Below are 143,315 nucleotides of genomic sequence, written 5' to 3' on the forward strand. Positions count from 1 at the left end.
CTTTGTTTGGTGATCCCTGGCAATCCTCCCGCAACGCCCCGGCCCCTCCCCAAGATGGGGGAGGTGAGGACACCCATTTGCAGCCCCTGTGGGGGCCACACCTTGCACCCCGGTCACCCGCGCCTCCTCTCGTCCTAGATATTCACTCTCACCTCCCTGCACCTCGCTGGGCATCGCGCCCCCCACCTCCGCCCTCGGACGAGGGTCCAAGGCCCCAGAGCCGCTGGCTGGGGAAGCTGGGGTTAGGTGCTGGGGTCCTCGTCACCCCCTTCACCCAGCAGCACATCGCCAGGGGCTCCTCCCTGACCGTGCGCACCGGCTGCCCGAGGCTGAGGCCGGCTCTTCTCTCTTCTTAGCCAGGGATGCCCACCACGGGCGGGGGCCGTCGCCGCTGAGTCTAGAGCCGGGCACACCCACGGGTCCGAGAGCGCCGCGCCCCGCCAGCGCAAACCTCTCCAAGGCCAGCGTCTCCGGTCGCGGCAGCTCTACCACTGCCAGCAAAACCCGCACGGGCCGGGAGCAGCGCGCAGATTGCGAGCGGCACGTTCGGGTCCTCGGCGCCTCGCCGCAGGGTGCGGGTGCCCGCAGAGCCCGCCTGCGGGAGAGAGCGCGGGAGGAGGGAGAGCGGGCGCGCGGGTGGCTGGCAGGCGGCCACTCGGGGCGGGGGGAGGGGGGGGCGGAGAGAGCGGGGGACACGCGGCGGTGCGGGCGGCCGGACTGCAGTGCCACCTCCCGATAAAGCCCGCACACGCTCACGCGCCCGCGCGCGCACGCACGTGCACACCGTGGGCCGCGAGCACACGAGCGGGGGCCGGGAGCGCTGGACGCGTTTCAGCGATGGCTTCTGCGGTCAACAGCAAAATTCATGCACCCGGGACTGGCCCGGGCTCCAAAGCTGATGCCCACGGGGGCGCCTGCTGGAGAATGGACTGCGACCCCGAGATGCACGTGAAAATGTGCAAGAAGATAGCGCAGCTCACCAAGGTAAGGTGAAGCGCTGCCGGCAGTCTGGCTGCTGCGCTCTAGGGGTTCCCCTGGTCCGGCGGGAGTGCGGACGCGCCCAGGGGAGGACCAGGCCTAAGCCAGGTGGAAACTTTGTCTCGGAGGCCACCCTGGAAGAGAAGCGGTCCTAAATCTTGGTGACTTGACCTTCTGGAGGCACCAACCTAAAGCAGCTGCCAGAGAGGTTCCTTGGCAAGGAAACTCCCACAGCCTGCGCGCTGAGCAGGTGGTCTGCTCCCAAGGTGGGGATGCGAATCCAGTTGAATCAGTGCTGGTGTGTGTGTGTGTGTGTGTGTGTGTGTGTGTGTGTGTGTTCCCTTTGCCCGCTCTGCTCAAGTGATCGTGCCTGGAATGTTGTGATTTTATTCATCGCTATACTTTACAGTCGGGGAGGTCATGTGCGCTCTATTTAAACACTTGATTCATTTTTTTTTTCTTACAACAAATATTTGAGTCGTTTGTTGAGTGCCAGTAGCTTGCGTGGCGCCGTAACTAAACCTGGAAGGCAGCCCAGGGGACTTACTATCAAACTGGGTGCGGACGTGTGTGGAGCATAAATAAGCAAGTGCAGGATTCACCATTTAATTGTGGGATTACAAAGGACCTTGGGAGGTCAGCCAACCCATCTCCTCTCCTCATCCCAGGGCCCTGATTCACCTCCACGGACTGTGGTGCCTTGAAGACCAGCAAGGAGATACCACTCTGCCCTTTAGTAGCCCCTGGGGCTTCCCGATTAGGAGCTCCTTGTGGTGGGTCCCCCTGCTCTGCCTTGTGGGTAGATGAGCAACATCCCTCTCTGCCTTCTACCCAAGGCCCCCAGAGCCTGGATTGAGTTGTTTCCCCTGAGGTTTCCTTTTGATCTCATAACAAACTCCAGGTCCAGGGTCTGCCCTCTTCCCTGTTTCCCTCCCACTTCCCACACCCACTTTTTTGTAGGATTGCAGGCATTTTCCTTCCCGTATTGCCAGGAGGGGGAGAGACCAGGAATTGGACAGGAGCTGCCTTCTCTCCCCACCCCGCCGGCTCCTATGTTAACTTCTCCGCACTCTTACACATGTGCCTGTCTCTAAATAGTGATCTCTTTAGTCAAGGATGGAAAAGGGGGGTGGAGATCGTCCTTGGAGGCCATGGCAGGTGCTGCTGGCACCACTCACCTAATCTACATTCATCAAGAAGTGATATCAACCCCCAAAGTATTGATATTTTTTAAAAATATATTCTTATTGATTTCAGAGAGGAAGGGAGAGGGAGAGAGATAGAAACAATGATAGAGAATCATTGATCAGCTGCCTCCTGCATGCCCCACACTGGGGACCGAGCCTGCAACCCGGGCATGTGCCCTTGACCTGAATCAAACCCGGGACCCTTCAGTCCACAGGCCAATGCTCTATGCACTGAGCCAAACCAGCTAGGGCAGTATTGATATTCTTGATTCAAGGTACTGTAAACAGTACAAGGCTCCCTGGCCATCATGGCTTGGTTGGGCATCTTCCTGTGCCTGAAAGGATACCAGATCCATTCCCATTCAGGGGTACATGCGGGCTGGATCCCCACTGAGGCGTGTGCTGGAGGCGGCAGATCCATGTTCCACTCTGGCAACGATGTTTCCATCTCTCTCTCCCCCTCTCCCTTCTCTGAAACCAATACAAATGTATTTTTTAAAAATAAATAATCTTAAAAACAAACAGTGTAAGTCATCCTCTCTAAAATATTTTTGGAGAAACAAGGTTGGATCAAAACTAAAAGACACGGGAAGGGGGTCCACTGGGAAAAAGGAGACATATGTAAAACTTTAGACAATAAAAAAACTAAAAGACACTACTGTATAATCAGTTGCTAAATTGGGTGTTTCAAATGATCAGTTCTATAGAAGTAGAAACAAAGTCATTATGGGTAAGAGCAGTTCAGAGAGGTTTTGTGGGAGAGGCGAACCTTGAATTTAGTGTGAATTTAGGGAATGTGTACTATGTGCTGAGTACTGATGGCATAAAACTGAGTAAGACAGGGCCCCTACCCCTGTGATATGACAAACACATAAACAGAGCATTTGAATAGAACGCAATCAGTTCACTCATTAATATGTATGGCACACCTACTATGTGCCAAGCACTGAAGATATGGCAGTGAAGAAAGCAGGCATGGTCCCTAGCACGTAGGAGGCAGCATGTCTCAAAGTATGTTCTGCATTGGAAACCACAGTTGATTCTTACTCTGTTGTGCCTCTTTTTACCATTTTCATGCTAATTGTTTAGATTAGACATTTTTGATATTGTTATTGAAACACCACCTTTCTTTTGGTTACTGATTACTTATCTCGTATTTGTCATCTCTTCATATTTAAACTTTCTGTAAGTTTTATTTTACTTGTATCTCTGATAGGTGAAAAAGGTTGAAAATAGCTGGTATATAGTCTAGACCTTAAAATAAAAAACCTCCTTAATTTATTCATGATACTTTGCACGTGGTAAACAGCTAATACATGTTTACCTCGTGCAAGTAAATAAATACCAGGACACATTTTAAATCCACCTGGAGAGCTTTTGAAAGCACACGAGTGAGACGGCAACCACACTTAATGCCTGATCCTAGACTGGATTCTGTGCTAGATGGAAAAATGCTACCGGGGCAACTGAGAAATTGGAATATGATGATAGAAAGTACAAGTGTTTGTGTCAATGTTAAACTTCCCCCCATTGACAACTACACTGTGGCTATGTGAGATATAATGTTTTGTGTGTTTTCTTAATCCTCACCCGAGGATATTTTTCCATTGATTTTTAGAGAGAGTGAAAGGGAGAGGGAAAGACAGAGAGAAATTTCAATGTGAGAGAAACACGATTGGTTGCCTCCTTCACTCGTCCTGACCAGGGCCCAGACCTGGGAGGAGCCTGCAACTGAGGTGCCCTTGACTGGAATCGAACCCGGGACCCTTTAGTCTGCAGGCCAATGCTCTATCCAGTGAGTCAAACCGGGTAGGGCAGAAATGTCTTTATTGTGAAGAAATGCACGTTGAAAATATCTTTTAAGGAGGTGCATATGATGTCTTACTCTCAAGCATTTTATAAACAAAATAGAGAAAATAAAATATAGAAGGAGAGCAAATGATAAAACAAATGGAACCATATGTTAAAAAATAGATGAATTTGGGTGAAGGGTATGTGGGTGTTCATTGTACTATTTTTTTTCTGGCATCCTCCCCCCACCGGACCCCCCCCCCCCATGTTTTAAAATATTTCTAAAAAAAACAAAAGCATGTAAGGCCCAGGCCCCATCTCAGAGGGAGAGGGGAGAGTGGTGGCAGGCATTCCTGTTTTTCCAAAGCCCCTAAAGAGCTCTTAACGTTAACACAGCGTAAGAACCACTGTTTCAGAACAACTGAAGCTTTAAGCTGTAAAGTGGGCACAGAGGAGTCATTTAGGACAACAGGAGGTTCCCGATCCATCCCCACCCGCTAGCCACTTAGGAGCTGTCTAGGCTCTGAGGTCGCCTGACCTGCCACTGCTGGTGTTCAAGTCACCCTGATTTCACTTAATGCTGACCCCAGAGCCATTCCCACAACTTTTATTACAGTCGGTGGTTTCAGTTGTCCTACTTCATTATGCTACTGTTGTTGATCTCTTACTGTGCCTAATTTATAAGTTAAACTTCATCACAGGTATGCATGCGTAGGAAGAAACATAGTATGTATAGGGTTTGATATTGTCGCAGTCTCAGGCATTCACAGGAGGCCTTGGAACATAACCCCCATGGATAAGGGGGGCTCCTGTATCCGTAGATACTTTTGTTTTCAGGGGGAGGTCTGGAGGTCAAAGCCGTTGTTTCCAGCACAACCAGATCAAGGGAGCTGTGTCTGCCATGTCCCAGAACCTCACCAAAGTTGACTAAGACACATAATAAGCAGAAACAATGGTATTGGAGGAGGTGGAGGGTGGGTAGAGTTGGGTAAGGAGGTGGTAGAGAAGGGGTAGGGGATATTGTTATGGAGAACAGGCACTGAGTATAAAATTAGAAATAGTAAGGGAAAAGATCTGTACTCTCTACTCAAAGTTACCTTTTTTTGTTTGTTTGTTTTTTTAAATCCTCACCTGGCACATGCTTAGAGAGGAAGGGAGAGAGGAAGAAAGAGAGAAACATCGGTGTGAGAGAGAGGCATCCATCTCTTGCCTTTCGTACCTGCCCCAACTGGGGATCAAAACCACAACCTAGGTATGTGCCCTGACCTGGAATCGAACTGGCACAGGATGGCGCTCAACCACTGAGCCACTCTGGCTGGGCATTTATCTCTTAAATGAATTTAAACTTGACGTATTTCTAGAGGGAGACTTCTTACTTTTATTTGTTCTAAACATATAGATTTAAAATTAACTGTGGCCCTAGCCGGTTTGGCTCAGTGGATAGAGAGCGTGGACCTGCAAACTGAAGGGTCCCAGGTTTGATTCCGGTCAAGGGCACATTACTGGATTGCAGGCTCGACCACCAGTGTGGGGCGTGCAGGAGGCAGCCGATCAATGATTCTCTCTCATCATTGATGTTTCTATCTCTCTCTCCCTCTCCTTTCCTCTCTGAAATCAATAAAGATACATTTTTTAAAAATTACCTGTGAATAAGAGTGAAGATGTCTAGAAAGCTAGTGGACAATTTTGGGGTTGACCTTGAAATGCTCTTCCTCCTGGTCCTCACATGGCTGGGATCCGCTAAGATGCCATCTCTTCAGAGAGGCCTTTATGACTTTCCAGTCCAAAGGGACCAACTTTGCTCACCTTGTAATTGGGAACAATTATTCTTTCTTCCTTGGTGACTTGCTGTGAGGTTTCGCAGACTTCAGGAGTGTAAGTGGGGCACTTCACCCAGGGCCGGGCACATGGTGAGCTTGACGGATGTTGGTGTGCCTTTGCTCCCTGACCTGGAAGAACTTAGGAGGGACAGAAAGCTGCCCAGTTGTCAAAACCAGCAGCCTAGAGCGAGGCCAGCCCTCCCCTGCCGCCACTGGGGTCCTCAGCAGCCGGTGCCACTTGCGCCCGTGGTTTCCTGGCTTGGAGGTGTGGAGGTTTTGTTGCACCCAGACACCCTGAGCTGCTTGCAGGAGCTTGTCTGGGGAGAGGGGGAAGCTGTTCTGTACCAGTTTGCCTTAGGATTCTAGATTTGGAAACTGCAGATCTGTTTTAACAAGTCCTCTCCGTTGGAATCTTTTAATTTAACAATGTGATTCATGATGCAAAGATGGCTATCTCGCAAAAATATTTTAGCCATAAACAGCATGAAGAACACCTTAAGTTGGGTGTCTCTGAACCCTACTGAAATGCCACCACTTTTGCATAGCCATTCCGGTCTCTGCATTCCCCCCACACCCACACGGCCTTCCTCCAGTCCGTTCTCCACACAGCAGCCAGTGTGATCTTAACACTGACTCCAGCTGGCTGGCGTGGCTCAGTTGGTGGGAGCGTCATCCCATGCACCCGGAGGTCGCCAGGTTCAATTCCTGGTGAAGGCACATGCCCGGGTTGTGGGATCCATCCCAGAAGGAGGCGTGCAGGAGGCAGCTGATGAGTATTTCTCATCAAACTTTCTATCTCTCCCTCTCCCTTCTTCTCTCTGAAATCAATAAAACCTTAAAACAACAACAACAACAAAACTGACTCCAACCTTCAGACACTGCCGGTGGGAATGTGCCATGTTGCATAGCTGCTTTAGAAAACAGTGCGGCCGTTCCTCAAGCAGTAAAACAGAGAGTTGTCATAGAAACCAACAACTCCATGCCTAGGTACACACCCAAGAGAAATTAAAACATACACCTGCACAAAAACTGCTACACAGTTTCCACAGCAACATTATCCATAATAGCCCCCAAAATGGAACTAAACTAAATGTCCATCCGTTGAATGGGTACATAACTGTGGTAAGAAAGTACAGTGGGGAGAGCGGTTAGGGGATGCAGGGGTTTTTTGGGGGGTAATGAGAAGATTCTAAAGTCAGTTGCAGCCGAAACCGGTTTGGCTCAGTGGATAGAGCGTCGGCCTGCGGACTGAAAGGTCCCAGGTTCGATTCCAGTCAAGGGCATGTACCTGGGTTGCAGGCACATCCCCAGTGGGGAGTGTGCAGGAGGCAGCTGATCGATGATTCTCTCTCGTCGATGTTTCTAACTCTCTATCTCTCTCCCTTCCTCTCTGTAAAAAATCAATAAAATATATTTAAAAAAAAAAAGATAAAAACAGGTTTTAGAAAAATAAATAAATAAATAAAGTCAGTTGCAGTGATGGCTATACAACTCTGTGAGTAAACTGAAACCCGTTGACTTGTACACAGTAAATGGGCGAACTGTATGGTACAGATATAAAAATTATGTAGATAAAATTAAAATGAAATAAACAAGCTGAATCTTGTCTTTTTCCTGTTTATTTTATTTATATATATATATATATTTTATTGATTTCTTACAGAGAGGAAGGGAGAGAGACAGAGAGTTAGAAACATCTATGAGAGAGAAACATCGATCAGCTGCCTCCTGCACATCTCCCACTGGGGATGTGTCCGAAATCCAGGTACATGCCCTTGACCGGAATCGAACCTGGGACCTTTCAGTCCACAGGCCGATGCTCTACCCACTGAGCCAAACCGGTCTCGGCTCTTTCTCCTGTTTAAATCCAGCTCTGAAACAAGTCTGGTGGTTTAATACACCAGCCCACCTTCCCTCTCCCATTTGCACAGCCATCCTTGTCCAGGCCCCCTTGGCCCCTGCCGTGGCCCTGGCAGCCTCAAGGTCCACCCTTGCCCTCTCGCACAGGGACAAGAATGATCTTTTACACTATAAATCAGAGCATCTCGTTTTCCTGTTTAAAACAACCGTGGCCGCCATGTCGCCTGGACTGCCGTTGTCCACCTGGAATGAATCCTCTTGTCACGGTCCCTCGAGGTGGCTGCTATCCGCTTCTTAGCATCATCTCCGGGTCACACCCGCCTTCCTTCAGGACTGCGTGTGGCTGGCTCGTGCTGCTCGGACCTCGTCCTCCTGGTTTCTTCTGCCAGATCCTGGCTCTGCCGACTGGGCCTGGCTCACATCTCTTCAGACAGGGCCCCTGCCCTCTGAGGGTCCCTCGGTGCCCCTGCTGTTCCCTTTGCCCCGCTATCTGGTTATTGCTTTCTCCTCTCCCCAGAGGAAGTTCCATGAGGGGAGGGGTTTCTGTCTGCTTTGTTCTCTCCTGAACCTCCAGTGCCTAACACAGGGCCTGGTTAGAGGCTGCTACCCAGGTCACTGAGAGGCCAATGAACAAAACGCTTCTGGGACCTCCTGTTTCTCCTCGGATAAAACGCCAAACCTTAACCGTGGCTGCACACGGTCATCTTGTGGGAGAGTGGGGAGCCCCTTTCTCAGGCCAGGGCTCAGGAGTTCCTGGTTTTCTGAGCGCAGTGGCAAAGGACCCGTGTGACAAGCGGGTGGCTTCCCCCAGCCCCTCCCAGGCCAACATCGGACTCGGTCACCCAGCCCCTGACCACAGACGCAGGGCTTGACCAAACGGGTGCTTCCATTCGGTCAGATGCAAATTCCTTCAGGACACTAGCGTTATAAGGAAAAATAAAACAACAGTGACCAGTTATACACAGAAAATACCTATCTAAGAAAAATCAAACGTACGGGTAAGGGGAAAGGAAAAGATTCTAAAGCATCCTCCAACCTATTATAACTATAGTTCTATAACTAATAGCATTTTAATATATTCTACTATCCTGTTTCCCATACATATATAGACGTAGAGCTTTCTTAAATAGGCTTATATTATGCAATGTTATTGTGTGACCTGTTTTTTTTCTCCCTTCACAATGAATCTTGAACTCTCTGACCTAGTTGTTTTTTTTTAAAATATATTTTATTGATTTTTTTACAGAGAGGAAAGGAGAGGGATAGAGAGCCAGAAACATCGATGAGAGAGAAACATCAATCAGTTGCCTCCTGCACACCTCCCACTGGGGATGTGCCTGCAACCAAGGTACATGCCCTTGACCGGAATCAAACCTGGGATCCTTCAGTCCCCAGGCCGATGCTCTATCCAGTGAGCCAAACCGGCTAGGGCTCTGACCTAGTTTTTAATGGTTGTGTTAGTTCTCCATTGTGTGACTATTGAATAATTTCACTTCATTCATTTAGGAAACATTTCTGAAGCACCTATTATGTGCCAGGTAAAAACCCTTATCATGGATCTTACAAGCAAGAGAAATAGAAAGGATATGACCAAACAAAATAGCAGCCTTCTTGTTTAAATGTCATTTGAACATTTTGAGTAATTAAAAATGAAAATCATAAAAGAAAAACCTAACACAAAACATAATGTATATATTCTTAATGTAAAGCAGGGTCAGCAAACTACAGCCCAGATGGCAAATCCAGCCCACTGCCCATTTTTGTATGGCTGTGAATCAAGAACAGTTTTTACAATTTTAAATGCTTGAAAAAAATATCAAAAAGAAGAATATTTTGTTACATGTGAAAGTCATATGTAATTCAAACCTGAGTTCTGAATCCTTCCAAACCTTTAAAACTTTCCCTTCTCTTTCACACCTAACTTGGTACTATGTTTTTTTCTTCAGTATCACCTTGACTGAGTCTTTCCAATGCATTCACCCCAGTTTCCATAGGAACAGCACCTTACTTCGACATTCATATATAATTGATCTAGTACGGTGCTGAATTACATAATTACAATAGCAATACCACTGGCATTAACAGGGGATCATTAATGTGAGCAGACGTGTGGTAGTTTTCCAGCGGAAAGAGGAAGGGTATTAAGTTATCCACATGTTGGTTGAATGGAGATTGGTTACAAGAGCTTCTACTGTTTTAATACAAAAAGTGAATTACTGCCCTGGCCGATTGCTTAGTGGTTAGAGCATAGGCCCAAAGACCAAAGGGTTTCAGGGTTGATTCTGGTCTAGGGCAGATACCTTGGTTGCAGGTTCAATCCCTGGACTGGTTGCAGCACATGAGAGAGCCAACAAATCAATGTGCCTCTCTCACATGGATGTTTTTCTTTCCCTCTCTCTCTCGCTCTCTCTCTCTCTCCTTCTCTTTCCACCTTCTTCCTCCCTTCCACTCTATCTGAAAATCAATGGAAAAAAATATCCTCGAGTGAGAATTTTTTTAAAAAAAGTGAATTGCCATATTGATGTGCTGCCAAGCGAGAAATATGAACACACTGAACAATCTGAGGGATCAAGGAAGGTTCCCTGAGATAGGCAGGGAAGTTACTGGTGGGCATTTTGATTGATTCCAGTTTCCCATTATTATAATCAGCACTAGAGGCCCAGTGCACAAAATTCGTGCACTGGTATGGTCCCTAACGACTGCTGGCTGCCGGCGGGGCCTCCCTCCTTTCCCCAGGCCGGCCCCGCCCCCTAGTTAAACTCACGGAGGAACTCCTGGTCGAGGGGACAATTTGCATACTATGCTTTTATTATATAGGATGGTGATGGGCATTCTTGAGGCGGCATCCCTGCACACTTGCTAGATTATTTCCTTCAGATAAGTTTCCGTGCACAGCGCTCACCTTTGTTACAGATAGACTCTTGAGAAAGAATATCAAAGAGATTGGAGGAGAGAGACCTGGAGAGAGGAGTGTTTAGCGATCAGTTGAAAACAGCCTCACAGACAAGATGAACTGAGGTCCTGAGCTGTGAACTACAAAGCCTGCCGTCTTAAAAGGCATTTACTACAAGCTTTTCTCCTACAATCCAAACACTGGCACAGTTTCGTGGGAGGAACTCTCATCTTTAAGGAGACAATGGGGTAATTATTTTCAAACCGCAGTGACATAATCCCGGGCTCAGGCTGTCAGTTCCCATTATGACTGTGTAATGGACCTGTTTGAAGCTACTGCTGTATTCTGAGCCTCCAGGCAGGAGGATGTAGCTGGGAAGTGCTCCCAGGTTGCTCAAAGCATCAGCGAAACCGGCAGCTCTCTCCCAGCTCAGGGTCCAGGGATACCAACAGCACACCAGCGTCCCCCGTCTTGTCCCTGTGTCACGAGGAAGCCTTTTTCTTAGCTGTGCAGCCTTCAGCACATCAAGCAGAAAGACCTGCCGCGGATCTTTGACATCATCGTCAGAAATAGTGTTGTGCCCCGTCTTCTGAGGCAGGACGGGTGTCAGATCTTCCTGAAAAGATGTGGCCCTGCCCGCGAATCCTGAACAGCTACCATAACACTTTCACTCCTTGCTCTTGTTTTCTTAAAATTCCAAAGCCCAGGAGACGGCTCTGCCTTTTCCTGCTTCGTGCTGACTGTGCACTTGGCAAATGCTGTCTTCTCTTGATCGTCGCTGTGGGAGACCACAAACCCCCCCACCCCCCCCCACCCCCACCCCCCCCACCCCCGCCAAAGTTATCGAATCCCCGGAACCTGTGAGTGCTGCCGTCTTTGGGAAAGGGTCTTTGCAGAGATGATTGAGTTACATGTGTGGATGACATTGCTTGTGTTATCTGGTTGTGCTTCTACTTCTACGAGGAGGGCAGAGGGCGATTTGGGACAGAAGAGAAGACACAGAAGAGGCCACGGCTGTGTGAAGACCAAAGCAGAGACATTGGAGTGATGTGGCCACAAGCCACGGAACCTGGAGCCACCAGAAGCTGGAAGAGGCAAAGAACAGGTGCTCCCCCCAACCCCCACAGCCTCAGGCCTTGCAGTCACCCTGACTTTGAACTTCCAACCTCTGGGACTGTGAGAGAGTAAAGTTCTGTTGCTTTAAACCACGCATTTGTGGTGAATTGTTATGACATCCACAGGAATCAAATGCGCTGACTTTTGATCACAACATCCTCTAGAGCAGTGGTTCTCAACCTGGGGGTCGAACGACCCTTTCACAGGGGTCGCCTAAGACCATCGGAAAACACATATATAATTACATATTGTTTTTGTGATTAATCACTACGCTTTAATTATGTTCAATTTGTAACAATGAAAATACATCCTGCATATCAGATATTTACATTACGATTCTTAACAGTAGCAAAATTACAGTTATGAAGTAGCAACGAAAATAATTTTATGGTTGGGGGTCACCACAACATGAGGAACTGTATTAAAGGGTCGCGGCATTAGGAAGGTTGAGAACCGCTGCTTTAGACCTTAACGAAGGGCTTCTTCCTTCTCAGACCCCTACTGGGGTGCTCTCCTCTGATAGCTGTCAGTCACCTCGGGAACAGTTTTAACAGGGATTAAAACCAGTGAATTCAAACCTTTGGGTGGAGCTGAGGCAACTATGCATTTTCAAAACTCCACTGGTGACTGTGACTTTAACCGAAAACTATTGTCGCAGGCCCCTGGCCCTCCATGGTGTCTGTGATAGGTCCTGGTCCATCACCCCATCTGGTAGCCGACAGACTGTGTGTTTGTCGTATTTCCTCTACTTTTCTAGAAGTTCTGTAGGCCCGTTCTGCTCAAATGTTATTAAACACAAATGGCTAGGTCCACCTGCAGCATTTGTCATTTAGTCAGTCAAGGGTGGGGCCTGAGAATTTGCATTCTAAACAAGTGCAGGTGATGCTGTGGACTCCAGTCTGAGCAAGCCAAATTGGGGCTTGCCCTGGGCCTTGTGGCTCAGTTGGTTGGACCATCAGTCCTTGCTGAAAGTTCTCAGTGGGTTCAATTCTCAGTCAGGGCACATACCCAGGTTGCAAGTTCAATCCCCAGTCGGGGTGGGTATGGGAGGCAACTGAGCAGTGTTTCTCTCTCACATTGATGTTTCTCTCTCTCTCTCTCTCTCTCTCTCTCTCTCTCGCCCTCTCCTTTCCTCTCTTTCTAAAAATTCAATATGAAATATCTTTTTAAAAAAGTCAATACAGCCCTAGCTGGTTTGGCTCAGTGGATAGAGCATTGGCCTGCAGACTGAAGGGTCTCAGGTTTGATTCCAGTCAAGGGCACATGCCCGGTTTGTGTGCTTGGTCCCCAGTAGGGAGCATGCAAGAGGCAGCCAATCAATGATTCTTTCATCATTGATGTTTCTATCTCTCCCTCCCTCTCCTTTCCTCTCTGAATTCAATAAAATTTTTTAAAAATAAAACAATAATAAATCAATAGAAACATATCCTTGGGTGAGAATTAACAACAACAAAAAGATAATCCAGATTCTATTTTGCCTTTCTCGTTTCTGAACTTTTAAGGGCTTCTCACATAGCACCCTGTTCCCATTAACATTCAATAATATGAGCTGGATTAATTTGAACAGTTAAATCCTTGAGGACAAGGACCTCACCTTGTACCTTACTTATTTATATATCTTAGCACCTCCATTAGTGCCAGGCCACAAGGGGGTGCCATTAGGAGACATATTAAATGCTGGGTGGGCCAGCAAAGTTGCATCTATAAGGATGCTAACGAATTGCTGGGTGCCAGTACATCACACCAAATGCCCAGGGATGATGCCAAAATTGCAGAACCCACCTTAAGAGAAGTACTCCATGTGGTTCCACGAGCCATTCCCAGATGGAGGTGCCGCTTGGAAGGACCTTGTGGAGTAACGAGATGAGCAATGAAGTACTTTATGACAGAGGGCACCACTGGTTAACCAGAAAGCTTCTGTCCTGCTGGGTTTGGGGGCAGAGCTGTATTGCTCCAAGCAACAAAAGAAAGAGTAAGGCCGGCGTGGCTCAGTGGTTGAGCGTAGACCTGTGAACCAGGAGGTCCCGGTTCGATTCCCACTCAGGGCTCATGCCCAGGTTGCAGGCTTGATCCCCAGTGTGGGGCGTGCAGGAGGCAGCCGATCAATGATTCTCATCATTGATGTTTCTATTTCTCTCTCCCTTCCTCTCTGAAATCAATAAAAATATATTAAAAAGATAGAGAATGGTGCAGAGTATGTAGCTCTCTTCATGCTATACCCCCACCCCACAACGTCCTCCATGCATGCTTCTACTGGGCTGTCATCCACAGATGCTTCGGGTATCCCAGTCCAAGTGAAATCATCAGCAGAGTGCACAGCTAGGCCAAGACCCCGGGCAACCTGAGCAGGCTAACATCGGTCACCCTTCAGACCTGCAGTGGGCCAGCGCCTGTTAATAAGCTGGAGTGTGAGGTGAGGAGACCTGCTGTGGGGAGATCAGTTTGTCTTGGAAAATTTGTCCACATCACAGTGGCAGTGAAGCCAAATCAGTTCCAGGGAGTGAAAAAGAACCTGCTTCTGGGTTTTGTTCATTTTCCTGCCAGGGTAGTCCGCCCTTGAGAAGCGCGCCCCTCAAACATCTGCCACCCCTCGCTCTTGCAAGCTCGTTAATGGCATTTTCCCAGAGACCCAGAAATAGCAAATTCCATTAAAAGGCTTATCATTAAATACAATGCAGGTCTTTATGCGGGAAGGATGGCCTCTGAATAAAAAGTCCATTAGAGCCGTGGGCTGGAAAAATGGGTCAGCTTTCGTCTAAAGGAGAAATTAATACGGCGGGAAGAGCCAGCGACACTGCGGCCATTCATCTCGCAACGCTTTCCTCCTCGGGCTGCCAGAGTGTGTCCGCCCAGACTTGATATTCCTGTCCCCGGCCCTGGTGCAGGGCCCATTTGTCCTGAAGAAGCCTATCAAGTTGTCTGGCAACAGCCTCAGTAAACATGAAGAAGGAGATTAGAGCTGAGTCTAGGGTTGTGTTTGCTCTGTATCAAATGGCCACTCCATTGCTGGAGTGGAGCTGGGCCTGGGGTCAGCTTACCCTGAGTCTCCCAGACTGTGCGGGGGAGCAGCTGCTTAAACATAACTGGGGTCCTGTTAAGAAGGAAGAAGGAAGAGCTGGCCGGCATGGCTCAGTGGTTGAGCATCGACCTATGAACTAGGAGGTCATGGTTCAATTTCAGGTCAGGGCACAAGCCCGGGTTGTGGGCTCGATCTCCAGCGTGGGGTATGCAGGAGGCAGCCGATCAATGATTCTCTCTCATCATTGATGTCTCTCTCTCTCTCTCTCCTCCTTTCTCTCTGAAATCAAGCAAAATATTTAAAAAAAAATTAAAAAAGGAAGGAAGAGAGTTGTTGGGGTAGTTGTGGGAGACAGAATAACAAACAGAATGTCCACAACCTCATCTGCTATCTTGGGTATGAATCTGTTCCCAATGCCATCTGCTGCTGACTATGATGGAAGAATCCAAAAGTACATTTTTTTAAATGCGAAAAAAGATTTATTTGTGCACCACCAACAAAGGAAGGCAGTCTTCTGTCCAATGGAGACGATTGAGATTCTTAAGTGGCTGATTTGGGACCTACTACAAGGGGAAGACTTGCTTTGCTGCCTTCAGGTGTTGGGTCTATTCACCTAGCACTTCCGCAGGCTTTTCCAATGGGGCTTCCTCCTCCCAGGCCTACTGTTCTAATTCCTTATGACATACACGGTGGCGTTGCAGGTAGTTTATTTCATTCTTCTGTTCATCCAGGTACTTGGTTGGCAGAAGCTATGGTCTTCAGGTCTAGCAGGAGCTTGCTTAGCTGGTTCTCCAACTCCAGGGCAGACTCTAGAGCAGCGGTTCTCAACCTGTGGGTCGCCACCCCTTTGGGGATCAAATGACCATTTCACAGGGGTCGCCTAAGACCACCGGAAAACACATATATAATTACATATTGTTTTTGTGATTGATCACTATGCTTTAATTATGTTCAATTTGTAACAATGAAATTGGGGGTCACCACAACATGAGGAACTGTATTAAAGGGTCGCGGCATTAGGAAGGTTGAGAACCACTGCTCTAGAGCTTGAATGCCAGATCCCCAGTTATCTATCTCAGGCCTTTCAATCACCAGAAGGCAGATTTTACTCTCACATCCTTAGGGTATCTTAGGAATTGCTTTCCATGGTCCCTCTTCGCCTTAGCTTGCTTTTCAAAGAATGCAGCAAAAAGAGGTCCTACTGAGTCTTCCATGTGCTAACAGGCCATAGATGAATAAGCATCCCTGATGTGCAGCTCATAAGATGCCACGTGATCATTGGCAACCCTACACTCTTCAGAGGGCGGGTGCTTGGCTGCCATCTCAGCTTCAGAGACACCAGGCATGCACAGTCCCAAAAATACATTCTGATGGGGACAGAAGGAGCAGAGATGGCTCTCGGCTCTGCAGTGGCCTGGGGAAAAGATCCACAAAGGAATGAAGAGGGAGAAGGTGGGGAATGGCTGGTGGAAGGTGGACCCATTCTCAGCACAGCAGCCCAGTGATCTTTAGAAAATGGGATCAGATCACGTTGCCCTGCTCAGAGTTCTCTAGGGCTCCCCATTTCCCATGGTAGAAACCGAAGTTCTCCGATGACCTATGGCAGTGGTCAGCAAACCGCGGCTCGCGAGCCACATGCAGCTCTTTGGCCCCTTGAGTGTGGCTCTTCCACAAAATACCACGTGCGGGCGCGCACGTACAGTGCGATTGAAATTTCGTGGCCCGTGCACAGAAGTTGGTTTTCGGCCTGGGCGAGTCTATTTTGAAGAAGTGGCGTTAGAAGAAGTGGGGGTACGTTCGCTGAGGTCGACCCCTCAGATTGAGGACGTTTTTAGCAAAGGCCAGCTTAGGAGTACCCTAATTAAGTTAATAACAATGTACCTACCTATATAGTTAAGTTTAAAAAAAATGTGGCTCTCAAAAGAAATTTCAATCGTTGTACTGTTGATATTTGGCTCTGTTGACTAATGAGTTTGCTGACCACTGACCTATGGGACCTCCATGACCTGGCCCCACCTCTCTCACCTCTGCTGCTCTCCCATTGCTCACTTTGCCCCGGCCACACTGGCCTCCTTGCTAATCCAGGAACCGCCCCTCCCCCCTGCACCCCCCCTTACCCCCCCTCCCCCGCCACACACCTCTAGGAATCTTGCTCCTCTGGCCTCCTCTGGCTGGAGTGCTCTTCCTTTGGATGCCTCATCATTCACTCTTTCATTTTCATCAGACCTTCATTCACACGTTAATGAAGCCTTCCTTGGGCGGAGGGGGGGGGGGGGGGGCGGGGGGGGGCGGGGGGGGGGGGCGGGGGGCCATGTACAATGCTAACTCCACTCCCTCAACATTCCTTCTTTGCTTTATTCTTTTATTTAGCACTTATCACTACCTAACACATTGTTTATTTTACTTATTTCACATGCTGATTGTCTGACTCACGAGAATGCTAAGCTTTGCGGGCACAAGGATTTCGGTCTGTGCTGGTACCCTCTCCTCCGTGAACCGTGCCGGGCATATCGCAGGTTCTTGCAAATATTCTCTGAATGATTGAATGAAAGGGGAATGCGTGCATACGAAGAGATATACAGTGGGGCCTTGACTTAACAAGTGTCCCGACTAACGAGTTTTTCGAGATACGAGCCGTCTCTTGGCTGATTTTTTGCTTTGAGTTGCGAGCTAAAATTCAGGTTACGAGCCAGCTTCAGATACCCCACCGCTAGTTGGCGCAGCGAACGTCACAGTGAACGCCACAACATCAGCCCAGCATCACGTGTCTCACTCGTTCACTTTTGATTTGACATAGGAGTAATTTGAGTTACGAGCTCCGTCACGGAACAAATTAAACTCGTAAGTCAAGGCCTCACTGTATTTCATTGCCTACGAGCAATTTCTCCTTAAAAGAAATTGGTGGTGGGTATATATTTTTTAAGAAAAACCATCAGTTGGCTGTTTGTCCCTCACTAGATGCAAAACTGCAGGGCAGGGGACAGCGAGCGTGGTTTCACAGCCGGCTGTGCATGCAGAGTCAACAGTGGGGCCCGCTGTGTTGGAAAAGAAACACATGATATAAAACATAGGTCCCCTCGAGGCTCGGTGTTACAAAGCGCCGGGGGGCCTGGAGGTTGGCTCCTGGTGACAGTTACCTTTTGTAACAATTAAATAAGGATCATCCTGAAACCACTCCCTCACCTCCCCCAGGCAGCTTCCCGCCACCACTCCTCCTGTCTGTCTGGTGTGACCTGACTGAGGCCCGCCTGGCAGCAGGGCTCCCGGGAAAGCAGGGCGTGTGTTCTCTCAAGAAGTGAAGAGTGTGAACAACAGCCCAGCTGGGTCCGAAGAGCCACAGTGGAAAATACCCCCTAAATGTCCCCTGAACTAGAAATACCTACGTATGCGGTATATACGCAGGCATAACATCCATTTCCTGTTGTCTTTGTGGTGTGGGCCATTAAACGCAGACCCAATTTGTTTACGGCTGATCAGACATTTCTCATGAGCACCTCTGTTTGTGCCAAACACCGTGCAAGGTACAGGAGCTACAAAAGTGAGCGAGACAAAACATGGACTTTTTATTATTTCACGTCAGGCTCAGCTACGTACTACAGAAATACCCAAACAAATGAAAGTGCGTTCCTCTCTCACGGAAAAGAGGTGCCCAGTTCCGGGTGCGGTGGAGGATTCCTGCTTTTCTAACTCTCTGCTCTGCTGTGCCAGCTGCAAGGCTTCCTCCTCAAGGTCACCTCATGGTCCAAGAGAACTGCTGGAGCTCCGGCCATGGCGCCCACTCTCCACTCTGCTGGGACAAAGGGGCGGAGGGAAGGGTACACCACCCCTCCCACTCAAGGAGGCCTCCTGGAGGCCCACAGAATACTCTTTATTTTAAAAAAAATTTTTTTTAATTGATTTTTTACAGAGAGGAAGGGAGAGGGATAGAGAGTTAGAAACATTGATGAGAAAGAAACATCGATCAGCTGCCTCCTGCACACCCCCTACTGGGGATGTGCCCGCAACCAAGGTACATGCCCTTGTCCAGAATCGAACCTGGGACCTTTCAGTCTGCAGGCCGACGCTCTATCCACTGAGCCAAACTGGTTAGGGCCCAACAGAATACTCTTGCTAAGATTTTCTTAAGTAGAACCCAGCTATGTGGCCACAACCAGCTGCCAGAGACTCTAGAAAATGGAGTCTATTAGCAGGATACGTATCAACTAAAAGTTGAGATTCTAGGGATGGGCAGCTTGTGGAGCAGAACGCCATTCACTGGTTACCAGTGCCAGGGAGAACTCCCACTCTGTGGACGAAAGCAAAGATCCTCACTCTGCCGGCGACCAGGCACAGAAGTCCAAACACTTCTGCCCACGAAGTCCTCTTGTTGGAGTTGCCAAGGAAAACACAGCTCAGCCAAACACTGCATCGAACAGCCAATGCTTTAGTGAGAAAGATCAGCTCCAACAGTGTGTGTGGGTCTCCAGTCCAGCGAATGCTCCAGCAGCCAGCATGGCCATTGTGCAGCCGGGACAATCCCTCCCTCCCTCCTGGTGCCGGGAATACTGACAGCTGGGAGCACGCCTGAGGGCCACACAGCTTCAGCAGAACTAAGGATCACCCATTGATCCTAAACCGGGAAAGATCTGTTTACACAGGTGAGAAATCCTGCCCAGGCTATGTGGGCCCTTGGTCTTTAGGTAAGGAGCTGTTCCCGGCCCAAGGCCCTTTCTTACGTGTCGAACAGGGATGGAAAGACTGCATGCCTGAGACTGCCCTTCCAGCATGAACCGTCTCTGCCACAGAACAGGATCTGGTGCCACAAGAAGAATGGACATGGGGGAGCAGAGAAGAGTCTAAATTTACCCCAACCTCTTTGAGAAAAGAAAGTAATACCAATAAGAGAATGCTCGTCTCTGTCCCTGTCCTCTGGTTAGGAGGGATAACTCATGGTGCCCAGCTGTGTGCTGAGGGACTCAGTAAATGAATAAACCTGCGGGGAGGAGCTTTTGGAAAGCAGGTGACATTGGATCAGGAACTGGAAGAGGATTTCACCAGGGAGAGAACGGCATGGGGGGTAGACAGAGGGAGAAGTGTGAGCAGAAGTGGGAGGGTCTGAACGTGTGCGGTTTGTTTAGGCATCAGCGTGTAACCCAATATCGCCATCACGTGGGGTCTGACAGGATGGTGGCAGGATCTGATGCTGGCTTGTGTGGAGCCTTGAATGTGGGGCTAAGGAGCACCCTCTTATCCAGTGGGCAGTGGGGAGCCCCCCAGGCAATGCTGTGAGCCATTACCATTCCTGGCATAAAGCAAACACTACAAATGTTAATTCTGATGAGGAGGAGGAGGAGGAAGATGTTGGTGGTGGTGATAATGAGGATGTGATGATGGTGATGATGCTGAATTTTTGGACTGGAACCCGGATTCTTTGTCTGCCGGAATCGAAGAATGAATCCACGGACAGAAAGTGGATATCTTTAACTCTTACTCCCACTCATCTCTCTGCATTGGTCTGTATAGCAGAGTCATTCATTCTTTCCTATTAATTGGCTTTTAGCATGTTATAGAAAAGATGACAGGTCACTCTGAATTCACATCCTCTCAATCTTCAGACCCAATCAGCTAGAGAGATTCTCTCCAAACTGAATAAAGTCCCAGGGAGGACTCTGCTTGGCCTGGCTTGGATCATATACCCATCAGGTGTCAATCACTTTGGTTGGGGTTCTATCACCAGCCCAGCCAAGAATACCTACTCACCTCTGTGGACAGAGAGGCGATCACTGATGGTGTATGGATTAGTGTTTTCTGGGAAAATAAATAAAGTAGCCACCACGCTATATCCAGCCACTATGTTATTTTACACCTCTTCATGGTTGTTTTTATGTATTTGCCACTAAATTGTAAGCTCCCGGGGAAAGGACCAGGGCTTTTGTATCTCCGCATCCCTCTGCCCCTAGCATGGTACTTGATGAAGGGAAGAATCTCCTTGAGTTGAAACTAGCTGGTTTCTGAATATGAGCCAGTTCAATGGACAAAAGATTCTGTAGCTAACGCCCAAGGAGATAGAAGTGGGATTTCCTGGGAGTCTTAGGGGCTCCAATTGTAGGGTGTTCTGAGGCCCTTTATCCTTCTCGTGAGGGACTTTGAGGTTCAGTGGAGGGAATGATAAAAATGAAGAGATAGAGGCCCAACTGTGGCTCTTTCACAGAAGCTGTGTGACCATGTAGAAATCAGTAGGCTCCTGGGGCCAACGTTGCCTTATTGATGAAATGAGGAAGATGTGGTCTTAGTGATATCGTGCTTACAATCTTAAAATTCTGTGACTATATTCACCTTTCTTTTTAACATTTCTTGACTCCTTTTGAAACTCAGCTCAATGTCTGAGCAATGTCACAGTCATGTATCATTTTTAAAAGGTCATTGCCTTTTACTGGCATAAGTTAGAAATGTGATGGTAACCTTTTCAACTTAATCTAAAGACTCAATTTAGAATAAAAGAACATTGGACTAGAAATCAGGGGACACGCTCTAGATTCAGTTCTGCCCTGAGGAGATGAAGGATATGGCCTAAACCAGTGATGGCGAACCTATGACATGCGTGTCAGAGGTGACACGCGAACTCATTTTTTTGGTTGATTTTTCTTTGTTAAATGGTATTTAAATATATAAAATAAATATCAAAAATATGTCTTTGTTTTACTATGGTTGCAAATATCAAAACATTTCTATATGTGACACGGCACCAGAGGTAAGTTGGGGTTTTTTAAAATGCTGACACGCCGAGCTCAAAAGGTTCACCATCACTGGCCTAAACTCTCTGAGCCTCAGCTTCGTCATTTACACGTAACACAGCTGGTGTAGATTGGGTGAACGGCAAGATCTAGCTTTAACTTTCTAAGGCACTGGAATGGGGGAAAGAGCCTGTCTCCCTTTTTCTTTCTGGTAATAGAAACAACTATGCTTTCACTGGTCATATGGCAGCCCAGTCAGAGACTGCATCTTCCAGCCTCCCTTGCAGCTATGGAATTAAGTGCAGGTCAATGGGAGGTGAGAAGGGTGATGTATGCACCAGTCCATCCCCAGCCGAAGCACAAGCTGCTTACCTTGGACCCCCTCTGTCTCCCTTTCTTATTGGTGGGAAAGTCAACAAACACAACAGTGGCCTTGGGCCCAGATAACAGAAGCTGCAGGTTGAGGACTGATGAAGGGTGAAGGTGGCAGAGCTGAGTGATCAGCGACCAGAGCCTCCCATCCACATCTGACCAGCACCAGGTGTGGGACTATTATGAGAAAGGGAGGAATAAATTCCACCTTACTTAACCCTCTGTATTTGGGGGAGTCTTTTGTATCAGCTTAGCCTATATCCTACCAATCACAACATTAGGATTTACTTTTAGTACTTAATTGGCACTCCTGTTTTCCTTCGATGGTTTACACCAGTGATTCCCAAAGTGGGCGCTACCGCCCCCTGGTGGGCGCTGCAGCGATCCAGGGGGGCCGTGATGGCCACAGGTGCATTTGTTTTAACTTTTTTTGTATTACCTTTCTATTCTGAGTTCAATAAATAGTTTCATAATTTCAAACTTCAATGTTTCTAATTTACACCTTTCTTTACTATATTTTACGAAAAAGGTAGAAACATTAATACATATATCTTTCTGTTTAATTGCTATTAAAATTTTTAAAAAATTAATTTCCAGGGGGCGCTGAGTAATATTTTTTCTAGAAAGGGGCCGGTAGGCCAAATAAGTTTGGGAGCAACTGGTTTACACAGTGGTTAAGAACATAGGCTCCAGAGTGAGAATGGAAACGAGTCCTGGTTTGGTTGCTAACCAGCCCCATAACCTCCGTCACATTACCCAACCACTCCATGCCTTGTTTTGCCAATCTGTAAAACTGGACAACGATGAGACTTACCTGCTATGGGATTACTGTGAGAATCAGATGAGAGAGGGTGTATTAAGCTGTGAGCCTAGTGCCTGGCATCTTGTAAACTCCGAGGAAGAGTTAGTTGCCAATGTCAGTATTATCAGGATCATCCTCACTGTCAGCACCACCATCATCATCTATTTACGTCCTTTTATTTATTTATTTATTTATTTATTTATTTATTTGTTAATCCTCACCCGAGGATATTTTTCCATTGATTTTAGGGAGAGTGGGAGAGAGAGGGAAAGATAGAAACATCGATGTGAGAGAAACACATTGAGCGGTTGCCTCCTGCATGAGCCCTGACCAGGGCCCGGGCTGGGGAGGAGCCTGCAATCAAGGTACATGCCCTTGACCAGAATCGAACCAGGACCCTTTGGTCTGCAGGCCTACACTCTGTCCACTGAGCCAAACCATCTATGGCTATTTATACCCTTTTAAAAGTGGCTGCTGAGTATCCCGCATTTTGGAAACTGTAAGAATAATCATCCTTATACAGCGCTTTGAACTCATCCTGAATTCCGAGCTCTGGGATTCTCTGTGCATCTGACACATGATGAGTTCAGTGCCCTGCATGGGTATGTGTCCTAAAGACACCTGCTGCTTCTGCATTTGTGCTGCTTGTCACGTCATCTGCAGGTTGACCGAGCGTGGCATTCACTGTGCCCGTGGCTTTACAAGTTCAGCACTCTCTCTGGGGCCAGAGCACCTGAACTGAGATCAAGAGCAATGCGGGGAAAATGAAACGTTGAGTTGAGAATGGTTTATTTTTTATAGCTGTCATCCTGACATTTGCTCTTTGATTATTAAAAGAATGCAATGACAGGCATCTAAGGAAGAAGCCTTCAAAGTTACCATTCATGCGAATAAGTTTCCCTTTTTAACAAATACAATAATAAATATAGAAAAGTCTCATGGTGACAGAGAAGTATCGATCAGACCGTCAAACCTCAGAGGGAGGTAGGGGAGGGTGGGTGTGAGGGGGAGAGATCAACCAAAGGACGTGTATGCATGCATATAAGCCTAACCAATGGACACAGACACCAGGAGGGTGAGGGCATGAGTGTGTGTGTGTGGGGGGGGGGGGGGGTAATGGGGGGATAAGGACCCATATGTAATACCTTAATCAATAAAGAAAAAAATAAAGTCTCATGATTAAATTGTTCATATCATTTTGGGATTTTAAAAATATTTTATAATTCCCCTTTCCTTTGATCATCTTAATTTACCAAGTAATATATATTTTGTAGGAAATTAGAAAATGCAAAACAGCAAAATAAAAATTTTAACAATTAAAATCCCCTCTAATTCGACCACCTAAAAATAACTACACTAGTATGCTGAGATCTGCTCTCTGAGGCTTAAATCAGTATTTCTCCCAGCTCTCCTGTGGCATCCTTCGCTCCCCCGCACACCTCGGCCCAGGTCTGACCAGAGCTCTTCCTTGCTCTGCCCAGTGCACTCACACCCCCCCCCCCCCCGACCCCACCCCCACCCCCATCCACCCGCAGGACCTGCCTGCACTGACTGCCAATAGAAGGAGCTGGAATCCCTGAGCTCCGTCGTCATTTGTTCTCCTGGGCCTAGCACATCCCAAAATAAATGATGAGGGATATCAACTGGCATAATAATAATAATCTATAATAATGAAAGCATAATATGCTCATTAGACCAGACAGCCGAATGACCTTCCAGACAAAGCCGGGGCTGCGAGGGCTGAGCCCCGTGCACAAATTTCAAGCATAATAATAATAATAAAGGTACTTAGTGGCCAACTGTTGGGGCAAAACCAATTATTGTTTAACTGTCTGTCTGGTGGGACTGGAACACGGAGGCCAGCCTGGTAAACTTGAGGAGTGGCTATTTCTGCTTTTGAGTTCACGCAATTTTTTAAAAATTGATTTCAGAGAGAGAGAAATAGAAACATCAATGATGAGCGAGAATTCTTGCATGACCCCCCCTCCCGCAACTGAGGATCGAGCTGGTAACCCCAGCATGTGTCCTGACCTGGAATCGAACTGTGACCTCTGGGTTCATAGGTTGATGTTCAACCACAAGGCTCTTACTAGCCCAGGCGAACACTCACACAGACACAGGCCCAGCCTGCCTTCCTGGATTTTGCGGCTCCCACCTGGATTACTTCCCTGTTAAAATATTTTCTGTGAGAGGCACTAAGATTCCTCTGTACTGGTTTTATTCACAGAAGAAGCATCACCAACACACATGCATATCTATTGATCAGATTGGTGAACCGAGGGAGCTGTCGCTAGTCTTTGTCTTCCAAAAGCTGCAAACAAGTCGTTCGAGATCAGAAAGATAAGCCGGTCCCTTTCCAGGTCCCGCGTCTGCTGCTGCTGCTGCTGCAACTCACTGGAAGGCAGGCTGGCCTGTGTCTGTGTGAGTGTTCGCCTCGGCTGGTAAGAGGAGGGGCTCTAATTAAGAGCCTTGTGGAGAGACAGCCCTCACCTTTCAGCAACATCTCCATCGAAATTGGTTTGGGAGACAGTTGGGCTTCAATTACTCAGAAGCTAATGCCTCACAGCTCAATGCCTCGTGCAGCCAGGCGCCTAGCAACAGCTCTCTGATGGGTGATGTGAGATTTTAATTAGCGTCTTGGACTCCATCTAGAAATCCATTCCAAGCCCATTTGCTTGCAGGAGCCCAGCCTCGTGTGGGCCGGGTTCCGAGCCATTTCCATAAAGGAAGGGACAGCAACCACATGACCTTTGCACTTCCCGGGCGTTTCCACTCCCCAGCCCAGGGCTCTGGCTGTTCCTGAGTGCACTGGACAGCCATCAGGAGGGTTTGAGCAGTGACGGGACACAGGTGACTAACTTTAGCAGACTCTAGGTAGCAAGATAGAAACAGGACTAAGAGGCCATTATGGCTCTGACTGGTTTGGCTCAGTGGATAGAGCGTCGGCCTGCGGACTCAAGGGTCCCAGCTTCGATTCCAGTCAAGAGCATGTGCCTTGGTTGCAGGCACATCCCCAGTAGGGGGTGTGCAGGAGGCAGCTGATTGATGTTTCTCTCTCATCAATGTTTCTAACTCTCTATTCCTCTCTCTTCCTCTCTGTAAAAAATCAATAAAAACAATAAAAATATATTTTTAAAAAAAGAGGCCATTGTGGTCCAGGTGAGAGGTGCTCATGGCCCACATTGAGGGGAGTGTGGAATGGTGAGAAGTGGAGAGAGTTGGGATTGGCTGATGGAGTGGATGTTGGGTGTGGGAGACAGGGTGACTTCAATAAATTTTTAGACAATTTTTTTTTATTGCGCTAAAATATAAATTACATAAAATGTACCATTTTTAAGCATACAGTTCTGTGGCGTTAGTTACATTCATATTGTTATGCAATTACCACCATCTCTAGAACTTTTTCATCTTTAAAGGGAAACTGTACCCATTAAACATGAACCCCCAATTCCCTCCTCCCTGCACACCCTGGCAGCCACCATCCTCCTTTCTGTTTCTGTGAATTGTATCACTGTAGGGACATAGAAGTGGAATCATATGATATTTGTCCATTTGTAACTGGTTTATTTCACTTGTATAATGTCTTCAAGTTTCATCCGTGTAGTGGCATGTGTCAGAATTTCTTTCTCTTAAAGGCTGAATAATATTCCATTGTGTGTCTCTATCACATTTTGTTTATCCATTCATCTGTTGATGGACACTTGAGTTGTTCCCACCTATTGGCTAGTGTGAATCATGCTGTGAACATGTGTGCACAGATATCTATTCTAGTCCCTTCTTTCAGTTGTTTTGGAACTGAAATTCCAGAAGTGGAAGTGCTGGATTATTGGTAATCCTGTGGTTAATTTTATGAGGAATCATCATATCACTTCCGCAGCAGCTGCACCATTGCACATTTTCACCAGCACTGCACAGGGTTCTAATCCCTCCACATCCTCATCAAGGCTTATTTTATTACTAGAGGCCCGGTGCACAAAAATTTGTGCACTCGGTGGGGGGGGGGGGGGGTCCCCTAGCCCGGCCTGTGCCCTCTCACAGTCTGGGACCCCTCGGGAGATAACGACCTGCTGGCTTAGGCCTGCTCCCGGGTGGCAGAGGGCAGGCCCAATCCCTAAGTGCAGCCCCTGGTCAGGCTCAGAGCAGGGCCGATTGGGGAGTTGGGGTGCCACCCCGTCATGCACAGAGCAGGGCGGATCGGGAGGTTGCAATGCCACCCTCAGTCACTTTCAGGGTAGACTGATTGGGGGGTTGGGGCACTGCCCCCTGTCACTCACAGAGCAGGGCCGATCAGGGGTTTGGGGCGCTGCCCCCTGTCACACACAGATTAGGGAAGATCAGGGGTTTGGGGCGCTGCCCCCTGTCACTCACAGAGCAGGGCCGATCAGGGGTTTGGGGCGCTGCCCCCTGTCACACACAGATTAGGGAAGATCAGGGGTTTGGGGCGCTGCCCCCTGTCACACACAGATTAGGGAAGATCAGGAGGTTTGGGCGCTGCCCCCTGTCATGCTGATCCTGGTGCCGGGAGCCTCGCTGCTCCGCTGATCCCAGTGCCGGGAGCCACGCTGCTCCACTGATCCCCGTGCTGGGAGGCATATTACCCTTTTACTATATAGGATAGAGGCCTGGTGCATGGGTAGGGGCCGGCTGGTTTGCCCTGAAGGGTGTCCTGGATCAGGGTGGGGGTCCCCACTGGGGTGCCTGGCCAGGCTGGCTGAGGGGCTGAGGGCTGTTTTCCCGCTGGCAGTTGACTAAAAGCTTCCAACAGCTCCTTGTTTTCTTTTTTTTTTTTTATTCTGGGCCAGCTTTAGCTCTGAGGCCTCGCTGCTGAAAACATGGACACAATGTTGCGGTCCGGGGCTGACTGAAAGCCAGTTTTGTTTAGCTTCTTATTTGCAACATAGTAATAGTTGCTTAGAGTTGCAGTTGAGAGTCTGGCAAGTGAGGCGGGGAACGTTGGAGCCTGCAGTTCCTGGAGGAAGCAAGCCTCCCTGCTCGCTTCAGTGCATGGCTGCCGGCCGCCATCTTGGCTGACAGTTAATTTGCATAAGGATACGCTGATTAGCCAATGGGAAGGGTAGTGGTTGTACGCCAATTACCATGTTTCTCTTTTATTAGTGTAGATATTTTTACAATAAATATACAAATGGACGTGAAGTGCTATCTCGCTGTAGTTCTAAGGATGAGTGATGCTGAGCATCTTTTCACGTGCTTATTGGTCCACTCTAAAATTTGAGCTAAGCAACTGGAAGAAGTGAGTTGCCATGAAGTGAGATGGAGAATATTGTAGGAAGAGCAGGTTTTGAAGGAAAAAATCCATGATTAAATTTGAGATGCACGTTAGGTGCCCAAGTGGAGATTTTTATTTTTTATTTATTTATTTTTTTAAAATATATTTTATTGATTTTTTTACAGAGAGGAAGGGAGAGGGATAGAGAGTTAGAAACATCAGTGAGAGAGAAACATCGATCAGCTGCCTTCTGCACACCCCCTTACTGGGGATGTGCTCGCAACCAAGGTACATGCCCTTGACTGGAATCGAACCTGGGACCCTTGAGTCCGCAGGCCGACACTCTATCCACTGAGCCAAACCGGCCAGGGCCCAAGTGGAGATTTTTAATAAACAATAGGATTTTTTATAAACACCTGAGTTTGATGTTCATGTGGCAGGCTTACCTACTGTGTATGAGTACCTTCTGTGTATGAGTACCTCCTGTAGTGTGTGCATACCTATTGTGTATAAGTACCTACGGTGTATGAGTACTGACTGTGTATGAGTGCCTAGTATGTATGAGTACCTACTGTGTATGAGTACCTTCTGGGAAATGAGTACCTACTATGTATGAGTTTCTACTGTGTATGAGTACCTACTATGGTGTATGAGGTGCATTCCCCCTTGATCTGGGGTAGAATCCTTTCTATGTATAGCTGAATTCTACGTTCTGTGTTTTTTGCACCTCAAAGTGTTCTTTCTGAACAAATTGGAGCTTTGAACCCCCCACTGATCCCCACAGCACTGCGGAAGTCCCTAGGGAACACTGCCATGGACACCCTTTCTGTATTATCACCCCCTTCTTGCTTCCACCCTGTCCCACTTCCCTGCTCCCTTACTGGTTTCTCCTGGACACAATTTCTTTTATATTGATTTCGGAGAGGAAGGGAGAGGGAGAAAGAGATAGAAACATCAATGATGAGAGAGAATCATTGATTGTGATTGGCTGCCTCCTGCACCCCCCTACTGGGGATCAAGCCTGCAACCCTGGCATGTGCCCTTGACCGGAATCAAACCTGGGACCCTTCAGTCCGCAGCCGGACGCTCTGTCCACTGAGCTAGGGCTGAGCACGATTTCTAATAAATCACTCCCACACACACCCTCCTCCCAGGTACTACTCTAGGGGTCCCGCCTGCGTCTAGGATTCCTCTGGTCCCCTCGCCCGCGTGCACACACTGACTGGCTCTGCGGCTCTTCCCGCAGGTGATCTACGCCCTGAACACCCGCCAGGACGAGGCGGAGGCCGGCCTGGAGGCGCTGCGGGAAGCCCACCAGGCGGAGCTCCGCCAGGCGGTGGCGGACGCCGAGGCCCGGCTGCTGCAGGAGCAGGGCCGCGCGGAGGAGGAGGCGCTGCGGCAGCGCGTGCAGGCGCTGGAGGGCGCCCTGGAGCTGCAGCGGCGGCTGACGCAGGAGGCGCTGGCGCAGTCGGCCTCGTGCCGCCTGGAGACCAAGGAGCGGGAGCTGCGCGTGGAGGCCGAGCACGCCGAGCGGGTGCTCTCGCTGTCCAAGGAGATGCTGGAGCTCAAGGCCGACTACGAGAAGCGGCTGCGGCGCCTGATGAGCCAGGAGGCGCCCCCGTGGGGCCGGCTCCCGCCGGAGGGCCCTGACCCCAAGGCAGAGCCCAGCTCCGGGCCCGAGATGCGGGAGGTGCTGCTGGAAGTGGAGCGGCTGCGAGGGGAGAACCAGCAGCTGAGCAAGGACTACGCCCGCAAGGCCGAGGAGCTGCGGGCCACCTACGAGCGCGAAAACGAGGCCATCCGGCAGGCCATGCAGCAGTCGGTGAGCGAGGCCCTGTGGCAGTGGCAGGAGAAGGAGACCGACCTGCGCAGGAACTTCCAGGTGCAGGAGTCGGCCCTGCAGGCCCAGGTCCGGAAGCTGGAAGGGGACCTGGAGCACCGAGGCCGCAAGATCAGTGACCTGAAGAAGTACGCCCAGAAGCTGAAGGAAAGGATCCAGGTAGAGCGAGATCCCTTCCCACCTGCCCAAAGGGGATCATAAACGTAGCCCCTAATTTTGCACACCTACTATGTGTCAGGCACTGTGAGGAGCACTCGACTTCTACCGAAGTGAGCTTTATTATCTCCATTGAGTCCAACCACATGTATTTAGCAAGTATTTATTGAACACCTACTATGTGCCAGGCCAGGGCTATGGGCAGGAGACACGTGGTGAGCTAATGTTGGCCCCTGACTTCAGAGAGCTTAGACTTCCAGTTTACAGATGATAAGACAAGACTGAAATTGAGAGTCTTAAGGGCTGGCCTAGCTGGGCACATGCCAATACAGTGGGGCCTTGGCTTACGAGTGTCCCGACTAACGAGTTTTTTGAGATACCAGCTGTCTCTCGGCCGATTTTTTGCATTGAGTTGATAGAGTAATTTGAGTTAACGAGCTCAGCCTCGGAACGAATTAAACTCGTAAGTCAAGGCCCCACTGTATGTTTTTGAACTCAGGTCAGCCTAATTCTAAAGACCCTGCTCATTCCATAACAACCTGCCAACCCTAAAATCCTTGGGGCTTTGTATTTGTAGAGCCAGACCACTAAATCAGTTATGGGAGCCCCACAGACTTATAGACCCCCACCCCTAAAAGTTGCAGTGGCTGATATTCCTAATACTCCCTGAGCATTTTTTCTGTCCCAGACACTTCATCTCTTTTGATCCTCACTACAGAAAGGTTAAGTAACTGCCCAAGGTCACACAGCCAATCAGAGGATGAGGAGGGATTTGTTGAGCCCTGGGCCACTGAATTCCAGAGACTGAGGGCTTCCCCACCATTCAGACCTGATGCTGGTTCTGTGTGCAGAGGGTGTCTCTACCCAGAACTGTAACCAGAGAAATGAGACCATCTGTCTATTTAGGACCTGGATGTGCAGCTCAAGGAGGCTCGACAGGAGAACTCGGAGTTGAAAAGCACTGCCAAGAAACTTGGGGAGAAGCTGGCCGTGGCCAAAGACAGACTAATACTGCAGGAGTGCCACGGGGCACAGAGAACCGGTGAGACCCTGGAACGATTTCCCTGCAGGGGGAAGGTTAGCCGCCAGGTTGGGAGCGGAGTGGCGGGGCAGGGCAGTTTGATCGGCCCCACCTGGTGGGCCAGTCCGGTCCATGGAGGACACAGGTGAGCAGCACCTTGTGCTGCTGCAGGCCAGACCTCTAAAAGGTGTGAATCGAAAGGACCCCTTGCTCCCAAATATTGCCCCACCAGCCCACCACCGTGCCCGCACCTCTCAGCACTGGCTTTGCCCCCACACTTAGACAACACTATACTTTTTAATGTTTTAATTTATTGAGGTGGTATTGGTTAATAACATACAAATTTCAGTTGTACAACTTCATCAATGCATATGTATACTCTGTTGTGTGCTCAACACCTGAGGTCTAGTTTCCTTCTGTCACCGTATATTTGACTTCCTTTTCCCTCTTCATCCCCTTTCTCCTCTTCCTCCTCCCCCAACCCCCCTTCTCCTCTGGTAACCACCACACACATTACCCGTTTAACATTATCTCACACCGTGACTTATTGAGTCTTCCCCGTAATTTTGTGAGCTGGCTGGTGTCAGCATCACATGTTACAGCTGAGGAACTGAGTCTGAGAAAGGGAAAATGGCTAGGTCAGGGCCAGCCAGACTGGTTGGTGCTTGTGTCTAAGAATATGTATCTGATTCCTACCCCTGGGCTCCCTCATCAGAAAGTTCTCTAATACCTGCAGTGTGACCAGCTTGGCTGGGAGAGACAACAAAGGCACACCGCAGGGGCTCTGCCTGCAGGGGGCATCCAGGACAGTGACATTCCAGCCCACAGCTTTGGTTTCCAGGGCGTGGCCCAGGCTGGAGGAAGAGGCAGTGTCAGGGAAAGGAGAAATCCCGGAGGCCTGGAAAGGTGCAGAGGAGGAGAGGTCCGAGCGGGAACCAGAGGGGGTGGAGGGTTTAGAGCGGTGGTCTCTAAAGTGGGGAATGAGGACCTCGGGGAATAGGGGAAGAAAATGAGCAATTTTAGTTATATTTATTTTTTGTCTTATCCTTTAAATTCCTTTTAGCTTAAAACCTTTGATTGTTTAACTTATGGAAAACAATCACAAAAATTAAAGATGAGTAGTTTAAGAAGGGAGAGCAGGACAACTATTTGAACTCAGGGTGCTGCTTGAGCAAAAGTGGCAGTCACCACCTAGACCAGTGATGGCGAACCTTTTGAGCTCGGCGTGTCAGCATTTTGAAAAACCCTAACTTAACTCTGGTGCCGTGTCACATATAGAAATTTTTTGATATTTGCAACCATAGTAAAATAAAGATTTATATTTTTGATATTTATTTTATATATTTAAATTCCATTTAACAAAGAAAAATCAACCAATAAAATGAGTTCACGTGTCACCTCTGACACACGTGTCATAGGTTCGCCATCACTGGACTAGACCATGCTTGAGGGTTGGGAGGCCGTGGAGCAGGGATTACATAGGGAGTAGTGGGCAAAATTGTTGAATAGCAGCATGGGCACTCAATGGTGGAAGGCCTCAGACTCAGACTGAGGTCAAGGCCAAGGGCATTCCAAATGATGATGAATCTTTTGCTCGTAGATGACATGAAGAGGGAGCGAATTTCGGAGAACGAGGTCTTAGGGAAAGCGAACGACGTGGAAGCCCGCAGTCCCCGTCCTCAGCAGGATGAGAACCTTCCCAAGGAGTGTCCGTGTACGAAAGGAGGCACAGATACGCAGGTGTGTGTGACCCAGCCCTGGGGGTGGGGACACGGGGCTTTGCTAGAATGAGCTTCAGGTGAGAGCTCAATCCCTAACCACGATGATCAGGAAGCAGCAGGTGCCATGGCTCCGGGGATGGGTATGTGGGTCTGGATTCCAGCCAACTTCCCACCAACTTCATGGCGCTTGAAACTAGGAGACTGAGAATGTAGCAGAATTCTCCAAACTCCTTATCATCGACTCCTGGGAAACTGGAAACTTGCTTAGTGTCCCCTCTGTATGTTCCTAGTTCAAACAAAGAAAGCATTCTGTAGGAACCTGTACAGCAGGGGTGGGGAACCTTTTTTCTGCCAGGGGCCATTTAGATATTTATAACACTATTCGCAGGCCATACAAAATTATCAGCTTAAAAATTAGCCTGCTCTACTTGGTCAAACATTTAATTAACTCACCCCTCTGGCCTTGGCAGGGCCAGACCAAATGACTTCTCGGGCCTTATACAGCCCTTGGGCCGATGTTCCCCACCCCTGCTCTATAGTATGGGCCTGACTGTCTGGTCCTGTGACAATAGATACACTATTATTCCGAAGAGCCCTTTTCCGATGATGCATAAAGTCAAGTCTCTTACAAATATCAAATATATAGTCTTATAAACTTTATTGCACCTTGTGAAACAGGCTGTAAAACCAGTACATAAACATTGTAAATCTTGCACAAAAGAGAAACGGTGGTCCCCTGCTCATCACCCCGCTTCGCAGGTTTACGGGCCCCTCTTTTTATAGACCGAGAAAGAGGCGGGTGTGGAGGCAGAACACCTGAAGCAACAGTACGAACAGGACCTTCGTAAACTCAAACAGCAGACAGAGGAGGAGAAGAAGCATCTGAAAGAGCAGCTGGTGCGGCGCCTGGAGGACCTGGTGAAGACGCACAAGGCGGAAATCAAGTCGGTGCGTTCGTCCGCGGAGGCCGACAGGAAGCGGCTGCAGATGGTGAGGTCGCTCTCACGGATGCTCTTCCTTTTCCTCTTCTTCCCCTCCCTCTTTCCTCTTTCATTTCCCCTTTCCTCCCTCAGATGTTTGCTGAGCTCCTGTTGTGTGCGGACCTGAGCTAGTTCTCCATCCAAAGGAAGTTCGGGGTCTTTGGAGGGGATGGGACACCTGTTACCGGGAAACCCCGGTTGGGCTCGGCCTGCCTGTCGCTGTGTCCAATAACGAAGGCGGGGTTGAATCATATTAGGCATTTATTGAGAAGGCCAGCCACCCAAGAAGACAGTAGGGCCCTTATAAGCATCAAATCCTGCCTTCCAGCAAGATACAGGGGATAGGATTATAAAGGGGAAGGGCATGGGGTGAGGAATGCAGGCCTGGGGGTCCGCAGACGTCAGCTATTAAAATTAGTCATCAGGTGATGAGATGATGTTGATGAGATGATGTTTTGACTCCTGGTGGGTCGGCCTGACCTGCTTATGGGTTCTGCTTGCTGAATTCACAGCTCAGTTAGTGGCTTCACATAGGCCTTGAAAAGGAAACTTTAAGCCCAGCTAAGTGTGGCTCAGCGGTTGAGCATCAGCCCAGGAACCAAGAGGTCATTGGTTCAATTCCTGCTCAGGGCACATGCTCAGGTTGCAGGCTCGATCCCCAGTGCGGGGTATGTGGGAGGCAGCCATTCAATGAACCTTTCTCATCATTGATGTTTCTATCTGTCTCCCTTCATCTCTGAACTCAATAAAAATATTTTTTTAAACATGAAGAGGAAACTTTAAGAAAAACGTAACCATCTATTCACATATGTATAAGTGTTCTAAGATTTAAAATAATATGATTACTTTGCAGACTAATACAGGTGCTCTATTTATTAGATTATAAGTCCCCCCATCACACCCTAAGACAGTGGGCCTGGAGCCATTGACATGGGCTAGAATTGTGTCATCTGAGCGTTTAACAGGCAAATTCAACTCCACTCAGCAAAAACTGAGAGAAATAATAGGAAGCAAACACTCAGGCCTGGCTGACAGCTGGTCTCAAATCCCAGCCCTGTCACCCTCTAGCTTCATGACCAGAACGGTTATTTAACCTGGCCCCCCTCAGAGAGAAATTCTGCCAGCCTCAGCTTCCTTATGTATAAAACACGATGAAAACAGCACCCCATAGAGTACGAGGGTTAAATGAGGTGATCCATGTGAAAAAAGCAAAGCACATGCTAGAGCCTGGGGCTGCATAAGCACGGCGTGGGTGCAGGTGCTTCGTGGAGGCCTGGCAGTGTGTGGATTCTGTCTCTGGGTACTGTTCCGGCCTCCCAGCAAAGGGGCGGCTTTCTGCTAAGGCGGAACGCAAAGCCTCGTCTCTCCCATTTGCTGGGAAAGCAAATAACCTACGTGAATGTTTTAGGAAAACGGTAAATGTTATTGTGAACGTAAGTGGAGCGTTAATTACAGTCATCGCCCTTACCCATGAGGGACACTTCCCAAGACCCCCAGTGGATGCCTGAGACCGTGGATAGTACCGAACCCTATATACACTGTGTTTCTTCCTGTGCACACATACCTAAGATAAGATTTAATGTATCAGTTAGACCTGGTAGAGATGAACAACAATAACTAATAATAAAACAGAACAATTTAACAATATATTGTAATAAAAGTTATGTGGATGGCTCTGGGGCCATTATTAGGTACAATAAGGGTGACTCGAGCACAAGCACTGTGATACCACGGCAGTGGATCTGATCACCCAGACGGCTGCTAAGTGACGGATGGGTGTGGAGACGCTGGACAAAGGGATGGGTCACGTCCCAGCAGAACAGAGTGAGATGGGGCAGGATTTCATCCCACTGCTCAGAATGGGACATGATTTAAAACATGACTGGTTTTATTGCTGGAATTTTTTTTTCTAATTTGAAGTCATGGAGTGTGATACCTCCAGCTTCGTTCTTTATTTTAATCCTCACCCGAGGATATTTTTTCATTGATTTTTAGAGAAAGTGGAAGAGAGAGGGAAAGACAGAGATATCGATGTGAGAGAAACACATCGATTGGTTGCCTCCTGCACACGCCCTGACCAGGGCCTGGGCCAGGGAGGAGCCTGCAACTGAGGTACATGCCCTTGACCGGAATCGAACCCAGAACCCTTCAGTCTGCAGGCTGATGCTTTATCCACTAAGCCAAACCGGCTAGGGCAAAGAGTCTTTTTTTTTTTTTTCAATCCTCACCCAAGGATATTTTTTCATTGATTTTTAGGGAGAGTGGAAGAGAGAGGAAAGACAGAAACATTGATGTGAGAGAAACACATCGATTGGTTACCTCCTATACGAGCCCCAACCAGAGCCCCGGCGGGGAAGGAGCCTGCATCCAGAGTACATGCCCTTGACCGGAATCAACCCAGGACCCTTTGGTCCAAAGGCCGACGCTCTGTCCACTGAGCCAAACTGGCTAGGGCACTGGAATTTGTCATGTGATATTTTTGGACTGTGGTTGACCATGGATGACCGAAACCACGGAAAGCGAAAGTGCAGATAAGGGGGGACAACTGTATTACAAGAAAGCCTCTTTATAACTCCAGAGCCTACACCATCAATTTCAGTTTTCCCTGAAAGATGACCATATGTCACAGGAATGCCGTGTTGTGTGACGGTTAAGAGTAGTAGGTGCTCAGTACATATGTGTTGGATAAATAAATGAACTCATGAAAGGCCCAGGCTAGTCCTGGGTCCAAGTCCTGACTCTCCCACTAGCTGTATGACCATGGACAGGCCATTAACTTCTCCGAAACCTGATTTTGAAATAAGACTTCATACTTCGAAGGCTTGTTATGTGGATTAAATGTGGTATTATGTCTAAACTCTTAGCTCAGCGCACGGCATGTAGTGAAAGTTCAATAAACAGTGGCTATGGTTAGTTACCATGTGCACTATGTGACGTCACGTCTGATCTATATAAATGAAAGCCAAGCAATCGGAATGACCAGTCACTATGACTTGCACTGTGGCCCCAACCACCTGTGGCCCCTCCCCCAGGCCAGTCCTGCCCTTGATCGGCCCCCCCAACCCCGATTGGGGGTGGGGCCGGCTGGCCAACCTCCTGAGTCCCCTACCCCCTGTCGGCCCTGCCCAATCGGCCCTTATCAGGGCAGGCCAGCCAGACCCCACCCGTGCATGAATTCGTGTACTGGGCCTCTAGTAATATTATAAAGCACTAAATTCTTGTTAACACACTTAATCATCCCAACAATATTACAAAATGAGTGTTCATATGTCCATTTTAGAGGTGAGAAAACTGAGGCTTAATACAGACAGTGAGTGATAGAGATAGGATTAAAACCTGCCACACCAGTGTGGCTCAGTGATTGAGAGTCAACCCATGAACCAAGGGTCATGGTTTGATTTCCAGTCAGGGCATATGCCTGGGTTGCAGGCTCCATCCCCAGTAGGTAGTAGGGAGCGTGCAGGAGGCAACCCATCAATGATTCTCTCTCATCATTGATGTTTTGATCTCCCTCTCCTTTCCTCTCTCTGAAATCAATAAAAACATTTTTCTTAAAAAACACAAAAAAACCCTGACAGCCTGACTCCAGAGCCCATGCTTTCCCACTCCTGTGCTGGGTAGGAAACAACTGTTTTGAAAGCATTTTTCTCCTCATAAGCTGTGACTGTTCGCACAAATCCAGTTCTCAGACTCACAGTCGTTCCCTCCTGAGCCCCAGTCAGTGGGAGGGACAGTAGCTCTGGGAGCTGCAGGTTGCCCTGGTAACCCATCAGCCAAGCCTGACTCGAGTGTAGAAATCCCACTTCAGCTTTAATCAGGAGTCATGAGTCTATTTGGGAAATGAATCATGTAGAAATAAATTGTGTTTCCTCCTGGGTTGGAGGGCGGCCAGTTTTTTTTTTTACTTTTTGGTATTTTCTATAAACTGAGGATATACATTATATAAATTAGGCCATGCAGATTAGGTAGAACCTTGAAGAGGCCCCAAATCTAGGGAGCATGGACTGAAAATAGAGAGTGTCTTCCCCTCTAGAGTCAAGAGGGCAGTATTTCTCTGGGGCCTTTGCTGTGGGTGTACTGTGTATTCTGAATGCTACCTTAACCTGAGGAAGACACTACAGGTGGCTGGAGTTGCCCCCGAAGGACTGCCTGTCTTCCTCGTCCACAGAATTACATCCTATGATCATGTCATCTTGACAGAATAGAGCACACATCCTAGAATAAGCACTTGCCTGCACCGATTCCTAGGGAGAGTGTTACTGAATGCCTCCTGGGCTGTGCTAGCTCCTGCTGCATTCCACATCTTGGTTGTATAGCTTAGGGTTCCCGGTGGCAAGCGTCACACACCCACCCTGGGCAGTTGAAGCAGAAAAGGACTTTAGTAATGGGTAGTAATGAGTAGTTTTCTGGAAGGCCAGGGAACTGAGCAGCTACCCAGCCAGGAATGTCCAAAGTTACTGTGAGACTGGTAAGGACACCCCCCCCCCCTCCCAGCCCCCAACCTCTGAGCTCAGACCTTCAGTTTTCATTGCTGACACCACTTGTACCGGATCCTGGACATGGCCTGGAGGACCATGCTGTCTTACATAGTAGCTACTAGATACACGTGGCTGTTTACATTTAAATTCATCACAATTAAATAAAATGTGAAATTCAGTGGGACTAGCCACACTGCCAGTGCTCATGTGTTTCTAGTGGCTACCATGTTGGATAGTCTATTTTAGACCCATCACCACAGAATTCCAGTGGTCCGTGCTGCTCTCCAATGACCAGTCCTGCCGCCCTGGAAACTGAAGTTGCCAGATCCAGGTGCCTCCCACTTGTATGTATCTCTGGCTTCATTCAAAGTAAAGCAGCTAGAAGGAGAGAAATCATCCCTAAATGTGAAGTCTGGGAAGGTAGGTCTGGTGTTCTCAGGGTCTGAGGTGGAAGGAGGCCTCTGATGCATCCCAAACACCTGGAGGAGAATCAGGTGCTGGGCAGCCAAAAGGAACGACAACCCTCCACTCCATGGTTCCCTCCTTATCTCAGAGCCCTGGAGGCAGAGGTTTTCCTGTTTCGCAGGTGAGGAACCTGGGGGATTAGGTAATTGAGAGTCACATAGCCTGCCTGACGGCGAAGACACTAAGATGTGTCCTCTGTGGCGTAACGGAAGACACACTGCCCAGGCCTTGGAGAGCAGCCCCAGGTCCTCACCTGCCACTATCCACGCCCTGATTGTTTACCATTTATTGAATGTGTGCCCTGTGCTTTGAGCAGTGCAGAGATAGAGGAATCATGCATGCTTTCAAGGAACTTACCATCTTCCATGCCCTCAAACATAGACTCAAGTCAGTGTGTAAGAAGTGCTGAGTCTGGGGAAACGGACTTACTGTCAGACCTTGAAGAAATCACCCCAAGCCTTTCTAGGCCTCTGCTTTCTACTTTTACTAATAATTATAAATTTGAATAATTTTCTTAAAAATTTTTTCCCAACTTTTTATTTCTATCAACTCCAAAAAGTACTCTTGGTTGTTTAGAAATATGTTGCTTAATATTGGGACCTTTCCTGTTGCTTTCTAATTCAGTTCCCTTGTGGTCAAAGAATGGACTCTATAATTTCATTCCTTTTCAATTATTCATCTTGTTTATGGCTCAAATATGGTCTGTCTTGATGGATGGTCCTTGTGCACTTGAAAAGAATACGGATCTGCTGCTGTTGGGCGGAGCGTTCTGTAAGTGCTGATTAGGTTATGTTGGTTGATAGTCTTGCTCAAGTATTTTACTTCCTCATTAATTTTTCTCTACCTGTTCTGTCGGTTACTGAGAAAGGAGTACTGAAACCTCACATTTAAGTTGTCACATTTTGTAGTTCTCCTTAGCTTTTGCTTCATGTAAATTCAGACTTATTTATTAGATAAAGATTACTGTGTCTTTTGAATGAATTGGCCCTTTAATCATTTGTGAAATACTGCTGTCCTAAAGTCTACTTTGATACAAATATAGTCATTCTATTGTTTTCATAGTCAGTGTTTCATGGTCTGTTTTAATCCTTTCCTTTACTTTTAATCAACCTATGTCTTTCTATTCAAAGAGCTTTTGTGTATAGCTGGGTCTTACTCATTTTGACAACCTCTGACTTTTGGAGGTCATTTAGACCCTTTACATTTATCGTTGTCTACCTGTTTTTCCTTTCAGTATTTTATGACTTTCATAAGCTTCTTTGAACCCCTTTGGGAACCAGGCAGGCTATGTCCAGTCCATGTTTTTGTGCCTTGTGTGGCTAACTCTCCTCATCACCATTTAGGAAGTAGAAGGACAGTTGGAAGAAGTGAAGAAGAAATCAGAAAATGAAATAAAGCAGCTAGAAGAAGAGAAAGCGGCCCTCAATGTGAAGCTCCAGAATTCTCTGCTCCAGGTAAGTCTCGAATCAATGCAGGGTGTGGGAGGGGGGTTCTGGGTCCTCGGAGTTAACTGAGGTGCCGGGAATCTCAGGGAGCCGCCCGACCTTATCACATTCAGCATCCTCGGAAGAAACAAAAGGACTCAGCACAACAAGAAAGCTGTCTCGGGGCATAAATTTAGCCGCAGCTAGCAGAGAGCCTGATTTATGGAGGCTTAGCAAAGAGGCACTTAATGTCTCACATGAGAGAAGGAGGCAGGAGGCTGCTGGTGTTGGTTCTGTGGCTAAATGCTACCAAGCTGGTCAAGCTGCGGTGCTGATCGCTCCTTCACCCTGGCTTCGTTATCCCTTCTGTGGGCATTAGACACGCCTGCTGTCGTGGCTCCTTTCCTTTATCAGAAATGAAAAATTATTTTTTATGACTGCATTCCTATAAAGACGAATACAGCCAGGCTGTATTCTTCTTGTGATTTTGAAAGGAATTAAAATATTTTCATGGCCCCTAAAAATATCGTGGCCTCGGGCACTGAGCCTGCTGCATCGAATGGAGAAGTCAGCTCCGATTCCTGGTGTCTGTTGCCCCACCTGTTGTCAGGTCCAAATTCCAACCAGGAAACGGGAGCAGTGGTGACCAGCCTGCCCATGCCAGCAGGCAGCAGAGAACGATCGCAGCAGCCTAGCGGACTCCTGCTCCCGTGGGTAACACCTGTGCCAGGTGGCCAGCCTGGGAAAGCACGGATTCAGCTGCCAGGCCTCCATGGTGGAGGCAGGCAAGGGAGAAAGGGGTAGGCATCGGATGTAGACCAGATGAACAACAGTTTGCTTCATGGGCCCACCTGCCCAGACCACCCAGAAACCAAGGTCAAAGTTTCAAAGAGCGGTTGCCATGTTACTAAGGAGAAGGGGCTGGAAACAGAGTTCACCCCTGAGCCTGATCAGACAAAAACAACACTGTGAAGAGGGTTCCTTCCTTCCCCTGCCCTCCCTCACACCCTCCAGACGAGCCCTGCACCTGCCACCCCACAGGAGCCCGTGAAATTGGTTCCTCAGCCCAGGCCGTGCATCACAGCCCCCCGGGGGAGCTTTGAAGAGTCCAGAGCCATGTCCAAAATTATAACAATGTTTAGGGTACATGTAATGGAGTTCAGTTCAGAGACACACGTGAGGAGGATGCAGCCAGGCTTAAGCAGTGGTTCGTTCTAGAAGGGAGAAGGCTGATGGGCCGGAGAAACACGGGGGCTGCCTCTGTATTTGTGATGTGTTGTTCCTTCAGCCGAGTGAGGAGTACACACTCTTTCTCTGACCTTTTTCTTTTTAAAAAAAATATGTTTTTATTGTATTTTTAGAGAGAGAGAGTAAGGGAGAGGGAAGGAGAGAGAGAGAGAAAAAAACATGGATGAGAGAGAAACATCAATCGGCTGCCCTCTACTAGGGATCAAGTCCACAACCTAGGCACGTGCCCTGACCAGGAATTGAACCGGTGACCAACTGAGCCACACCACCCGGGCTCCAATCTTTTTTCTATCTCACAAATTGGCATATTTTAAAAAAGATGAGCAGGCCATGACTTGGTATGTCAGGGGGTCTAGAGGTGAGGTCTTGGTGGAAAGTCTCTGCTATAGAGATTTCTGTTCCATCTCAGCCCAAGATGGGCTGCCCAGCAAAGAGGCCCATTTCTCGCTCTTCCTGTCTCCTCCTTTTCTCCCTTCCTCACTCCCTTCCTTCCTCTCCTCCCTCCGCCCCTCCCTGTTGACCTATACTGCCATCTTCATATGGGACCTGGACCACCCGCCCTGCAGAGCTCAGGGGGGCTTCACATATGTGTGTGGGACCAGCCCCTTCTGCTTCTGTCTTGGACACCTGGACCATCACCTGCCTGTTTCTCTGAATGCCCCTAAGGACCTCTCTGTTTACAATAACAGTGGTGAACCTGTGTTAAGCACCTACTCAGTTAAGATACTGTCTAAGCCAGGGGTCCTCAAACTATGGCCCTCTGGCCACATGCAAATACAAATATTGTATTTGTTCCCGTTTTGTTTTTTTACTTCAAAATAAGATATGTGCAGTGTGTGTAGGAATTTGTTCATAGTTTTTTTTTAAACTATAGTCCGGCCCTCCAACGGTCTGAGGGACAGTGAACTGGCCCACTGTTTAAAAAGTTTGAGGACCCCTGGTCTAAGCAGTTTACACTACTAACTTGTACTAGTAAACCTTACAACCATTGTACTGTTAGTATCTCCGGTTTACAAAAGAGAAAACTGAGGAACAGAGAAGGTAAATCACTTCCTCAGAGTCACACAGTAACAAAGTAGTGGATCTGGGATTCATCCCGGGTGATGGGGCTCTAGAGACCCCACTGTGGACCACTGTGCTAATCCTCCCTCTGGTGGAGCATGTGGCCTCTGTGATGACCGAGCATCATTCAGAACCTGAGTGTTTACTGGGCATGGCCCGGAGATTGCCCACGGACAGAGTGCCTCAGGCCGCTCTTCAACCTCCATTTCTTCTGCCACCTTAATGGTGTCATTATCCACCCACCTACCAAAGCCAGGAATGGAAGGGTCACCTTGACCACATCCACTCTCCTGCTCTGCTCTCCTCAGCCTGAGTCCCCACCCTGCCCCACCATCACATCCAGTCAGGTTATCAAGTCCTCCGGGTCCTTCCACGAAAGCCCTTGGGTCCTCTCCCCGCTCTACACCAGTGCCTTGGTCAAGACCCTCAGACTGGCTCGCCCAGGCTCCATTTTCTTTACCTGCTTGTAAACAAATCTCACAGAGCTCACTTAAATATTTCATAAGCCTTCGCAAGATGCAGTGTAAGTGGTTTCATAGCCTTTAAATATCCCTTCCCCAAATATTCATTATGTAAAGCCGAGAAGACATTCTGATGGCCTTGCAGTTCTTCTGGGATGGTCTGCAGAGTCTCCTGAGAGCCTGCCCTGTATGGCCCGCCTCCCCATTCTGCCAGGTCAGCCGATTCCAGAACTAGTGCTCCAAAACCCTAGTCTGCTCAAGGTCTACCCTCTTTCCCTAAAATCATTTTTAAAAAATAGAGGCCCGGTGCATGAAATTTGTGCACTCGAGGGGGGGCGGGGCGTCCCTTAGCCCGGCCTGCGCCTTCTTGCAATCCAGGAGCCCTCAGGGGATGTCCAGGAGCCCTAAGGGGAGTGGGCCTAAGCCGGCAGGTGGACATCCCCTGAGGGGTCCTTAGTGTTGCTGCAGAGGCAGGAGAGGCTCCCGCCACTGCTGCTGCACTTGCCAGCTGTGAGCCTGGCTTCTGGCTGAACACACTGACCACCAGGGGGCAGCTCCTGCATTGAGCATCTGCCCCCTGGTGGTCAGTGCACGTCATAGTGACCAGTCGTTCCACCGTTTGGTCAATTTGCATATTAGTAGGATATGTTTTTATTGATTTCAGAGAGAGGGAGGAGAGGGAGAGAAAGATAGAAACGTCAATGTTGAGAAACACCGATTAGCTGCCTCCTGCACGCCCCCACTGGGGATTGAGCCCACAATGGGGAATCGAACCACGACCTGCTGATTCATGGATTGACTTTCAATCACTGAGCCACACCAGCCAGGCCCCTAAAATCTTTAATTCCCTTATTTTTCACAGTTCAGACCCAACCTAACTTACCATCACTATCCCCCAGGACTCTGCCCCCTCCTGTCTACTTCTTCGTACGAGGCCTTCTGACATGGAACCTTCCTCCAGTCCTCACACACATCCTACCCACCCTCTACCCCTACACCTGCGTTCTTTGCTGCTCAGAATGCCTTTTCTCACCCTTGCCACTGACGGACTCCTATTCATCCTTCACTGCCCCCAAGGCTGCCCTGGACTCCCCCGGACAGAGTGTATGGTTGTAAGTTCTCGGTAATAGTACCCAGTAGTACCTACCTCATAGTAGTTGTGAAGATTAGAAGAGCTGATACTGTAAAGTGCTTAGGTCCTGGCCTGGCACAGAGCCAACATGCCATTAATGGTACTGTTGTTATTTTGTACGTGTGCTGTGATTTGAAACATGTATCTGCCTTTGCCGTAGATGACAGCTTCTTGACGGCAGGGATGATATTCTTTTACCATTTTTCTCTCACTCACTCCCTTCCTCTCCCCTCCGAGTACCTAGCACGGTGCCTGGGAGTCTTCTGCTTTCTGTGAAGGCTTGTTCACGGTGTCTGAGCTTCCTTTATGGTTATCGGCCTCATGCCTTTCAGAGTCTGAGGCAGGGAAGCCAGCCTGTTAAACTGACACTTGACAATTAGTTGGTGGATAATAATTATCGTAATTAAGGCTTTATAATGTAATAGCACCTTCCAGCTACTCTTCTCTCAATTTATCTGTATAATTATTACATATTGTTTCTTTTCTTTACCAATTAACTTAAAAAAAAAAAGAAAAGAAATCGTGGGAAATGGTGTGGAAGCCAATGAAAAGCAGCTCCAGTATAGCCAGGCGCATGTAAGTCATGTGAGGGAGGTGTGGACTCCTGCAAACCTGCAGGCTCGGCTTCTTCTGGGACCGCTACACAGCCAGCTGGTTAGAAATGGCCTTTCTGGGGTGAGGGCTAGGCCCTCCACCTTGCCCCAGGGTAAGGGCTAGGCCCTCCACCTTGCCCCAGGGTAAGGGCTAGGCCCTCCACCTTGCCCCAGGGTAAGGGCTAGGCCCTCCACCTTGCCCCAGGGTAAGGGCTAGGCCCTCCACCTTGCCCCAGGGTAAGGGCTACGCCCTCCACCTTACCCCAGGGTAAGGCCTACGCCCTCCACCTTGCCCCAGGGCAAGGGCTATGCCCTCCACCTTGCCCCAGGGCAAGGGCTCCATCTTACCTTGGCCATGTGTTTGGCAAGGAGCTTCTTCCCGGAAGTCTAAGCCTCTGCTAGCCACACCCAGGAACAAGACACCGACTTGTGCCTGGCCAATCAGCAGAGCACAGTCCTTTCTCCTCCCCTTACTCCAACTCCCCCTATATAACCAGTCTCCACACAGAGTTATCTCTCTCTCTGCTTCCTGCTGCTGTGTCGGCAAGGTGGGGGAGCCGAGCTAGCTCGAATAAAGACTCTTATGCTTTTGCATCGGAAAAAAAAAAAAAGAAATGGCCTTTCTGGCCCAGCCGCTGTCGCTCAGTGGTTGAGCATCCACCTAGGAACCAAGAGGTCCTGGTTTGATTCCCAGTCAGAGCACATGGCTGGGTTTCAGGCTCAATCTCTCCCTCTCCCTTCCACCCTGAAATCAAAAAAACATTTTTTTTTTTAAAAAAAGAAATGGCCTTGCCCTAACCGGTTTGGCTCAGTGGATAGAGCGTCGGCCTTCGGACTGAAGGGTCCCGGGTTCGATTCCGGTCAAGGGCATGTACCTTGGTTTCGGGCACATCTCCAGTAGGGGGTGTGCAGGAGGCAGCTGATCGATGTTTCTCTCCCATCGATGTTTCTAACTCTCTGTCCCTCTCCCTTCCTCTCTGTAAAAAATCAATAAAATAGATTTAAAAAAAATAAAATAAAATAAAAAGAAATGGCCTTTCCGGAAGCATGTTTGAACTAGTCTAATGGGGCGCTGTCCCCGGAACTGATGGACCCAGGAGAAGGAACTCCCAGATAAAGGGCCACATCCAGGAGACGGGTGTCATTGCCAAGAATTTCTGTTCCTCTCTTTTAGGTTTTAAGGCTGGAAGAATTCATCCAACAGAATAAGGGATGTCCCCAAAGAGGTGAGGATGGGCCCCTGGAACCGGACTACCCGCCCCGCGGCGACTTGGAGACCCAGGTGAGCCCCGGCGCCTTCGGCTTTAATTAAGGATGTCTCTCCGTGTCAGCCCTCCAGTGTCCCCGGTGGCACATGCTGGCATTAATGGGCTTTTTTATTGTCCCCCTCAGAGCTGCCAAAACGCCTGGAAAAAAATAAATCACTACAAAATCCTTCTGTAAAAGCCAGGAACAAAACAGAGTCCTAAGCAGTTCTCCACGGGGTGTGAAAAAGAGCAGGCTTGTCAGGTGATTCTTCTCTCCGCTGAGAGCAGCCTGCCCGGCAGAAAAGGGGCCCTGGGCCCAGGGGGCCTTTGGTTCTGCTCAGCCCGAAGCCTAAGAGTCATAACAACGCCCAGGCCACCCCCTTCCCCCCCTCCACCCCCCTCCACCCCCCTCCACCCCTCTCCACCCCCCTCCACCCCCCTCCACCCCCTCCACCCCCCTCCACCCCCCTCCACCCCCCTCCACCCCCCTCCACCTCCCTGCTATCAGCTGCTCCCATGCTAGCTCACTCGCTGCCCTTTTAGGGATGCTGCTCCGGGGCAGAAACCGGTGCCTGTGAGAGTCTCTATTCGGCTCCGGTGGCTGTATGCCCGTCCTGGTTTGTCACCATGAACCATCACACACTTGGTGGCTTAGAGCACAGAAACGTGTTGTCTCACACTTTGAGGCCAGAAGCCCGAAATCAAGGCGTCGGCAGGGCTGGTTCCTCCTGGGGCTCCGAGGGAGTCCTGCTCCACGCCTCTCCCAGCTCGTCCGCACGCACGGAGCTCAGTTTCCAGAGGGGAACACAGACCCCTGGGCTACTCAGGGCTGCAGGCAGCCTCATGAATGTCAGGTCCATGCGGTTCAACTTAGCATCAGGCTATTCCTTCCTTCCACAGTCGGTTGTGGAGTCCTAGGCGGGCACCTCCGAGCAGACGGTACAGGGAAGAAATGCGCACACACAGACAGCGTTAACACCATGTGGACATTCAGTGACAGAGTTCATCTCCGGCGCTGTGTTTTCTATTAGGCCACTGGGACCCACTTTGCAGGTGTCGTTTGTTCTTTTAAATCAGTTTTATTTTGTTCTTTTCAAATAGGTACTCCACTCCGTACCTGGTGCAGGGTTCAGCAGGTGTGGCAGATGTGCAGCGACAAGCACGCCCCTCCCCCTAGCTCCCTGTCTACTTGTTTTGCTTTTTTAAAATTTCTTCTTTACTTTAATTTCTCCTTGCAGAGCCATATGCGTGCATATGCAGGCATTTTTTCCACAAATGGTAGGATACTCTCCTGCACTCTGCTTTTTCTAACTTACACTTTTATAGCTTCAAGGTTGTAACCCATTAGTACACTTGCATATCAAATATCAACTTTATGGTTTTCTTTAAGAAAAACAACAACTGTCTGGTGTTCCCTTGAACAGAAAAACCACAGTATATTTAACCCTCCATTATGCTGGATATTTAGGCCATCCTAGTTTTTCTCTGTTATAGACAATAATACTTCAGTGGTAATAGATAGTACAGAACTGTGGAGGGGTATCGTGCAGTGCGGTAGTTAAGCGAGCTCACCCCCGAACCAGGCACCTGTGTTCTTACTGGCAGGGGAACCTTGGACACGTGTTTTGAAGGCCACTTGCTTGAGCTGCCTCATCTGTGAGATGGGCGGATGCTCCACCTGCCTCAGGGTTTTGTGAGGACTAAGTGAATTGATGTGCTACAGTGTTGGAGGCAGCACCTACACCTGCAAATGCTCAGCAGGTGCTAATTCTTTCCATTGTAGCACTTGGCTGGGTCCGAGGCACGTGGGTGTCTTTCTTTGTCAATTAGCTGATATTCAGCAAGACTCGGGATTTGTGTTTAGGCCCTTGGCTGTTCTGCCACCGCATTTCCGTGGGTCAGAAAGGATTTAACTAATGACGCCAACTGAGAGCAGACTTCTCACTGGCTCTCAGCACACGCTGCCCGCTGCCGAGGGCAGGCTGCCAAGCCTGGGTGTGTCTCCGTCCCACCAGAGTTAGCGGCGATGTCCCTGAGCCTTCTGACCTGGTCTCTCCTGTCTTGTCCCCTTGATTCTCTCGGGGTCATCGTTTTATTCACTGATTTCCAGAAAGCCAGTCCAGCCTTGGTAACTCCGAAGGGAAACTTTTCCCTGGGAGACTCCCCTGGTGCCTTGTCGCACAGAGCTCGGGGCAAAGGAGGTGGACGTTCTCATAGATCCTCCTGCTTGCCCCTGCTCCAGAGAAAAAGGGGAGTCGCTTGTGCTAATGATCATTCAAGCCATTTCACTTGGGCACGGATGTGAGTGGTCTGCGAGGCAGGGGCTGGATACCGGGGGAATGAGGCCTGGGCCTGGGCCTTGGAGAGCCCCATGTCAAGTGGGGGAGTGGGTGTCCTTAACCGGTGTGATACATGCTTCATACTGACGGGAGATGCTGTGTGGAGAGGGAGGTTCTGCCCAGGGAACCCAGGAGCCTCACGGTGACATTGCTGCCCCCTGCCTGGACACTGAGGTGGCACGGGACTTCACCAGGAAGGGACATGGCAGGGGAGGACACAGGGAAAGTCCTGAGGCGAAAACCCTGAGGCCAGTGGGAAGGGAGCCCAGGGCTTACCCAGGCTCCCCCAGGCCTGAGAAGCGTTCCCTGCTCACGGGGGTCATACGAATTCAAGGGTGTCAGGGTCCTGAGGGTCAGCAGACAAATGATCACTGAGCCCTTAACCACGGACACCCTGAGTGTCCCTAGACCACAGAGGGCTGCTACCCTCCATCTGGTGTGGGCTGAGGGGTCCGGTCCCATCCAACATGGAACACGGTGGGCTGCCCTGGAGATGCATTCCTTGGGGAGATTCCAGGCTGGAACCCAGGAAGGCAGCACAGGGAGGGCCACAGCTCCGCTCGAAGGGTTAGGACATGGATCCCACCCCAGCTTTCCCCCACACCTGCGTGGGGACCTCGGGTCCGAACACCTGAGAGCAGTTTCCCCTGTACCCCAGTGGCATCACACAGAAGGCCCTGACAGTGAGCCAGGCCCACAGTGCTTTACCCAAACCCCACAACAGTCCTATCAGGCAAGTGTTATCATTACCCTTGTTTTACATAGAGGGAAACTGAGGCACCAAGAGCAGCACTAGGGCCCGTGCTGTATGCCATGTCGCTATACTACTTCCTGTTAGGAAAGCTGCGGTGATAATCCCCGCCCTCTACACCCCACAGACGTGTGATGACGAACTGAAGAAAGCACATGAAGGCACTTCTCAAAACTCTTAAACATTCTATAAATGGAAGTGACTTTATAGCATCTATTACAGTCCCCTGTAATCACTCAGCCAAACCCCAGCGCATTAGGTGTTCTATTTTCAGATGTACGTAATGCACCTTTGAAAGGTGGTCAGCTGGCCTTGAGAATGACTTTGAATACCCCCTTCCAGGGGATTTCCTGGGTGTGGGCGTCCCTTTAAAATAGAAGCAATCTGGAAGAGGTGAACTGCCTGGAAGAGGAAAGACGAAGGCCCACCGCGAACACAGGGTGAAAATAGCCGGCCGTTTGCTCAGGAGGAGGAGGGAGGAGGCTTTTGCAGTGGGTGGCTGGAGCAGAAGCAGCACTCTTTATTTTTCTGTGCACAATCAATACCCTGGTCACTTTACCACTAGAGAGAGCGCTGAGCTGAACCTGAGAAATGCCTGGGGTGGAGGGAGGGGCAGGGGGCGGGTACCCAAGAGTGCAGATTAGGGGTGGGTAACTCAGGAGACACTCAGGGTTGGCCCTGGGGGGAGCTCCCTGGGAGGCTCCCAAGCAAATAACCAGAAAAGGAGCTGCTAGACGGACTGTTCCAAAGCAGCTACGTTTTGCTTTGTTTCTGGCTTCTGCTGCACAGTTGTGCAGTGATGTGTGGACATCAGGTTATATTCTGCCTCGGTGACCTCATGGTGACCTCAAAGTCCTGGCCCAAACACAATGACTACCTTCCAGGGGTCTCAGAGTGCACATTTGAAATAAGGATTGATGGGCTTGAAAGCCTCCTTTTCGCCAACTCTTGATCTCCACCGTCAAGTCCATTTGTAAAGCATTTACTTATTTATTTTTAAACATATATATTATTGATTTCAGAGTGGCAGGGATAGAGAGATGGAAACATCAATGATGAGAGGATATTTGATCGGCTGCCTCCTGCACGCCCCCTACTGGGGATTGAGCCCACAACCCGGGCATGTGCTCTTGACTGGAATTGAACCTGGGACCCTTCAGTCCGCAGGCCGATGCTCTATCCACTGAACCAAACCGACTAGGGACATTGGGAAATATTTAAATAGCACCCAGCTCCTTTTAAATGTTGAATAAATGTTTCTCTCTCATCGATGTTTCTCTCTCATCGGTGTTGCTAACTCTCTATCCCTCTCCCTTCCTCTCTGTAAAAAATCAATAAAATGTATGTTAAATGATGTACTTTGGTCCAAAATGCCAGGTAAACAATGTGTAGGAGAGAGGGGGGTTGTTTTGTCATTTACATGGCCTGTTGGTCCCCCGCACTGAACCATAAGTTTGTTAAAATAAAGAACTGTTTTGTATTCATCTTAATCCTTCCTGCACCTTACACGCCTGCCTGTGGCTGATGTTTAGCACTTCCTCATGTACATAAGCTGATTCTTGACGTGACAGCTGCACATGTAGACGGAATCGCCACTTTGAGTCCTGGTGGCTGAAGGTTGGATGAGGAACTCCTTCAGAAGTGTGCTTTGGCTGGAGGAGGACTGAGAAGAACACTGGGGTCCTTAGTTACTTCGGGGGGAGGGGGTTCGTCTCCTTTGAGAAGAATGCCCCGTCTCTGGTGTCCTGGCAGCTGGAAACAAGTGAATAGAAACGGGATTCCTGAGTCCACCTCCCCGGTGACGTGGAAACAGCCTTCATCTCCCAGCTTGGCTTTGAGTGTCTGTTGTGAACATGCTTCTTAGCAGCACGTTTGTAACAACACGGCTTGAAATCACACCCAGTGAGGCCTTGATTCTGGCAGCAGGCGATCCTGCCAGCACGGTGTGAGAATTAAATAAAAGTCACCAGACATCAAATACTGGGAAGTAAAAGTCATCAGACCTATCCAATACTAGAAGATTTGCCTTCTGTTCTCAGTGTACTGCCTCTCAGATCCCAACCCACCCTGCAGCGCCTGTCCTGCGGTCATGATCTGGACTCTTGAGCATTGCTCCTTTGCAAAGAGCACAGTGTTAAGCTTTGCCAGCAGAGGGCGCTGGAGGCACCTTTCAGGAGGAAGGAGGCTTCTCTTTCTGGTTCTGGCAGCTACGTTTTGCTTTGTTTCTGGCTTCTGCTGCACAATTGTGCAGTGGTGTGTGGACATCAGGTTATATTCTGCCTCGGTGACCTCATGGTGACCTCAAAGTCCTGGCCCAAACACAATGACTACCTTCCGGGGGTCTCTGATGACAGCACGCCTTCCAGCCCTCATGCCTGCATGGGTGCCCCGTGCTCTCTGAGCACCACCCACCGGGGCTCACCTGTTCTGTGGAGGCTTCTTCCCGCTTCACCAGTAACTATGGACAAGCTCTGGCCCACACAGCCCAGAGACGGACTCCACCAGCGAGCTGCCGCCATCAGCTTCTCCAACAAGGTCTTTTGCAAAGCTTTGCTTCCATCTCTCCATTCCTGTTTCACTGGGGATGGAGTTCTGTGAGTCTTGCAGCAAGAGGAGGAACAATCAGAGAGTTTGAATGGTGGGAGCCTTTGCTGCCTTATTCAATGAACTCACCCCAGAGGACTGAGCCTCCCCCGGGAGGAGTAAGACCGTGTCTCCACATTTGCTGGGGATCAGCAAGGCCAGGCGCTGCGGCATTCAGTCAGCTGCCTCAGGCTCCAGGATGGCTCTGTCCCCTCAGGTGGAAATCCCGTTTCTCACTGTTCCCAGAGGTTGCCTGAGGGAGTGGACACCGCAGCCCATGGCTACCATCCTGCCTCCACCCTGTCCTGCTCCACCACCCCGTCTCCCTATCGTCAGGCAGGTCACTTCACCTTCCTGAGCCCGTGTCCTCCTCTGTAAAAAGAAAAGGAGAGGAGGAGGGGATGATTCCTGCATCTTTTCTGTGTGACCTTGGAAACGCGGATTTATCTCTTCTAGCCTCAGTTTCTCATTTCAAAATGTATTCATTGGAACTCTCTGTTGCCAAAAAAAAAAAAGAGAGAGAGAAAGAAACTCTATTGGTGTCCAATTGCTGCTGTAACAAATGACCACAAACTGGGTGGCTTAACACAACACAGCTCTTACCCTACAGTTCTGGAGATCAGAAGTCCTAACTAACATCAGGTGCTGGTAGGGCTGTTTTCCTGAGAATGTTAATGTTGAAGGCATCTAGTCAGTGTCTGTTTCTTTCTCTTGTTCTCTCTCTTCCTGCCTCCTAACACCCAATTCCCAATGACCGGTCCAGCTTGGACCAGGGGTGCCCTCTAGTCCCATCAGCTGTGGACCAGGGTTGGGTTCTCATGGTCCAGGATGGCTGCTGTGGCCAGGCCTCCGCTGCCATCCCAGGCAGGTCGGAGAGGAGACTGGTAAGCCCCCTACCAGGGAGTGGTGAGTGCTCCGCCGGTCCCAACTCGGAGGAGGAACTATGCAGAGGGGACAGGTCGGCCCTGCTGTGCCCAGTTTCATGCTTCCTTCCTCCCACTTTCCCCCACAGGCCACCGAAGAGCTCTTGGAAAAGGAATCCGGCCACGGCCTCCAGATCCAGCAGCAGGCACTCCGCCTGGAGCGCCAGGCCTCGGAGGAGAAGGTCCGACAAGAGGTCCAGGGGGAGCAGGCGAGGATGCAGGCTCAGCAGGCTCTGCTGCTAGGTATGCACCAGCCACACCCCTAAGGGGTCCGCATGGGGAGCCAGGGGCAGTGGGAAGCCGGGGGGGACGACAAGGGGGCAGGGGGAGAGGCACACAGGCCAGGGTGACTCTCCTGGCTCTGCCAGCAGCTAGTTGTGAGACCTGGGACCTGGGGTGGGTTGCTCTCAGCCTCATCTTCCTTTTTCATAAAATGAAGTTACAATTGCTCTACCTCATAGGGTTGTAATGTGGATTTGGTGAGATATTAAATATAAAACACCTAACACATAGCATGAGCCCCGTGAATGATCATTATCATTATTATTGAACATATCGGGACTTTCTGGGATTGCCTCAACCTCTCATTCCATTCTGAAGATTTCTGCAAGTTTGGGGAGCTGAGGCCTTCACCGTCTGTATGAGACACACCTGACCTGCAGTCTAGGTCAGTGTGCGAGGGCTGAGAGGGTGAGTGATACACTGGGGTGGGGACCCAGACATGCTGGATAGATGGGTGGATGGATGGATGAGTGGGTCTATAGATGGATGCGTGGGGGATAGATGGACAGACGGATGGGCAGGTGGGCAGATAGATGGATAAGTGGGTTTGTAGCTGGATGGATGGATGGACGGATGGATGGATAAGTGGATGGTTGGGTGAGTGGTGGGAGAAGAGGGGAGAGTAATGAATACACTACAGTTCATGCTTTGCTAAAGGGTTTTATTGCCATTTTGTGATAATGGATTTCAAAAAATGGGGCAGTGTCTGGATTTTTATTTTTAAAGAAAAGAAGCTAGAGAAGTTGCTTTATTAAAATTCTGTTGGGGCCGAAACTGGTTTGGCTCAGTGGATAGAGCGTCGGCCTGCGGACTGAAGGGTCCCAGGTTCGATTCCGGTCAAGGGCATGTACCTGCGTTGCGGGCACATCCCCAGTGGAGATGTGCAGGAGGCAGCTGATCGATGTTTCTAGCTCTCTATCTCTCTCCCTTCCTCTCTGTAAAAAATCAATAAAATATATTTTAAAAAATTCTATTGGGGAGAAAACATGACCAAGTAAGTTTTTCAGCATAATGTCATCAGAATATATTAAGCTCTTATATGTGTTTAATATACTATACCATTGAGAGAAGCTTAGTAGGTATATGGGAAACCTTTCACAACTAATGCACTTTCACAATATCATTGATTTTCACTCTAAACATCATTTGTTTTTTCTACAAATATATGTTGAGCACTTGCTATGTACTGAGGCCCATGCCGGGTGCTTATCTTATAGCTTATGGAATTATTGGAGCAATATTTCAAAACTCATTTGCAATAACTAAAATATAGTCTCAAAAGTCCATAATAGAAAAGTATTAAATATGCTAGTCCTTAAAAATTATCATATATATATTTTTTTAATTGATTTTTTACAGAGAAGAAGGGAGAGGGATAGAGAGTTAGAAACATCGATGAGAGAGAAACATCGATCAGCTGCCTCCTGCACACCCCCCAGTGGGGACGTGCCCACAACCAAGGTACATGCCCCTGACCGGAATCAAACCTGGGACCCTTCGGTCCGCAGGCCAACGCTCTATCCACTGAGCCAAACCAGTTCGGCAATTACCTTCTTTTTTAAAAAAAATAAATAGGTCACTGAATAGTGTGTACTCTATCAAAAAATAGTCATTTTGAAAGGATTGCTTTCTTTGACTTTGAATCACAGCAGCTCACCCCTAGAAATCAGCACCATCCTCAGGGGAGAAATGTGAGTTTCTGGCTGTACCTGCCCTGAGTCGAGGGCATGTCTGTTTCTTCGGATGATTCTGGTTTTACTTGGTTCTGTTGGGATGACATGCCAGCTCCTACCCCCACATTCCAGCCAAGACCTCACACCCAGGGGAAGGGGAACCCGTGAATGTTCTGTCCCCTTAAGGGTTGGCATAAATGTCAAAATTTCAGACTTGGAGACCTGCAACCCCAGAAGAGGCCCTGGTCATTGATAATTCCCTGTTCTCCTCTCGGTCTGTGGACTTGGTGCTGAGGCCCAGTGTTGCCTCAGGGTTCAGCGCTGGTTCAGGCTGTCCCACCCGAACCCGCCACCTTCCTAACACCCGGCAGTGTCTCCGAGGTGGTGCAGAGGGAAGAAGAACCACTGGACACGTGGAATCCTGACTCCACAACTTCCTAGCTGTGTGGCTCTGGGCTCCTCGCTCAACCTCTCTGAGGCCCAGGTTCCACACCATGAAAAGGGGAGGGGTAGTACCGATAGGATGGTTGTAGGGCTTCTGTGAACAGTTCGCCGGGGTTTCGCACCGCAAATGGAATTCTTGTTACTGTCATCTTGAAATAAGTTTGGAGAACTTGACCCAAAGCCTTCAGCAGCGCCTACCCCAGGACAGACGTCAGCCTCCCCATGCGCCTGACCTTTGCTGAGTGCACCTGCCCTTCACTGACCTTCGCTGCACACACCTGACCTTCGCTGCTCTTCCTTTGCAGAGTCCCTGAGGCAGGAGCTGTGGGAGCAGAAGGCCGCCTGCTCTGAGCACCAGAAGGACTTGGAGGCGTTGCAGGCTGAGCTGAAGGCTCTGGGCAGCTCTGACAGGCGGCAGCCCATCACCCCGTGTGCAGGGGACAGCGAGGGCCACGCCAACACCACCGAGGTCAGCGCCCTGGCCCACCCACCCCACCCCTCTCCAAGCGGTGAAGGCTACTACAAACTCCCGAAGGAGAGGCCCGGGTACTTGTCTGAAATGGGGAGACCCTTTTCCTCCTGCTAGGGGGTCCCTGGCGAGCCTGCGGACTCCCCTTTTCATAAAGCAAAACACAGGTTTCAAGTTCTACATGTTGTTTTTAATTCAGACACAGCAGCCTCTCAGGGTGCTGGTACCAGGCAGAGCTTAAAGGTGGCCAGTCCACGCGCCCCCCCAACCCCCACTCCCCGTTCAGGTCTGCGGGGGGGATGTCTCTGAGCTCCTCTCCCCGTCTAGACCTCCCTGTTCCCATGGTGGGAGCAGCCTTGTCACCCCAGCTCAGGACCCACTCTCCATGAGCTTCCTGGTCAGACATGGCCCATTGGCCCATTGGCCCCTGCTTGCACATCCATGCTTCCCACCGAGCTGGGTAGCACAGTGACCTCCTAAAAGCCCAGACCTCTCTCCCCAGTCCTGCTTCAGGCATTCATAAAGTGCATTTGTATGTTGCCCTCAGTGGCGCCCTACTGCTGTGGAGGCTGGAGGCTGGGAGGAGCACATCTGGGCCATGTCCACCTTTGCGCCTCCTGAAAACATCTCTCTTGGCTACCTTCTCCCCAGGGTGGGGGCGGCCCAGGCCCCGCAGGCTCCCCGAAGGGCACCGCTGAGCAGACTCCCAGCGAGGGGTGCCTCCTCTGGGAGAACTCCCAGCTCAAGGACACAGTGCGGCAGCTGCAGGCCGAGGTGGAACAGCACCAGCAGGAGGCGCTGCAGCTCCGCGACCAGCACAGGTCTGTCTGCAGGCCTCAGGGCTACCCTCACTCCCTTCCCTCCCTCCACTGCCACTTGGGGAGCCTGGGATCCCCCCAGAGCACCTTCCCAAAGAAAATACTCCCTAATCCGCTAGCACTTCACTGACATTACTCCCTTGATGCAGGGATTAGCCCTGAAATAGAGGCAGGAACTCAGTTTCTCTATAAATCAGGGAATTTATGGAATCAGACCTAACGATACCAAAGGTATCCTCAAAACCAGCCTTAGAGAGACAGTGCTGTGTGCCCTTAACTAGCTGTGTTTGGGCGAGTCAGCTAACCTCTCCAAGACTGTCCTCTTCTGTGGTGGAGATGGCACCATCTCGCAGGGCTGCTGCAGACGGCAGGGAACTGTATGCGAGAGGCCCCTGGCCTGGGGGAGCACTCGGTAACCTGTGGCATTACCATTACCTAATCCAGATTGGATAGCTCATTATCAGTCCTGAATTCACAGCCCTCCCCTCTCCCCCACTTCTTGGAAAGTTCATGAGTTCAATTTTAACTTCATTAATAGCTATAGGACTTTTCGGGCTATCTGTTTCTTCTTGAGGGAGCTTTGTCAGTTCATATTTTCCAAGGATTTTGTCCATTTTATCTCAGTTGTTGAAGTGAAAGTAGTTGTGCAAGTGAAACGTTCATCTAAGAACAGCTATGGGCCCACCTGGCCAAGGTGAGACACCTCGATTTCAGTTAGGGACTCACCACGTGACACTGACTAAGGAGGTGGGAGCATTTTGGGGGACAGCCCCCTCCAGTTCAGAAAACATTGGTCCCTCCCCTGGGAGAAGAATGTAATCACACAAAATTATGCACCTACTTTCTGAGGGAGACACACCCCTGAGGCTTGTCTGTAGGTGCCTTAGGGGCCCCACACTTAGGTTAAAGCAAAGTGATGGCTGATGGCTGGACACCTGCTTTGGGCTACAGACTGTTCTGGACATGTATGGACAGGGTCGTTCTTGCACTGGCCCTGTAGGTAGCCACAGTTGTCACCTCCACTTAACAGATGAGGACACTGAGCCAGGCATACCTTGCCCAAGGTCACACAGCTAGGAAGTGATGGAGGAGGCGGCAGACGGACATGGCACCCCGGCTCTACACGCTGCTCTCCTGACCCCACCCACCCTGCCTTTCCACCTGGACTGGGGATCTCCGAGGTCTCAGAGTCCAACTCTTAGTAATTCTGATACAGAATCTCTGCATCCAGGCCTTCCCACCTGCCGCAAGTGGAGAGAATGCTTCCCAGGGCTCCCCTTCAGAGTTGCCTCCTACTGCCCCCTGTAGGCTGTGCTTCATGGAATGAGGAGGTTTCTCCCTCATGGAATGCTGGGGTGGGAGTGCTGAGGAGGGGCTCCACCAGAGAGAAGGGGCTTATCCTGGACCCCACACCTCATACACCCCAGGCTTCCTTCCCACGGTGTCCTGACCTCAGATGCATAACCTACCTGGACCCATCGTCTCCAAACCTGGCCACCCAGCAGAAGGGGGAGAAAACCCCAGCGCCCAAAAGGGGGGTCCCTAGAGCTGGGTCAGCCCGGTTGTGCTTCCATCCACTGCAGGCAGCTGGAGGAGGACCAGCAGGCCCAGCAGGCCCGGGAGGTGGAGATGCTCCGCCAGGAACATCGGAAGGAGATGCAGGCTATGGTGGCCGACTTCAGCAGCGTTCAAGCCCGGCTTCAGGCCCAGCTGGCTGCCCTGGAAACCGAGTGAGTCCTCAGCCACAAGTTAGGGGGAGAAGAGTAGAGGTACCATTTATGAGGGGACTCTCCCAGTTTTAAAACTAGAAATCCTGAGTCCAAGGAAGTACCTCAGCCCCGGAGGAACGGGGATGTTTGGTCACCTGTCATGTTATGACACTGCGGTCCCCCTTTGTGCAGGGCCCTGGGAATCTGTGAGGAGTAAGACTGCCTCATGGGCTTGGTTTGGTCCTCACACTGGGAAGAAAGCAGAAGGAGCAAGGCTACCTTTCTCATTAGCATTGGCCCTCTTCCAACACAGTCCTGCAAGGTGGAAATTATTATTCCTATGGATAGACTAGCGGCCTGGTGCATGGATTCGTGCACGGGTGGGGTCCTTCAGCCTAGCCTGCACCCTCTCACAATCTGGGACCCCTCAGGGGATGTCGGACTACTGGGGATCGGGCTGAAACCAGCAGTCTGACATCCCCCGAGGGATGTAGCAGTGTCGAAGTGGCAGGTGGCTGGGGAGGAGCCCGAGCCAGGGCCAGGTGCCCCACCACTCCCGCTCATCTTGGCCCTGCTGTGCCTGCCACCGCTGCTCGGTAGCACTGTGGGAGCACATTGACCACCAGGGGGCAACTCCTGCATTGAGCATCTGCCCCCTGGTGGTCAGTGCACATCATAGTGACCAGTCATTCTGGTCGTTCCAGTCATTCTGGTTGTTCCAGTTGACCAGTTGTAAGGGTTGCTTAGGCTTTTATATATATATATAGACTAGAGGCCCAGTGCACAAAATTCGTGCATGGGTTGGGGGTCCCTCAGCCCGGCCTGCACCCTATCACAATCCGGGACCCCTTGGGGGATGTCCGACAGCCCTCTCACAACTGGCTCCTAACCGCTCACCTGCCTGCCTGCCTGATTGCCCCTAACCACTCGCTTGCCTGCCTAATTGCCCCTAGCCACTTGCCTGCTTGATCACCCCTATCTGCTTGCCTGCCTGCCTGATCGCCCCAACCACCTCTGTCTGCCTGCTTGACCTCCCCTAACCACTCAACTGCCTGCCTGATCTTCCCTAACCACACTGCCTGCCTGCCTGATCACCCCTAACCACTTGCCTGCCTGCCTGCTTAATTGCCCCTAACCACTCGCTTGCCTGTCTGATCGCCCCTAACTGACTCTGCCTGCCTGATTGCCTCTAACCACTCTGCCTGCCTGTCTGATCGCCCCAATCACCTCTGCCTGCCTGCTTGATCTCCCCTAATCGCTCACCTGCCTGTCTGCCTGATCACCCCTAACCACCTCTGCCTCAACCCCCACCGCCATAGCTTTGTCCGGAAGGGTGTCTGGAATGACGTCCGGAAGATTGTTTGGCCGTCCAGTCTAATTAGCATATTATGCTTTTATTATTATAGATAATACAAAAGGCATTAATGTATTTATTCAACAAATGTTTATTCAGGGCTTACTGTTTTAGGCTCTGGATTATGGAGGGAACAAAACAAAGACTATGCTCTCATAGAACTCACAAATAATGGGGATGCTAACAAGAAATAAAGAAACAAATATTTAACTTCATATCCGTAGTGAAAGTGCTGGAAAAAAATAGCATCAGTTTCTAGAGAGTGGCAAGAGTGGGCAACGAAGCCTCTTTAAGGAGGTGACATCTACGCACAGGGGGGGCGAGGGAATGAGAGAGTCCCCGGGGTCTGCTTCATAAGCCTGAGCAACCAGAAGGCCCTGTGGCTTCCGTGGAATGAGCGAGAGGGTGAGTGGTAGAACCTGAGGTTGGTGGGGTAACTCCAAGGGATGAAGGAAATGCTACAGTGAGTGGGGGGAGATTGGATATACAGTGGGGCCTTGACTTACGAGTTTCATTTGTTCCGAGACGGGACACTCGTAAGTCAAGGCCCCACTGTATTCAGAACACACTGGGAAGCCATGGCAAGGCTCTAGGCAGAAGTAACATGATCTGACTTACTTTCTCTGGCTGCTAAGAGACTGGAGGACTGGGTGCTAGCATCAGGGAGACCAGGTCCAACAGCACTAAGTGAATTTAAATGTCACCTGTCTGAGCCCTGGCTTGCCTCTTAAAAACTGTCCTCCACTGTCTGTAATACAAAGCAAATCATCCGAAATCTGGAGCGGAAGCTTTTATCATCTTCCCTCTAATGCAGTGGTTCTCAACCTTGGCTGCACATTAGAATCACCTGGGAATCTTTTTAAAATCCTGATTTCTGAGCCTCATCCTCCGGAAATTCTGTTTCTTTGTTACTAATGTTGTGGCCCCACCCCATAACAAAGAAACAGAATTTCCGGAGGATGAGGCCCAGAAATCAGGATTTTAAAAAGATTCCCAGGTGATTCTAATGTGCAGCCAAGGTTGAGAACCACTGCTCTAATGGGTACTTACCACGTGCCAGGCATTCATTGAATCCTCACAACCACCCCATGTCACGCACATTTTAAAGGAGCAACTGAGGCTCAGGTGAAATGCATACCCAAGGTCACAGCTAGAAAAAAAACAGAGCTGGGATTAGAGCCCAACTCACCTTGCCCCGAAGTCCTAGCCCAGTGGCTCTCAACCTTCTGGCCCTTTAAGTACAGTTCCTCATGTTGTGACCCAACCATAAAATTATTTTCATTGCTACTTAATAACTGTCATGCTGCTACTGTTATGAATCGTAATGTAAATATCTGATATGCAGGATGGTCTTAGGCGACCCCTGTGAAAGGGTCGTTCGACCGCCAAAAGGGGTCGCGACCCGCAGGTTGAGAACCGCTGTACCTAGCCTCTTATCGACCATATGCAATGGGTCATATGCAGCCCTAACCCTCCCTCTCCCCACCATCCAGAGAGTTCTTTCTCAGCTTCAGGCTGAAAGAGTTATGGGTACCAGCTGCCCTCACTGCTCTGCACATGCCACACTCCGTGTCGGCCAGCAGATGGCGCCAGAGCCACGTCGGTATTAGCAGAGCCTTGGGCATTGCCAGGTGGGGGCCCTTTCCTGCTGAGGCCACCTCTCCCAAGCATCCCTGGTTCTTGAAGCCCCACTGTGTGCAGCATCTGTGTACATACATTCACCATTGGTGCCTGGGCCGTGCAGCCCTGGGGGGACTCACAAAGGTCCCACTGGGAGTTGGGGTCCTGGGCTCCACCCCGAGCTCTGCAGCCAACTCACTGGGTGACCTTAGACAAGCCCTCTGGGCCTCAGTTTCCCCTTCTGTGCACAGAGAGAGTTTCTGGCCAGGCTGACTACCAGTGGCGTCCCTACCACGTCATCACCTTTCCCCCCTGCTCGTGGTTGAGTAGTCACAGTGAGCGGCTAACTGCATGTCTGCTTGGAACAGACTGAAGGAGTCCGGAGAGAAGCCAGGGAAGGGGGCGTCCAGGCCAGAGGACGTGCAGCTCATAGGTCGCCTGCAGACCCGCTTGAAGGAGCGAGAGGAGATCATCAAGCAGCTCACGGTGAGGCTGTTGGCTACCAGGGGGCCCTGCGTGGGTGCCTGAGAGTTCCTGGGGGAGGGGGGAGGGAGGGAAGGGGCATTCTCCTGCACCTGGCATTTCACTGGGCACCTCAAGTTTTAATGATGATAACCATAAAACCACCTTACAAAAGATCCTTGGTTATTTTTCTACAAGAGAATTCATACTCACTAAAAAAAAATTAACACAGGAAAATAGAAGGCAAAAAAGTCTCTCTGCTCCCAGGCCCCACAGCATCTGCCCATGGTTGATATCACTCTTTTTTATTAGCCAACAGAATTTGGGGAGATCTAGAATGGCTAGCCTTAGGTTTGAATTTCAGCAGATTCAAGCAAGCCAATTACTCTATATCCATCTTTGTAAAAATGACCACCTGTTTTCCAGTTAGCAAAGCCACCCTCTGGGTCCCTTGAAGGGAAAAGCTTTCTTTGACTCCCTCTGCTTCTGTATCAGGCATCCACCACAGCCTGGTAGCCATTTATTTAAAAATAATACAGAAGGAAAGAAAAAGTGGCACACATTAACAACATTAGCCAGATAGGGATTGTACCTGGGGGTTTGCTTGCTTTGCCTCCTTATTGACTTTCTGCACTTTAATTGTTAACTTTCTGCAGTGCTCTTCTCAGATGCTGATAGCACTTGGGTCTCTAACTTCCCTAAGGCATTCCCAATAAGCTGGCCCATTGCTTTACAAGAGGGGCCGGGACACAAAGACCCCAGGAGTAAAGGCGCTTCCTCACAGCTCCCTGGATGGCATCTCGTTCGCCTGGCTCCCCCCCCCACCCCCACCCCCAGCACTTTCCTTCTCTCTGTCTTCCACCCTCACACAGCCGCCCTGTGGTTAGGCTCATTTAGACGCAGTTGTGCTGTTTTTCCAGGAGGAGAGGAGATTTCACTACGCAGCGTTCCCCAGTGCAATGTCCCACCGGAATCGGTCCTTCTCTTTCAACCCTCACCCAGGGTATTTGACCCCTTCCATGAAGGTAGGTCGGTTCTGCTGGTTTGGGTACATCGCACGATCTGCTGGTTTCATTTTCCTAAGGCACCTGCAGCGTATTTACCAATGGCTGGGAGACTGTCAAAAGAAGACTCACTAGGACCCACAGAAAATAACCCAAATGCTTAAACAATGTTTATGTCTGGCTAGGAAGATGATGTGTATTTTTATTTTTTATGGGTGTTTTTTTTTTTTTTGTCTTTTCCAAATTTTCTGTAAATAAATGTGTCACTATTAATAGTGGCTCTAACAGTAATTGGTGGTAGGAAGAAGGGTGAGAAGAGCAGGAATCTTCCACTTCTTAACATTTTTTTCCTTATATACTTATGGAATTTGTTACAATAAAAATATTCACCAAATCTCTCATTTGCTATCACAAATCCTAAAAGCTCAAAAAAAAGTCGTATGTTTTAATGGCTCACAGAACAATAAATCTAATATCACCTGACCTGATATAAGATCACTTATGATTTTTACATATCCTTCTTACTGTGACAAAATGTAAGTTTCACTTCAGAAATAGTCATGCATTTGAGGACAAGATGGGTCCAGCCCCTGCTGGAGTTGTTATGTGGCCTTTTAAAATCTAAACAAAGATCTTTGAATTACAAAACACGTCTGTCCCCAGGAATTTCAGATAAGAGATTGTGGACATGTGTGTGTTAGCACTGCCTCCTCACGGGCACGGATTTGGTTGGGTGGGTCTTACTGACTCTTATAATAACACCTCTTTGGGGCGACGCTAAGAGGCCTGTCCTTTAACACAAACAGAAAAAGAAGATGGAGGACGCGCCCAGCCGAGTGGTCAGCGTGCCCAACCTCGCCTCCTACGCCAAGAACTTTCTGAGCGGCGACCTGAGCTCCCGGATCAACGCCCCGCCAATCACTAAGTCCCCCAGCTTGGACCCAAGCCCCGGGGGGGGCCGGCCTTACAAGCCCACCCAGTCTGTAGACGTGAAAGCGGCCACCAGGTAGGGGCAGGCGCTGTGATCCCGTTTTCCCGGAATAGGAGGAAAACTGGAATTTCGTTCTGGCACCTGTGCAATACCCGGCACTGGGACAGATACAAAGAGCAGCAGGTCAAGCCCTGCCTGGGAAAATGGCAGTCCCGCCAAGTGGAAGATTGTGTAAGGGCAGAGAATGTGCCATTCTTTAGAAGAGGGACTATTTCTGGTACCACATTCCAGGACCCCCCGACACACACACCTGTTTTTTTCATAGTTAGACAAGAGGCATTGAATCCATTCAGAGGCAAAATTTTTAATTTTGGGCTTTGAAGTTTGCATTTCAGAAAGGGCCACTCCTAAAATGTTCCTTTTCCTAAGGCCCTGCCTACCCGTGGCTGTTTGGGCAAATGCGGCGGCATACATCTCGATGAGTGTTGGACTGCAAGGACCTCCTGGTGGTCAGTCATAGAATGCGGCCAGCCCTTTGTTTCACAGCTAAGGAACCTGAGGCCTGGAGCCCCCAGCACATCCCTGTATTAACTGCTAGCGCCAGCTCCTGGGTTCATCTCGTACTTGTGTACCTCTGTTTAAGGCTATCTTCCCATTTACGTATATATAAAAAGCTAATGTGTTAAGTGTCTGACCGTCTGATTGTTTGCTATGACATGCACTGACCACCAGGGGGAAGACACTCAATGCAAGAGCTGCCATGACGCACCCTGGCCATTTACAGAGAAATGGTGCCGCGGACCTGGCGCCCACAAAGCAGCACTCAGCTTCTCCCAAGTGGGACACAGGCCCCGCTACACCCTGGAGGGACAGCCCACCAAATTGCAGCCTATGCTGCCGAGACCCCAGGGCGCAAAATGCAGCCCACAGCCCAGCCCAGCCCGGGAACAGTCACTATGGGCACTGGGTAATGACGTCACATAGCACTCAGCTTCCTCTCCCTAGTGACTAGCCTCCTTGGAGTTTCTTCAGCCCAGGAACACGACTTGCTTTATAGCCAGATGCAAACATTTTACACTTTAGCCAAATGTCTGTGAAGCGTTTTCCTGTGTCTCATCTCATTTGACCCTCACAGAACTCCTGGAGTAGGTATATAGGAGACTTGGTGGAATCCTATTTTCTTTTCATTAGCTGGAAAACAGAGATATAGAAAGCTTAGAAACTTGACCCGACTGAAAAGAAGTAAGAAATGGTGGACCTTGAAAATAACTTCAAGTTTTCTCACTGCGCAGAATATAGTCAAACACTGCTGCAGTTAAATATTTCATCCTTTTTTCTCCCTGCTTGATCTACAATAATAATCTGCTTCATGTTGATATTTACTGCTGTGTTGCTGACAATTACCTGAAAGAGAAGTTGGGGTGCTTCACTGGGCTGGAAAGAGTTTAGCTACATCAGAAAGCAGGTCTAATTAAGCAAGTTTCTCTCTCTATACACACACACACACACACACACACACACATACACATACATATATATTGGCGCCAATCACATGCATGTGTTTCCATATGCTAGGGAGCAAGATCTCAAATGCTCCTCTTTTACCGTTTTTTTTGGGGGGGGGTATTTATTAACTAGGTGCCCAGTGCACGAATTCGTGCACCTTGAAAGGAACTATGGGCTGCGAGGCTGCAGTGGGCACAGGGGTGGGTCTCGGCCCATCCTCCGCACCTCTGCCCGGCCCCTCCTGCACCGCGTACCCCGGTCCCGTCTGCCAGCCACCGCTTCCACGTGCTGACAGCGCTAGCCCGCTCGCACCCGCTGACGGTGCGGAGCCATTGGGGCTGATGCCAGCAGCGGGTGCAAGCAGGCCAGCGCCGTCAGCGGGTATGAGCGGCGGCTACTGACCCCAATCACCCCTCAGGAGCAGGGGGAGGTGGAGAAGCCCTCAGGGGCAATCAGGGCAGGTAGCCGCCGCTCGCACCTGCTGATGGCGCTGAGTGATTGGGACCGGTGCAGGGTGCCAGCAGCGGGTATGAGTGGCAGCTTCGGTGCTGGCTGTGGGTGTGAGTGGGGCCGGCGCTGGCAGTGGGTGTGAGCACTGGGTGGGACCATGGCACGTGGAAGCAAAGAATTTTCAGTAACCACCAGAGGCTCACTCCGATGACAGCGACCGGTGCTCCGCCTTGGTCTGGCACTCCCGGTCACTTGCTCCACCATCACGCCATGGCCAACGCCCGCCATGTTCCGTGCTCTGTTGCCTGCTGCTGATGCCCACCATGTTCTGTGCATGCCCCCCGGTGGTCAGCACACGTCATAGCGACCGGTTGTTCAGTTGTTTGATTGTTCGGTTGTTCCGCTGTTCAATTTATTTGCATATTAGGGTTTTATGTATGTAGATTTGTGCCTGGAATAAATGTTGCAAATATGCCTCATGATCTTAAGTGAAATAATGGAGAACCTTTGGTTTTCAAATCTGATTTAGACATTCCCTTCACTGCTGGTTTCCAGATGCTAATGTTGGCCAGTCACATTCTAGCACTTTTTGGAGAGCAAAGAAGCAGTTATCTTCCCCTGAAAAGATGGTGGGGTATTAAGATGTTTTCTGAGTAATTTTCAAAACCGCAAAACCATCTAATCCTTTTTGTTGTTGTTTTTTGTTTAGGACACAAGATGGTGAAACAGCCCAACCCAAAGAAGTCCAGCAGAAACAGGGCTCTGCCCACCAGGAATGGTTCACCAAGTACTTTTCTTTCTAAAGTGATCCTTGGGATCCATCACAGAAAGGACATTTGAAAAAAAATTTCTTTTAAAACATCTGGCTGAGGGAATGAACTAAAAAATCAATCAACCAAAATAACCTGCTTTGTAATGATTTATATCCAATAGCTAAACCAATTTCGGCACTGACATTTCATACTGTTTCATTGTGGCACCGGTTCATTAAAGATCCTTGACGTTAGGGTAAAAGGAACCCGTGTTGCCCGAAAACATCATAGGAAAATGTCAATGTTACTGATGACCTGCCTGTAGTATTTCGTGTCCATAGCTTGCGCTCCGCTTTGTGGTTTCCGCGGTCTACTTTTAAAGGGATTTCATTTTCGAGGATGCAACTCAAACCCACTTGAAAAGTGTTTCTATGTAAGTGATATAGTTTAAGATGCACATCTAACCTCATTAAGAAGAGGAATAAAACAAAGTTCCGAATAACCAGGAAAGCCAATTAAAACACAAAACAAGCAAATCGAAGCTACCAGAACTGAACAGCCAGACCTTGACACTTGGATTTCCTAATTCTGGACGTGAAGTAGCTAATAGAGGGGATAACACCTACCTCAAAATGGGGCTTTATGAGGATTAAGCAACATAATATGGCAATGATCCTGATCACGAATTCGAATTAAGCACTGCCAGGATTTGTGAATAACTGAGCCCCGCCCCATCATACCTCTGTTTCAATCTGCGATGCCAACTTGGCCATTTGTGAAGGTTTCTAGATTATCTGTCCTTTCAAGTCAAAGATCTACTGAACCTCTGGTCTCTGGGTTTGGGCCATTTGCCTCATGATGCATTGCGTCCCCGTTGCATGGATGCTTGGTAGGTTAAAGGGGACAGGTAGTGGCCATCCACGGTGCTGACCTGCTCAGCCCACACTGAACTGTCGGACCCTCTGAAGGAGTAGTGTGATTTGACAAAACTTAATACATCTTTTAATGGGCAAAATGTATTCTCAATCCTCTGGTGCTGGCCCAGCAAGGTGGCCCATGAACAGTTGTTTATTCTATGCACTGTCAAATCTTTGCTTTTTGAATAAAACTTTAAACAACTGGGCGATAAAAATGGTTATGACTTGTATTGATTTCCCAAAAGAAGGGTGAAATTTGATGAAGACTGAACTTGGAAAGTTCACATTGACCTCAATCGGATCATCTTCAAATAAAAAGTGGCCTCTTACATACTTATGTCCTTTTTAGAGAAATGCATTACATCTCAAAACTCCTAATTTAAAGGTAAATCTATCTTACCAAATCACATGGCCCCAATAAGACAATTTTTTAACTGCAAATACCATACCTGTAACGTACCGTATCATTTTTCAGTATCAATATATTGTAGTTGTCTTTTGCTTCCTGCTCAAGAGTCAGCATTGTAGGACTTTGTATCTTGTTTTAAAGACTGCACACAATTCTACTTTTGTTGATTGAAACCTTTTCCCACCCTGCAGCTCCTGATGACTAGCAAAGCAGGCTTCCCTTCATTCTGCTGTCCCATACCTCAGCGTAACACCTGCTGCAGGGACAGGATTGTACTCAAGACTCTGCATCTGTTTGGACTCCTTTCTTGTTGCAGGTGAGTGAAAAAGATTTGTTAAATTTCTAGATCCTACCCAATCATTACATATGTGTTAACTAAGTCTTTGCATGCTTCTATCATCATGGGAGTGAGGAGACAAGGGAACTCCCAGCTGATGGCTTATTTCTCATTGAAGGAGGGAGTTCTATGTTCATCAACCAACCAGCAAGATGCCATTAAAAGGAAAATGATATTTACAAACAGAGAAGATTGAAAAGTAATTTATTTGCTAAAAATTTTTTGAATTTAATAAAAAATGGCAATAACTGATACATACACTAATTCAAAGTCTTTTCACTAAGCACCAAGGAGGGCAGTTCCTGAACTTTTCACCAAGAACCGCTTTATTACTGAAAGATGCCTAAATCAGTTTATTTGGGTTTTTAATTAAGAAATCCAAAGCTGCCAATCAGAGCTTCCAATCATCATGAGATGGCCAGGTTAACAACCCTGAAGTCATGTTATCTGAGAAAAAATTTTTTTTAAAGTTTTGTTTAACTCACACATGTTCAGTGAGGGGACTAAGTGGCCTCAGGCTGTATACCATACACACACAAACACAATGGGTAGCAAGTACTATGTAGAAGAGATAATACATGATCTCTGTATGTTCAGAGGAAAATAATGCCTAATTCTCATGAGGGGCACAGAGACACATACAAATTACTAACCCTTGAGGGAGCACCAAGCAAGGCTGATAGGAGACAGGAAGTGCTGTGTCCTGGGGGGGTGGGGGGCAGTAGGGAGGGCATTTGGAGGGTTCAGGGAGCATCCAGGCACCACGAGCAGATGTCAGTGCTTATGGGGAGGGGCTTCAAGGCTGGAGAAAACAAAACAAGTCAAGATACCCAGCCCCAGAGGCACTGCCAGTTCAGGAGACAGCGGTGCTTGTTTGGGGTAAGGGGATGTAATCTAGCCAGACCTAAACAATCAAGAAAGGAGCCTCGTTCAGGGACAGCCAGACACAGCACCCGGCGGTGTTTCTCAGCAGCAACATCTCCATAAAGAATCGTGTTGGCCTGTGTGACCACCGAGAGGATAAAGCACCTTCCCAAGTGCTGAGGCTCCACATGCACTTTGTGGAGAGGAAGTCACTGAGGGTCACCCTGCAGGCTGCTCCCCACCCTGAGGCCCTGTCCCCTGGAATCACCACCACCCATTAGCAAGAACCTTCCTTAATGGAAAATTTCTGCTCCACAAAGCAAAACACAAACAACACAAGCAAACAAAACTCAAAACAAAAAGAGACTAACCCTCACACTTCACCTCTGCCCCAGTCGTGCTAGTGGGAACGGGGTCTGCTATTTAGACTGATGCTTCACTGCACAATGTGACAAAATTTACATATCACTGCTCCTCCTGCAGCCTCCCAACCCAAAAAAGTAAGCAAGCATCACACAAAATATAAACTTACCACAAATAAAAGTCAACATCAACTTAAGGATCCTACTATAATATCACTGCATTAACCTAGGCTATGACAATCCTCTTCCAAATATTTACAAAAGATCTCATTCTGAGAGCTCTGGATGCATTACAAACATTGCTGTATTAGATTCCTCTTCTTGAGGTAGTTCAAAGTCTAGAAACGTGGCAAATTTACATATTTGTACCTACTGCCACTGGGGGTTAATTAAGATAAAAGGCCTACAACCCAAATCCTTATTCTTTGATTCACAGATCAGACCAGTTTTTCCCTCATGATACAAACTAATCTAAAACTGAAAACACAAACAGATTAAAAGTTACACAAACATTTAAAAAATAAAACAAGCAGAAAAAAGAAACATAGAAAGCAATGTTAGTGGCATCACACTAACAGTCTAAATTTTGTTAAAAACACGAATATTTACTTGGTTTACCAAAGCTATACACATTTTATAAAGTAATAATAAAGTAAGAGCTTATAAAAAACGGGAACATTTTAGGTGGGAGCATGCAACTGAGATGTCTCGTTCTCTGGCAGAGTTCTTCCAAAATGTCATGCCACCGAGAAGCGACCCTTTCCTGCGGCTTTTCCTCAGTTCTGCTTCATAGGCGCGGGGATGTTGGCAGACGCCTGCTCGAGGTAGGCCAGGGAGCCCTGCGGGATGTCGGCGGGCTTCTTGTGCTGCCCGTTGATGTCCTCCAGCACCTGCTGCCAATGCCGCAGCTTGGTCAGGTGCTTCTGGACCAGGGCGTCTTTCCGCTGCAGCTCGTTCCGCAGCTCCGAGACATCCTGCAAGTGAAGGTGACAAAATCAGAGCAACCTCGTGAGAAACAAATGCAGTCCCTGAATAATTAAGAGCACTAGGAAGTAAATTCAAAACAAAGAAAATCCATTAAACCACACCACGCCCAATCATTACTCTGCTTGGCTCCACTATTTGAATAACCCAAAGCAACTCTTCCAATGGCAGATGTCTGCCTAACATGGAGAGTTTTTATTCTTAATCCATTTTCTTTTAATAAGTAATTCCCAAGTTATAATATTCCAAAGTATCAAAGAGCAGCCAAAAAGACACCAGTCTCTTCCCCACCCTGGTCCCAGGCATTCAGTATCTCTGTCCAAAGGCTACTGCTGAGAACCTGAAAGACAGTGAGAATCTGAAACACATAGTAACAACTGTTTAAGAGAGTCCACAATCGCTGTTCTAACATTTCATATTAGGAAGTGTTAAGATCTCATTTTCAAGAGTTTTTTTAGTGAATACTAGCATTGTAATTCTTTATGAAGAGATAAAGCTAGTAACAGGAGACTGTTACTTACACCTATTCAACTACTACTGAACACCCCTATGTTACTACTGAAGTATTCAAATCAGGAACTGATCTGATGTAATGAACTATGAGAGTATCACCTCACCATTCACCTTCTCAACAAGGATATATCATTGAATAAAAATATTTTAATTGGTCAGCTTGTGGAAGTAGTTACTTCAAACACTGCCCACAAAACGTTCATCTCAATTGAGTGTTTCTCATTAGAGGCACCACTGGCCGTTTGGGCGGACGATTCTTCCCTCTTCCACACTGCAGGGGGCAGGTCCTGGCCCAACACAGGAAATGCCACTGCAGCTCTCCAGTCATCCTGGCAACCCCAACACACTTCAAATGCCCCGCTTCACACGACTGAGATAATGAAGTCCTGAGCTTGGAGGAGCCTGGGCCGGAACACTAATTTGGGGTTCCTTGGACAAAGCTGGACGAAGCCCTTCCTGTGTACGGGCACATGGGGATGCACAGAACACAGCTCCTGTCCAAAGTGAGTTCCATGACTGGCTTTCCAACCTTTTTCAAGCAGCAGTCCCTTTCCTTTAAGAAACATCTTTCATGACAGCCAGCATATGAAAATGCTGTTTGAAGCCCTGATTCCCCCACCCTCTTTCCTCCACTACTTGTCCAGGTTGTCATGAACACTGACAACTAGCAACATTTGTCCTCAATCTATAAAGACCTACGATAGCTAATGGAAAAGGGTTTTCATTTAAAGCAGAGACGGAACCCTGACAACATGTGCTCTTTCGAAAGGTGAGGAGATAACGGAGCTCATACCTCTTTGATAACCTGCTCTGGCTTCTGGACAGATAACTGCAATCTTTTTTGTAGAAAAAAACATTCTGTTTGTCTTGCAATGTCCAGAAATTTCTGGATACACTGATCAACACCTTAAAAACACACACAAAATATTAAATTAAAAAAAATATTCGACACAAAAATCTCCCTCATACATGAACAGTCAGAATATCAAAACATCACCTTCTCATAGATGTAATCTGGGATTTTAAATTTGGCCAGATCAATGATACTGACCCCCAGCCTTCCACGTGTTAGCCAACATTAAATAGCAGATAATTTTTATTTTTATCAGGTGAATAAGAGACCTACTACAGCACACTTAAGAAAAACAATCCAGAGTTCCAGCAAGAAGCATGATTCCAGTTAAAACCTAATATGTAAAATATAGTACAAAGAAACCAGAACCACTGGTCACCTCTGAGGACAGGACTTGGGCGAGGAGGAAGCACAAGAGACTGTTACTTACACCTATTCAAAAACTAAACAAAACTTACTTTAAAAGCAGTACACACTATTGGTCTTTGTCCTCATGCCACTATGAAAAAGTTCATCGTGAATGGTTCATCATGAATGACAAGATGTCAATTAATAAACTGAACAGAGAACCAGCAGTATACGAGCAATTTGCATAAGTCTTCTTCCCCAGAACAGTTCTCTGGGGGTACCCGCAGGACTGAAACGCATCAAGTGTAAAATCACCCATCAGAATCAGGTCTAAAAAGAGGGCATGCTCACCAGTTCGGATTTCCTCCTGATCCGTGCCATTGACATAGTCCTGACTCACCAGAGAAGCAAAGCAAGCCTGTGTGACCAAAACATATCACAGAAGAAAAAAAAATGTCATTTGCACATCAAAAACCCTACTTTAGGGTAAGATACGGCTCCTCCTGAAGTCATTCAATGAGCTGATAGCATCTGGTTTGCACACCAGGCAAGACATCGTGCCAATGAAGACACGTGGTAAACTGACTCGATTGGGCCCAGGGAGGAAGGGCCAGCGGATGAGGCGGCTGGAATCGGTCAGCACCCCATCCGGTTTCTCCTGCCCCACGCTGCTCTCCCCACTCTCACTCCACACCAGGGCCTGCCCACGGCTGCTCCCTCCGATGCGCACAGGACCCGCACCACCCACTCAGGACTCGGGTAAACCACCACCTCCTGGGACAGGCCCTCTCTCTCTACTCTTCTACCACCAAGCCCCGCTGTCCTGTTTTCCACGGCCATTCATCCCTGCTTTCAGTCCATTATTAGCTGCCCCCTACGAGAGAACTGCCTGCCTTGTTCACTACGTGCAGGGATTCTGCTCGGCACAAAGTGGGTGCTCAATAAACACAAGCTAATGACCCACTGGAGGGCTCAAGAGAAGAGCCAGGTCGGCGTCAGGGGGAAAAACAAGCCCCAGCCCTAACCTGTTTGGCTCAGTGGATAGAGCATCCGCCTGTGGACTGAAAGGTCCCAGGTTCGATTCCGGCCAAGGGCATGTACCTTGGTTGTGGGCACATCCCCAGTAGGGAGTGTGCAGGAGGCAGCTGATCGATGTTTCTCTCTCATCGATGTCTCTAACTCTCTATCCCTCTCCCTTCCTCTCTGTGAAAGATCAATAAAATATATTTTAAAAAAAACAAGCCCCAAAGAGGGAGTCCTCCCTACAGGGACCAGGATCCAGGTGTGTGTGTGACTCAGCCGGGGAGTTCTGTCCACTTCGAGGCCTAACACCGCCGCGGGGCCAGAAAGAGGACGGGATGGGGGTGGGGGCACAGGGGGTAGGAAGGAACCCCCAAACCCCAGGAGAGCAGGGCCCCGCCAGCACGAAGCACGCGCACCTGGCAGGAGGCAGGTGGACCTGGGCCCAGACTGAGGCCACGGACGAGATGGGAGGGCCCTTCTGCCTGCAGGTGCCACCATCTGATTTAACAGAGAAAAATCACAATATCCCCCCCAGGCAATTCTCTGTAACCGTTCAGTAAATCAGAAAAAGACCCCCCGTCCTGTGGGACATTCTGAATGAGGACTCCTGTTAGAGTTGGGGCTCCAGGGTACTCCTTGGGCCCGACTCCTGTTTGGGGTCATCTCTGCCGGGGCCCCTCCCTCCTTCACCCCCAGCCGCCCTGCCTCCCCGACCCGGGCATCGAGCTCCGCACACCTTTAAAATCGGCCCGTTTCAGGTCAAGGGCCCCAAGACTGCAGCGTCGCTGCGAGGTGGCGCCCAGCGGGAAGGGCGCAGGGCGCGGCGGGGTAACGGTGCGCCCCCGGGAGGGCGGGCCGGCGCTACACACGCAGGGGTGCGGGGAAGGGCGCTCAGGGGAGAGGGAACCGGGCGGGGCGGGCCAGCGGGTGGGAACCTGGAAGGGCCCTGACGTTGGGGACGGGCAGGCTTCAAGCCCACGTGCCCCCAGAAACGGCTCGTTCGCGCGTCTCCGCCAGCTGCCCCGAGTGGAACACGGGCCCCCACTCACTGTGGAGGCGAAAGCAAGTGACATACAGTCTCGGAGCCAGTCTCCCCGATTGTGAGCGGGGTGCGGGATCGCGGATGGAGATGACCTGCGCACGCGCAGCTTACATTTCAGGCACGGAGGGAGGATGGGACATAGACGCCCCCCGTCCCCACGGCTCCTTTTACCTCGAAAGATGACTCCAACTCATCCACCAAGGTACTCGGAGAAGATCTCGGAGCGCCTGGCGCGGCCTGAAGAAGCGAGGCCTGGCCCGGGAGGCCCGGCGGCGGGGGCGGGGCACCGGGTGGCTGCCCGGAGAACATACCTCCCAGCGGAGCCGCCATTTCTGAAATGGCCGGAAGAGGCCTATTGCGCCTGCGCAGCAGCTGGGCCGCGAATCACGTGATGCCTCCGATCACGTGGCAGTTCCTGGCGCCGGCAGTTGTTGGTTGGGCGTCAGGGAAACCGGCTGTTGCGGGTTGGTCTCCTCTTCCTTCCCCGGGCGCCGGAAGTCTGGCTTTTTTTTTTTCTCTTGAGAATCTAGGGCTTTGACCGCATTTGTCACAGCTTGTGGAGACATTCGTCGTAGTGAATACATTAGTCGGACTGAGCTCTCCCGGGGAAATCACGATGCTGTGGGGCGGGGCCGGACTTTGTCCTTAAGCTTGGAGTAACTTTGGCCAAGAGTCTAGGGCAGTGGTTCTCAACCTCCCTAATGCCGTGACCCTTTAATACGGTTCCTCATGTTGTGGTGACCCCCAACCATAAAATTATTTTCGTTGCTACTTCATCACTGTAATTTTGCTGCTGTTATGAATTGTAATGTAAATATCTGATATGCAGGATGTATTTTCATTGTTACAAGTTGAACATAATTAAAGCATAGTGATTAATCACAAAAACTATGTAATTATATATGTGTTTTCTGATGGTCTTAGGCGACCCCTGTGAAAGGGTCGTTCAACCCTCAAAGGGGTCGTGACCCACAGGTTGAGAACCGCTGGTCTATGGGCTCTGTTTACCCGCTACAAACAGCTGGAGGTACCCATTCCTTCCACAAATATTTACGGAGAGCTTGCTGTGCACCAGCTACTAATCCAGCCACCGTGGAAATAATGAGAACAGTTCCTCTGGGGAGAGAGACAGGTAACAAAAATGACTAACATCGTTGAGGTTCCCTATCTATGTGCCTGGCACTGTTTTGTTGGATCATTATTGTGACACCAGAGAGAAAGTCACTGTGCTACTATTTTAATAACCTGCTTTCAACAGCTGTTTATTCATTTTTTCAGAAGGTAAATATATTTTTATTAATTTTAGTTATATTTGTGATCATACAACACATTTATTGAGCCCTCCATGTCCTAGGTACCATTTGATGATCTGCGTGTTATAGCGATCACTCCAAGTGTCTGCCCTTGTGGAGTTTACTATTGTTTTTGTGGGATATATATATCATGTAGAGATAAATGCTGAGGCAAAAAATGTATCCTGGCCAGGAGATGGCTAGTGATGGATTTGAGATAGGTGGTTGGAAAAGGCTACTCCAGGGAGAAGTGAACTGTTGGCAAAATTCAGCCAGGAAACTTTCTAGACAGAGGGGTCCCTGAAGAAGGAACCTGCCTGGCATATTGAAGGAATCACAGAAAAGCCAGCAGGGCCAGAGTGAGTGAGGCAGGGCAGAAATGGTCAGAGACAGGGGCTTCCCTTTGCCAATCAGCCTCAGGTCAGAGGTCATCTTCCTAGCCTCAGTCTTAGACCCACACTCTCAGACACTTTACCGTTACACATCACCTGCAATTACTTGTGTGTTTACTTCTTCATTGACTAAGCTGCCGTACACACACACACACACACACACACACACACACACCAACTGGAATGCAAGCGCCATGAAATCAGGGCCTGCCTATCTTCACATGTATTCCCAACACCTAGAACTGTGTCTGGCATAAAATAGACATAAATACATATTTGTTGATTGAATGAACAAAAATAAAATGCCAGGAGGGAACCAGTCTACTTCAGCAGTTTTCAGTCTTTTTGGATCTCAGGATCCTTTTCTTTACATTCCAAAATTTTATTGGGGACTCCAAATGTTTTTGCTTATATGGATGATGTCGGCCAATATTTACCTATTCAAATTGAGAATTGGTAAAATATTTACCTATTAAAACTAAGAATTAAAAATTTTATTTAAAAACATCACATATTAACATAAATATTTTTTAAAATATATTTTTATTGATTTCAGAGAGGAAGGGAGAGGGAGAGAGAGAGAGAAATATCAGTGATGAGAGAGAATCATTGATTCTCTGCCTCCTGCATGCCCCTTACTGGGGATCGAGCCCACAACCTGGGCATGTGCCCTGAATGGGAATCGAACCTTGATCTCTTGGTTCAGAGGTCAATACTCAACCACTGAGCCACACCATCTGGGCAACATAAATATTATTTTAATTAGAGTATAAGTATTTTCCAGAACCAAAAATGAATTAGTGATAAGAGTGGCAGCATTTTACTTTTTTGCAAATCCTTGAACGTCTGGCTCAAAAGACTGTACCCATTATTTACCTAACCATGAGTAAGTTGCCTCAATGGTTAGTGGTACCTCTTTTGGATTCACCCCAGAATGGAGCACATTTGGATTTTGTTGAAAACACGTTTCCTCGTGTAAAAAAATGGGAGAACACTACCTTGGAAAGATTACTGAGAAGAGATAATGTGTGTAGGGAGTTGCATAGATTACCAGTGAGAAAAGACAAGTGACATGATATAATTTGTTTAAAAATAACCTCTCCCCAGTATAGAAGCAGAGGTAAGCAAATGGAGGCAGGAGTAATCCGGCAGTAATCTAAGAGTAAACTGGTAGTCCACACACAGAGAGACTTGGTGATTTGTACAGTATCAGGGTTTAGGCCAGTGATGGCGAACCTTTAAGCTCCGTGTGTCAGCATTTTGAAAAACCCTAACTTAACTCTGGTGCCGTGTCACATATAGAAATTTTTTGATATTTGCAACCATAGTAAAACAAAGGCTTATATGTTTGATATTTATTTTATATATTTAAATGCCATTTAACAAAGAAAAATCAACCAAAAAAATGAGTTCGCGTGTCACCTCTGACACGCGTGTCATAGGTTCGCCGTCACTGGTTTAGGCCAACATTTCCTCAGTGACGAAAGGGAGTAGCCAGCCCAAAGTTCAAGAATAGGGTGGGCAGTAGAGAAAGGGCCAAGGAAGTGGCCAGCCCAATACTAACCGACATACCAAGTGACGGGGTGTGGTTTCAGATACGGGGCTTTGCAGACCCACTGGTCTGGGTTCTAACTTTTTTCTATGTTCTAGTTCACAAACACGAGCAGTTCACTAGATTTAGTTTCCTCATCTCTGCAGCGGTGTCACAGGCTGTTAGTTGCCAGTCTCTTGTCCTCGTTTCTCTTCCTTCATCAGCTAATCTTCATCTCCCCAAATCCCTGGCGTAACGTGACTTACTCTGGTTGATGATCTAAGCATGTTATGTGGGACTTGAGTGAAAGCTCCTTAAAATACGTTCATCCCTGCTCCCCCCCTTCCTCATCTTCATGCAGCCTTGTCCCAGTAGCCACCTGGGACTGAGGGAGCCTGAGGCCTGGTGGTGACCCACATTTCCAGCCTGTGGGGCTGCTTGAGTTTTGGATTCCCTTTTTCAGCCGCCTTTGAACACTATGGTTCTCACCCACTGCTGCTTTGGGTTTGCTGCTCCCCACAGCCATGCCCAGCTCGTCCTCACTGAAACCGACTCAGATACCACCTGCCTCCGGTCGTGGCTCTGAGGACCAGCCAAGGGTCTGTGAAATGCCTGGCAGCTGGATGCATGGGCATCAACCAGATTAGATAAGCACATGAACCCAGGGCTGTGCCTAGCCTTTGGTATCTCACACTCGAGTAAACACAGGGGTTCCATTGTTCTTTTATTTCTAAAAGGCCTTTGATAGAAAGCCTTCCATCATATCCCTGCCTGGCCTTCTCAGTCACCCAGAAGGAATCTAAATGATTTCAGTTTCTTTTCACAAGCTGGTAGTTCCACCTTTCAGTTCCACCTTTCTGGACAGGGATACCTGGAGGAAGACCTTTACTGCCTGGTTTTAACTCTAACAGCATGAATATGCATGGCCATTTCCTTTCCCTGTCTGTAACCCAGTTTAGACACAACTTCATCTTAGATGTCAAGTTTTTAAAATATTGAAAATACAGTAGGTCCTCGGGTTACGTCAGAGATCTGTTCCTACGGCGCGACGTAACGGGATTTTCGCCGTAAGTCGGAACCCACCTACATAAGCACCTACGTCACTCACATGGAGCACATACACAGCAGTAAGGAAGGGAAACAGTAAACAAAATTTAAAAGAAAGATAATTCCTGACCTTTACTTGTGGTAAATAAATAATAAAAAGCATAAAGCGCATATGTACATACATCAAAATGATGGAACTTTTTTGTTGTTGTTTTGTTTTTTTTTGGAATTTTTTAAAAAATAAATAAATGTGAGATGGCGACATAACCCAAGGACTCAAACTCCATAAACAGCTTTTCCTGACAAATGTCTCAAAATCTTAAAAAAAAAAAAAAGGCACACATCCTATTCATGGTGATTTATTCACCCCCTGCCAAAATAAAACAGGAAAGCTGTCTTCAAAATCTGCACAAATGGGATGTTCACTCTCGGTGCCTCGTTTTCCTCATCTGTTATCTGGGGATGAGAATACCTCATCATAAACTGATAAGCTCACTACTGAGTGCCCTAAAGTGATGATTAACATTGAGATAATGCCTTTACCCCTGTGCCTCAACTTACTCAGTTCACATAACAAAGCCAAAAGAGAGGGGTGATGTTATAGTCATCACTGGGTTTACAGTAGTAATACATCAGGAAATACCAGAGCCACACCAAGGAGCACAAAAAGCTGGATTTATTGTTTCTGACAATTTCATAGTAACTCATGTTTCTGGCATCACAAATCTGAAATACAATTTTGCGCCTCAATTAAAAACATATACTCTGAAAAGTGATTAGATTTTTAAAAATTCAATCATCATATATAGGATATCTTAAAAATGTTTTCCAAGCAAGATACTAGCTTTACATTTTAAAATCTCTGCATAAAAATGAGAAAACAAATCAAGGCATAAAAATTTCATTTTGTTCTACATTTTGAAACACCATCCTTTTTTCCTTTAAAAGATTTTCATTCATTGCAAAATATTTTGAAGCTCAACTGCCCACATGAGATGGAATGAAGGAGTTTTACGGTATCTGAACTAGGCACTGTCTTGACTGAATCGAACCAGGAACTCAATCAGGGTCCTCGTGGGCCTCCCGGTCATGCCCTTCCTCAGATACGAGATCTCATCTTTGTTGGTCATCACACCTGCTATGTCTAAATGCGCCCACTTCGGGTGAGTCACAAACTCTTTCAGGAACGCTGCAGCTGTGCATGCTCCTGCGGATCTGAAAAGACAGAATGGTTGTTACCTCGTCTGCACGTGCACAGAACATTTTATTAAGATCCTCCAGAGAGCAAAAGTCAAGCTTATGAGACCTATTGAGAAGTTAACCCAGAAATCACCCCCAGATACTTACTTCAAACATAGATTTAATTTTTTTAAATCCTCACCTGAGGATATGTTTATAGATTTTAGAGAGAGGAAGGGAGAGAGAGCGACAGAGAGAAACATTGAAGTGATAAACACTGACTGGGTGCCTCTCGTATGTGCCCCAAACGAGGGCCAAACCTGAAACTAGGTATGTGCCCTGACCAGGAATCTAACTCGCAACCTCTTGGTGCAAGGATGACACGTTGGCCAGGGCTGTAGACATAGCTTTAAGCAGTAAAGGATAAAGTCCCAAGGTAATGAATTCCTGTATTATCCAACTCTTTCCCTTACCATTTGTCAAAAATGACCTTTAGATTTGAAAATATGCAAAAATTTTGAGAACCAATTGGGAAATGCCTTAAAATTAAAGACATTATAAATTAGTGCTTATGAGCACTACTTCAGAAGAAAATTGGACAGTTAAACCTTTTGTGAACAGAACTAAAATTGAAAATGGTCACTCTGGCAACCAATGCTGGTTGGGAAAATGCACTTTTGTAGCTCATTTACATACCTGTATTTTCCAATGTTATTCACATCAGCAAGCTGGCAGTCTACAACCTGTCTTGTATAATGTTCATAGAGAGGCATCCTCCAGACACGGTCCCCTGTTTCAACACTGGCCTACAGAGGGAACAGGCACAAGTTGGAAGAGTGGATGATGTAAGGGATTAGGTAAACGTGGCTTTGAATGTGGGATGTTCAATGCAGGAAGAAAAGAGCTGTTCTGACCTATTACTCTAGAACAGCGGTTCTCAACCTGTGGGTCGAGACCCCTTTGGCGGTCGAACGACCCTTTCACAGGGGTCACCTAAGACCATCCTGCATATCAGATATTTACATTACGATTCATAACAGTAGCAACATTACAGTTATGAAGTAGCAACGAAAATAATTTTATGGTTGAGTCACAATATGAGGAACTGTATTTAAAGGGCCAGAAGGTTGAGAACCACTGCTCTAGAACATCAAGCTACATAGCAGGTTCCACGTTCATTTTATTATTAATTAAAACATTTACTTAAGAATAATAGGAAGAAACAAGTATGTTATAAAACAATCCCACAAATTTGTAGGGCATTTGCTAATATCATCAAACTAATATTAAGGGTCTCAGTTATTTAAATAATGTTGCACATACCACTTTGATTCTTTTCAAAGTTGCCTACATATTTTTAAAAACCTGACAGTGACGTGGGTGCGAAGACAGAGACACTGGATGCAAGGGAGGCTAGAGGGGAGGCCCATGGCCCAGCCTGGGAGGAGACAACTGAGCTGCTATCACGGAGGAGGGGGGGGGAGTTCACAAATGGGGAGAAGACAAAGATGAAAAGGAAGCAGTTTAGGGTGAAAAGAAGTTTGGGACCTTAAACCAACATCAAGAATGCAGTCAGGGACATTGTGTATGTGCTCCCTCCTGGCACAGTTACTTGTTGAAAGAATGAGGTGCCACATGGAGCTGTCTGGTAGCCAAGTGGATGCAGGGCCTGGAGTTCAGGAGAGAGATGGGACTAATCATCGAAGGGGCGTGAATAGATGAGCTTCCGGAATAGATGAGCTTCCAGTACGGACCGTGGACAGCAAGAAGGGCAGGTGGCCCGTGACTGAACACCCACCAAAGGGGTAGACAAAGGAAAACACTGGCAAAGGAGGCTGACAAAGAAGTCAGTGAAGAAAGGGACTAGAGATTATCACAGAAGCCAAGATGGGTGTCACCAAAAGGTCAGAGTTACATGCGGCCTCTAGACAGTCTAAGCGAGGCTAACAGAGTGGGGCTGGCAGGGGAAAGCTGATGGCAGTGAGTGAAAGCCGGGGGCCGGGACAGGGGTGGTGGTGACAGGAGACAGCTGTTGGAGGAGGCTGGCTGTGAAGGCGCAGAGGAGGCACAGCCGCAGGCATCCTTATCACCCCTCCTCATGGACCAGGCGAGCCCTGTTCATATGCTTGCCTACTTTGCTCATGACACTCATTCATTAAAGGCCACTTCCTTTACAAAGCTGCCCTCATTACCTTTTCTACCTCAGAGCCTCTATGGCCATGGTATTTTGGGAGTTACTGTCACATCATTGTGAGGCTACTGGAGGAGAGGATGAGGGTGGTATCATACCCATTATTTTGACACATTTATAGAAAACCCAAAGCACAATGAATCAAATTTATTGCATTTTCGATTCAAAGGCAAATCTACAGCATAAAAATCACTCTAACACAGTGGTTGAAGAACTTTATCATTCTAAGGCTAGAATAACCATCTCCACAATTTAGGTCTCTATGTATTATTCCTACCTCAGATAGTTTGTTCCACAGCCAGGATGAATTGGTGAAGACCCCAGTGGCGCCAGAGCCCAAAGCTATGTCCATGGCACCTGCAAGACACATACTCTGGGTCAATGTTCCGTCTCTTCCCACACGATGGGTCTCTCTGCTACTCCCACCAAAACTTTAGCTCTAACCCTGTTAAATGTCCCCCTCATTTCCAAAAATAGATAACCTTAGGAAATCCTTACACTATATAGCTTTCCAGTTTCTCAAGCCACAATTCACCTCCAATTATTAGAGAAAAATGCAAAAGAAGTAATATTAAATATCACCAATAACCCCACCTCAGGGATAACCATCACATTTTTTAATATTTCCTTTCAGATTTTTTCTAAACAAAGAAAACCATAATTAAGACCACACTGTGTATGTCCAAATACATGTTCTTCCTTTTATGCTTTAAACATTCATTCCTCTTTTATAAACAAACTAGAATCCCGGTGCATGAAATTTGTGCCCAGCTCCAGGCTTCTGGCTGAGCGGTGCTCCCCCTGTGGGACTGCACTGACCACCAGGGGGCAGCTCCTGCATTGAGCATGTGCCCCTAGTGGTCAGTGTGCATCATAGTGACCGGTCGTTTGGCCATTTGGTTGATTTGCATATTAGCCTTTTATTATATAGGATGTTTGAAAGTAGTTTTAATGATTTCAAAAGTCCACTGAGTAGAAATACCAAAATTTACTTATTATTGGGTACTGAGGCATCTCTAATTTTTCAATATTTCAAATCACATCTCAGTAAGTATCTGCTACAAGAGTTTGATGCCTTTTCTAAAAAAAGTTTGTTATTTTATCATACTCATTTGTTTCATCTTTGTTTTCTTCTACAACAATGCTATGTCCTATTGGCTGATTTCAGAAATAAAGTTTAGAGCCATCATTTCATTTTGTGAATGTGGTTAATGTCACTGACCACACACAGCACCACAGTGATTAAACCGTCTCTTTCCAGGGAAGGGAGCAGCCCTTCAGTGTCTGACACCCCTGTGCCTTCTGCAGGACACTTGGCAACTTGGGTCTGTTTGGGTCATTTGTTCTTTTGGGTTTGTTACTCTTTACCTCCCAATTCTCTCAAACCTATGTTCACTTCCCTCCACCACGACTGCTACCATCATATACCTCTAGATTATGATAATAGTCTTTTAAAAAAACTTGTAGAAAATTTCAAATATACACAAAGTAAAAAGAATACCATAATGAACACACAGGTACCCATTAGATAGCATCAACATGATCAATTCATAGCAGACTTGTTTCATCTACACCCCATACCCAACAGGTTTTGAGGCCAATCGTAGATACTATAATATTCATCTTTAAAACACACATTTACACATCCACAGAAGTCAACTACACACTGCTCAGTAGCCTAATGGGCCTTCTCCAGTCCACTCTGCCACTGCGGGGAGGGTCCCTTTCATGTATAAACATGACCTTACTGTCTCCATGCTTAACACTCTTCAGTACTTCCTACTGCACTGGCTCAGGACAGAACCCTGCAACACGCCAAGGCCAGCCTGGGTCTGGCACCTATCAGCACGTCGGCCTCATGGGTCACCCACCGCACCCCCCAGCCAAAATGTGCTCTTCTCCATCCCACTCACCGCTGCTGCCCCCATGAGCCCCCACACACGTGTGCTCTTGGCTGCTGGGATGCGCTTCCTTCCCTCTTCCACTCGGTGATGCCTCCTCCATCAGACCCCAGTGCTTCTCAGACAAGGTGCCTGACCTCCCAGCCCTTCAAATCCCCAGTTGCACAGGCTCCCATGCTCCTTTTAACTCAGCTGCTTATGCTGGTCACCTGCAACTTCAGCTGTCAGAGGATCTGCTGACTGCCACTCTGACCCACCTCTAACCTCAGCCACTAACAGTTAAATATGTACCTGCTGTATACCAGTTACTATGACAGGTGTTGGCTAATCCCTGCCTATGTGACTTGGGGTACACACACTCATTAATACTTTAGTTTCAAAGTCAGTGGTTTTTCCATACTTATACATTTGTCCTCAAAACATTCCTGTCCACCCCAAAAGTTTTGCATCAGTGTTTAAATGTCTCAGAGAAAGATAAGCACTAACCTCAAACAAGAACATGATATGTTTTCTTAAAGGAATAGAAAATGATAACTTGATATTTAATACTAGAGGCCTGATGCACGAAATTCGTGCAAGGGGCTCGGCCCTCGCAGCCCTGGCTTCATCTGGAATGTCATCCGCACAGTTGTTCTGCTGTTTGGCCTAATGAACATATTAGCTCTTTAATATATAGGATGATCCAACTGGGACCAGGGCTCTAAAGATGATTTTAGATATACTTCAGAAAGCCCTCTATGAACAAGGGGCTATTATACCTCTTCTACAGATGAAGTAACTGTCCAAAGTTGCATGCTATTAAGAAGAGAGCAAGTTTTAAAATCAGATTCGCTCTCTCTAAAGACTATGTACTTCCTTCTGCCATGAACTCGGGGTTGGAAACTGTTTCTCATTCTCCCCTTTAACCCCAGTTCAAACTTACAAGGAACTCAGTGAGTACTTGGGGCACTGAAGTGAATTATACACAGCCTTCAGCCAAGGCAATGGCCAAGGAGGTCTGAGGGCGCACCCATTAGGTTGCCCTTAGTTACCTGGGGCCAACTTTTAATTTCAAACCTTCTTAAACCCTCAGGCTGGGAAAGAAAGGGGGCTGTGATTCCTCATTTACAGAAAGACGTATTACCACCCACCTCATCATGGCTCCCAAACACCCACCCCAGCACCTCCATCATTCAGCCTGAAGCGCTGGCTGAACTGAACAGGGAAACAAAGACTAGGAAGTTACATAATATAATGCCAGCTTTAGAAAGGACTCAGCAGTACATCTGTGCGCCACTGCCAGACCCAACAGATGGTGAAGAGCTCTGCTAAAGTACAGGCTCACATGACCAGGGGAAGAATAAGAACGAAGGATGAAAAATGTTCTGAATTTTAATCTTCAAAGAGGCACAGACGGAATGAATCCCCAGAAATATAACTGTTGGATGAACGATTATGAACACAGGGTTTCTGCAATAAGGCCAGGCCCGCTGTCAGCCCCTCAGGAATTTACCCACTATGCGGGCGCTATCTTAAAGGGGCTTGCCCAAAACTCCCTCCAGTCTTCACAACTCTGCAAACAGACGTGCCCTCAGGTATTGATCCTTCACAATTCGGCAAACCAATGTGCCCTCAGGTATTGATGCTCAAGGGGGCAAGTAACGTGCCCAAGGCTGACGGCCTAGTAAGGGGCACAGCTGGGAGTCACCTTGGGTTGGCCTTAAAGCCAACCTGCTTCACAACACATGGCCCTGTCTCCGCTAAATGAGGATCTTGCTACCCGCCCCCCACAATGTTTTTATTTCTGTATAACGTCCAGTACAAAAGGTTCAGAGAGCTCAGTGCCATCAGACACATCATGATTAATTTTAAAAAAACTATTGATTTTGGGATTTATCTTTTCATCTGTATAAAATGGTCATCGTAACAAAACGTCTCTCAATATTGTTTTTAGATATCACTCTGGAAGGGCTGATCTGACCCACTTGTTAGTTCTTGTTTTAAAGCTACAGTCTGGCATGTTCAAAGCAGTTTATAACTGCCACACAACTGCGCTGGTGAAAGATCTCTGAATGCAAACCCTGCCCTGAGCACAGCGTGTGCTCTGCGCCAACACAGGAGACTTTCCTCACACAGGGGCAGGGAGAGCAGGCTGTCTGACCTGTTAGGGTGGCCGCATTGATGATTAACTTTGGGTTAAAGGTGTGCGCGTAACAGAGCGCGTCGGCCAGGATGAGTCTCCCCTCGGCATCGGTGTTATCCACCTGCAAAGAGGAAGGTAGAAAAGAGTGTTTGCACAAGTATGAATATCAAAACTAGACACTCAGATCAAAAGTGAGAAAGAGCTGGTGCGATGTTTTTCACCGAGCTTCAAAAACATGCTTCTACTTCAGTTGGAATAAGGCATATGATTAATCTGAAGAGCAAATATAAGTTAATAGCCCCTGTACCAGAGCTGATGACTTTGGAAGCTGAAATCAATAGAAAGTATCTGGTCCGTTATATCAACAAGTTTCTAACAGAAGGGGTAAAAATTTCAGGATTTCCGAAAACAAATAAGCTGAAGAGTTTAAGAAAATGACAGCGAGGTGGCAGCCTGAACCTTCAATCCCGAGAACTCTGCCGCTTCAACAACTTTACATATACCAGGTTCCCCTCTTTCAAAGAGGCCCGATGGTTATGGGCAGCGTGTGTACACCCATGTGCCCAGAAGTGCAGTGCCCGTGACTCAGGACAGTGTCCTCCCCGCTCCCCACACACACCTACATGGAGAGAGTTGATCATGGCACAGGTGCATTAAAAAAACAGCTGTTTTTCGCTGCTCTGCTGTGCTCTGAGGGGCTCACTGCAAATTCACGGTATTCTGTGTGTATAGTTGACAGGATGTAGAAGGAATAAGGTAGGAAAACATTCTTAAAATTCCCATAAAGAAATACTTTTGACTTTGCATGAAAAGCCTCTTGAAATGAATACACCTCCCCCCTACATGGAGTCTGCACTCTGCACCCGTTCACGGTGTGTTTGTGTGGCTGCTGGGGGTTCCCTTAGGAACGCCAGAATGGGGAGGGCTGTGTCTTCCATTTACAAACCTGAATGGTCTTTCCATTCCTGGCTCTAACGACATCTCCAGGCTTGTTGGCCTTACCACTGGGCATGTTTTCACAAAGAGGGGCCAAACCTATTGGGGAAAAAACAAATGAAGGAACGTGGAATGTGCTGGGTCCAAATATGCCACCCACAGGAGAGATGCCCCTGGCGGGCCTCGGAGGCATGCCATGCCACTCTTAACCCTTTGCACTCCGCTGTCCCCTCTCAGGGGACATCGGAATTGTAGCATATCACTCGGATGTCCCCTCTCAGGGGACATTGCAGTTTATTAGTGATTACGGGGAATTGAGTTATTTCAACGCAACTTTTTGAGACATGCATGTTTCCCTGAAGTTTTATCTTGAAATGGCACAAGAAATTAAATCAAAATATCGTAAAATTACTAAGATATATACAAGAAATGTCAGCGGGTTTTGTGTTGGATTAAACAATAAACTACATATTCCCGATGTGGGACAAAGAAAATAGGACTGCATTGTGTGTTCTAACAGGAAAACACCTGGTGGCAGGCGTCAAACCACTTATTACTGTCAAACATGCACTAATCAGCCTGCAATGCATATTGGGGAGTGTTACAAAACTTATCATACTGTACAAAATTATAAATAATAAAATATTGGTTTTTTTGCAAATATACATTCCTCGATGTCACCCAATTCATATAAGTCCAATATCATTATAATACGTTACTTGGTTCCAAAATTATACTAAATAATACGAGGGTCTGTAAATGCACGTTTCCGCCGCAAAGTAGCGTCGAGTAGCTGGTAGCCAATGTCCAGAATGGTTCGGAGTGCAAAGGGTTAAATTTCATCATTCATCTACAGCCGTTACTTTACTCTGATGTGTTTGCAGGTAAATTATATCTTTAGAAAAATCCATGAAAAGGACTCTGATCTACTCTAACTTGCAGGCTTCTAAGGAGGTCATATCTCCTTAGCCAAGTGATCAAATGTAGCATCACCCATGACCCATGTGACATACGCATCAGCAACAGAACACATCACCTACCCTGATTCTATCATGAAGCAATCAAATTAATCCAAATCCTGGGACCTGGACCCTTCAAAACTACCAATGTCATGAGAGAGGGAAAGAAGGGCAGGCTAGGGTTCTAGATGAAAGAAAATTAGAGAGACATGGCAATCACAGGCAATGTGCGAGCCTTCTCTAGCTCCTAGTTTTCAAAAAATAAATAGGTGTGTGTATACACACACACACACACACAATGAACATTTTTTAGACAAGTGGGAAATTTGAATTAGGTTACTATATCAATCTTTGGAAATAATAATGATATTGTCATTACCTAGAATGTCCTTTTTAAGAGACACACGCTGAAGTATTCAGGGGTGACAAGTCAGGATGTCTGCTACTTACAGTTTAGCAAAAAAAGCGGACTGTGATATTAAAGGGGCTGGGGGATGTCAGACACACCCGGATCCCATTCTAACTTCCGTGCTACGGAGGTGATACACTGGGCAGGTCTCCCCTCCTCCCCCGTCCCCGGAAACACGGCAGACTCCCAGCATTGATTCTGGCATCCTGTACTGCACAAAGAGCTGTGTGTACAGCGCCCTTTTTCAGTTTCAAGCATTTTCTGTGTACTGTGGCATTTTAATCGGCCACAACCCTATGCTGTAATCACTACATGACCCATCCATGTCCTTCCACCCTGACGACTGGGCACTTTCCGCTGGAGGAAACCACAAACTTGACTTGATGTGCCCCTGACTGCTAACCACTTTTTGCAGAAGTAAAACAAATCTATTCTAGCTACAGCCCATGATTGCAAAGTACAGTTAACTCAATCAGTCCAGGCAAGAAAGACTTATTCCAGCTAAATAGCTTCTGCTTGATGAAAAGCTATTTCAAAACCGTTTCTCGATCTGTTCGGCTGAGAGGAAACCATGTGTGTTATCTCAGTTCTACCACTGGACTGGTTTCCAGGACACCCCCCTCCGCCCCCTGGCCCACTCACCAATGAGGTTAATGGGCAGACTGAGCTTGGCAGCGGACACGATGGCTGAGCAGATGGTGGCAGCTCCTCCCATGTCAGCCCTCATGAGGTCCATATTGGCAGAAGGCTTGATGGAGATGCCACCACTATGGGGGGAAAGGACAACATGCGATGTTAACACAAAGAAGAGGGCCACTGTCTTAAAAAAGAGTACATACACCGAGGGTTAGCTTCCACACAAAGGCACCATCTGCCTGGCAGAGAAAATTCAAATTTCTAATCGAGAATCTGAATGACTGCAACATTTTAAATGATGATATTGCAACCTTTATAAAACTACAGACGGGGGTCTTAGCTCATTTTGTTTCTATTTGAATTACATTTAAATGGTGCCCCTAAAACACTACGTCGTGTAATCAACGCAACTCAAATTCCACCTCAGTATTGGCTCGTTAACTCCTGGCCCCACATAGATTTGTCTCTTCAGCAAATTTTATGACTCAAATCAACTCACTGGTCCTGAAAGTCACCAACTATTAAGGAGAGCCGACAAGCTCATAGCAGACTGGGAGGATCTTACCCCACAGAAGGACGGGGAGAACAATTCCCTTCAACACCCCAAGGTGTGCTAGGTCCTGCTAATGGCAAAATGCAACTGGAACCAGGACCAGCAAAGGAAGGTGCTGACCCAAAGCCTCGAGAACAGCACTCACACATGAGAGCTGACAAGGGTTTCAATCAGCAAGAAACCAACACCACTCCCCAAATAGGCCTCTATAACTAACTAGTGACTTTCTGCTTTGGATGTATGAACTCAGAAAGCACTTGCTTTTTTGCACACTGGGCAGAGTTGGGGTTTCGACTTCGAGTTCTGGGATCTGCTGCCGACTTGTCCTGGTGACTCTGGACAGTCTATTCCCCGCATGGAGGTCTCTTTCCTAACAAATCAGGTCCTAATTCTCACTCACCGTAGAGGCACTCGACAGGTAGCTGTCACTTATACCTAGAACTAATGATTACCCACCGACTCAGAATAAGAAACACATTCTTGGTCCAAGAAGTCCAGGGATAGCCCCCTGGGGGCAAAGGGAGCACGCTGGTTCATCAGGTGTCCTACCTACACGCCACTTTTTTCTCAAGGCCACTTCTGTTCTGGGAGTTCCACTCTCTATTTGTAGGACTCTCATTCTAAAGTAACCAGTCAGCCCGGCCAGTGTGGCTCAGTGGTTGAGCATCAACCTATGAGAACCAGGAGGTCATGGTTCAATTCCCAGCCCAGGGTTGCAGGCTCAATCCCCAGTAGTGGGTGTGCAAGAGGCAGCCAATCAATGATTCTCTCTCGTCATTGATGTTTCTATCTCTCTCCCTCTCCTTTCCTCTCTGAAATCAATAAAAAAATGAAAAAATAAAGTAACCAAAGAGCAGCAGTTATCTTTGCTCATCTTCTAGATCTCTCTGGAATGCATACAATTCTTTTCTACTGCATCCACCCTAGTTGAGGCTACCACTGTCTGTCATTCAGATGTGTGTCATGGCCCTACATACTCAGGTCTCCTTATATCAGTCGTATCCTCTCATTTCATTACCCATACAACTACCAAATTTTTATTTTAAAAAAAGTCTATCTCAATCAAAATCCCAGCAGATGTGTATAAAAAAATGGTAGATTCTAAAACTGATATGCAAATTGCCAAGGACACAGCCAGTGTCATTTTGAAATAGCTGAGCAAAGCTGGAGGACTCAATTACTAGACTCAGGACAGGGCAGCATTAATCAAGATACTTGGTCACAAGGTCCTGATGGAAGGACAAAGAACAGAGATAGACCAACCATTATATGGTCAATTGATTCAACAATGGTACTGGCAGAGTTCAATGGGGAAAGGATCGTCTTTTCAACAAATGGTGTTAAAACAAATGAATATCCATGTAGAAAGAAAAAAGGGGAAAAAAGAGCCTCAATGCATTCACACCATACACAAAAAATCAAAATGGATCATAGCCTAAAAGCTAAAACCATAAGACTTACAGAAAAACACACACAGACTTTGGCAATCATTTCTTGAATGTAAAAAGAAGCAGGAACTATAACTGAAAATGGATAAAACTGAAAATGAAAACGGATAAAACTGAAAATGGATAAACTACACTTCATAAAAATTTAAAACTGCTCTTTGAAAGATGCCACTTAGAAAACGAATAGGCATGCCTCAGAATAGGAAAACTGTATTTTCAATATGTATATATCTGAAAAAGAACTTGCAGCTAGAATACACTTATTAAAAAAAGTTTCTAAGAAGAGCAAAAGATTTGACAGACACTGCACTAAAGACACACCAATGACCAATAAGCACATTTCTTACCTGTAGAAGGTCCGCAGTGCCTACTTCCTAGGGGTAAGGTCAGGGCTAATCTATGTAAAATGCCTCACAGTCTCTGATACACAGTAAACATTTTATAAATGGCAACTTAACACATTCAAAGTGAACATATATGAAAAAAATAAAAATAAAAAAACAAAAAACTAAGTGAACATATACGAGATGACCAAACACTATGCTTTGGAAGCGAACCAACCATACATCAAATAATACAAGTGCATGCAAAGCACCCACCAAACACAAAGCACAGATACCGTAAAGACCTACCTATCGAAGGTAATTCCCTTCCCAACAAACACCAGAGGCGCGTCACTTGCATTGGGGCTGCCTCTGTAGTGAATTTCCAGGAAGACTGGAGGCTCATCGGACCCTTTGGCCACACTTAGGAATGATCCCATTTCCTGTTCCTCAATCCAAGACTTGGGTCTACAGGGTAGAAAGGGGAAAAGGTAAATACACTTTGTTGTCTCTATTTCAAAATAACTCAGAAAAAGCTCAATCCATGTTTAACAAAGTCTAATGTACAAGCTGTTAAAATATGCATACATCAGTGCTTCGATTAACATGTTCTAGTTGCTCTCATTTTTGGGCAAATTACTTGTTTGAGTCTGTTTCCTCATCTATAAAATTAGGTCAATTACACCTCCCTCAAAACATCAGCTACAGAATTACTACGAGAATTCATCCCTGGTACATAATATAATGTCAGATAATAATGCATAGTCAATAAATAATTACTTGGTCCCCCCAACCCCCCCCCCTCACATATTTTTAAAGTTTTAGTGTATAGATAAGGCTGAGACCATAAAGGGTACTTAAAGATAGTTAGGGGTCCATTGCTTTACTTTTTGGTATTTCTAAAAAAAGACAAAACAATCAACCAACAACAACAACAAAAAACACAGCAAAGCTATACTTTACTGTTTCTGTTTATATAAATATATCCTTTCTTTGTGTTTTTACAGTTGCTGAAATCCAGTCTTTTCCATGTTGTCACACTATTTCTCAGGTTTCAATCCCAGTTCCAGATGTCTGACTGCAGTAGAGAACCTAATGACTTATTACTCCACAAGCACAGGACCAACACGGGTAACAGAATGGGAACAGTCTTGTGTGCCAATCAGACCGCAGAGGCCACAGCGCTATTCTTCTGGGCTGGGGTACAAAAGGGCTCTGTACTGCCTTCTATCCACTGTAACTAGGCCGTGAGAAATCCTACACTCCTTCAGGCCAACCAGCAGCAGCCATATCCAAGGAATGCTCCTCTTGACTGCTTATCTACTCGTTGAAACTATTAAAGTAGGACTGCATTATGGAGAGGTGGCCACAAAATTTCAGAGGGAAAAGAATAAAAAATGGCCCAGCGAGTGTGGCTCTCTGGTTGAGTGTTGACCTATGAACCAGGAGGTCAGGGTTCGATTCCCAGACAGGGCACATACCCAAGTTTTGGGCTCAATCCCCAGTATGGGGCATGCAGGAGGCAGCCAATCAATGATTCTCTCTCATCATTGATATTTCTATCTCTCCCTCTTTCTTCCGCTCTGAAATCAATAAAAATATACTAAAATATATATATATAAATAAATGGGAGGTATGGCAATAAAAAAATCACTTCAAAAGAAGCAAGTCTACATGTATCATGTGGGGATTTTTAATCACAAACTCAGCCCTGGATGTTTTATGAAAGGGCTGCCCTCCTGGAAGCACTGTACTTCCTTGGTCTGTACACGCCTACACCCGAGTGGGTCTGGTGCAGTGTCTAGTTTAATGGGTTAGACGACGCCCACCTGTCCCTCCCTGGTTCTGGCCGGCTGCCCTTTGCTCCGCCACAAGCCTTGTGGTTTCCCAAGGGGGTCTCTGCACCCTGCTCCTCCTGGCTGCAGCTTCCCGTGAGTCTGAGACATCATCCTGAATTACCTGATGTGGACTTCTGTCTTACTACTAGCACTTTTGAGATTCTTCTCGATGATTTCGGCAAATTTGGTTGGTGTCATCTCATTGGCAGGAGACTCCATCAACTGGCGTGCCAGGTTCTGCCCGGAAGCAAAGAGGACCCCTCTCTGCCAGGCCTCCAGGTCACCGCTGGCGGAAGGAAGTACAGGGTCACTGTCAGACAACCTCTAGAGACACTGACATGTCGCAGCTTGTAAAAACAATAGGAAGCTCGGGGGACTGGGTTCACTGTCTGGGATCTGACCCAGGGTGGCCGATGGGGGGTGCAAAGAGCTAGAAACCATGGCCCCCACTGTGCAAGCATGTCACCCCAGAATCCTCATCAGCATTAAAAAAGGGGTTGGACTGATGGGTCTGGAGGCCCCGATCCCCCACTCAAGGTGATGACGGAGGTTCCACAGCAAGGCCATGCTGTCCCCTCTCTGCATCAGGAGCGACACCGCTCAGAGTGCTAACTGTAGAGGACATACCGCTCAATGCTGATGGGGAACGGAAGGCCTTTCTGCCTAATTTTTGCCTGGGAAGGGCTCCGAACGCCAACCCACCAGAGGGCAAGAATCAGCTTTAACAGAGAGAAGATGTGGCCATGTTCCGACCCCAGCTCTTCCTGTGCACAGTAGGAATTCATGTGAGCAGCAAGGCTAGAACAAGAGCTCATCGTTTGGGTTTACTCGCCAGCTGTGCCTTTCGATCGTCATGAGCCCTATGAAATCGGAATCACGATGCCACTCAGCAAATGAAAACGGAGCACTGAGAGACTGTGGGCCCGTAACTGAGGTGCCAGCCAGTAAGTGAGGGAGCCACGCTGATGGGTCACAGAACCCTCACTCTTAACTGCGACAGCATAGCTGCCAACCACCAGGCTGTGCCAAGATTCCCCACTCCACAGCACCATCTCCTGAAGGGCTCACATGGTCTGTTCCTCACAGCAGGGACCTTGTTCCCCAAAACCCAGAACAGAGCTAGAAGGTGGTAGGTTCTCAATAAATCTGCTGAGAGGTGAGTTTTTCCGGGAGACCGTGAGGGTCAGGACTGCATCCCTTAATCTGTGTAGCTCTGGTGGTTAGCACAGTGCCAGCAGGTGTTGGTGAAATGGGAACTGTCTGGGTTGAAACCCGCTGGGACCTGGTCTCTTGTTCCCTCCTCTTTGGGGAGCCAACCTGGTGTGGTTTCCTAGTAATCAGCAAGCATGGAGGGGCCCAGGGAGTGATGGGGGGACACGCACATGACGAAAGCCAGGAGCAGAATGTGGGGACAGGCACCATACTCTTAAAAATGGCCAAGGTGACGGCGGAGATGGCAGACAGGTGCCTGATACTGAAAGGCAGGCAGCTCATGTCCAGGAGGCCCGGCTGTCAGAACACCAGGAATGCAACCCCAATCTTGGTTCGTTCCCTCACCTTCCATGCAGCTTCGCCGATATGGCCACCTTCTTCTTCTGCTTCAGGTTATCGTACTCATAGAGACCGAGCACTGCTCCTTCCGCAGCCGCCTGGGCATCACCGCAGGGATCCACCTCCACGGAAGAGATCTCTAGGTCTTGAACCTGCCTGCACCCCGCTTCGTAAGGACAGAGGAACCAGAAAATCAGAGTCAGTCAGAGACAACGTGAATAGCAGTGTGCCGAGAAAACACCAGGACTGGGCTTCGAATCCCAGCTCTGACACTTGACCTTTGTGAGCCTCCATGCCTCTGAGATAAAAGGAGCGTGTGCACACACCTCAGAGGTCAGGGAGGACAGGCTGAGGAGCGTGTGCACACACCTCAGAGGTCAGGGAGGACAGGCTGAGGAGCGTGTGCACACACCTCAGAGGTCAGGGAGGACAGGCTGAGGAGCGTGTGCACACACCTCAGAGGTCAGGGAGGACAGGCTGAGGAGCGTGTGCACACACCTCAGAGGTCAGGGAGGACAGGCTGAGGAGCGTGTGCACACACCTCAGAGGTCAGGGAGGACAGGCTGAGGAGCGTGTGCACACACCTCAGAGGTCAGGGAGGACAGGCTGAGGAGCGTGTGCACACACCTTAGAGGTCAGGGAGGACAGGCTGACGGATAAAATGGCTGGTCTGGCTCCTCCCAGAGCTACTCTGATTACTGACTAGCATTACTTCGGAAACACCAGGATTTCCTGATGAAGCGAAGTGTCCTAGTCACCAGGAACTTGCCAGGTTAAAAATGACAAAGTGATGAGATGGAAATTACATCCAAGGGACTGGGCGAAGTCCATTATTTTTTTTTTTTTTTTTTTTTTTTTTTTTTTTTTAAATATATTTTATTGATTTTTTACAGAGAGGAAGGGAGAGAGATAGATAGTTAGAAACATCGATGAGAGAGAAACACCGATCAGCTGCCTCCTACACATCTCCCACTGGGGGTGTGCCCGCAACCCAGGTACATGCCCTTGACCGGAATCGAACCTGGGACCCTTCAGTCCGCAGGCCGACGCTCTATCCACTGAGCCAAACCAGTCTCGGCGCGAAGTCCATTATTAACGCAGCACTTTACTAAGATCAGGTCAGCAAAACTCCCAAATCAAAAGGATGACATCACCAGTCACCATGAACTTTGAAAGTACATTGAACAAGCATATATGATACACAGGGGGCCAAAGACCAATGGAGTTAATTCTCCCCACCCCAGCAATGCTGCTCACGGCTTCTTAACCAGCGTCTGCAGTGAGGGCCTCGGCCTGCCACTCAGCTCCGCAGGGACTCAATGGCACCTACCTCAATGGTAAACCAGCCACACGAGGAGCTGGGGCCTTTGGCAACTAGTGATAAACAAGCACCCCACACTTTGCATCTATTTTCTCTGATTTGTAAATATGATGACTCCGTGTGGCTTAAAGTTGCATTAGAAAAGGGGAAAAAATCAACACACCAGAGCTTTCTTGTAAAATAGAATCTCTGAGGTCAATACTGTGGGAATGAACAAATGGCCGTGAAACCTCCAAACACAAGCTAAAGAAATAGAAAAATAAAATTCCATAAGCTACCCGTTTGTATCTCATATAAGGCCGAGCATGCTGGGTAAGGGAAATTGCGCATGCAGATGAGTTATTTCTCTGTGAACGTGGTAGGGGTGGTGATGGTCAGGGGACCAAAAGAGGGGAGACAGAGTAATCTTAAAGTGTAGATCCTTAGGAATCTCCACCAATATTAAACCTCAAAAGGAAAATCACCTGCAACCGCCACTCTGATGTTTTCTTTGCCTTCGTGCCAGTTCTCCTGGTCATCCACACCAACGCCCTTTTTGCCGAGGCCAACCACCACCACACTGGAGAAGTCCTGTTCCGGAAACACACGAAATCAGCCACTTTGTATCTTTAAAGCATTCATTTCCACAGGGAATGGTCTCTGAGGTCAACTACCATAACCTTAGCACATGGCAAAATCAGAGTCAAATTTGGTTCCTGGGTTTTTTGAGTCCTGTACTTTGTTTAAATTTCATAACATGTGTGTTTGAAAAGTAGAGGGTGAGGACAATCCTGCAAATAATTCTACTATGTAAGAGTGCCCCAACTCCCACAAGCGAACAAAAGAAACCTACAGATTAAGCGATACAAGAGAGGTGATACTTTCTGACAGCAAGTCACCTCTATACAATCTTAAACAATACTTAAGGCTTAATACTGGGACACAATCCGATACAACATTTTCTGCTCGGCCATGCAGTCACAGTCCTTGGCATATAGTAGGTGCTCACTAAGGGTTTGCCAAACCTATCTTCATCTCATACCTCATGCAGACCATAAAAAGTTCGGGTTTTGCCTGCTTTCAGCGGAGGTCCAGATCTGAAACAAGAAGAAATAGTTGTTTAAAATATTAGTTTGCTCTGTTCCTTTGAGAAGTGATATATACAGTGCCCAGCATGCTTCAGAGAATTTTCAACTGCATACATTTAACATTATTAAAATACTCTGCTGCCAAAAATAAAAAAAAAATTAAATTAAAAATAATACTCTGCTGCTTCTGTGAATTTGCTGCACTTATGTTTTTATCAAAATACAGAGCCGAAACCGGTTTGGCTCAGTGGGTACAGTGTCGGCCTGCGGAGTGAAGGGTCCCAGGTTCGGTTCCGGTCAAGGGCATGTGCCTGGGTTGCAGGCACATCCCCGGTGGGAGGTGTGCAGGAGGCAGCTGGTCGATGTTTCTCTCTCATCGACGTTTCTGACTCTCTGTCTCTCTCCCTTCCTCTCTGTAAAAAATCAATGAAATATATTAAAAAAAAAAAAAAATACAGAATTTTCTCGGGCCAGATTTCTCAGATGCAGCACTTCTAATTCTAGCATACAGATTATTAGAGTGAACACCAACTTATTTGAAAACAAATACAGAAAGCAATGCCGTGATGGACAATGCGTGGCTGCAGAGGAGAGAGAAATTGTAATTCTTTTTAATAAAGACATCAGCCTCAGGGGCCAGGCTGACTGCAGTGTGTTTGGTGGGAGGTCATTTATGGGGGCTAATCTGCAAATGGGATACCAGGCAATTCCCAAACCAACCAGGTGGCAATGCTGAGAGTTATCAGTCAGGAAGGCCAGGCTGTTCTGCATTCTAACAGGTCAGCTTTGGGATTAATGAATTCATCAAGGCACAGGGGAAGGCTGTCCACTAGTGGGTGACTGCTAAAAATTAAGTGGGGGTGTGAATTCTGTTATCCGATGATCAGACAATTTCTCTCATTATTAGACTACATGTATTAGATGCAAGAAATTATCTATGATCTGAACAAGATGTACTTGCAGAGGCTTATGCCGACACTTCTATTCCTGCAGCTCGGGACTGGGAAACTCCAGTGTTTCCCCACCTTCTCTAGACACTGGCGAATCCAAGAGACGCCAAAACCCCAGGACCACCCGATTTACTGAATGAGAACCTGCATTCTCGCCGCACCCTCATGTGACCGGCATGTACTGTAACATTTGAGAAGCCCTAAACTCCAGATAAGCAATGCAGGGTGCAGCCCCCTTAGGCTGCTCTGAACTAGTCCAGCAACCCAGGTCTCCCATAAGCAAAGGGGAACTAAAGGAAGAAAGAGAGACTGTGGGAAGGCGAGCTGGTGGGGAGGATGATGGTGGGGGGAAGTGAATCTGAGGCCGGAGGGTGGACTGAGGAAATCTGGTACTTTCCAGACCCTTCTGGGTCAGTCTTTCACAGTAACTCTGCGATGTGGCTGAAGTGGCCTGACTTCCCAGCACTGGAGACCCACCCATACTGAAGCACAGGGAACCAAAGTGCATTCCAGAGGCACCCGCTTTCACTTTCACTGACTGACAGTGCCCAGCATGCTCCCGAGAATTTTCATCTGCTAACAATAGAGCACAGAAGAAATATCCTATTTTATTTCAAGGCATTTTGAAACCTGGAACCCGTAGGCGAATACTTACATGTTCAGAATTTCTCTCAGCTTCCCAGACACCAGTTTATCAAAATTCTCTCCTGCACTTGTAAACTGTGGCACATCATTTTCTTTTTCTCTGCTGTAGATTCCTAAAACAAGTCCCTGAAAATAAGCAGGGGGAGGGGGGGATTTAATCTGGGTCCCCAAATTCCGGAAGGAGCAAATAATTCCATGCAAACTGTGTCCCCATCAGAGAGAACAAAACCAAAAAAGCAGGTGCTGGGAGTCAGCTACACTCACATGCTGCCTACATGTTTCCAATTCCTGCCAAGCAAGACGGGAATTACTATGTATCCTGGGGCTCATGGTCCTTTCCCAAGGGTTCTCACAACATAAAGGCCTTCCTTCACGGTGAAATAAGAGCAGAAAGGTGTTTTGTTTAAAAAAAAACAATTCCATCTGCAACCAGGTCAGAGGGGTTCAGAACACGCCGCTCCAGAATATGCCGAACTTGTCATATTACTTTGAGCTGCAGGTACCAGTACTCGGGAGACAGACATAGGAAGGGCTCTCTGATCTCCCACTTTCTACCCAAAAGCAGGCCATGAAATTTCCCAGGAGAAAGGTGCTCTCCCTGTACTGGCAAGAGGACATTGTTATCGCCAGAGACTGGGACTCGACAGCAGAATGGACCTGTATAAACAAACCTACTAAAATTACCCTCCTCTTCCAATACTTCCCCCCCACGTATTTCCTAGTCACGGTGTCACACTGTACTGCCCTAGCCCAAGCCCCTTTGTCTATCACTGCCCCACAATTTTTTGTTCTCTGTTTAAAAAGGTATATCTATTTCGGGGCCTAAAGGCTTTGGAGTCTTTATTTTCCTCCCGAAGACTCCCATATCCATGAAAATACCAAACAGAACTTGTATGCTTTTTCTCCTGTTCATCTGATGTCTGTTTAATTCTTCGGTCCAGCCACAGGATCCAGGAGAGCAAAAGGAAGTTTTCCCTCCCCTACAACCTTCAAAGGCAAATCTCCGATAAGCTGGGGTGCTACCCCAGGACAGCCAATGGCTGCACCTGCCAACACTAAGAACTCTGGCCCAGCTCATAGACTGAAAGAGAGAAAAGATGCAACTTCTCAGAGAGGGGCAGGAGCAGAGCATCCGAGCGAGCCCCCTCGGGCCTCAGGTAAGTGAAATAAGAACGTAAACACCAAAATCGCTACCTGCCTTTGCCCGGCAAGTTATGACTTTACATATATTTTCTGCCTGGAGACAACTCTGAGAGATGGAAAGAATGTGCAGTCTTCTCACCTGACAGAGGAGGAAACCAAAACCTGGTCTGACGTACTAGCCTGGGTGCAACTGAGCTCTTCGAGAACCCTGACACCTTCCTCTCAGCCTCCCTCCTCTCTACAAAATCACACTGGCACTCAGACCAAGTGGTGTCCTTTCATTCAAGAAAGGTGTTGGTGTTCGTGTTGGTGTTGGTAACCTTTGCAGGTTCTAGCTTTCCTAGGGCGGCTGTTCCTGGGATCCCATGGAACCAAGTGGGGAACTGGAGACGGGACAGGGGTGTTACCTGGGGAGGACGTGGTCGCAGGGTGCCGGAAAGAGCATGGACAGGCGTCTGGTCCCCCCGCCATCTGACACAACCTGAGGCCCGAGCTCAAGCCCTTTCTAGAACATTCCTCGCCAGGGACAGTCGCGTATTTCTGGACTCCCAACCTTGTGCACCTTCCACCCATCCACTCCCCTTCCCAGGTCCTCCACAGCCCAACAGTGATCTTCGCAATCGTTTCGAGTTCAATTGGGTGGAGAAGGCGTTTCTTCCCGGAGATGCTCTCCTTTTAACCTCACGCAGAGATGGGTCTCTCTGCAAAGCCCTTTCCCCAGAGGCATTGTGCCCCCGTAGAAAACCCCTCCGGCAGCTTACCCACGTTTTCCCGGCCGAACTCAGCAGGAGGACCGGGTCGGGTGGTGAGCCCTACCGACCAACTCTGGGACCTTAGATGACCTTTCGCCTCAGCAAACCTGACTCCCTCCTAGCTAACGGGGGGTCAACACCGGCACCGTGCTTTCCGGGGTTACTGCGAGGACTACCCAAATAATGAAGTAAGGGCATGACACGGTGGGAGCCCAGGAAATGGCAGCTGGGGCCATGCTCGCGCGCCCGGAGTGCGGACCCCAGCACCCAAGCCCGGCTGGAGATGCGCGGGGTGCTCGCAGCCCCCACCCCCGGCCGTGCCCAGACTGAGCTCTGCCAAGGGAGGGACCTCTTCTTTTGTGCCCATTTTGGCAACTCGGTGCAGAAGCCGGGTTCACCGCGACCTCGACCCATCCCGCAGCCCCCGTCGCCCGCGGGCAGGGCATCCTGGGGCGGCCCCGCACCCCGCCGCCGCCTCTCACCTTCGTCATGTCTGCGGTGCCGAAACCTCGGCTCCAGAAACGGTTCACCCCGAGACGTCGGACGGCGACTCGCCCCACGGCCGGAAGAGGCAGCAAGAACATCTTCTCGGCTCGGCCCCCAGCACCGCCCTTCAGCGAGCACGTGGCGACTGGAGGGCGGGCGCGCGGCTGGGGGCGGAGCTTTCGGGGCGGCGGTCGCGCGCCCAGGGGGCGGGGCGGGCGCCAGGGTCGGAGCAGGAGGGCAGTGAGGGGCGGGGCTTCCGGGGCGGCGGGCGCGCGCTCAGGGGACGGGGCTGGAGGGCGTTTAGGGGCGGGACTTTCTAATGCGAGCCAGGGGGGGCGCGCCTTAAGGGCGGGGCGGGTACATGGGGGCGGGGCGAGCGGTTCGGCCCCGAAAGCCTGGGTGGTCCGGGGAGATGGGCACGAGGCTGTGGCTGGGATCAGGTTGCCATCGTGCGCGTGCACGTGCCGTGGGGATCGGAAAGGCGGGGCTCTCCTCCCAGCGCCCTAGAGAGGGCGGGGTCTAGGCTCTGACGTAACGAGGCGCGGGGATGGAGGCGGGGCTCTGGGGAACACCAGGAAATAGGAAATGCACGTGGCTGTGCAGCAGAGGTCTTATTGTAGGAATGAGGCTCCTACAGAGTTGTTTTCTTAGTTCCTGCCCTTTTATTTGTTTTCTTCAGTTTTTTTGGAACTTACATCTGGTCCAAAGGTGTAACTTTGTAGGGCAGTTACCCCAAATACTGTTTTGAAGACAGGAGCTTTGTGAATAGTGCTCAATGTTTTAATACATTTTATTTTTTTAAAGATGTTTAAAATATTGTGTGGTAAAAAAAGTGCACGGCTGAATGCAATTCTGAGAACATGAGAAGCTCGAGAAGGCATACGAAAGCCATCCTACATGTTACACCTGATGCTAGTTTTAACTGAGTCTTTGGCTCTAGCTCAGGGCGGGCGGGTAGGCGGGTACAGAACCCAAGTGCGCAGTTTCTGCCTTGGTCTGAGTCTCAGAAAGCAGAGACTGTCTAGAAGAGGGCTGGCCCAGCAGAGATTTGACTGTCCTTTCTTGAGAGTCAGGAATGTTAGTCCTCTTTGGCTTCCACCTCCTTTAGATAGTTAAAGAAGAGTTGCATCATAAACTCAGCAAACTCTCCAGAAGTCACCTATGTTCTCTTTAAACAGAGAGAAATCTTTGTAATCACTTTAGAACTCTAGTTTCAATGAGATCAAGCTGCAGTTTCCACAACCAAAAATTAAGGGCTAAAACCTTTCTCCCAACCTTGTCTGTCAACTTCAGAGGCGACCATGGTGCAGAGTTGTCACTATCTCCACTCAACTGAGTGTGTTCCCTTCATTTTACTTGTCTGCTGCTCCCACAAGGAATAACTTGCTTCCTGGCATATCCTCATTTGCTTCAAGGACCACAGCATGTGCATTTTCATGTGCCTAATGGGATATGGGAGAAAGAAATTGCACAGCCTCCAAAAAACTTTTGTCCTTACTGAACAGTATTATATTGACCATTTTGGGATCTAAAAGTTAGTCATCCATCAAACTCTAAATACAAAGTATTTCCTGTATTTTTCTGTTGGAAACTGTGGGATACAACAGAATTTGTGTCCCTGGTCTCAAAGACTTTATGATCTAGTAGAGACAAGATAGAGGACAACTATCTCTATATATAAAAGCCTAAGCGACCGAACAACTGGTCGACCAGTCTCTATGACGCGCACTGACCACCAGGGGGCAGCGCGCTCCCACAGCAGTAGCGCCACTCAGCTGACCAACACATGCCAGACGCAGGGCTCACAGCTGGCCGCCACAGCTTGGAGACCGCAGTGGAGCGGCAGCGAGCCTACCGAGCAGCGGCCATGGCAGGCACAGCTGGGCCGGGATGAGCAGGAGCGGCAGGCGGTGTTGGACTGTGGTTTTCGGCCCGATCCCCACAGGCTATGCCGAGGGATCCCAACGGTGCAGGAATCTGTGTACCGGGCCTCTAGTAAAGAGATAAAAATCGACAGTGTTCATACAGTTACCTGTGTGTATGCTCCAGTTCTTTCTGCCCCCTTCTCTGCTTGACCAAGACTTTGGTCTATGCCATGTCCTCCAGGAAACCTTCACTGATATTCCACATCTGGGTTATGTGCCCTTCCTTTGCCCCCAGAGCAGCCTGTCTCAAAGTGCTAATCACCTGTGTGCCCATTGTTTGTTACCCTGAGGCCTCTTGGGAGCCCTGACTTTCATCTCTAAATCTAGAATCTAGACTGTGGCTGGCACACACACACACACACACAAGGTGTTCATACAATGTTTGAATGAATGCATGATCAAGGTCTAATAGATGTGACATTGACAATTAAAGAACAGGATAGGTCCCACTTGTGTCCTTCAGATAATAAATGCAAAATATTAAAAAGCGTGAAGTGAGCCAGTAGCATGAAAAGAATGCAGATGATTAAGGAGGACATGAGGATATGGAGGGGTGTGTGAAGTGTTGGCTTGGCTTGGGGTGAAGGGGTCAGGCCTGGAATAAAAGGTGGTCATAAAAGACAGTGATGCTGGATTAAGGAAGATTTCGAAAGGCTAACAGAGGCTGCTGTTGTCAGCAGAAGCCAACCGTGGCTGATTCAGCAGAAGGGTGTAATAAAAGGGAGGCATGAGGGCCGGAGAAAAAAGCTTCCAGAAACAATGCCCTAGTCCTGCCCATGACTGATCTGATGAGCAAACTGCTCCTCTGCCCATGTCACAGAGTAGCAGGGAATTACACAGGCAGGTTACACCACTGTCAATCTCCTGGTTTTGATATTGTGCTGTGGTTATGTATTTGTAGGAAAACCAAGTGACGAGCAAACAGAACCTCGCTGTACTTTCTTTCCAATTTTCTGTGAAGCAATACTTTTTTTTAAGTAAAAAGCTAAGAAAAAAAGGAAAAATAGCAAACAAAAACATCTCAACTTCCCTGGCACCCACAGTCCCCTCCAGGAACCACCTCTCTCTCTGCTTCTTTACAGCCAAACTTATTTGAAGCATTTTCTCTAGCTTATGTTCTCCATATCTACCTTTTCCTGCATCATTATTCCATTCATGAATCTGAAACGGGGTAGTAACAGCAAGAAGGGAAAGGAGAGGGTGCAGAGACACAATGTGCGATTTCGAAGACCTTGGATGGGCAGGTCCTGGTGACATAAGAAGAGGAAGAGGAGTTTGAACCAAGATCATGGAAGAAAATGGCGGCAGCTCTTCTTCATTTTGCTCAAAAGAAATGAGCAGCCCTCAGTCCACCAACCTTTCCTGAAAGGTCCCTCGGGGATATCAGGATAAACCATTTTCATCAGCTGAAAATTTTAGTGCATTAATTTACTCATCAAATATTTGTAGGTGCCCATTATGTTATAGGCACTGTTCTAGGTTCTGGGGACACACGAGTGGACAGAATCTCTTCCCTCATATAACTTACTTTTGAAGGAGGATGGGATGACAGACAGTAAAGTAAGTCAATTAAATAGACAGTATGTCAATGGTGATGAGTGCTGTGAAGAAAAATAAAGTAGGAAATAGGGAAAGGGCTTGAGTGGAAACAAAAGTGATTTAAATGGAGTGTCAAGTAAGGCCTCACTGAAAGGTAACATTTGAGCAAAGACCTGAAGGAAGCAAAGGGGTGAGTTTGACAGAAATCTGGGAGCATCACTTCTGGCAGAGCAAACAGCAAGCGCACAGGCCCTGTGGCAGGAGCCTTCCTGGCTTTTTAAAGACACAACAAGGAGGCAAGTGTGAAAGGAACAGAGAATTGTAGGACAGGAAATGACTGGTTGGAAGTGAAGAGACCAGATCCCTTCTCAGACACTGTAAATTAGAAAAGCAGAGGAGTGACATGAGTAGCCTCCATTTTTACAAGATTTGGTGAAGATGGAAAAGACCTTTGAAATTGCTCTTGCCAAGATAAGTAATCTCCACTTTGCAGAATCCACTGGACTCTCCTCAGTCCTTATTCTTGCTCACTGGCCTTTCAACAGCATTTTAGCTTGTTGACCACTCTTGTCCTCTAACAAGTATCTTTATCTCCTGCCTCCGAGGCCACACCTTTCCAGTCTCTTTTCCTCTGGCCTTCGTCAAGATTAGGTATGTGGTGCTCATATCATCCAATGGCCCTCATATCATCCAAGCATAAATACCCTACTTGCCAATCTTATCATCCCCCTAATTCCATTCCAGCTATATGCTTTTGCTTGCAAAATTGGTATCATTAGCCAGGATGACTCACCCAAGCTCCAGACCCATACATCCAGCTGCCTAGTGCCCATTTCCACTTGGGTGTTTCAAAGTCCTTCAAACTCAACTCGTGTACAATGGAACCATTTTTGCTCTGCTGCCTCTTTCCTTAATCCCCACCAGGGCTGTTTCTGCTTCTGTGTCCTCCATCTCAGTTAAAAGCAAGACATCTGCCCTGGACAATATGGCTCAGTTGGTTGGGGTGTCCTCCATACACCAAAGGGTTGCAGGTTCAATTCCCAGTCAGGGCACATACCCAGGTGTCTGTTTACCTGGTCATGGTGCATGCAGGAGGCAACTGATCAATGTTTCTCTCTCACATCAATGTTTTTCTCTCTCCCTCTCTATTCCCTCTCTCTAAAATCAATTAAAAAAAACCACACAAACAGCCCTCGCTGGTTTGGCTCAGTGAATAGAGTGTCGGCCTATGGACTGAAGGGTCCCAGGTTCATTTCTGGTCAAGGGCACATGCCCGGGTTGTGGGTTCAGTCCACAATAGGGGTTGTGCAGGAGGCAACTGGTCAATGATTCTCTCTCATCATTGATGTTTCGATCTCTCTCTCCCCTCTCTCTTCCTCTCTGAAATCAATAAAAATATACTAAACAAACAAACATAAAAATTTTTTTTAAAGCAGGACATTCACTTTGTTGCTCAAGCTAGATATTTAGGCGTCACCTTTATTTTTATTTTTTTAAAAATATATTTTATTGATTTTTTACAGAGAGGAAGGGAGAGGGGATAGAGTGTTAAAAACATCGATGAGAGAGAAATATCAATCAGCTGCCTCTTGCACACCTCCTATGGGGATGTGCCCGCAACCAAGGTACATGCCCTTGGCCGGAATCGAACCTGGGACCTTTCAGTCCACAGGCCGACGCTCTATCCACTGAGCCAAACGGGTTAGGGCTAGGCGTCACCTTTAAATCTTCACTTTCCCTCACTCTTCAATGCAGCCCATCACCAAGTCATCTTGCTTCCACCTCTAACAGCATGGGAATTCTCTGCCTCTCTCCCTTGCTTCAGCCACCATGTAGTACAAGCTCTCCCCAGTGTACAACAACAATCCTAGACTGGAGGGTGAGCCCCAGGAACGGAGGAGGAGGGAAGGAATGAGATCAGACGCAGGTGACTTTACAGGTTTGGGACAGGAACAGAATGGCTTCTCTACTCCTCATTAAACAGAATGGAGGCCCTGTGATCTGAGATCAAAAGACTCTGTGGTCCGATGAATATGGGAAATGCTTCTTAATGCAGCTCCCTAGGTGTTAGCACATTACAAGTCCAGAAAAATCCAGGGGCGGGGGGGGGGGGGAGGGGGGGGTCGCGGAGAGAGAAACTGGTGATTTTCTTTGGCCTGAACAAATGAGTTTATGTGGTGAAGGATTCATATGTTTCCTCTCTGCATTCATTTCTAAGCTCTCCCTTACCCTCCACCCACCACCCCGAGAGAACATTTTCTCCTCACACAACATTGGAAAGCTCTGAGATAGGAGAGAGGTGCATTAAACCTTCATGGAGTTTCACCAGTGGAGGCATACATCTAAATTTAAATACATGTGGGATTAGAGTATCGTGATCAGATATTTAGTAAAATCTCCTGAAATTGAAAATGTATTCCAATATCATTTATTTTGTGCACTAGTTAATGCCAAACTGATATTGAAAAGTGAGTTAGCATTCTTATCTGAACATTTGATTTATTATAAAGGTAGTATTGCAGAGCTGTGTTATTGCAGTCTTTTTTTAATAAATGAAGCTGGTTGCGCTGGATATCCATGAGGGAGAAAGGGAGTTTCAACCCTTACCTCACATCAAACACAAAACTCATTTCCAAGTCAGTGTGTAGGACAGTGATGGCGAACCTATGACACGCATGTCAGAGGTGACACGCGAACTCATTTTTTTGGTTGATTTTTCTTTGTTAAATGGCATTTAAATATATAAAATAAATATAAAAAATATAAGTCTTTGTTTTACTATGGTTGCAAATATCAAAAAACTTCTATATGTGACACGGCACCAGAGTAAAGTTAGGGTTTTTCAAAATGCTGTCACACTGAGCTCAAAAGGTTCGCCATCACTGGTGTAGGAGATAACACAGGAGATGATTTTGGTGAACCCGAGGTAGGCCAAGCTGTCTTAAATAGGGAACCAAAAACTACCACAAGATAAAAAAAAAAAGATTGATAAATCCAATTCCATTGCAATGAAGAACTTCTGTTCAAGAAAAAGACATCAAGAATAAAAGAGCAAACTAGAGCTTGGGAGAAGATATTTGCAGTCCATGGAATCAGCAAAGGATTTGTATCGAGAACAAATAAATGCCATAAATGAGTTGCAGACAGACACTGTCATAGTAAACTGGGTTCGAGCGCCAGACTGCTCACCTCAGAGCCACCTGACGCTGTGACTTTGGGCACATTATTCAATGCTTCCCTGCCTCCTTCCTCCGTGTACCCACCGCTAAGGGCTGTTGTGAGAATTGATCAGTACAGATGACCACTTTGGGTAGAGTGTTTATACATCGACAGGGTCCAACCAAGGCTAGTAATTCTTCTGTGCCCCCTGCATTTCCAAAGGTGAATGCTTGATGCAGAGAAGTTAGATACTGTCCTCATCAGAGTGACTGTCGCAGATGTACCTGCCATCGCATTTCCTAGTGCAGAGACCACGCGTGCGAGTGTGAGGTGCCTCCCCACTAAATAGGACCTACCCTCCCATAGTAACTGGGAGGCATTCTTGCCTAACTGACCTGCAAGGATCATGGCTGTACTCTCCTTCACCCAACAATATCGACACCTTTCTATTCCCCTTACATAAAAATCAAAGCATCACGCAGGCATGGTTCAGTGGTTGAGCCTCAACCTAATGAACCAGGAGGTCACTGTTCGATTCCTGGTCAGGGCATATGCTCTAGTTGCAGTCTCGATTCCCAGTGTGGGGTGTGCAAGAGGCAGCCGATAGATGATTCTCTCATCATGGATGTTTCTAATTCTCTCCCTCTCCCTTCCTCTCTGAAATCAATAGAAATATATTTAAAAAGTAAAAATAAATAAAAAATTATCATTGTGCAATCTGCTGCTTCTAGCGGGGTTATATCGGGACAGTTTTCTGAGAGAATTGCTGGAGAATACAAAATCCCTAACCTCTTAGGCTTCACCTGTGAGTCACTGTTCTCTCCAGGTGGCAGAGGCTCAAGTTCCAGGCACCCCATCCTGCCAGGGAAGCACTGCAAGGTGAGTCAGTCCAAGTTCTGCCCTGTTTCAACCCGATTTCATTGGCATCACTGGTGTAACAGAGGCGCTTGTAAAGCCAGCGCATCTCTGGGGCTGCTCTAGTTAACCCTCCTTCACCTCTGGGGAAGTGGAGGCCTCTGGGTAGGAAGCGATCATTAATCACTAGACTCACATGTCTCAGGGCACAGTTGTGGCCCACATGTGTAAGATTTCCCTGGGGTGCTTCTAGAGACGGGGCGCTCCAGGTTTCACCCCCGACTCTTTGACTCAGAATCTCGAAGAGGGTGAGTTGAAAGTTTGTATTTTTCAAAAGCTAACCGGCTGATTCTGAAATGTGAGAACTGTAGAAATGTGTTTCTGAGTCCCACAGAATCTAGTTCCAGAGTTAGAAAACCAATGCCCAACAATTGCAGCGGGATGCAGTTTGTGGAAGTGGAGGCCAGTTGAATCTATGTAGGGACTGAATTTGAGGAAGAGGAGATTTGTGAAGTTCGAGAAAGAATGCCTGAAGCATCGTGAGCATGCAACACCTGTAGTCGTGATTTTCCTAGAGTTAAGGCAATATTTTGACCTGCCTTTGACAAGTGAAATACACAAGAAATAGATTTGTTTCATTTTTATCAATTCTACCAGTGAATATAAATGTAATGCTACACTTCTGTACCTTGAGCAGTCTAAGATCCCCGTACTCTTCTTATCTGCACGGAGTGTAGCCATTAACCTATTGATTCTGCTAATTCTGCACTTGCATCAGGACCCCTCAGGTCGGACGTCTTCCTAAGTTAATGAATGAATGAGTCTGCAGTGGCCACTCTTGGTGCCATTGACTCACCACTACGGTTGGGTGGTCTAGAACTCCTAACCTCGAGTTTTAGAATGGCCCCAGGGTCCTGTAAAAGTGCACTTTCTGATTCAATGGCTCTGGAGTAGGGCCTGAGATTCTGCCTTTCTAACCAGCTCTCTGGTGATGCTGATGATGCTGGCCCGTGAACCAGTGAGCAGCAGTCTCACTTAAGAAGCACCGTCTCATTTCTGACCTCCAGAGGGGATTTTCTGAGGCTCCGTGGTCCCTGGGTACCTCTGAGTCAGGCTGCTGGCCCAGGCAGGTGGACTTTGCTCCCAGCAGCTCCTGATGTGAGTGCCATGTTGGCTGCCAGTGAATCATAACAGTCCTCTCCCTTCCATACTGTCTCACGTCTCTACCTGACTCAGGTCTCAACTGTGAGTCTTTCTAACTAGGTAGTTCTTGTCTTAGCTTTCAAGCCCACTTGAACTTTCTGTTCCTCAGGTCTTTTAAAATTTGTTTTCATTGATTTTTAGAGAGAGAGGAAGGGAGAGGGATAGAGAGGTAGAAACATTGATGAGAGAGAAACACCATTGACCGGCTGACTCCTGCATGTCCCCTATTGGGGATTGGCCTGAAAACAGGGCATGGGTCCTGACCAGGAATTGAACCAATGACTTCTTGGTTCATGGGTCGATGCTCAACCACTGAACCAAATTGGCCAGATGATACTTCTGGTCTTAATCTCCTTTTTTGGCAAGAGTCTCACCTAGGGTGACTGGCCTCCCCCTCCCAGCTCTCCTGTCATCCAGCCTTAAGGGAATCTAGTCCTGCTTACTTACAAGAACCGAATCTAAAGGTCTTTATACTCGAAGGTCTGGCCACATGCCTTTTAAAGCGTTTCCTTGCATTCTCAGGCCTCCATGAGCTAAGAGTAAAGATGAATAGTCTTCTCTTATTCTCACCACTATCAGGTCTGGGACCCTCCTTCAATAATCCCCTGACCTTGATCTTCTTGGGGAATAATCTTCCTTGTAATGTGAATGAAGGTCATGAGTGAGCGATAGCACTCACTCCCTTGTTCAGCAGTTTGTTCTCTTTATACCTCCAGCCGCAAACTGTTCTGAGTAGTGGAGGTTTCAGATAAACTCCTTCCTCTAATAAATATTGCTGACTTAAAAAAGGAAGTATTGCCGAACCGGTTTGGCTCAGTGGATAGAGCGTCGGCCTGCGGACTCAAGGGTCCCAGGTTCGATTCCGGTCAGGGGCATGTACCTGGGTTGCGGGCACTTCCCTACTGGGGGCTGTGCAGGAGGCAGCTGATCGATCTCTCTCATCGATGTTTCTAACTCTCTATCCTTCTCCCTTCTTCTCTGTGGAAATTCAATAAAATATATTTAAAAAAAAAAAAAAAGGAAGTATCGCCCTAGCCAGTTTGGCTCAGAGGATAGAGCATTGACCTGAGGATTGAAAGGTCCCACGTTTAATTCCAGTCAAGGGCACATGCCCAGCTTTCGGGCTCGATCCCCAGTGAGGGGCGTGCAGGAGGCAGCTGATCAATGATTCTCTCTCATCATTGATGTTTCTATCTCTCTCTCCATCTCCCTTCCTCTCTGAAATCAATAAAAATATATTTTTTTTAAAAGAGAAAAAAAAGGAAGTATCATTAGGTGTCAATGTGTCAAATATATGCCTTCTACAATTTTTCCTATTGCAAAACCATTTCTTTTTTAAAAAACTACTTTAATTGCAATTTGGCCTTGGAAATTTGGGTTAGTGAAATTTAAATTTGGGTTAGTGAAACTTAACCTTGCAGGCCCTGAATATTTTCTGTGGCACCACCCACAAATTCGAGTACATCAGCAGTTTCCAAATGCCACGTCTAAACTTTCAACTAGAGAACTCAGAGAAAACACACACACACAACACACACACACACACAGAGGAATCTATTATCCTCTCTCCTCCCCGTCCCCAGTAGATTCTTATTTAGTTTTTTAAAGCTCAGGTTTAGAAACTATTGAGATGTTTCCTGTGTAATCATCCATCCATCCATCTGCTTTCCTTACTCCAGAAAAGATTTAAGGTATCAATCATTTAAGAAAGTAAATTAAAATATCCATATTGGGTTAATATTTATTTGCTTTCTCATAGTTTTGTGTTTTCCAAATTTTCTTGGTTTGTATTATTATAATGATAATAACTTTTAAAGAGTGAACCTTTCCAGATTAAAAAAAAAAAATTGATCCCATCAGGGTTGTCCCGTTTCTTTTTATATTTGATAAGTTATCAGTTAACCAAGCATTTTATTGTTGTGCCCCTAGAGGACTAAAAAGAAAACCTTTTGTGGCTGTGACTTTACAGAAGACTGGAAGATAGAAGACCTCTAACATTCTAGCAGTTTCTATCTTCTGGGGTCCTGCAATACCGCCCTGAGAAATGACAGCCATAATAATTAGCCAGTAATTTTATATAAAATGTAAAAGGGCTTTTCCTATTTGATTAAAATTTGGAATTGCATATTAGAATCAGACTGATTCTGAGTTGGAAGAACCATTCAAGGTCTCTTGTCCAGCCAATGGTCACAGCCCAGGACACAATGCAATGAGAGCCAGTGGACTGCTTCCCCCTAGTGGTGAAAAGTGATCACACCGCTTCAGTTTTTAAAAAGTCATTCAATCTCAGAATCCTAGTTTCTAAACATCAGAAATTTATGTCTCACAGTTCTAGGGCTTGGAAGTCTGAGTTCCAAGTGTCAGCAGGGCTGGTTTCTTCTGAGGCCTGCCTCCTTGGCTTGCAGACGGCCTGGGTCTTCACAAGGTCTGTCCTCTGAGTAGATGTAGGTCCTAGTGCAGTGATGGCGAACCTTTTGAGCTCGGCGTGTCAGCATTTTAAAAAACCCTAACTTAACGCTGGTGCTGTGTCACATATAGAAATTTTTTGATATTTGCAACCATAGTAAAACAAAGATTTATATTTTTGATATTTTATATATTTAAATGCCATTTAACAAAGAAAAATCAACCAAAAAAATGAGTTCATGTGTCACCTCTGACACGAATGTCATAGGTTCGCCATCACTGTCCTAGTGGCTGACCTCAGAGCCAGCTGCACTGACTAATGACCCCCAGACCATGACCTTGAAAGGACACACCTGAGAAAATGATGAATATTCTATTGAGATCCTCCCCTGAGACGTACCCTAGTGTCCCCGCCTTTGGAATTGGATGGAAGCCCTCAAGGCAAGCTCTCTCTCTCCCTCTCTCCCCCTCTTCCCCCTTTTTCTCTATAAAATCAATTTTTAAAATAAGATTAAAAAACATTTTAGAGTGAAAAGCAAAATGAGAGATCATCTTATTCAAGCTGGTTATTTTACAAGGGAGAAAACTAGGTTTCTAATTCTTTAACTCAATAGATAGTGATCAGAATAACTACTCAGGTTTTTGTGAGGATGAAATGAGAGGATTCATGTGGAGAATTCAGCACAAAGCCTGGCATGTGACCTGTTGGCTCACTGGTGCCTTGCAGTTGAGCAAGGGAGAGCATAAACCCTAATTTATTTGGCAATAATTTCATGTGGGTCATGGTAACATAGGTTTCTTATGAAGCCCTACTCCTGCTTTAATAAGCACAACTAAAAGAAAAATGGGGAGTGATAATCTATCAATGATATGATACTTCTAAGGGACATATGAAAAGTAATCATCATTATCATGCTGTAATCCATGTCATTAACTAATCTTTATAATGAACATTTGGACTTTATATGGACAGGGATAAAGCACTATGAGCCTAGTAGACACCTTGGTGAGCGTAAGGAAGAGACTCCCTCTCTGGGTGGGAGCATCCCTGAGCGTTCAGGCCATGACAAGCCAGGGGAACATGGACTTGATTTGAGCAGATACCCCTTGGGCGGGTGCAACTTGCATGGCCATCTGCAGAAGCCCTGGAAGGAGTTTCTCGAGTCTTTCAGGAAAAGCAAGCATGGGGTAGAGGGAGAATGGTGGTCTTGATATTATGCAGATGGGGGTTGAACCCTTCCTCCATTCTTTATTAGTAACTAGAGGCCCGGTGCATGAAAATTCATGCACTGGAGGTGGGGGTGGGGGGTCCCTCAGCCCGGCCTTCCCCCTCTCACAGTCCGGGAGCCCTCAGGGGCGGGACGTGACCCGGGGATCAGGGGAAGGCGACACCCCCATCACACCTCTGCCACTGCCACTGCCGGCAGCGTAAGCCTCAGCTGGCCCTGGTTACCTGCGCCTCAGGCTGGGTGGGCAGCCACCATCTGAGGCTTGCCTATGCCTCGGCCGGCTCTGCTTGCCTGAGTCTCAGTCAGTGGGGCGTGCAAGAGAACCCGATGCCCCTGGTGGGGCTGAGGGGACTGGGTGCTGCCATCTTGTGGCTGTAGGCGCCACCATCTTGTGGCTGTGGGTGCCACCATCTTGTGAGGGCGTGGTGGTCAATTAGCATATTCCCTCTATTATATAGGATGTGTCTTGAGCAAGCTACTTAAGTTCTCTGGAGTCTGTAAAATAAAGATAGTATTATGTATCTTGAGTAACTGTTGTCAGACAAGGAAGGAAGTATGTAAAGTACACTAGGTGGTCGTTAGCATGTAGTCTAGATTTCTCAATCTCCGAATGAGGAAACGGTGACCCCGAAAGGGCTGGGCGGCACCTAAGGCATAGGACCATGTTATGTTCCCCTATGGACCTGCAGCTAGTGTCAAGGCCGCTTGAAGCACTAGGCAGGAAGTGAGTTCTGTGAGTTTCTTCCAGGTGTGGGGGGAATATAACCATCTCAATGGGCTCCGAGTGTGAGATTTTACTTTCATACCAATTATATACTATTTCTTACCAATTACAGACTATTCTGTGATTTAACTTTTAAATTTTTAATTAAGTCTGGAGACTTAAATTTTAAAACGGAATTTATTTCATATTTGACTATATCATATTAGTAGCAGGAAACTTCTTAAGTGCAATTCGAGGGGAGATTAATAGTCTGAATCACCTTAATTACTTTGTAAGAGGAAATGGAGAGGAGCCCAGGACGCGCCCCCACCCCCCCTACCCCCCCATGCCTGGGAGCAGGGCTCCTGGGCTGCTGAGGCAGGTGGGTGACTCTGCAGCAGAGCCTGGGCGTGGACCAGCAGACAGGTGAGCTGGAGCGAGCGAGGACTTGCTGGCCACTCAGGTGTCTATGGCCAGCAGGATCCAAGATGAGGACAAGCCTTCAGGCAGTGACTGGACTCGGACCAGTTGAAAGAACGTTTCATGAATTATTCCAGCCTCAGACAGCGCTGGGGAGGCTGGCAGGGCAAGTGGCAGTCAGGGGGCCAGGAGCCCAGTGAACCTAGCCAGTGCACCCCCCAGAGCCAGCAGGAGGCCAGGAGTACGTGTGTGGGTGCCTCCCTCTTCCATCACCTAAGAGCCACCTTCAGGAGAAGGCGAGTGATGGAATAGCTGCTGTATCCCAGGGAGGCTTAGCATTCCCTGGAGAGATCGTATGAATGACCAGGTCATTAGCTACAGTCAAACTAAAGGAACTACACTTTCTCTCCACACTTGGGTGACCATGCGAGTGAACTGTGTTGACCTGATTAGCTCTGGCGACTTTGCAGCTGGCCCTGATGGGTCGTGGTTTAAAACTCTTAAGGTGCTACAGACACTTCTGAAACTCTTTCGAAAGCTGTGAACTCTCTCGCCAGAAATACACACACTTGAACAAAAGCCTGCCCTTCGGCTCCTTGGAACACCTCCATCCGATCAAGGTTACCATCTTGATAAGGTAATTCTGCTATTGGGAGCAAAAGCAAATTCACTGTCCCTTCGTGACAGTCTGCACATGCCTGAGGTCACCATCAGGGTGAGAGTTTGGCTGGGCTAAGGGTTTAGTGGCTCCATCACACACTTTCTCAGCACGTCATCCCAGCCGCTCAGAGAAGGAAATCTCTGGAGGGCAGGGATTTTTTTCTGTTCGCTCATTCCTCTACTCCCAGCACCTAGATCAGTTCCAATACTTGTTGAATGAATAAATGTGCCCAGATCCTCAGATGTTATTCATATAACCCAGGGGTCGGCAAACTCAGTAAACAGAGCCAAATATCAACAGTACAACGATTGAAATTTCTTTTGAGAGCCAAATTTTCTAAACTTAAACTATATAGGTAGGTACAATGTTATTAACTTAATTAGGGTACTCCTAAGCTGGCCTTTGCTAAAAACGTCCTCAATCTGATTGAGGTAAGTTCGCTGAGGTCGACCCCTTCCAACTCTCCCATCCACACTAGTCTTGTGTACTTGTTTCGTCTATCTCCTTTCGTTCATCCTCTCTATATGTCCAAACCATCTCAACATACCTTTCTCAATCCTCGACACTACATCTTCTTTAACTCAACAGCATTCCCTAAAATTAACTAAATAAACTTTACTTAAAGTTTTAAGTCTTAGTTAAACTATAGGTACGTTGAATAAAACTTGATATCATACTTAATAATGATATTATTTATTGATAAAATTAAATTCCTTACAATATCCATAAAATTAAATCATGACAATGACTGACAAACACTAATGTGAACAATGGCCTTGCATCTCCTTGGAAAGTTTGGGTAAGTCAGGTTTGTATGTTGTTGTTTTTAACTTTAGGCACGATTCCAGGTTCTCATCAATAAGACGACCTCTCAATTTAGTCTTCATAAGGTTCATGCTTGAAAATGATTGTTCGCATAAATATGTAGACCCGAATAAGGAAAGAACAGCAAACGCTAGTTTTTTCAGTTGATTATATGAGTCAGGAATACTATTCCAGGTGTTAAAAATCAACATATCTTCCTTCTCCAGGTCTTTCAAAGCAGACCACTTGTGCTGTGAAATAAGTTCACATTTGTTTTTCTCCAATATTTCTATATCAACACAAAGACGTTCAAATTTTGAGCTCCATAGTTCTTTATTTTTTAAATCCAGCAATTGCATTTCAAAGTTGCCAATGTCAATATTAAAGGGAGAAAAATTTAATTCTGTTACAGTAGCATTGAGAGGTTTTTTAACAAAGGCTAAGGTCGCTTTGCTGTTTCTGAGTTCCTGAAACCTGTTGAGAAAAGCTTCCCTCATATTTAAAAGTGTTGTTTTGAAATAGCAAATGTCAATATCAGAATTATTTTCTTGGCGATGTTTCAACAGGCTTGGAAAGTGAATCAAAGTTTCTCTTTCAAAATCTTGAGCAAAAAGAGATAATTTGTTTTCAAATGAAATAACTTCTTCTAACATCGAAAAAACTGTGTTTCCTTTCCCCTGTAGTTTACGATTAAGCTGATTTAGGTGAGATGTAACGTCTACCATGAAATAAAATTTTTGGATCCACTGATCTTTCGTTAGTTCTGGATAGTGAACACCCTTCTCAAGGAGAAATGCTTTAATTTCTGTTAATAAGGAAGCGAAATGTTTTAAAACGTTTCCTCTTGATAACCAATGTACCTTGTTATGCAGTAGAAGATCTGCATACTCACTCTCCATTTCAACTAAAAATTCTTTAAATTGGTGATGATTAAGAGCTTTAGCTATAATGGACTTGATAATCTTAATCACCAATTCCATAACTTTGCAAATTTCTTCTGGAAATGTCTGCACACAAAGCGCTTCTTGATGAATGATGCAATGGTAAGTAAGTATCTCGTGATTAATTTTTTCTTTCAAAATAGCAACAAACCCGTTTCTTACGCCCGTCATACTTTTCGACCCGTCTGTTGAAATTGAGACAATTTTATCGAGTGGAATATGATGTTTTTCAATGCACTCAATTACAGCATTTGCTATATCCTCTCCACGTGTTTGACCTCTGAGTGGCAATAATCCCAGAAGTTCTTCTTTAGGACCTGTAGGTGAAATAAATCGTACAAAAAGTGAAACTTGCGCTGTATCATTTATGTCACAAGACTCGTCAACTGCTATTGATAAAGCTGAAACCAATTTAAGATCTTCGACTTGCTGATTGGTTATATGTGAAGACATTTGGACTGTTCTATCTTTCACTGTTTTAGCAGACAATGGTAACTCTGTAATTTTTTTTAGAATATCTGCTTTGTTCTTAAAATCCCGAAATAGCTCTTTGGATGCATTTATAAAACAACTTTTTATGTATTCGCCGTCTGTATATGGTTTTCCTCTCTTAGCAATCTCTTGACTAACCACAAAACTTGCAATATTAACATTGTTGGAAGATTGCATCCAGTAATTAAATACAGAACTTGATTTTTCTTGACTCTTCTGAAGTTCCTCAACTGCTTTCTTCCTTGCATCACCAACAGGATATTTAGTACTAAATGACACGTGTTTAGTTGTAAAGTGTCTCTCCAAATTTGATTTCTTGTTATGTGCCAATTTTTCCTGACAAATAAGACAGGTCGGAAGACCATTTAAGTTTTGAATAAACGCGAAAGTCTCAGTCCATTCAACTTTAAATTCACGGTTTTCATCTTCCGTTTTTCTTTGCTTCTTCTTTGTAGCCATGTCAAACAGGGCACCTAAAAAAATGTTTCATTTTATAATAATAAAGCCACCAACACAAAATAATTACAATTCTTAAATTGATGACAAAAATACCTGTAAGATTTGCAGCTGGTTGGAAAAATACTGGTAACTTTATGCTTCGAGTAGGTACTTTTGTCACCCGCTCGCGATTTGCGGACGCCACTGCTGGCTGACTGGCTCACTCAACTCGTGCATGAATTGCGCACGCCTCCCCCACGCAGCGTATCCCGAGGCCCGCCTGTGCTGCGTCTCCCGTCGCCCACCCGACTGACCGTCGCCCCGCCCGACTGACCGACACCCCCCACTTCTTCTAACGCCACTTCTTCAAAATAGAGTTGCCCAGGCCGAAAAACAACTGCACATGGGCCACGAAGTTTCAATCGCACTGTACGTGCACGCCGCACATGGTATTTTGTGGAAGAGCCACACTCAAGGGGCCAAAGAGCCACATGTGGCTCGCGAGCCGCGGTTTGCCGACCACTGCTCTACACGATGACTTACTATGTGGTGAAAATTAAGACACTCTACTACTGTAGAAATGGCTAAGAACAAAAAATGGAAGATTCTATATTTCTATATTTTCCCCGGGTAACGAAGATGTAAAGCTACTTCTGCCTGATAATGTGTAGCAAGTAAAGTAACAAATGAAACAAGCCTCATTTGGTTTACAGTGGGGCCTTGACTTAGGAGTTTATTTTGTTCCTTGACGGAGCTTGTAACTCAAATTACTCGTATGTCAAATCAATTTTCACTATTACAATGAATTGAAATGCCATTAATCCGTTCCGGACACCCAAAAAACACCACAATTGTTTTGTTAAATGTTTTTAAATAAGAAAAATGTATTTAAAAATAACGAATATTGTATAAAAACACAATACTGAACAATAGAATGTAGTGCAATAAACTTGTTTTATTAAGTTTAATGTACAGCATTTACCTTGGAGATCAAACGACTTAAAGATGCTGATGGAGTTGGAGGAGAAAGGCTGAACTGAATAACTGAATCTTATTTGCTGATTTTTGCCCTTTTCGCCACGCTTTCATCACTTTCATCTACAGGAGTTTTCGATAAAAACCTGTCCAATGAGATCTGTTTCATCCTCCCTTTCAGAATATTTCTGAAATGAGTTAGGCAAGTGTCATTAAATAGCTCCATCGAACGCCCAGTTGCAATTTTTTCTGGGTGTTTCTTTTGAATAAAGTCTGAAAGTTTCTCCCACATTCCCAACATTTCCTTTATCTCACTTATAGAGATAACCTCCTCCTCCTCCTCCTCCTCCTCCTCCTCCTCCTCCTCCTCCTCCTCCTCCGTGTCATCTATTTCCTGCAAAACCTCCGTGTGCTGCTGCGTCTGTAGCTCCTTTAGCTCCTGCGTTGTCAGTTCCTCGGAGTGCTCCTCGATGAGCTCGTTGATGTCACCTTCTTTTATATCCGCGCAAGCTGCCTCATCATATGTGACAACGGAGTGAATGCCGATCCTCTTTTTAAAATTTTCGAACCAGCCCCGACTGGCTTTAAACGGCTCGCCCGATGCCTCGTCCACTGAAGTGCCTGGGGTCTGCTGCAGCAAATCAGCGTAAATAGCTCGTGCCTTCTCGCAGATTACAGCCTTCGTCACAGTATCTCCTGCGAGCTGCTTCTCCGTTAACCACACCATTAGCAGCTTCTCCATATTTTCATGGATAGATGTCCGCTGTTTAGAAATTATTTTAACGCCCTTGGCTGGAGTTATAGCCTGTATCGACTCCTTCTGCTTCAGTATGGTGCAGATCGTAGAAGTGCTACGCTCGTACTGCTTCGCCAAGTCGATTACACGCACACCTTGGTCATGTTTTTCGATAATTTCTTTCTTTAATTCAATGCACATCATCCGCTTCTTCTTCTCAGCACTGTCCTTCACACTTACTTTCTTCAGATCCATGGTTGAAAAAACGAAGTTTTGCAAAATAACTGCAAGCACAAATGCGAGCACAACACTGATGCTTCAACTAAGAGCTAACTGCTTAAAGTGAACGAGTGAGACACGTGATGCTGGGCTGATGTTGTGGCATTCACTGTGACCTTCGCTGCGCCAACTAGCGGTGGGGTATCTGAAGCTGGCTTGTAACCCGAATTTTAGCTCGCAACTCAAAGCAAAAAATCGGCCAAGAGACGGCTCGTATCTCGAAAAACTCGTTAATCGGGACACTCGTAAGTCAAGGCCCCACTATATATAGTTTAGATAAACAGGAATTAACAAGAATACTGACATTTTAATGTCAAGTAAGCATACTAAAGCTACCAAAGAAACAGCTGATAAATGCTATAATTTATTCTAAAGATAGTTTTGCAATGTAATATATCTATCACTTATTAAACATGAAAGAACATCTGAAGTCTTGAGAACAGCAACAAAATAAGGAACACCAGAAGCATAAAAAATGTGTACCAACATTACCTTTCTTTCGAAAGAGTGCATTTAGGTAATTTTCTGCTTGGCATTCAATCTTTTCAGTGTTGGACTGGCCCTGAGATGATAGTTCCTCTGTTGGTGTTGACTGTGAAGAATCAAGAGATGGTATACAATCCTAAAATTATATATATATAAAAAAACACCAACATTAAAAAAATCACTTTTTAACTGTGGGATTCCATTATAAATGGCAAAAAATTAACTCTCTAAATGCTCATTTGTTCTATCTTTTAAAAATATCAAATTATATAGAAATTATTAAATTTGAAACAGGAGTCAGGAAAAAAGAAATTTAGCTCTGACAGAGGGCCAACTTAGCCTTATTTTTTAGCAAAACTATAATCAAAAAAGAGGGAAGAGCAGATAAGATATATTGCTGAATAATTTCACTATATAACAGGCCAGCAATGAGAATTTTAACAACAAAGCAGTTATGTTTACCTACTAATCTGACCAAAACAGGTACAGGTTCTTGAGTTCTCATTTCCTCTCAGCCCTCTCACAACAGTACGTAAAGAATTAGGATCCAACCATACAAGAAGATGCTGCTTGTCTAGTTTATACCCTGTTTACAGTAGACACTAATATTTAATAATTTACACAGGAGATGATTACAATATCCAAAAGACTTCAAGAGAAAGAAGAAAGTTAAAATGTAGTACTACATTATTCTCCAACTACTGATTCCTGAGAAATCAGCCTGTAGGATGGTCTCAGACCAAACCAGGCCTCCAAGATCATCAGCCTTGTCTATGTAAATACAAAACAGATCTGAACTGATTTCATGAGTTAGGGAGCTATGAGAAAGAAATGTGAAATAAGCGAAAAAGATGACTAGTTTGGGATTTTCACCTACTAGATAAGCTAAATGTTAGACTTCTAACATGAGATTTTAATTTTCTTCTCATTACCAAAATCAAGTATTTATATTCTACTACAAGTCACAAAGTTTCAAAACAAATTAAGCTTAAAAATTGTGTTACCATTGTGCAAATAGTTTAGAAATAATTTCATAGCACTGAAACTTACACTGACTGCTTCTCTTTGTAGGTTACAAAATGAACATTTTTCATCCATAGACCAGTCAGTCAGTTCTTCTGGTTCATAGTCTTTAAAAGAGGGAAAAATATTCATTAAATACACGAACTTTATTAAAACAAATAAAAATACCACTCTCCAGAGCAATGGCTCATGTAAAAAAACTAACTACTAACAGTAAGGGGAAAACACCTAAATTAAACTGGTGACATCTAGAAAGAAATAAACAGGGAAGGCTGTGAGGAGAGTATTTTTGCACTTTCAGGGGATAAAGTAGCAAGAACAATGAGCTGGTTATAAATTAATTTTCTAACAATAGGGTTCATATAGCCTCTGCAAGATTCAATTTATCATTGCCTATTAATTTTTTATTTTCACTATGAAATAAATCAGAACAAAGAGATATGGGGGAAAGGAATAAATTTTGCATATTATGAAAGACAACATAAAACAGAGAAATGGAATAAAGCACCAGAAAAGCCCACAGATTTGAGAACATGGAATGCTGTCCAAGATAAAAGTAGAAATCCACAGCTAAAGAGTCAGACCAGATTTTTATTACATTGTTTATAGGCTTGTTGCAAGAGTTAGAGTAAAAACCAGGTAAACAAGTTATATTATTCAACACATGACTTTTTTTTTTCCAGAAGAATGGTCCTTTATAATTCAACTAGAGGCCCAGTGAACAAAAATTTGTCCCAGGGGAGCGGGCCTAAGCTGGCAGTCAGACATCCCTCTGGCAGCCCAGGAGCCCTCAGGGGATGTCCACTTGCCAGCAGGGAGCAGGCCTAAGCTGCAGTCGGACATCCTTAGCACTGCTGAGGAGATGGGAGAGGCTCCCGCCACCATAGCTGTGCTGGCAGCTGGCAGCCGTCAGCCTGGCTTGTGGCTGAGCAGAGCTCCCACTGTGGGAGCGCACTGACCACCAGGGGGCAGCTCCTGCACTGAGTGTCTGACCCCTGGTGGTCAGTGTGTGTCATAGTGACCAGTCATTCCCAGTCGTTCTGCTGTTAGGGTCAATTTGCATATTATTATATAGGATAATTATTATTATCCTATATAATTTTATTATATAGGAAAGAGGCCTGGTGCACAGGTGGAGGGCTGGCTGATTTGTCCTGAAGGGTGTCCCAGATCAGGCTGGGGGTCCGGCTGGGGTGCCTGGCCAGCCTGGGTGAGGGGCTGATGGCTGTTTGCAGGCTGGCCAAGCCCCTCAGCGGGGAGCCTCACCCCATGGTGATGGCCATTTTCAGGCTGGCCATGCCTCCCGGCGACTCAAGCTCCCAGCCTCTCCTTTTTTTTCCCCCTGGGATTTATTTATCTTCTATAATTGAAACTTTGTGGGCTTGAGTGGAGCTGAGGGCTGGCCAGGACTGGTGGGAAGCTAGGCTTCCTCCATCGCCGGGGGCAACCCAAGCCTCTTGCTGCTAGCTCTGTGGTCGCCGCCATCTTAGTTGGGTTAATTTGCATACTTGCTCCTGATTGGTTTGTGGGCGTGGCTTGAGCATAGCAGAGGGACTGTTAATTTGCATGTTTTTCTTTTATTATATAGGATTACTATAATATAGAATATTTGTGGAAAACAAACATTTTGTGATGAAAGGTTTTCTGAAGATATAACATTGTCCTCCCAACTATACTTAGTATAGACTGATTTTTGAAACTTACTCCCTGTAACAGAAGTTCCCCCCCTGCCACCTGCCAATTTCTTTTTCCAAATAAATTCATATGTAGAGCCTCAAACCATAAAGCAACCATTATCAATCTGAGGCAGTTACACTAGGACTAATTTGAAAAGCACTGGTGTACCACAGTAATGTACTCTCATACTTTTGAAATACATAATGAAGTTTAATATGTTTCTGGTAAACTACACAGAAAATACACTTATCTGTTTTTGAAGTGATTATGAGTAAAATTTAGTTAGAATCAGCCCTTAGGATACTCTTGCATCAATCCAAACACACATTTGAAGATAATACATAGAAGATAATGTAATTTTTGGAATATAATATGTAGTGATAGCTTCCTTTGATTTTTGGCAGTGGTCCAGAAATATTCCTACTATTTATCTGAACTTGGAAAAGGCAGCAAATAGGAACAAAAGATCCAGTACAGAATAAAGGAAAGATAACTGTGTTTGAAGTCTATGAAAATCTAGGACTTGAACTTACTAGCTGTAACTAGTCAAGCCATAAAGTTTTGTGTGTTTTTTTAAATTTCCACACCTATAAAAAAAGGATCCCACCATTACTTAACTTATTTGTGGATCAAATGAAAAAAAAAAGTGAAATAATAATTATAAACTACAAACATCATGCAAAAGCTATTAGCAAGGTAGAATTACCAGTCTATTTTAACTCCTGTACTATCACACCTATACTTAATAAGGTTAGTTTGCAGAAGGCAGATAATTTTAATTTAATATCTGCTTAAGATATTAAACACGCTTTTGTAAACAACCTGAAAAATCAAAAAGTTTATGCAATCTATACAATTATAAACCCAGAAATGTAGTTATACATATTTATAATTTTTTTCAACCTTTTACTCTGTCACTGGAACAGAATCATACATTCACACTCTTGAATGCAGGATCATGCAGTGTCTTACTAGGGAGCCAGAGCTCTCTGACCAATGGGATGAATACGGAGAAGTGACAGTATACCAATCTAAACTGAGTAATAAAAATGCATGGTGAGTTCCCAGTTCTCCTGAGCTTCCACCATCCAACATGTGAAGAGCTTGCTTCATATAATCATTACTCCTTCAGTCTGTGACCTGGAGTCATGAGGTGATGTGATCCCCATCCACAGCCTGGAGTTCAGTGAATCTGATCACGCATAAGCATGAAACAGATTTTGGAGCTGTTTGTTATGCAACATTAGTGTAGCAAAAACTTGACTCATATGCTAAGCAGAAGATAATTTTGATAGATCAATGAAATCTAAACTGCTTTTTTATTATAACTGCATGAATAGCAAATATGAAAGCAATCTAGCATTGTGATTTTTGAAAAATAGGTGGTAGGCTAGGGAAGGGGTATATCTGAAAAATCATTGTAAGGTTTCATGAAGTTTCAGTGATAAATATGATAATTCAAAGGATAACTTTGGATTAATTAAAACCATTACCAGTTGTACAATAAAATTGGGCATGCTGAGATTATCCTCATTTATTTCAGAAGTTCTTCAAGAAAATGTTAATTAAAATAAATGTCTACATAGTTAAATAAAGAGCAATGAATAATCAATGACTACATAAATGCCAGTAAATTTTGCTGGATTCAAAAGATCTATGACTTTATAAATATTTAAAAATTACTCTTTCTCCAGCAACTTTTGATTTTTGAGTCCAAATACACAATGGTAGGATTATATATATATACACTATATATCAAAACAGATTTTGAAAAATCAACGATGGACCCGATTTCTCCCTCTGTACAGGTTGTCTTTTCATGTCATAAAAATTAGAAAATAAATAAAAACAGAACACAATCATTTTCTCTCTCACGTACAATTTGACAGTGAATCAGGTATGTTCTTTAAAATAAGTTGTCTCTACCAGAACCGGTTTGGCTCAGTGGATAGAGTGTCGGCCTGCGGACTCAAGGGTCCCGAGTTCGATTCCGGTCAAGGGCATGTACCTTGGTTGCGGGCACATCCCCAGTGGGGGGCGTGCAGGAGGCAGCTGATTGATGTTTCTCTCTCATCGATGTTTCTGGCTCTCTATCCCTCTCCCTTCCTCTCTGTAAAAAATCAATAAAATATATTTTAAAAAATAAAATAAGTTGTCTCTCATTTTGAAAATTTTAAAACATGATTGTATAAGTTCAAAAGGGTCAAATTGTGTACTTTACAGGAACCACCTTCTAATGTCATGCTCTAGCCAGTTTGCTCAGCGTATATACAGCGTTGGCCTGCGGACAGAAGGGTCCCAGGTTTGATTCCAGTCAAGGGCACATGCCCAGGTTGCGGGTTCTATCCCCAGTAGGGGGTATGCAGGAGGCAGCCAATGAATGATTCTCTCTCATCATTGATGTTTCTACCTCTCTCTCCCTTCTTCTCTGAAGTCGATAAAAATATATATTTTTTAAAAGGGCAATGTCATAATGAAAACTGATAGTAAATGAATGGCCATCCTTTCCACTGCGGGCAAGTACTCTTGTAGTCAGTTTCCCTCAATCATTTAACCGAATCTATCTTGGAAAGATAACAGACTTTGAAATTAGAAAACCTTGGTACTGAACCATGGGTTTTCCACATTCCAGATGTTGCCTTGGACAAATTACTTTCTCTGAGCTTCAGTTTCCCTCTCTGTAAAATGATGATAATAATTGCAGCTTAAAGCTGTAGTATAAATTAAATAAAAAAATATGCAAAACACCTAATAAGCCCTAATAAGATGTTACTTTTATTTTATTTTAAATAATAACACTTCTTTTGAATGTTTTTATTCTATTCAGTAGCCTTTAATCATAAGAAATAAATCTGGAATTCCCAAATACAAAACCCAATGAAAAGTGAAAAAATAATACTGAACTAGATTTTTCATGAAGGTCATAAAAAAGTGATTACCACTATGTTGATTTTGAGGTAAGAGACTGAAGAGTGGGCAATTTTAAAATAATTTTCCAAGGGGCTGAGAGGAGGGGACCGTAAAGGGGGGAAATGGGAGATATCTGTAATACTATCATTAATAAAAAATATATTTAAAAAAAAAGAATTTAAATAATTTAGACTGTAAAAAATAAGATAAAATAAAATAATTTTCCATTATGAAACTACATATTAACCATATTGAAAAGTCCAAAAAAGAAAAACTATTCTTAATCCCATCAGCGAGAGATAATGATTAAGAATTACAATATGTCCTTCCAATTTATCTATGCCTTTTTAAAAATTAGAAGCAGCCGAATATTTGAGATCAATAAAATTGGGGATAAATCTCTAGAGAGAAAACAATGGGAAATAAATGATGGGCCATCACTATTGGTCCTATGAATATTAAAAGAATATTGTGAACAACATTAGTTGTCCAGAAATTTTATAACTTTAGATGAAATGGATGAATTACTTGAAAGACACAGTATACCAGATTTCACACAAGAAAAAATAAAGAAGCTTAATAGGTCATTTCTATTAAAAATTTAAAATCAATAATTAATAACCTCTCAAAACAGAAAGCTCTAGCCCAGATGGTTTCTCCACAATCTGCTCCAGAAAAAGGAAATATTTCCTCACATACTCTGATTCCATCATTACCCAAATAGCAAAACCTGTCTGAATAGATACCTCACCCAAGACGATATGCAGAGAACAAATTAAACAAATGAAAAGGCACTCAACATCATATTCCATTAGAGAATTGCAAATTAAGATAAGAAACCACTACACACCTAACAGTATGGTTAAAGTCCAATACACTGACATCAAATGCTGGTGAGGACGTAGAGCTAAAAGAAATGGTGGGAACGCAAAATATCATGGCCACTTTTGAAGATAGTCTGGCAGTTTCTTCCAAAGCTAACCATAGTCTTCCCAATGCCATGGTGCTCCTAGGTATTTACTCAAATGAGGTGAAAAAAAGTCCACACAAAAACCTGCACACAAATGTTTACAGCTGCTTTACTCATAATTGCCAAAACTTGAAAGTGACCAAGATGTCTTTCAAAAGGGTAAAGGAATTAAGCAAACTGTGGCAGTATTATCTACACTAATAAAAGAGAAACATGGTAATTGGCGTACAACCGCTACCCTTCCCATTGGCTAATCAGCGTATCCTTATGCAAATTAACTGTCAGCCAAGATGGCGGCCGGCAGCCATGCACTGAAGCGAGCAGGGAGGCTTGCTTCCTCCAGGAACTGCAGACTCCAACGTTCCCCGCCTCACTTGCCGGCCTCTCAACTGCAACTCTAAGCAACTATTACTATGTTGCAAATAAGAAGCTAAACAAAACCGGCTTTCAGTCAGCCCCGGACCGCAACATTGTATCCATGTTTTCAGCAGCGAGGCCTCAGAGCTAAAACTGGCCCAGAATAAAAAAAAAAAAAAAAAGAAAACAAGGAGCGGTTGGGAGCTTTTAGTCAACTGCCAGCGGGAAAACAGCCCTCAGCCCCTCAGCCAGCCTGGCCAGGCACCCCAGTGGGGACCCCCACCCTGATCCAGAACACCCTTCAGGGCAAACCAGCCGGCCCCCACCCGTGCACCAGGCCTCTATCCTATATAGTAAAAGGGTAATATGCCTCCGGGCACCGGGATCAGCGTGACAGGGTGCAGCGCCCCAACCCCCTGATCGGCCCTGCTGTGTGTGTGACAGGGTGAGGTGCCCCAACCCCCCGCCCCCACGGGCCCTGCTCTGTGTGTGACAGGGTAGAACCATAACCTCTCCATCGGCCCTGCCCTGAGTGTGACAGTGGCGGCGCCCCAACCCCCTGATCGGCCCTGCTCTGTGGGTGATAGAGGGTGGCGCCCCAACCCCCCTCCACGGGCCTTGCTCTGTGTGTGACAGGGTAGAGCCATAACCTCCTCATTGGCCCTGCCCTGAGTGTGACAGGGTGCAGCGCCCCAACCCCCTGATCCACCCTGCTCTGTGTGTAACAGGGGGCGGTGCCCCAGCTCGCCTATCGGCCCTACTCTGTGAGTGACAGGGGGGAGCTCCTCAACCCCCTGATGGGCCCTGCTCTGTGAGTGACAGGGGGCAGCGCCCCAACCCCGTGATCGGCCCTGCTCTGTGCGTGACAGGGGGTGGCGCCGCAACCTCCCCATCGACCCTGCCTTGAGTGTAACAGGGGGCGGTGCCCCAACCCCCCAATCAGTCTACCCTGAAAGTGACTGAGGGTGGCATTGCAACCTCCTGATCCGCCCTGCTCTGTGCATGACGGGGCGGCGCCCCAACTCCCCAATCGGCCCTGCTCTGAGCCTAACCAGGGGCTGCACTTAGGGATTGGGCCTGCCCTCTGCCACCCGGGAGCAGGCCTAAGCCAGCAGGTCATTATCTCCCGAGGGGTCCCAGACTGTGAGAGGGCACAGGCCGGGCTGGGGGACCCCGCCCCCCAGTGCACAAATTTTTGTGCACCGGGCCTCTAGTTTAGCAATAAAAAGAAATGAGCTATGAAGCCATGAAAATACAGAGAGGAAATTTAAATGCATATTGCTCAGTGAAAGAAGTATAAAAAGGCTAAACACTGCATGATTCCAAGTATATGACATTTTGGAAAAGAAAAAACTATAGAGACGGTGAAAAGATTAATGTTTGACATGATTTAGGAACAAGGGAGAGGACTGAAAAGTCGAATACAGGTGATTTTTAGGGCAAACTATTGTGTATGATATTCTAATGTTCTAATGGTGAATACATGACATTGTATATTTGGCAAAACCCACACAAATGTACAACACACACAGAGTAACCTAGTAAAAATTATGGATGCTTTAGTTAATGCATCAATATTAGTTCATCAATTATAACAAATGTACCACTAATGAAAGATGTTAATATGGGGGTATCTAAGACAAAAGGGAAGAGGAAGTCTATGGGAACTCCTCATACTTTCTACTAGATTTTTCTCTAAATTTAAAACTGCTCTCAAAAATACTATTTATTTTAAAATTAGAATATTATACACATGCTTATTTATCACAAATATTTTCCACCTCAAATATACTTCTATATCATTTTTAAAAGATAAATACAGTTCATTAAAGAGATGCATTTAACTTATTTAACTCAACATCCTATTTTTGGCTGATTAAGCTTGCTTCTCTAATCTTGGCATTATAAACACCATGATGAATACATTGGGAGACATCTTCCTGTACACATTGATTGGAGCTAATAATATAATTTATATAAATAACTTTAAAATAGTATTAGATTCTCAATTCATATTAGCAAACTACCAAATTTTGACAATACTAGGCCATGAGTTCCTAGTAGAAAGAGATCCTATTTATTCTTCTTTCCTCATTGCTTATCACAGTTCCTAACACAAATTAAGCATTTCAAATAGTGCACTCAATAAATTTTATTAGAAGTTAGTTTTGATGTCTCCATCATCATAGTGTTAACACTTGGAAAAAAAATATTAAGCCAAAAGATTAAATTTCAGTAGTAGTATAAGCCAGGGGTCAGCAAACCTTTTCTATAAACCACGAGATAGAAAATATCTTAGGTTTTGCAGGCCATGCAGTCACAACCATTCAACTCTACTGTTGTAGTACAAAAGCAGTCAACAAATAAAATATTATTAACTGGATAATTAAATTTGAACATTTTATAATTTTCACCTTGTAAAATATTAATCTTTAGATTTTTTTCAACTATTTAAAAATGTAAAACCCATTCTTAGCTCACAGGTCTTCCAAAAACAGTCAAAGAGGTTGATTTGGCCCACATGCTATAACTTGCAGATGGTTGATATAATCACCCTTTGAAATGTGGACACATAGAAAAAAACACAAAAAAACACAGTAAGGAACTTAATAGCCAATTTACATAAGCCTACCGCAGTCTTAATATTTTTGTAAAATATCCATAGTCAGGCAATTAAATCAGATGATCCCATGGATGAAATGAGCTGGCCCATCAATAAGATATGAAAAAGAATTGACTAAAATTCCTGTGACAGCAGGAAAAGTGACTTTTGAGAAGATGGAGAAAGAAGGCAGAATACAGAGAACTTTTCTAGGAGTACATAAAATTGGGAAGTTTACGACATTCGAAGTTGCTTTGGAGACTTTACTCCAAAAAAAAAAAAAAGTAATTGTTATTTTTTCCTCAAAAGGACAAAAAGTCATGACAACAGATCAAAGAACAGAGAAAGCTATTTTGTTTCCACCAAATTAAAAATTAGCAGTATTCAAAAGCTTTTTTCAAAACCATTTAATCTGAAGGTGGATCTGAATCAAATTAAAATATAAATCTCTCAAAACTTTAGTATATGATACAAAAGTCTTAAAACACACTGTTTGCCAAAGTTGATTTTTAAGGTAGCAGTATGAAATTTAGAGTATTTTTTTAATAGCCCGCCTTTCTCCCAGAACCCAGCTGCGCCCCTGCCCCAGCACCAGGGAGCATCAATGCAGACGCTCCCCATGCGGGTTTGTGATGTGGTTCAATTAACCTAAATGTATTATAAAATTTAAATAATATGCATTTAATTTTATAAAAAATTTAGAGTAATATACAAGAATCCTTTGCTATCCAGTTTACTTGGTTCCTGAGTTTTGAAGTAAGAAGGGTTCAGATGTCCAATGATTTAGAAACATACACTAATCTATATGATTCCTGCATACAGATATGTATAGTGAGAAATACCTATACTTGTAGTTCTAGCATCTAAAAATGAAACCATTTTTAACAATGGTAACAACAAAGAAAGCACACTTATTTAAAAGAGGATAGAAAGTTGGAGCTGTAATAGATAGCTTCTACATGGCTTTTCAAAAGGCTCTACACTTTGATAATACTGTTTAAATTTTCCTTAAAAACATAGCTGTCTTCATCCTTACACAGATACAGATTTATTACAATAACGAAATTTATGCACGGGTGTGGTCCCTAGGCCTGGCTGGCCATCGAAGCGCAAGTGTCTGGCATGGAAGGGCAGGTCACAACTGACCTCTGGGCCCTGGGCAACCCCTGAGCCCCGCGTGCCCCCCTCCACCTGAGTCACGGTGCCCAAGTTCCCATGCGGAGATGAGGTGAGCGTGGCCAGAGGCCGTGGGCCGGGGCGCAGTGTGGGCCTTGGGGCCGCCCAGCAGCGCTATACAAAAGCCAGGCGGGCAGCGCACTCTCTCCTGGCCAGCTTTGCAGACCGGCTCCTGCACAAACCCATGGGGAGCCCGATTGGCCCCTGCAGTCCCAGGAGCTGCGGCCTGGCTCACCCACAGGAGGCTGTGCAGGTGTGGGGCGGGATCCTCACAGGCACCCTGCACCTGAACGCCTGCTGCCAGCACCTTGTCGCCAAAGCCCACCATGTTCTGCATCGCCCCCTGGTGTCATACTGAGTGGTAGAACTCCCCATGGAACGACTGCCCGAGGGGACAATTTGCATATTAGGCTTTTATTACATAGGATTAGTGCAATCATACTTAAGCAACAACTAATTAAAAGTCTTTTTAATTAAAAAAAAAAAAGCAAGGAAAGAGAATTTTCCTATGAAATTTGGAAAAAAGCGAGAACATTAGGGATGAGAAAGGGCAATGAAATTATGTGCCTATATAAGAGAAAAAGATTGAGTTCCAAAGCTTAGCTAATTGTATAAATACCCTACCAAGGGGAAAAAAAAAAAGGCACAGAAATGGAAATAAAGTACAAAATCTATTGGAATTAAAAAATAAATGGAATAAGATATACAGCAGTGGGGTATGAAATCAATTAATTAGTTAAATTTGTCATAATAGATCTACAATGTAATATTGTGCAGCCATTTAGAATAATGACCAAGAACTTTATATACCCAAATGATATACTAGTGAACAAACATAGTAGGTACAAAAGCTATATACTATGTGGACAGTATATACTACTTTAATAAAACAATAAATACATACAAACATATTTTAAACTTAATTATAAAAATGTTAAAGGTTATCTGTGGGTCATGGACTAATTTTTTACTTTTGGGCTCATTTATATTTTCTAATTTCCTAAAATGAACATGTGTTATTTGTACACAAAAGAAATAATCGTCAAAAAATAAAATACATGTATTTATTTTCTTAGGACATTCTGTCTTTTGTATAATAACTAATTTCTGAAGGAACATAAATTCATACATATATTCAAAACTATATATGTAAATAAATGAAAGCAAGAGGCTAAAAATCACAAGCTGGACTTTGGGTTATCAGAAAGCAATTAAGTATAATGCTGCCTTCTGACATGAATGAAAAACAGCAGGCTGAAGAAATAACCAAACATAGGTTAAACTCTTATTTCTTAGATTTTCCCTTTATTTATAAGCTCAGAAAAAAAAGGTGAAACTATAGTCAGTTTTGCTTATAACAGGTAAAAATATTTAATTCAGTGTTAAGCTATGACACAGTGAGAGATGTTGAAAGTTTAAAAGAGAAGATAAAGATCTTAGCCATAAGAATGATAAAATATTGGAATGGGAATATTTTGGAATCTTGATCCTTATCGTCATGTTCTGCATGGATATCATTCATCTGATTGAAGATGGGTGGTCGGGACAAATGATCTTGCATAAACACTGTCAGCTCTATGATTCATAGCTCAATCATCCTCCTCAACATTAACAAAGAATGAGCAGAAAACTTCTGACTACACCAACTATCACTGTAACTACCTCAACTCAAAAGACTTACATACACAGAGAGAAGGGCCTTTAAGTCTACTAGATAGGACTTTGGTCTTAATAGAAAGGAAGGTACCAGAGTAGGGCAGAAGGTAAAAGAGTTAGCATTGAAAAGTGACAAGATACAGAAATAATTCAATCAAAATCAAACTAGAAAATCTATTCTAGCATTACCCATTTTGTAAATGAACTGTACTATAAAATTTCACATGCCTACAAAAATGTTCTCTCCTAGTGCTCTAGGTTTCCAAGGAAGCAGTAAAACAGCTAAACTATGCTACCACAGCAATTATAATGCAGATCAAAATCTTATACCAGGATTTATGCAACAACATTTGGAAGGGTGGGCTATAATAAATAGAGGAGGCTATACATAAATAGAAAACTCTGAACACATATGGCAGGATTTCTCAGAGTGACAATCTGAGTTCTAAAATGCCTATATCATAAGCAACAGGCAACTGAACCCTTTTAAGTCCTCTTTAAGAAGAAGTCAGGGAATGTAATGTATAAAATGACAAAAATCAAATTTTACTACTGAGCCAAAACAAACTTCATTTACAATTTTGAATCAGTATCTAAATTTTTTAAAGATTATAACATCATGTAATAATAGGAATATTTGGATCACTTTATGTATTCATTTAAAATATTTTTAATTAAACAATAACACAAATTCATGTTTAGTATAAAGTTAGTGTAGAACAACCATTTCTCATTTGTTAAATGGGACAGAAGGTTAAAATTTTGAAATAAAATGTTACCTTCAAATAAACTGAGGTGTCTTCGTAGCCGTGGTCCATAAAGCCCTTCTAAAATACTCTCAAAACCTGTATTATTAAAGAAAGAAAGAATATTAACTATGAAAGAAAGCTTAATTTTACAATAACAAAAAACCATAAACTCTACAGGAATCAGCAAATTATAAACTTAACATACTATAAAGTGTCATTTTTCCTTTAGTTGAATTAATTTGAACTAGGAAATACATAACATAATAAACAGTCATATAATAACTATCAGAAATTACATGATTATAAAGAAATACTCAAATGTAAATGTTCACTACTAAAACAGGTAAACATTTTTGTCATTTAGAAATATTCCCAGGTTAAATTATTACGGGCAGATTTCTTTTGTAATCATTTTGTAGAGAGGAGAAGAATAACTAGAAAAGATGTATAATTCTGTTTATATTTGTTAACACCATATGTTAGCTTATAAAAAGTAGCATCTTCAACCTCAATTACCAAAATGAGTAAATGAGTGCCAGTGGGGAGAAATTCTTGCTATGAAAAGTATGATGGTCCCGGCCAGGTGGCTCAGTTGATTGGAACATCGTCCAGGGCACCAAAAAGGCTGCAGTTCAATTCCAGGTTGGGACACATAACTAGGCTGTGGGTTTGATCCCTGTAGGGGCGCCTATGGGGGGCAATCAAGTGATGTTTCTCTTTCACATCTATGTTCCCCACTCTGTTTCCCCCCCTCCCCTTTCCTCTCTCTAAAATCAACAAACATATCCTCGGGTGAGGATTAAAAAAAAATATGAGGTATAAAATGTTAACCTACTTGTAAAAATCATGACAATAATTTATTCATGGGTATGGAGTATTTTAAAAAATTATTGAAAATCTTGTCAAGTTAAAAACCTCATTCACGAACTTACATAGTGTCCTACTTTCTGGATATACTAATTTTAAGATTTTTGCAATTTTCTTTTTGAAATCTGTATTATATTAAATTTTAAGCAGTTTTTTGATAAACTACAAGGCATCCAAAGGAAAATGACCAGAATGGCAAAATTACTGGGAAATTAAGAAAAGGAACTACTTAAAGAATGCTTAAATTAGGGAGGGAAAATATTAAAGGTAGAATGATAGATCTGAAAAATGAAAGACAAAGGATATTTTCTCAGTGATATTCTAAATTGTAAAAATGCAGAAATACTACTCTAGAAATGTTCCATAAATCATGCTTTAAAAAGACATGTTAACATCTCTATAATCAAGATGCATATTCAAGTAGATGTATCATAGTAAAAAAAAAAAGTAACATTTTTTTCACATAGAACATGAAGAAATGATGCATCTTATCCTATATAATAAAAGGCTAATATACAAATAGACCAAATGGCGGAACAACCGGTCCCTATGACACCAGGGGGTGTGTGCAGAACATGTGGCTGTCAGCTGCAGCGGGATGGTGGAGCAGGTGAGTAGGCGCGCCAGACCAAGGCAGAGGGCGAGCCTCTGGTGGTTACTGAAAATTCTTTACTCCCGTGCTCCGTGGTCCTGCCCGGCGCTTGTACCCACTATTGGCGCCAGAGCTGTCGCTCACAACCACTGCCAGCGCCCAGCGCATGTCCCAATCGCTCGGTGCCATCAGCAGGAGTGAGTGGCAGCTGCCGGCACCAATCGTCCCTCAGGGCTTCTCCACCTCCCCCTGCTCCTGAGGGGTGATCAGGCCAGCAGCTGTCATTTGCACCTGCTGCTGGCGCCCGCCCCAACTGCTTAGTGCCTTCAGCAGGTATGACCAGGGCCAGTGCCATCAGCGTGTGGGAGTGGGGCTGTGGGCAGACAGGTGACCAGGGGCCACGGCAGGAGGGGCCGGGTGGGGACGCAGAGGATGGGCTGAGACCCACCCCTGTGCCTAGAACAGCCTCATAGTCCACAGTTCCTTTCAGGTGCATGAACTTGTGCACTGGACCCCTAGTAACTTATGATGTCTTAGATTTGACAAAGTAGTTATCATGGAACTTAGGAAATATGCACTTAATAAAATCTTTGTGAAATGATTCAGTACTAGTTCTCATGAGTGGACATTTCAGGCAGAAAAGTGAATGAACTAGAACCAGAGAGCACTTTCAAGAACACTATTGAAAAGACTTTCCTACTGGGTAAAACCTCAGAGCGAACAAGCCCCAAATCTTTCTTTTACTAAGATAATCTAATTCTATTTTGCTGTGATCAATGGACTCCAAAAATTAACAATGCAAACAAACTACTTTAAGATGTCATTCTATTGTATATTGAACAAAATATATAGCCTCATCCTATATAAGTTTACTAAATTGGATTTCTCATAAATTGCTGGTGGAATGCAAAATGACACAACCATTTTAGAAAAGTTTGACAATTTCTAGTAATTTAAACATGCACTCCCACACGATCAAACAATCCCACTCCTAAATATTTACCAAACAGAAATGGAAACTACACTTACACAAACCCCTGTACACAAGTATTCATAGAGTTTCATTCACATTTACTCCAAACTGGAAACAATCCAATGTCCTCCAACCACTGAATGAAAAAACAAACTGGCACAATGGAATACTACATAGCCAAAGGAACAAACTACTGATACATGCAACAACATGGATATATATCAAATGCATATTGTTAAATGAAAAAAAAAAACAGACTCAAAAGCATATACTTTATGATTTCACTTATTTATTCTCTGGGAAAAGCAAAACTATGGAGTCAGAGCAGACCAATGGTTGCTAGTGCCATGTTACCTAGCTAGGTAAGGAAATAACTATGAAGAATCACAAAACAACTTTTAGGGATAATGGAACTGTTTTATATCTTGTTTATTGAGAAGTTGGTTATCCAACTGTTTGTGTGTTAAAACTCATAGAACTGTATTCTGTAAATTATATGTTAATAAACCTTGCTAAATTTTTTTTTTAAAGAAAAGGCATAACGGATAGTTTCGGCAGCAGAGAAAGTTGAAGGTCAGTAGATGACTTGATGGGTTCATCCTTAAAAAAACAAAAAAGCAAACTAAAGTGAATCATGAGTAATGGTCAGGGTTTAGAGTAAAGATGGAAGACTAAAACTCAGGTGTCAAAGTCATCAGTAAATTTAATAGGGAAAGGTAATTAGACATATGAAAACATGCTCAAAGTCACTAATCATCCAAGAGATGCAAATCAAAATGACAATGCAGTCCCATCTCACACCTGTCAGAATGGCTATCATCAACAAATCAACAAATGACAAGTGCTGGCGAGGATGTGAAGAAAAAGGAACCCCTGTGCACTGCTGGTGGGAATGCAGATTGGTGCAGCCACTGTGGAGAACAGTATGGAGTTTCCTCAAAAAACCTAAAAATGGAACTCCCATTTGACCCAGTAATCCCATTTCTAGGAATATATCCCAAGAAACTAGAAACACCAATCAGAAAGGATATATGCACCCCTATGTTCATAGAAGCATAATTTACCATAGCTAAGATTTGGAAACAGCCTAAGTGCCCATCAGTAGATGAATGGATTAGAAAACTGTGGTACATCTACACGATGGAATACTATGCTGCTGTAAAAACGAAGGCATTCTTACCATTTGCAACAGCATGGATGGAACTGGAGAGCATTATGCTAAACGAAATAAGCCTGTCAGAGAAAGATAAATACCACATGACTTCACTCATTTGTGGAATACAATGAACAACATAAACTAATGAACAAAAACAGATCCAGAGACAGAGAAGCATGGATCAGACTGTCAAACGTCAGAGGGAAGATAGGGGAGGGCGGAGAGGGGGAGAGATCAACCAAAGGACTTGTATGCATGCATATAAGCCTAACCAATGGACACAGACACCAGGGGGGTGAGAGCATGAGTGGGGTGGGGTGGGGGGACAATGGGAGGATAAGAACCCATATGTAATACCTTAATCAATAAAAAAAAAAAAACTAAAAAAAAAACAAAACCATTTAGCTCTACTTAAAAAAAAAGAAAGGTAATTACAGTGGGGCCTTGACTTACGAGTTTAATTTGTTCCATGACGGAGCTCGTAACTCAAATTACTTGTATGTCAAATCAATTTTCACCATCATGATGAATTGAATGCTGGGCTGATGTTGTGGCGTTCACTGTGACGTTCACTGCGCCAACTAGCGGTGGGGTATCTGAAGCTGGCTCATAACCCGAATTTTAGCTTGCAACTCAAAGCAAAAAATTGGCCGAGAGACAGCTCTTATCTCGAAAAACTCATTAGTCAGGACACTTGTAAGTCAAGGCCCCACTGTAGCTGTCTACATGCTCATAGCATACTAAAAATTCCACGATTCTCAAAAATAGCTTTTTGTATCGGATAGAACAATGATTTGAAAGCAAAATCATGATACAGACTACACAGAAAAACTATATTTGGGAAAAAACGCTTTTGAGACTAAAAGGATAAAAAGACAAATATAAGGAAAATGTGATATCTTATCTAATAAAGAAGCAATATGCCAATTGACTGTCATGCCATTATGGTCAAGATGGCTGCGCCCACAGGGGAGGCAGGGATTCAGTAACGCAAGATGGCTGCACACACAGTGGAGGCCGAGTTCCCATAACGAGCCTTAACGAGCAATCAGCAGGGACCTGAGGCTGCGTCCCCTGCCTGGTGGGGCTTGACAGGGGACCTCAGGCTGCTCCCCTTGCCCCAGCACCAGGCTGGGGGACTTCAGGCCACACCCCCGCCCCAGTTCTGGGCCAGGAGATCTGAGGCCGCGCCCCTCGCCTGGCAGGGCTTGATGGGGGAACTCAGGGTGCAGCCCCCCTGGCCCCGGTTCTGGGCTGAGGCTGCAACCCGCGCCCCAGACTGAGGACCTGAGCATGCGCCCCTGCCCCAGCACCAGGCCGAGGGACCTGAGGCTGTGCCCCCTGGCATGCAGGGCTTGGCGGAGGACCTCAAGGCGTGCCCCCCGCCCTGGCCCGAGGAAGCTCCGGCCGCACACCCCAACCCAGCGCCAGGTTGGGGGACTGAGGTTGTGCCCCCCCACCTGGCGGGGCTTGACAGGGGACCTCAGGCCACGTCCCCTGGACTGGTCCAGGGGCCCTCAAGGCACACCCTCTGGCTCGGGCCGGGGGACCTCAAGCTGCACCCCCCGCCCCAGCACCGGCGGACCTGAGGGTGTGCTGGGGAAACTGAGGTTGTGCTCCCTGCCCCGTGTACACCAGGGGACCTGAGGCTGTGCCCCCCACTCAGCGCTGGGCTGGGAGAACTGAGGCTGTGCCCCCCACTCAGAGCTGGGCTGGGAGAACTGAGGCTGTGCCCCCTGCCCAGTGGGGCTTGACAGGGGACCTGAGGCTGTGCCCCCACCTGGCAGGGCTTGACAAGGGTGGGGCCGGCTGGGTCTGGGTCTCACACGAATTTGAGGCGCCGCGGGTGTGCAGGGACTTGACTCTGGGTCCTGCGGAGTGCCCCAGACTCTGACAAGAGGAGGATTTTCATATACATTTTACAAATTTTCTTTCATCTCTGACACTTCTATTATAGAGAAAGGGCAAATAGCAATATTAAAATATTTCCTCTAATTATTCCCCTTTTAATGTGCACAAATTTCATGCACCGGGCCACTAGTGTTCATATAAATATGAGATTTATAGAAGAGTTTACCAGATGATCTTAATCCCCTCCCTGATAGGTGAAATCAACTTCTATATGTAAAGGTAGAAATTAGAAGAAATACTATTTTTAAAAATGAAAGACTAAAACAATAAATTTTGAGGTTATTCCACTTCAGATAGCCTCTTTTATCACTAGAATACCCTCTACTCCAGTAAGGTAGAGAGGGTTGTCTCAACTGTCTCAACTCTATTCCCAAAACACTCTGTTCACTCCTTTTTCTTTGCCTCTATAGGCTTCTCCTTTTCCTTCTCCATCCCTTATTTTGCCTGGCTCAAAAAGTCTAGGTCTTCTAAGAATTCTAGGTCTGTAATAACACCATTCCTCATTAATATCTATTTGTTCTGAAATGCCTGTTTTGAAATACTTGTGACACACAATTGAAGTATCTAAATCTCTATCAATGAAGCCTCTCCAACTCCAAGTGTGGCTAACTCAACTGAATTCAGAAATGTGGTGTTTTGGTACATCTTAGCTAACTACAAGGATGATGAACTTTCCCCCCATAAAAGTAGAATATTATATATGTTCTAAAAAAGTGAATCAAATGAAAGACTTATTCTAGGAATTGAGATTTAAAACATTACTACTGGGTTAATACTAACTTGTGGTACAATCCTAAGACATTGCTTACAATTTCCTTATTTAAAAATAACACTTTTGAAAAATTTTCTTCCCCAATGGCAAAAAGGATCATATTTTATAAAAACGATTTCATGTCGTAAGAGCACTGGATATGCAATAAGGAAATTTATATATACACATATATATATACACACACACACAAACATGCAAAGGAAAAAGAATATGTTGGTTTGCAAATGTTTATAACGTGAAATATTGAATGTAAGCACATTAATAGCAAAAGATAAATTGAAATAAGTACACAAACTACATGTAATCCCAATTCACACTATGAATAGATGCTTCACATATAGGGTACTGAAAAAAAAAAAACCCCAAGCAACAAGTGAATGTCTTGTTTAAGAGAGTTTCATTGTTTATTTAAAAATAACAATGCGCCCTAGCTGGTTTGGCTCAGTGGATAGAGCGTCAGCCTGCTGACTGAAGGGTCCCAGGTTCGATTCCAGCCAAGGGCACATGCCTGGGTTGCTTGCGGGCTTTATCCCCAGTGGGGGATGTGCAGGAGGCAGCCAATCAATGATTCTCTCTCATCATTGATGTTTCTCTCTCTCTTTCCTTCTCCCTTCCTCTCTGAAATCAATAAAGATGTATTTAAAAAATTTAAAAATAAAATAAAATAACAATGCAAAAACAAAAGTATGAGACGGGTCTTACTAGGTCTCCTGACTAAGACTAGGACTGCGGGGGGGAAATTCACAATATAGTTAGAGGCCAGTTAAAAATTTCCTTTCTAGCCCTAGCCAGTTTGGCTCGGTGGATAGAGTGTCGGCCTGCGGACTCAAGGGTCCCAGGTTCGACTCCAGTCAAGGGCATGTACCTTGGTTGCGGGCACATCCCCAGTGGGGGGTGTGCAAGAGGCAGCTGATCAATGTTTCTCTCTCATCAATGTTTCTAACTCTCTATCCCTCTCCTTTCCTCTCTGTAAAAATCCAATAAAATTTAAAAAAAAATTTCCTTTCTAATATGGTATAATTATATATTACATTAAAAATGTAGTACAGAGATTGCATGTTAGACATAACAGCATGAACTCAATTTTCAATGTTTCCCAATCCTACTTCAGTATCCAAGTAGGTAAGGCAGAAAGTCCTTTTTCCCATGAAATTCAATTAATGTTGTATTTAATTAAAATTTGACTGTTTTTCAAAATCACATATATTTTTAAATACAGAGCATACTTAATGTACCCAAATAAGCAAAAAGATGAGGGAATAAAAACCTTAAAGGATTCAAAAACTTAAAATTGACCAAAAACATCGTAAAATCACTGCGGGGAAAACTTCACACAATAATGTCTCCAGCCGGTGTTACAATGCCGTTACCCTAATCCTAATTCAATGAACCCAATTTCTAAACAGGTTGTCGGTAGAAGAGATCTTTACAATAAAAACGGGTCCATTTTCTATTCTGGAAGCACTAATAACACTTAGCTTTAAAATTCTTATCTACACTAATAAAAGAGAAACATGGTAATTGGCGTACGACCGCTACCCTTCCCATTGGCTAATCAGAGAGATATGCAAATTAACTGACAGCCAAGATGGCGGCCGGCAGCCAGGCAGCATGAAACTAACATGAGGCTTGCTTCCTTCAGTGACGGAGGAAACCAACATTCCCCGCCTGCCTTGCAGGCCTCTGAGCATGCAGTTTGAACATTGTAACAAACATAGCAGCTAAAAAAAAAAACCCAGAAACCAGCTTTCAGGGAGCTGGGATCTCAGAGCTGGAGTCAGAGCTGGAGTTATACATTGTTTCCAACTGAAACAAACCAGATACCTACTTTCAGCAGCGGAGGCCTAAGAGCTGGAGCCTCAGAGCTAAAGCTGGCCCAGAATAAAAAAAAGAAAAAAGAAAAAAAGGAGCGGTTGGGAGCTTCCGTCACCCGCCAACCTGAAAACAGCCCTCAGCCCCTCACCCAGGCTGGCCAGGCAGCCCAGTGGGGACCCCCACCCTGATCCAGGACACCCTTCAGGGCAAACCAGCCGGCCCCACTCATGCACCAGGCCTCTATCCTATATAGTAAAAGGGTAATATGCTTCCCGGCACTGGGATCAGCATGACAGGGGGCAGCGCCCAAACCCCCTGATTGCCCTGCGGCTCTGTGTGTGACAGGGGGCGGGGCCACAACCTCCCTATCTGCCCTGCTCTGTGTGTGACAGGGGAAGGTGCCCCAACCCCCTGATCAGCCCTGCTCTGTGCCTGATAGGGGGGAGCTCCCCAATACCCTGATCGCCCTGCGGCTCTGTGCGTGACAGGGGGGAGCTCCCCAACCCCCTGATGGGCCCTGCTCTGTGCGTGACGGGGGGAGCTCCCCAACCCCCTGATTGGCCCTGCTCTGTGCGTGACAGGGGGCAGCGACCCAACCCCCTGATTGGCCCTGCAGGGTATGGAGCCCCAACCCCCCTGATGGGCCCTGCTCTGTGCATGACGGGGCAGCGCCCCAACCCCCTGATTGGCCCTGCTCTGTGGGTCACAGGGGGTGGCACCGCAACCTCCCCATCGACCCTGCCTTGAGCGTGACTGAGTATGGCATCGCAACCTCCCAATCCGCCCTGCTCTGTGCATGACAGGGGGCAGCGCCCCAACTTCCCAATCAGCCCTGCTCTGAGCCCAACCAGGGGCTGCACCTAGGGATTGGGCCTGCCCTCTGCCACCCAGGAGCAGGCCTAAGCCAGCAGGTCATTAGCTCCTGAGGGGTCCCAGACTGCGAGAGGGCAAAGGCCGGGCTGAGGGACCTCCCCCTTCCCCCCCCGAGTGCACAAATTTTTGTGCACCGGGCCTCTAGTCTTATCTAATAAAAGAGAAACATGCAAATTGACCGTACCTCTGCTACAATCACAAGCAATGCCCACAAGCCACACCCAACAGCCAATCAGAGCGACTATATGCAAATTAACCCAACCAAGATGGCAGCCAGCATTCATGGAGCTGGAATAAGCAGGAGGCTTGGTTGCCTTGACGATGGAGAAAGCCAAGCTTCCTGCCTGCCTGGCCTGCTGTGGCCTCTGCTCAAAGGCAACAAAGTTTCAATTATAGAAGATAAATAAATCCCAGCCAAAACCGGTTTGGCTCAGTGGATGGAGCATCGGCCTGCGGACTGAGGGGTCCCGGGTTCGATTCCGGTCGGGGGCATGTGCCTGGGTTGCGGGCACGTACCCAGTGGGGGATGTGCAGGAGGCAGCTGATCGATGTTTCTCTCTCATCGATGTTTCTAGCTCTCTATCTCTCTCCTTTCCTCTCTGTAAAAAATCAATAAAATATATTTAAAATAAATAAATAAATCCCAGATACCTGCTTCCAGCCAGCCTCCACTGGGAGCTTGGGTGGCTGGGGGCCGTGGCCAGCCTGCAAACAGCCATCAGCCCCTCACCCAGGCTGGCCAGGCACCCCAGCCGGCCCCCACCCATGCACCAGGCCTGTATCCTATATAATAAAAGGGTAATATCCAAATTGACCCTAACAGCAGAACGACTGGGAATGACTGGTCACTATGAGACACACTGATCACCAGGGGGCAGACGCTCAATGCAGGAGCTGTCCCCTGGTGGTCAGTGCGCTCCCACAGGGGGAGCTCTGCTCAGCCACAAGCCAGGCTGATGGCTGCCAGTACTGTGGTGGTGGTGGGAGCCTCTCGCCTCCTCAGCAGCGCTAAGGATGTCCGACTGCAGCTTCTGCCTGCTCCCCGCTGGCAAGTGGACATCCTCCAAGGGCTCCCGGGCTGCCAGAGGGATGTCCGACTGCCAGCTTAGGCCCAATCCCCCTAGGGAGCGGGCCTAAGCCAGAAGGTGGACATCCTTTGAGGGGTCCAGACTGCGAGAGGGCACAGGCTGGGCTGAGGGGACAACTTTTTGTACACTGGGCCTCTAGTTTTATATAAAGAATACCGTGTGGTTTTTTCTACACTTTTTTAAAGAACTAAAATCACTTATGAGAACTCAATCAAAGCTATTTTCCAGAATGTCTCCTTAGATAAGACCAAAACCTATTTTATAAGGGTAAACAGTAAATGGCTTAAACATAAAAGTGCCCCTAGTTCCTATGTCCATCGTATCCCGCAGTTCAAGCCTCTGAGTTGAAGTTGTACTAGTTCATCCTACTCCGACCTCCTGTTCACTAGCCAAAAAGAAGGATCTTCCTCCAGGCGCTAAACCAACAAACGGGTGGGGGGGGGGGGGGGCGGCTCGAGGTGGCGCAAGAACAGACGGAAACAAGAGAAGGTTAGTGCCTCCACTCCAGGTGCCAAGATGTAATCGCCCACCGAGCCAGCTGCTTCCACTACCCACACTTCTTCCCTTCCTCTCTCTCCCCAAATCCCCTTCCAAAACACACGCGTACAGCACCCCTCGTCCCTGTCCCCACGTCGCCCCCTTCCTGGCCAGGACACCAACCTGCGGGAGAACAGCTCCCTGCACACGTCCCACTCGGACAGAAAAGCGAGCGCCGGCGGCGAAGGTCCGGAGGTCCCGCCACCTCCCGCCGCCCCCGGCAACCTGCAGAATGACAGCTCCCAGCCCAGAAGTTTGAGAAGCAAGACTGACGGTCAGGAGGACGCGGGTGGGAGACTGGGAGGGAGACGTGCGGGTAAGTGCGGGGACGGGTCCATCACATGACAGCGAAAGAGGACC

General features: G+C 46.5%; 4 protein-coding genes and 1 pseudogene across 6 annotated transcripts in view; 1 reads left to right on the forward strand and 4 right to left on the reverse strand.

Annotated features, from left to right (window-relative positions):
* The first annotated feature begins 837 nt into the window (after positions 1 to 837).
* On the forward strand, positions 838 to 67,523 carry FAM184B (family with sequence similarity 184 member B). The gene is made up of 17 exons (XM_070398888.1): positions 838 to 984; positions 29,025 to 29,777; positions 30,681 to 30,816; positions 32,396 to 32,535; positions 33,300 to 33,506; positions 39,783 to 39,893; positions 45,534 to 45,641; positions 52,292 to 52,445; positions 54,907 to 55,070; positions 55,722 to 55,891; positions 57,472 to 57,618; positions 60,940 to 61,057; positions 61,954 to 62,058; positions 62,844 to 63,043; positions 65,634 to 66,978; positions 67,194 to 67,318; positions 67,458 to 67,523. Exons 1-15 carry the CDS (start codon positions 838 to 840, stop codon positions 65,725 to 65,727), a joined length of 2,754 nt encoding a protein of 917 aa, XP_070254989.1. The 3' UTR covers positions 65,728 to 66,978; positions 67,194 to 67,318; positions 67,458 to 67,523.
* Positions 15,270 to 15,986, reverse strand: LOC138999124 (ferritin, heavy subunit-like; annotated as a pseudogene).
* A 3-nt stretch (positions 67,524 to 67,526) lies between the features above and the next one.
* On the reverse strand, positions 67,527 to 73,659 carry MED28 (mediator complex subunit 28). The gene is made up of 4 exons (XM_070398894.1): positions 73,500 to 73,659; positions 71,615 to 71,681; positions 70,856 to 70,968; positions 67,527 to 69,539 (listed from the first exon to the last, which is right to left on the reverse strand). Exons 1-4 carry the CDS (start codon positions 73,656 to 73,658, stop codon positions 69,342 to 69,344), a joined length of 537 nt encoding a protein of 178 aa, XP_070254995.1. The 5' UTR covers position 73,659; the 3' UTR covers positions 67,527 to 69,341.
* Positions 73,660 to 78,248: 4,589 nt separating this feature from the next.
* On the reverse strand, positions 78,249 to 100,127 carry LAP3 (leucine aminopeptidase 3). Its single transcript, XM_070398902.1, has 13 exons — positions 99,997 to 100,127; positions 97,630 to 97,745; positions 95,979 to 96,033; positions 95,422 to 95,527; positions 93,643 to 93,802; positions 92,207 to 92,371; positions 90,557 to 90,715; positions 87,930 to 88,054; positions 85,930 to 86,018; positions 85,002 to 85,104; positions 81,238 to 81,317; positions 79,466 to 79,575; positions 78,249 to 78,805 (listed from the first exon to the last, which is right to left on the reverse strand). The coding sequence occupies exons 1-13, from the start codon at positions 100,096 to 100,098 to the stop codon at positions 78,616 to 78,618; spliced, it is 1,560 nt and encodes a 519-aa protein (XP_070255003.1). The 5' UTR covers positions 100,099 to 100,127; the 3' UTR covers positions 78,249 to 78,615.
* A 647-nt stretch (positions 100,128 to 100,774) lies between these two features.
* LOC138997308 (ligand-dependent nuclear receptor corepressor-like protein) overlaps positions 100,775 to 143,315 on the reverse strand; it is a 43,625-nt gene continuing 1,084 nt past the window's right edge. The window contains exons 2-5 of one of the 3 annotated variants that reach the window (XM_070398913.1): positions 132,402 to 132,467; positions 120,302 to 120,381; positions 119,258 to 119,387; positions 100,775 to 101,992 (exon numbers count right to left, since the gene is read on the reverse strand). In XM_070398913.1, the coding sequence (XP_070255014.1) occupies positions 101,772 to 101,992; positions 119,258 to 119,387; positions 120,302 to 120,381; positions 132,402 to 132,467 (497 nt within the window). In that variant the 3' untranslated portion in view covers positions 100,775 to 101,771. Of the gene's footprint in view, positions 101,993 to 114,777; positions 116,163 to 118,617; positions 118,730 to 119,257; positions 119,388 to 120,301; positions 120,382 to 132,401; positions 132,468 to 143,315 lie in introns of those variants that run through there. The other 2 variants (XM_070398909.1, XM_070398918.1) reach the window with 2 other exon arrangements.

Source organism: Myotis yumanensis, unplaced genomic scaffold (assembly GCF_028538775.1).
Source record: "Myotis yumanensis isolate MYYU_CA2020_CCGP unplaced genomic scaffold, mMyoYum1.0.hap1 SCAF_1, whole genome shotgun sequence".
NCBI lineage: Eukaryota > Metazoa > Chordata > Mammalia > Chiroptera > Vespertilionidae > Myotis > Myotis yumanensis.

What these genes read in the sequence shown, in the direction of transcription:
- MED28 (XM_070398894.1), bottom strand. Translation starts at nt 73,658, where the DNA reads ATGGCGGCTCCGCTGGGAGGTATGTTCTCCGGGCAGCCACCCGGTGCC. An exon ending in AGTTGGAGTCATCTTTCGAG is followed by an intron (nt 71,682 to 73,499) that starts GTAAAAGGAGCC and finishes TTGGTCACACAG; the next exon opens with GCTTGCTTTGCTTCTCTGGT. An exon ending in TCAGGAGGAAATCCGAACTG is followed by an intron (nt 70,969 to 71,614) that starts GTGAGCATGCCC and finishes TGTGTTTTTAAG; the next exon opens with GTGTTGATCAGTGTATCCAG.
- FAM184B (XM_070398888.1), top strand. Translation starts at nt 838, where the DNA reads ATGGCTTCTGCGGTCAACAGCAAAATTCATGCACCCGGGACTGGCCCG. An exon ending in CAGCTCCGCGACCAGCACAG is followed by an intron (nt 55,892 to 57,471) that starts GTCTGTCTGCAG and finishes CATCCACTGCAG; the next exon opens with GCAGCTGGAGGAGGACCAGC. An exon ending in AGATCATCAAGCAGCTCACG is followed by an intron (nt 61,058 to 61,953) that starts GTGAGGCTGTTG and finishes CTGTTTTTCCAG; the next exon opens with GAGGAGAGGAGATTTCACTA.
- LAP3 (XM_070398902.1), bottom strand. Translation starts at nt 100,098, where the DNA reads ATGTTCTTGCTGCCTCTTCCGGCCGTGGGGCGAGTCGCCGTCCGACGT. An exon ending in AAGACAGAAGTCCACATCAG is followed by an intron (nt 90,716 to 92,206) that starts GTAATTCAGGAT and finishes TCTACCCTGTAG; the next exon opens with ACCCAAGTCTTGGATTGAGG. An exon ending in CAATGCGGCCACCCTAACAG is followed by an intron (nt 81,318 to 85,001) that starts GTCAGACAGCCT and finishes TGTGTCTTGCAG; the next exon opens with GTGCCATGGACATAGCTTTG.